This window comes from Phoxinus phoxinus, assembly GCF_949152265.1.
Source record: "Phoxinus phoxinus genome assembly, chromosome: 3".
Classification (NCBI taxonomy): domain Eukaryota; kingdom Metazoa; phylum Chordata; class Actinopteri; order Cypriniformes; family Leuciscidae; genus Phoxinus; species Phoxinus phoxinus.
Genome location: NC_136878.1, coordinates 25,331,506 through 25,454,015, shown reverse-complemented (window position 1 = coordinate 25,454,015; position 122,510 = coordinate 25,331,506). Strand labels below are relative to the sequence as shown.

Genomic DNA, 122,510 nt, shown 5'->3' with positions numbered 1-122,510 from the left:
ATGGCTGAAAGCGAAACGGAGGAGCTGGTGAAAAAGATCGGTGCAACATCCATTATTTGGACTTGGTTCGGATTTAAGCCGTCCGACGAGCAGCAGCAAACTATACAGACTATACAGAGTGTGTGGGGCAACAGTTCGGTAACACACACGACTAATCTGTTCTACCACCTCAAAGCGAAACATGTCAGACATAAGACAGTTTTTCTGCTCTTTGCATCTTTTGTGTCCTTTAAAAAAATAGCCAAACTAAAACTACATTTGATTTCGAGTGCCTTCTGCACTGTTTTGCACTTTTTACTGTCTATGGCATGGCACTACTGTAAATAAACTTTTATACTTGAAGCATTTTCTTTAGTTGACGTATAACAGGTGAAACTCGAAAAATTAGAATATCATGCAAAAGTAAAAGGTGAAACTAATATATTATATAGACTAATTACATGCAAAGTGAGATATTGCAAGCCTTTATTTGTTATAATTTTGATGATTATGGCTTACAGCTTTATGAAAACCTTTTCACAATATTCTAATTTTGAATTTGGGGTTTCATAAGCTGCTAGCCATAATATAAACATTAGGGCTACTTAAAGTCTCTGCAGCTAGTGTACTTGAATTGTATTTATCTGCAACATTATGTTGTATAATTACAGTTTTGCACAATGCACAATAAATGTTCTCAAAACTACATACACCGTTTCTTTCTTTCTTAAAAAAAAAAAAAAACATTTAGCAGTTGTTTGGCTTTCCTTAGGGTCTGTGTAACCTGTTCTGAAATGGTTTTATTATAATTTATATATCGTGATATATATCGTTATCGCAAGAGGCTGCAATGTATATCGCAATATGGATTTTAGGCCATATCGCCCATCCCTAAGAAAGTGTTAATGGAAGTGTTAATGATCATAACAACGATAATAGTGATGATTGTGTACTCTCAGTAAGAGGAAAAACTCAGGATTGTGGGAAGCTGATAATATTATCAAAGCATGCCACTGGTGTGCCTAAGTAGCTAGCTAATATACTTATATTATGGTATCAATTATCAAATGGTCATCATAGTGTAAACAAATTTGAAATCTAACCAAATTTTTATCCACCGTTGTTGATTCAAAATAAGCTAATACATATTCTAAAAAATATAAATTCAAATAATGTATCTAGAACTCCTCATAGAGAAGATAAAATACCTATAAACCATTTATCATTTTGACTCATCCCTTTTCTTAAAAATGGTTTAAAGGCTAAAATGTGAGGTTTATTATTTATTTATTTATTATTTGAACATGAAGTACATGTTAGTACGTTTGTTTTTGTTTTTTATTATGACTTTTATTCAGCAAGGACATATTCAATTGATCAAAAGTGGCCGTAAAGAAATTTACAGTCTTAAAAGACATTTTCATTTCAAATAAATGGTGTTCTTTTGAACTCTCTGTGTATTAAAGAACCCTGAAATGTTATTATCATAGTTAGGCAGCACAACTTTTCAACATTAATACTAAAAAATATTTTTTTAACACCAAATTCAGTATTAGATAGATTTCTGAATGACCATGTGACGCTGAAGACTGGAGTAATAATAATGGAGAAAATTCAGCTTTGCCAAATTGCCATCACAGGAATAAATTACTTTGAAAAAAAACTTCTAATAAATGTCAAATAAATAAATTAGAAACCACTTATTTTAAGCTGTAGTGATAATTAACATTATTTGTGTATTTTTGTTATAAAAACAAACAAAAAAATACAGCCTTGGTGAGCATAAGAGACTTCTTTAATAAACATCTTACCAACCCCAAACTTTTGAACAGCAGTGTAGCTACTATACCAAGCAAGCATTCAAATCCTAAACACCAAATACATTTATGTTATGGACATATTATGGAATATTTTGTTTATTTGAATATATTGTGTTTGGTTATGTTCTTGTTAGAAATGTCCTCTCTATATCATTAATTATCTGAAAAATGTCTTCTCTCTTGTGACTATATCCACATTAAGTAATCAGGTGACTTTCACGTCATGACTAATTAATTGTGGTTTAAAAGGACTCTGAATGTGTGTTACCCACACCCTGATGAAGACTCATTAGCCGTATTTGTGAACTGATTGTAATTGCCTAAGCCATGACTAAATAAAGGCTTTTTATATATTTACTAAAATTCTCAAGTGCCTTGGCTTGATAAGTTTTTATGACCAAAGACATTAGTTTTGTAATCCAGGCCTATTCTACTGCCGTGTCCAGATTCAGAATCTCTCTCTCGCTCTCTCTATCTCTATATGTACTCCTAATAAATATCCACAAGGTGGCAGTATTGGTTCATTATTAACATCTGTCCATAAACTGTCATACCTAAGAAGAAAAACTAAGGTATATGCACCCCAAATTAATGTCAACATCAAGCCATAATTGTTTAGTTTTGTGTTTGCTTCTACTTAGTGAAGCATTTACACTAGAATATATTTGAAAATGTATTTTATTCCTGTGATGGAAAAGCTGAGTTTCAGCCTTATAACTCAGTGACAGTCTCAGTGTCACTGTCACATGATCATTTTGTATTTGAAACAAATGTTTTGTAACAATGGAAGTCTTTATTGTTACTCTATCTATACGGTCACAAAAATGTCCCCAAACTTTTCAACAGAAGTGTATGTAACAACACATTATGTCATGCTTGTTGAGTACAAGGCAAGCTTCCTACATACTAATGTGAACATATCAGTTCTCTTTGCCTATTCTAAAATGGTCCGCCCCACTCCCATGCCCAGAAACCTAAGCAGAGGACTGTCTTTTTATAGCTTTGGTTGGTTCTAACAGCATCGCGCTACTTCACATTCACTACACAAAAAGCCAAGGTAACCTCTGCACCCAGTGTCATGGCAAGAGAAGGGATCACTATTTCCCACTGGATATCAAGTCCTGTGCGCTACCAGGAGCACTTCAAAACAAGGAATCTCAATGAATGCACTGAAGATCATCGACTATTTGCCCTGCCGGGACCTGAATGTCTGCCGGTTAAAATAGACACTGAGGGGAGTCAAGCAGACAGTGAGGACGAGGACTCAGGAGAGCCAGTGTTTCAAGTCCTGCTGGACGTGACTCAATTTAAACCAGAAGACATCCTCATGCAAGTCTTTGAGGGGTGGCTGTTAATCAGAGGTCGGCATGGGGTGAGGATGGACGAGCATGGGTTTGTGTCGAGGAGTTTCACTAGGCAGTATCAGCTGCCTGACCGTCAGCTCCAGGCGGGGGACCTCAAAGCCATGCTGTGTCATGATGGGATACTAGTGGTGGAGACCAAGGACCGGTGGTGGCCAGCGTGTGATTAGCAAAATGCAATGACTTAACACCATTCATCATGACATGATCAAACATGGGCTGTGTTAGTAGAAGGTTTTTGTTGTTTTATATCAGTTACATCATAAAGTAATCACATCGATTGCTGTTGACAGTAGTGCTTTGTTCTGCATGTCTGCAGACATTTAACAACCTTCAGCTTGATTGCCTGCCTAATGCTTAGTTGCTTACCAGCAAAAATGTATTTTCTAATAAATAAAACAAGCCTCTCATATAGATTTCCTAGAGTAATTAAAAAAACGGCATCATCTACAATAACAGTCTCCTTGCAGGAATGTGATTAAGCTTAACTGACTCATTCTGCCATTTTGCAAACAGGCTTGTCAGCAGTCCACTATCATAATGCGGTCTAACGTTTACTGTTTTGAAAAAATGTGGTCAAAACCTGTTAAGCACACGAATAGTCATAGGCGGGTATCGCATCATAATACTGTAAAAACCATAAACTCTTCAATTACAAGAAAATGTAATGCGTCTTGTCTGTGTCATGTTGTATTTTAATCGTAGCACCGGTATAAATGAAAGTAGATGGAGAAAGCATCTTAAAGGTTGCTTAAAGGAACACTCCGACTTTTTGGGACTTTAGCCTATTCAACTTATCCCCCAGAGTTAGATAAGTCCATACATACCTTTTTCATCTCCGTGCGTGCTATAAGTCTGTTTGACGCACCCACCGCTAGCCTAGCTTAGCACAAAGACTGGATGTAAATGGTTGCAGCTAGCATACTAATCCAAATAAGTGACAAAATAACGCAAACATTTTCCTATTTACATGTTGTGATTTGTATAGTCACAGAGTGTACAAAAAACAAAGTCACATGAGACACAGACATATTTTAACCGTATAAATACTGGGAACTATATTCTCTGAAGGCGAAGCACTGCTACTTGGTCGGAGTGATAACCGCAGCACCTGAGAGGAGGTGCAGCACCGTGGTGAGGAGTAGAGGATGGATACCCGACCCGAGCCCGACGGGACCCGCCGGTACCCGACGGGCCGGGCCGGGTTCGGACAGATATTTAGAAATGATGTTCGGGTTCGGGTCGGGCTCGGTCACATCAGCGCGATAAGGCATTGAACATTTTAAATTTAAAACAGCTTATGTAGGTAGCCGATGTGCCTGATGCTTTCACTTGATGCAAACGTTCGTTTTTGTGATTAAAATACATGTAAAATATTACCATAACATCCGTCTTCCTGTGTGCGGACATTTGTTTATGTAGCCGTGACAACGAAACGCGTGCATAATGTGCGCGCGCCAGATGTTAAGAGCGCTTGTTGCTCCGCGCGCTGATGCGCTTGTCCTGTCGACATTTCCGATTGCCTTCCTACAGTTGCTTAATAAAAGCGGGCCCACACAAACAAACGTACAATTGTCATTAGTATGAGAAAATTGGGATTTTAACTGTCGGGCTCGGGTCGGGCTCGAACATAAATATATTTGTGCCTGTCGGGCTCGGGTCGGGTTCGGTTACTGCTCTGTCGGACGCGGGCCGGGCTCGGACTGAAAAAGTCGCCCCGATCCGCACTCTAGTGAGGAGCAGAGAGTTTGTTCAGAGCGCGTCTCAGGTGATGCGGTTATCACTCCGCCCAAGTAGCAGTGCTTCGCCTTCAGAGAATATAGTTCCCAGTATTTATACGGTTAAAATATGTCTGTGTCTCATGTGACTTTGTTTTTTGTACACTCTGTGACTATACAAATCCCAACATGTAAATAGGAAAATGTTTGCGTTATTTTGTCACTTATTTGGATTAGTATGCTAGCTGCAACCATTTACACCCAGTCTTTGTGCTAAGCTAGGCTAGCGGTGGGTGCGTCAAACAGACTTATAGCACGCACGGAGATGAAAAAGGTATGTATGGACTTATCTAACTCTGGGGGATAAGTATGAATAGGCTAAAGTCCCAAAAAGTCGGAGTGTTCCTTTAAAAGAGATTGTACATCTACATATGTCCGAATTGTGAACTAACAACGTTAATCTTTCTTTTGAATCGGATCTTTCAATGAATCGGTTGAACCTGTTCCCATCACAAACCGGTTCCTGACTACATCGAAGTCGTAACTTAGGGCTCTTTCGGCTAACGTTAGACCTTTTCGTAATAAGCCGAGAACCAATGATAGCACAATTGTAGCAGGGATGTCGGTTCGTTCTCAGCATAAACAGTATTTTACGTTCTGTCTCCAGCGTTCATCTGGCTTTAACCGATTAGAATGAAATAAAACTTCACTTTAAAAGAGAGTGCACTGATTAAAACTAAAGTTCCAATGGGATGAAACGAGTCGCAACTGAATTTATCATAAACAGACGCATTCTTACTTGAAGAAGGATAACTAATGTTTGATAAATAAAATAATTTACCTTAACATCGACTTCTTGAAGACTCTGCAACGGTCGACAGTCTGACTGACGGCTGCATTCACTTCACACGAGGGCGCGGGAAATTAAACAGGAAGTGGCGTAAATATAATGTTCACCGGGAAAAGTATTTTGTTTCATAAAAAAAAAAATTTAAGAAAAGAAAAAAAAAGAAGAAGAAAAAAAAGAGAAGAAGAAGAAAAAAATATATATATATAGGAATTAGATAATTACGATATTAACCCCCCAAAAAATAACTCAGGAACAGATTTAAAACGGGCTGTTTATATTTTAAATTACATTCAAGAACCTGATTTGAAATGGAGAATTTGACTGATGGAGTAGGCATTAATAATGTTGATTTAATATCTGAATAGAATAAATGTTAACAGTAACGTAGGCTACTAGAAGCATGCTAACAAGCTGTTTTAGTAGCATTTTATTAAAGCTTGCAAAACTTTATCATCAGCTTGAGTTTAATATGTTTTAATGCAGGGCTCGACATAGGCTAATGCTAGTCCAAGTAGATTTTTTGAAGGGGCAAGTCAAGTGGAAAAAAAAATGTCTTGCCGACTGGACAAGTAGCCTAGCCTGATTCATGTAAATAACAAAGACAAATAAGGGAATCACCATAACACAAGAATTATTAATTTATTGTAGCCTAAGTGGCGATAGGCCTAATGACTATATAATGTACGCCTATAGCTGACATTGAATCAACGTAGAAACGGCGTTTCTCGTGACATCGAAACAACGTTGATCCGGCATAATTTTGGTCATCGAAGTTGAATCAACATCAGACACCCCATGCAAAAATAACGGAAAATCGAGGCAGTTGGTTTGCTTTCCTAACGTTGAATCGATGTTGATAATACCACGTTGGTTGAAACGAAGTTATAGAATCGACACAGTATTCCACATAAAATCATCGGTTTGCTTACCTAATGACCTGTATATTCAGCTGATTATGTCCCCTTTTGATATATTTGCATGTAGGCTATACATCTACAGTGCATGCATAGCCTATGTTATACCTCGTTTATTAAAAGTCTATCTATAGTCTAATCATTCTTTTTTCCCAAGCCCATTTGATCAATTCCAAACCTAATAATTCTTAATAACTACCATTAATTTTGTAAATAATAATTTATAAGTTATATATAATTGTTAATGAGGACACCTTTATTCAGGTGTGCATAATTATTAAGCAGGTTTTCTTTGACAGATAAAATGGGCCAAAAAAAAAGAGATTCATACTGAAAAGTCATTATTAAATGCACATGAGAAGGATGAAATTAGAAAATTAAACTGACCGACCATTGGACAAGAAATGCTGATTGGGTCAACAGGGTCCAGCCCTTGTTCATTATTAAATATCACTTGATTATACAGTACAAGTCAAAAGTTTATAAATGTTTTTGAAAGAAGTCTCTTCTGCTCATCAAGGCTGTATTTATTTGATAAAAAATACAGGGAAAAAACTGTAAAATTGTGAAATATAATTACAATTAAAACTAGATTAAAAAGTTCGTTGAAACAAACTTTAAGTTGGCTTGTGAAAGTTTGGACCAGATAGTTTGAAAAAGTTTAAAGTTTAAAGTAGTTTGAAATTTAAAGTAGTTTACAGTTTAAATTAGTTTGAAATTTAAATTAGTTTGAAGTTTAAAGTAGTTTGAAGTTTAAATTAGTGTAAAGTTTACAATAGTTTAAAGTTTAAAGTAGATTTAAGTTTAAAGTAGTTTAAAGTTTAAATTAGTTTAAAGTTTAAAGCAGTTTAAAAAAGTTTGAAGTTTAAATTAGTTTGAAGTTTAAAGTAGTTTGAAGTTAAAAATAGTTTAAACTTTAAAGTAGTTTGAAGTTTAAATTAGTTTAAAGTAGTTTAAAGTTTAAAGTAGTTTAAAGTAGATTAAAGTTTAAATTAGTTTGAAGTTTAAATTAGTTTAAAGTGATTTGAAGTTTGAAGTAGTTTAAAGTTTAAAATAGTTTAAAGTATAGTTTGAAGTAGTTTAAAGTTACTAGGGTGTTTCTAGAGGGTTGCTAAGGTGTTCTGAGTGGTTGCTAGGCGGTTGCTAGGGTATTTTGGGTGGTTGCTAGGGTGTTATGGATGGTTGCTATGGTGTTGCTAGGGAGTTCTGATGTATTTTGGGTGGTTGCTAGGGAGTTCTGATGTATTTTGGGTGGTTGCTAGGGAGTTGCTAGGGAGTTCTAAGGTGTTTTGTGTGGTTGCTAGGGTGTTGCTAGGGAGTTCTAAGGTGTTTTGGGTGGTTGCTAGGGAGTTCTGAGGTATTTTGGGTGGTTGCTAGGGTGTTGCTAGGGAGTTCTAAGGTGTTTTGGGTGGTTGCTATGGTGTTGCTAGGGAGTTCTAAGGTAGTTTGGGTGGTTGCTAGGGAGTTCTAAGGTATTTTGGGTGGTTGCTATGGTGTTGCTAGGGTGTTCTAAGGTATTTTGGGTGGTTGCTAGGGTGTTATGGGTGGTTACTATGGTGTTGCTAGGGAGTTCTAAGGTATTTTAGGCAGTTTCTAGGGTGTTATGGGTGGTTGCTATGGTGTTGCTAGGGTGTTCTAACACACACACACACACACACACACACACATTAAAGAGTTTTTGAGTTTAGAGTTTAGTGAATGCATGAGTTTAAAGTAGTTTATAAGTTTACATGAATCTAAGAGTTCAGAGTTTAATGTATATTAGCATCGCTTAGGGCTGAGGATAGGCACGTGAGTTGTAGTTTGAAGTTTAAATTAGTTAAAAGTTTAAAATAGTTTGAAGTGGATAGATAGATGAGTTTATGAGTTTACATGAGTCTAAGAGTTCAGAGTTTAGTGTATATTAGCATCCTGAAGTTAGGGCTAAGGTGAGGCACAAGGCCTGCGGCCTTGTGCCTACGAGCGAGTTTTTATAGTTTTTATTCATAAAAAGTTTAAATTAGTTGAAAGTTTAAATTAGTTGAAAGTTTAAATTAGTTTGAAGTGGATAGATAGATGAGTTTACATGAGTCTAAGAGTTCAGAGTTCAGTGTATATTAGCATCCTGGAGTTAGGGCTAAGGTGAGGCACAAGGCCTGCGGCCTTGTGCCTACGAGCGAGTTTTTATAGTTTTTATTCATAAAAAGTTTAAATTAGTTTAAAGTTTAAATTAGTTCAAAGTTTAAATTAGTTTGAAGTGGATAGTTAGATGAGTTTACATGAGTCTAAGAGTTCAGAGTTCAGTGTATATTAGCATCCTGGAGTTAGGGCTAAGGTGAGGCACAAGGCCTGCGGCCTTGTGCCTACGAGCGAGTTTTTATAGTTTTTATTCATAAAAAGTTTAAATTAGTTTAAAGTTTAAATTAGTTCAAAGTTTAAATTAGTTTGAAGTGGATAGTTAGATGAGTTTACATGAGTCTAAGAGTTCAGAGTTCAGTGTATATTAGCATCCTGGAGTTAGGGCTAAGGTGAGGCACAAGGCCTGCGGCCTTGTGCCTACGAGCGAGTTTTTATAGTTTTTATTCATAAAAAGTTTAAATAAGTTTGAAGTTTAAATTAGTTTGAAGTTTAAAATAGTTTGAGGTGGATAGATAGATGAGTTTAATGAGTTTACATGAGTCTCAATGGCTCATATAGTGTATAGAATGGCAGTTTGATTTAGTCTAGGCTTTCAAGGGATTTTGATTTGAATTTTTGGCAGTTGGGGAGTTTGAAAATCTGAACATTCCGCAATGTTAAGTCAATGGGATTTTTTCCGAGTTTGATCGTCATTTATAGGAAAACCGTAAGTCCGATCAGTCTAAAAAGATATAGCAACGCGAGTCAGAACAGTTTGAGTGTCTGGGCCGAGTTTGGAGTATGTAGAGTTAAAGCTCTAGGAGGAGTTTGATATAGAAATTTTAGTCTCATAAAAAGAATAATAATAACTAGAACGTACATTTCCAGAAGAAAATGTGAATGGTGCTTGCAGTGGCAAAACTCACCACTCGGTTGCTAGAGTGTGGTACATGATTGCATACGAGCCAACAACCATGTCTGTACGATGTTCTGCTGCTGAGATATGGCTTATTCATGTTTTGGGTTGGTTGCTAGGGTGTTCTGGGTGGTTACTAGGGTGTTTTGGGTGGTTGCTAGGCAGTTGCTAGGGTGTTCTAGGTGGTTACTAGGCAGTTGCTAGGGTGTTCTGGGTGGTTGCTAGGCGGTTGCTAGGGTGTTCTGGGTGGTTGCTAGGCAGTTGCTAGGGTGTTCTGGGTGGTTGCTAGGGAGTTCTGAGGTATTTTGGGTGGTTGCTAGGGTGTTGCTAGGGAGTTCTAAGGTATTTTGGGTGGTTGCTACGGTGTTACTAGGGAGTTCTGAGGTATTTTGGGTGGTTGCTAGGGAGTTATGAGGTATTTTGGGTGGTTGCTATGGTGTTGCTAGGGAGTTCTAAGGTATTTTGGGTGGTTGCTAGGGTGTTATGGGTGGTTCCTAGGGTGTTTTAAGGTGTTTTGGGTGGTTGCTATGGTGTTGCTAGGGAGTTCTAAGGTATTTTGGGTAGTTGCTAGGGTGTTGCTAGGGAGTTCTAAGGTATTTTGAGTGGTTGTGTTATTAAACGAGTGCATTATAATGAGTGCACGAGGCCTGCGGCCTCGTGCCTATAGCCTATGGTTGCTTGGGTGCTGTAACTGGTTGCTATGGTGTTACTAGGTGGTTGGTAGTTTTCACAGATGGTTACTATGGGGTTAGGGCTAAGGTTAGGCACGAGGCCTGCGGCCTCGTGCCTACGAGTGAGTTTTTATAGAGTATTTAAAATCTCTATTAAACGAGTGCATTATAATGAGTGCACGAGGCCTGCGGCCTCGTGCCTATAGCTTATGGTTGCTAGGGTGCTGTAACTGGTTGCTATGGTGTGGCTATGAAGATTTTAGGCCATTACTTATTGGCTGCTGGATAATATAAATCCTCTGAGGGAGAGAGAGGGGGAGACATGCAGGGGTGTCAGGCCCTTTGTGTCTGTGTGTGTGAAAAATGACAGTTGGGATTTGAATTTCTGAAAATTCCGCAATGTTAAGTCAATGGGACTTTTTTGGCCGCTTTTTCGTCCGCTGTGCGAACATCGTACACCCGATCGCTTAGAAAAGATATAGCACACCTCTCCTCAATGAGCCGGTCGTTTTGACACCTCACTCAGGGGTCTGTGACAAACGGTGCGGGGCGAGTTTCGCGCCAAACTTTTGTGTGGAATAATAATAAGAAGAACTAGAACGTACATTTCCAGAAGAAAATGTGAATGGTGCTTGCAGTGGCAAAAAACACGACCCGGTTGCTAGAGTGTGGTACATGATTGCATACGAGCCAACAACCATATCTGTAAGATGTTCTGCTGCTGAGATATGGCTTATTCATGTTGTTCGGTTGGTTGCTAGGGTGTTCTGGGTGGTTGCTAGGTGGTTTCTAGGGTATTCTGGGTGGTTGCTAGGTGGTTGCTAGGGTGTTCTGGATGGTTGCTAGGCGGTTGCTAGGGTGTTCTGGGTGGTTGCTAGGCGGTTGCTAGGGTGTATTGGGTGGTTGCTAGGCGGTTGCTAGGGTGTTCTGGGTGGTTGTTAGGTGGTTGCTAGGGTGTTCAGGGTGGTTGCTAAGGTATTTTTGGTGGTTGCTATGGTGTTACTAGGTGGTTGGTAGTTTTCACAGATGGTTACTATGGGGTTAGGGCTAAGGTTAGGCACTCGGCCGCAGAGTATTTAAAATCTCTATTAAACGAGTGCATTATAATGAGTGCACGAGGCCTGCGGCCTCGTGCCTATGAGTGAGTTTTTATAGAGTATTTAAAATCTCTATTAAACGAGTGCATTATAATGAGTGCACGAGGCCTGCGGCCTCGTGCCTATAGCCTATGGTTGCTAGGGTGCTGTAACTGGTTGCTATGGTGTGGCTATGAATATTTTAGGCCATTCTAGGTGGTTGCTAGGTGGTTACTAGGCAGTTGCTAGGGTGTTCTGGGTGGTTGCTAGGCGGTTGCTAGGCAGTTGCTAGGGACTTCAGGGTGGTTGCTAGGGCTCCACAGATGGTTACTATGGGGTTAGGGCTAAGGTTAGAGTTTTTATAGAGTATTTAAAATCTCTATTAAACGAGTGCATTATAATGAGTGCACGAGGCCTGCGGCCTCGTGCCTATAGCCTATGGTTGCTAGGGTGCTGTAACTGGTTGCTATGGTGTGGCTATGAAGATTTTAGGCCATTACTTATTGGCTGCTGGATAATATAAATCCTCTGAGGGAGAGAGAGGGGGAGACATGCAGGGGTGTCAGCCCCTTTGTGTCTGTGTGTGTGAAAAATGACAGTTGGGATTTGAATTTCTGAAAATTCCGCAATGTTAAGTCAATGGGACTTTTTTGGCCGCTTTTTCGTCCGCTGTGCGAACATCGTACACCCGATCGCTTAGAAAAGATATAGCACACCTCTCCTCAATGAGCCGGTCGATTTGACACCTCACTCAGGGGTCTGTGACAAACGGTGCGGGGCGAGTTTCGCGCCGAACTTTTGTGTGGAAGAATAATAATTATTATAAGTATGGAGGAGAACACTAATGTTGCTTTGCCTATAGGCAAGCACCATTAAAAATAAGTATGCAAGAGAACACTAATGTTGCTTTGCCTATAGGCAAGCACCATTAATAAGTTTAAATAGGATTTCAGTAAATTGGCTTTCACAAGCCAACTTAATAATAGTTTTCTATTTTAATATACTTTAAAATATAATTTAATCCTGTGATGCAAAGCTGAATTTTCAGCATCATTACTCCAGTCTTCAGTTTCACATGATATAATATTATACACAGTAATAAATTAGTATATTTAATTAAAAGTGTCACACACACACACACACACGTGTGTGTGTGTGTGTGTGTTTGATCTTCACTGACATAGTCCAATTAATACGTCTTGAATTACAGCGTTAAAGTTAAACCTGCCTCCTGGTAGATTTAATTTAATCCTCAATTTTGTCCTAGAGTTGCTTGATCTAGTTTTTCTGGTAATTTAATGTAATATCCCACGTGATGGCGTAATTCTTGGAGAGAATCACTAAAACTGTTCATTGTATAGAACTGTTCAAAAGAGACGATTCCGGAAAATCAGAAGTCCTCACTATGTATTTGATTCGTGCTGCCTGGTGCTAAGCTCCGCCCTCGACTACCCGGACTGGTTATGCTCTCCTCGGCGCTGTTTAGGGTGAGTGAGTGTACACTGCGGTCGGTGTGGGACGGGCGCACAGCACAGCGACTGGGCTCTGGATGGTGAACTCCACGGATGAAGAAATTATTCTGTCCACCACTCTGGGAATTTTAAACACGACAACTGACAGTCACGCTATCATTTAAGCGGTGTGAGGAGGACTCTGGAGATAGATACAGTGTTTACGGTTCCCGCAGCTGACGCGCAAGTTGTTGTCAGTCTCGCAGCCGCAGGTCAGTGAGTGAGTGAGTTCGTTGTTGGACTTAGCTAGCTGATACGCTAGCCTTAAACGATTTTAAATTCATCGAAGCTTGGATATATTTTGTGTCATGGCTCTGCGAGCGAGAGCTCTGTATGACTTCAATTCAGAAAACCCAGGGGAGATATCAATGAAGGAGCACGAGATTGTAACTCTGTACAGCGAGCGGGACATTGAAGGCTGGCTGGAGGGGGCGAACAGTAGAGGGGATAGGGGGCTTCTCCCTGCGTCCTACGTCGAGGTATTGAGGAATGACACCGTCTCATCTTTTAACAACAACTCTCGATATACCAACATTCCCACTGGTGGTTTTGACTTCAAAAACCAGACTCAAGAGAGCTACAACAGTGCACCAGCAGCACCCAGCTTCACAGCCTACCCTGCTCTACCTCAACAACAACAACATCCAGGGACCCCAGCCAGTGATGATGATTGGGATGATGACTGGGATGATCACTCGTCCGTAGCTGATGAACCAGGGATTGTTGGTGGAGGATACAGGAATTATGAAGGCAATGGACCCTCTAGCTACAGCATCTCCACATCCTCCATGCCTAGAGGAGCACAGCAAGCCAAAGGTTCAGCCACGGTCAGCAGAAATCTGAACAGGTTCTCCACTTTTGTGAAGTCAGGCGGTGAAGCATTCGTCCTAGGGGAAGCATCCGGCTTTGTGAAGGATGGGGATAAAATTTGTGTGGTAATGGGTCAGTACGGTCCAGAGTGGCAGGAAAACCCTTACCCATTCACTTGCACTATTGATGATCCCACCAAGCAAACGAAATTCAAAGGCATGAAAAGTTACATTTCCTACAAGCTGACGGCGACCCACACGCAGAGTCAGGTCAACAGAAGATATAAGCATTTTGATTGGCTCTATGCACGGTTGGTGGAGAAATTTCCTGTCATTTCAGTGCCACACATACCTGAAAAACAAGCCACCGGTCGCTTTGAAGAAGACTTCATTTCTAAAAGGAGAAGAGGGCTGTTATGGTGGATGAATCATATGACCAGCCACCCTGTACTGGCCCGGTGTGATGTTTTCCAGCACTTCCTCACCTGCTCCAGCACGGACGAAAAGTCTTGGAAGCAAGGGAAGAGAAAAGCAGAGAAGGATGAGATGGTCGGTGCTAATTTCTTCCTCACCATCAGCACTCCAGCAGCCCCTCTTGACCTGCAAGACGTCGAAAACAGGACTGATGGATTCAAGGCCTTCTCCAAGAAAATGGATGACAGTGTGATCCAAGTCAACGCCACGCTTAACGAGTTTGCGAGGAAGCAGATAGCCGGGTTCAAGAAAGAGTATCAGAAAGTGGGACAGTCTTTTAAGTATCTAAGTCAAGCATTTGAGATGGACCAGCAGTCATACTCGGTCTGTTTGAACCAAGCAATCGCGTACACGGGAGAAGCCTACGAAGCTATTGGAGACTACTTTGTGGAGCAGCCTAAACAAGACGTGGACCCTGTGATGGATTTGTTAGCCCTGTACCAAGGACACCTTACCAACTACCCTGATATCATCCATGTTCAGAAAGGTAATCATTTACTCATTTATTTGTATCATCTTTGAAATATGCATGGAACTGTGTTCAGCTAGATCAGTGGGCATTGAAGATAACAGGGTCATTTGCTCTCAGAAGTTTTCTTGACTGATTCGTTTGCATTGAAGTGCCACAGATGAGTTCACTGGCTGTCCTGGTTTCATCTGACTGCTAAGTCACATGGGGTGAGCTGTTGCTGACGTGCGGTGTGTGTTTTTCCTGTGGTCTGTAAATCAGTTGACTATTGATAGAAACTATTGACGTACTGAATTGTTTGAAATGTTGACAGGCGAGTTTCAGTACACATGAATCATTCAGTCAATTGTTGTGCATTGATTTAATATTGTTACAGTGACACTTAACAGTTGATAATGTCCTTGATTGTGTATTATAAAACAAGTGTAATTTTATTTCAGATCAAAAGCATGTATGCATATACTTCACTTTTCATCTGGAATCATGATGAGACTCGTTTATCATTTTCATCATGATGCTCCAGAATGCAAATAAGACCCTCAGAGGATGTGGGAAGTGCAGCAATCACACCTTCAGCTGTTTGATTAACTGCTTGAATGTTTATGACGCTCATTAACATTTGCAGATACATGTGAGACTTTAGGCTCTCAAATTCTAGGTTGAGATAATTTTTTAGATAGACTCCCTTTTTTTTATGGAGCCTCTAGCCTTATAATGTAGGTCTCGCATAGCTTGCAATGATCACTTAACATGAATTTTTCAATGAAGACTTTTAGTTTAAGTCAGAATTGCTTGTAATATTTATTTTTTGTACTGTGTTCTCTAAATTTCATTGCAGTTACATCATGTTATGCAAAGTGTAGTCATCATGATTTAAATGAAACGGCCGAACCCAGAGGCAAGACTTCATTTCGAAATTACTAAAAAGGATCATATATGCAACACAGTTCAAAAGTTTAGGACCAGTAAGAAATGAATACATTTATTCAGCAAGTAAGTGTGCTTTAAATTGGTCAAAAGTGACAGTAAAGACATTTATAATCAATGTTCTTTTTTTTTACTTTCTATTCATCAAAGAAGCCTGAAAAAAATGTATCACAGTTTTCAAACGAATAATAAACAGCACGGCTGTTTTCAACACTGATAAGAAATGTTACTTGAGCAACAAATTAGCATATTATAATGATTTCTCTGAAGGATCATGTGACACTGAAGACTGGAGTAATGTCTGGGGCATTTATACACATTGTCTTGTATGTTTTCAGAGAATGACTTGACGGATAGGCAACAGTGAATTTTACAAGCTGTTTCAACAGTCCACATTTATGTGGCTTCTCGTAACCACAACATGAACAAATAGACTTTGTTAAAGCCCATAGAGATTGTCTATGAGCTGAGCTTCTGGGTAGCAGTGTACATTCATATGTCTGTCATGTCCTTATGGTAAAGTATAGCTAATGTTTTGATCTTGTTGTTCACAACAAAATTTAAAAAGTAGCCTAAATTTAGATTTTTATAACTGTTGAATGTGTAAACCAGATGTTTAATGAGGTACAGACTGGTGCTGCAGACACACCACTGTCACTCTATTGTGCTTTGGAAAAATTGAAATGCTGTGTCGTACTTCCAGCAGAGAGGCCTCAGTCTGTGACCCATCCAGCCGACTGTCTGGTCACCTGCATCTGGCTGAAGCACATATGCCATTCCTGAGCACTTGCCAAAGGTGTAATATATATTTAGTAATAATAAATTTATAATAAATTCTTATTGTCATTGTCACCATATAATTTTAGCATGGTAGAAACAGCATTATTATAGGTGTAAGAGTGCTGTGAGAAATGTCTTCTTTTCTGCTTTCTGTGGTTTTGCCCACAATATCACAGTTAACTTTTGCAACTGTGAGCAACTAGCATAAGATGGAACATCTACGGGTTCTTTTGAAGAAACGATCATCTCGACTTTGAATGAGTCAGTAGAAAACTATCAGCAAAGCTTTCCACTTTCCATCACCACTGTGACAGAGTAAATACTGACATGTTCTCTTCTCCGATTGCAATATCTGATGGCAAACAAAAAGAGACATTCATAAGAGTAGGGGGGCCATATTATAACCACTTCCTGTCTCACAATCTCCTCATAGACATTTAGACATCTATCTTTCATCAGAAATAATGAGGTCAAAGATGCATTTTGTCAGTTTAGTTGTTAAATTTTCATCATATTGTCATTTGCCATCTGTTTACCTACTCAGATTTTATCACCCTTTTAATAGTTTTCAAGGTGATCTGAAAATCAATCGATACCATAAAAAACCTCAGAAAAGATGCCTAAAATATTCGACAACCAACTAAACCACAACATCTCAGTAGACAGCAGATGCAAGCTTATGATTTGCATTCACCTGTGTAATTCAACATAATGCATTTGCTGTTTTCTTTTTATTTCTTTTTTGTTTTTTTGTAAGATGATCAAATTTCAAGGCTATCATAATGTCCACAGGGATAAATGAAAGGTCTGCTGTGTTTTTGATAAAATACACATGAGCACAGCATGTATTGATTTGTGTCACTATAGCCCCCATTAGCGATGGAAGTGAAGAGCCATTAGTGAACATACTGACGTTGGTATAAATGGGACCTTTTTTTTTCATCGCTTCTCTGTGATGTGCATTGAAACATGTTGAAGTATATGTGGTTCTTTTGACAATGAGAGGAAATAATGACTCAAATGTGATGTGGTTAGCTGGGGAAGTGTGCGCTGTGCTTAAACCCTAAAAGTCTTTCATCTACTTGACACATTTCCAGTATTTATTGTGTTAGAGACATGTCTTGCGTTATCTAGTCATTCGAGCAGAAGTCTGAAAAACCTCTTGTATAGTTCAACTTACGTTTTCTCTCTCCTGTGAATGAGATGTCTTGTAGTGTGCTATATTCCAAGTCTTCTGAAGCCAAAATATAGATTAGAGAAGGGCTGTGCGCATTCAATCTGCACAACATTTCCCTCCCATCACAGACAAGTGTGTTTTGAATGTATCTTCCAAAACTCAATTATTTTAGGTTGAAGTTGTTTAAGTGTTTGTTTGATACACCTTGTGACCTGTGTACAAGCATAATTTGGGCAGTCTAATCGAGTTTTCCTCAGATAATTTTCTTAAAACTGAAAATGATGTCATTATCTACCCACCCTTTTTTTCTGTGGAGCACAAAAAGAGTAATTGTCTACCTCTTTTTCATACTACAAAAATTCATGGTGAGCACGCACGAGTCAAAATTATCTCTAAATACGGTACTTATTCGGTACTTGGCTCACCAAGGCTGCATTTATTTGATCAGGAACCTAGTAAAACAGTAATATTATTACAATTTACTATAACTATTTTCTATTTGAATATATTTTAAAATGTAGGCTAATTTATTCCTGTGATGGCAAAGCTGATGGCAAAGCTGTCACATGATCCTTCAGCAATCATTCTAATATGCTGGTTTGATGCTCAATAATAATTTCCTGTTCTCATTGTTGAAAACAGCTGTGCTGCTTTTTATTTTTGTTAAAATCAAGATAGTTATTTTTTTATTTTGATGAAAGTTCAAAAGAACCGTTTTTATTTGAAATTGTAACAATTTAAAAGTATTTTCTGTCACTTTTGATACATTTAAAGGGGTCATGAGCTGAGAAATCAAATTTTCCTTGAGGTTTTGACATATAAGAGGTCATCATCATCATCATATTATAAGAATATCCTGAAAGTTTCAGAACTGAAAACTTCCTTTTTAGTCCAAAATCAGCTTTTATTGTTAGCAGGCCCAGCGAATGACTCGTCCTGGACTGTGCCTCTTTATGACGTAATAAGGTAGTGAATGACCGCCTCTGCAGAAGAAAATTAACTTTGGCCCCGCCCACTGGCGTTAGTGAGATGAGGATGAGAGAAGCGCACAGGGTCACTCACTGGCCTAAAAATAGTTTATACCTTCCAAAGGATCCTAATGCTAGGAATGTGGATGTTTATTTTCAACAATGTGAATGTCTCAGTTGAACATTATTTATTCGTATTTGGTATTTTACTGGATTCTTTGGTAAATCAGTCCACAAACTCACTGCAGGCTTTTACGATAAGATTGGCACAACATGTAAGTAACCGTGTTAATTCGAATGCCTGATCTGTGACCGATGATCTGATGATTCATGTAGCTACAGTCAGATGTTCTTTGTCCTGTCCGTAAATCAAACCAGTGACTAAACGGTCAACTTCACATTATTTCTTAGTAGCGTGTAAATAATCTGTAATTTAAACTGATTGACGTTTATAGAAAGCGATCAAAGAACTCTCCGTTTGCAATGGCTGTAGTAGCTGTCAATCAAACAGCACGTGTTTATCACTGTTCTGGACTCGCGCCAAAACTCCCGTAATCAACGAATCTCTTTACATTGTGTTTGCACTGTTAGTTATGATGAAAGCATTCGTTAGTGTGCAGAAATCGAGTTGCAATGACGAGATCGCTGCATACATGTCTGTGATCGGCTACACTGCTCATCACTTCAACCTTTCATGCCACGATATAAATATTATAATGCCATAGATCTAATTGTAATGCTATAATTATCACTTTTCATGAGACGTTAACATTAAGAGCTGTAATAGTAAAACGTGCTAAAAGTTTACAGAGTTAAACATGTTTCATATGCAAAGCTTTTAGCCAATCACAGCAGTGGGCGTTTACATTGAAGTCTCACACAGACACGCCTCTTCAAACAGATGCCTTTTATTTCTAAATTATGAAAATGTTTGAAGTAAAAATCATTTTAATTTAACAATTAACCGTTAATCATTTCACAAACATTATAAGTGCATCCCATGAAACATTATGAAACAATAAAACAATGCAGTTCATGACTCATCCTTGCTAAATAAAAGTATTAATTTTAGATTAAAATGTTTGATTGTATTATTATTTGTTAAAAAATTTGACATTCTGCTTAATATCTTCTTTTGTTTCACTGAAGGAAGAAAAAATGCAGGGTTGGGATTGGGAATTGCATGAGGTTGAGTAACTGATGGCAAAATATGAATGTTTGAGTGAATGATCTCTTTAATCCGTCAGTCATGACCGAAAGTGCCTAATTGCTACTTTAAGTCTTCACTGTCACTGCTGTTTATCAGGGAAGATGATTATTAGAGTCATAAAATTCAGCCACCATTAGAAGACACAGCAGCTTCTGAAATGGGCTGAAAGCTGAAATTCATTGGTCTCCATTTAGGTGCTGAAGTACTAGCAAATGTCTTGTAATTCACAGCGGGTGACTTTAGTATATTCCTTAATGCCCATGAATCTAATGGTGCCGTTCCAAAGCAAATTGGACTTTCTCTCACATTGTCACTTTTGCCTGTGATCTGCATTTGCCTTTTCATTTGTTTAAAAAGCCAAATCATTTGATCTGCCAACCTATGTTATCATCAGATCATCAGTCCCATGCAAAAAGTCATGATCCAGATCTGTGTAATATGTTCGAGGGTGTCAGAAGGGGACTTGTGTTCTCTAGTTGCAGTTCACTGGCAGGACTGCATGTGTTGTGTAATAGGATATTACGTAATGCCTGAAGAGGTTCTGCAGCAGCAAGCTTTATAGGGGCTCAGTTGAGCGCAGATTCCCACGTGTGTCTCCGCCTTTCTCAGACCATTTTCGTACAAATGGTTTGCCCTATGTTGTTTTCTAATGTTTAATACTCTCTTTGTTTGATGTTCGATAGCTTCGAAAATGCGCAGTGATGTCTGGAATCAGATAAAGTAGATGAAAATACATTTAAGTGGAAGTTGTGTAGCACCAATCTGCCATATACATAAAATTATAATGAGAACACTATAGAATGTAGTGAATTCTTTATGCTTTAGTTGCCTGTGTTTCAGCACGTTGTTACGGAGAGAGCGCATCCACAACGGGAGTAACACTTTCTGGCTAGCACTCAACTAGTTCAAGTTCGCTTGCATTTGTGTCCTTTTGTGCCGATACAAGTTGTAATGTTACGTTTATGTTATGTATCTAGAACATCTGATTAATCTCATATAGATGCAATCATATAACGGGCTTCAGTTTACTGGTGTTCATTCAATCTTCAGCTTCACCTCATGCAGCTGCTATTCCTTTTCCATTTTCATTCAGTTTCATCCATTTTCATTTCAGTTTCATTCACTTTATTGTTGGAATCTCTTCTAAAAAAATGTCTTGCATCCCACAGTGTCTACTGTCTCACATCACTTTAAATTATTAACACAATACAATTAACACCACTTGATACAAAAACCACATATAAGTATGTAAATACACTAGCTAGCTGCAGTGCATCAATTTAGTCCTAATCCTGAGGCCCCTAGAACCTCAATCCTGATTTGTTAATTTACATTTAATCATTTAGCAGATGCTTTTATCCAAAGCGACTTACAAATGAGAGCAATAGAAGCAATTAAACTAACAAAAGGAGTTTTTCCCAGTTTATTCTAAGGCAGTATACATAATCTTTTTTTAAATAGACATAGAGGAGAAGAGAAAAGAAAAGAAAGTGTTAGTATTAATGAATTACATTTACATTTTACATTTATTCATTTAGCTGACGCTTTTATCCAAAGCGACTTACAATTCACCTTTGGCTAAGCCCCGCCCCCCTTAGTTACTGTTGCTACCTCCGACAACTTCATCTGGGCTCTGGTTTGGTATCAACATGGCTTATGCTGTGACGGCTCTTCCTGCTGAAATTTTATCAAACTTTTATAAAGCAGCAAATAAAGTGTCCGATAGAAGTAGGCAAAAGTGTCTGCAGTATGCGTTTGAAGGCTTTATTCAAGACATACGGTGAAACGCAAGCAGCAACAAGGCATCCAAATAGAGGCAAACGCATAACGGTCACAGTCAAAAAATGAACCACCGAATATCCTAATCGAGACGGAGGCTGTGACTAACAATATCAGGAGAAACACTGTTCATACAAAGCTAGGTAGGTCTCTATTCACTTCTATAATCGTTATTATTTACAAAGCAAGCGGATTACGCGAGTATAAAGTTGTATTTATTAGCAGCGTGTGCTAGCGTATCAACAATTAGGGCAGAGAACCGAAATCATAACCTAAACAGCATAAAACTGTCTAACTAGTATAACTTAACTTCACACACAGTAAGGTTAAAAGGTAAATGTATCTTAGAGCAAAGGTGAGCTTGTTGATCCTTGAGGGGTTTCGCTGACTGAGGACGTCCACACAGTTTAATCCAAAGACGACACTTGTCAGTATTTAACTTCGGTTTTGGGAAGGGGAAAAAACGGACACCCCCTCCAACCTCTCTGGGAAACGCGTATCTGTGTTACAAATGCCCCAGGCACAACGTTTAACCATATTTTTTATAAAATGACGACGTAATAGCCTGCCGAGACCCAAAATATGAGCCGCCTGCGTTGAAGTCAATGGAGCGCCGTGAAAAAGTGTCGGACCTCGTTCTTGGCTGCGCTGTGATTGGTCAATCTACATTCTAGGGCGTGGCTTAGCCAAAGGCGAATTGCTATATATCAGAGGTCGCACGCCTCTGGAGCAACTAGGGGTTAAGTGTCTTGCTCAGGGACACATTGGTGTCTCACAGTGGATTCGAACCCGGGTCTCTCACACCAAAGGCAAGTGTCTTATCCATTGCGCCATCACCACCCAAATTAAGTGTTGCCGAAAAAGAATGATCATTCTAGCATATTCTACTCTAATGGATGTTTCTTTTTCAAAAACATGCATTATTGATAATCTAGCAGTGGTATTTTTCATATTTTCATATTTTGATAGACATGTTTGCGTGTCCTTTTTTTTTTTTACATTATCAGCATGTTGGACGCGTACGCTCCCTGTATGTTTACAGCATTAGTTAAGAGATTAACTGCTGTACCTGATATTTATCCAAATTAATCGATATTGAATCAAGATCAGAATAAAATCACTAGCTTTTGTCATTATACCATGTAAACATTGTTTTTTGTCACTAAACTTTATGGATCAAATCACAATGACAACCCACAGCTGAACTCAAAAGTTAGCAGCCCTGTTTATTAGGCTGCTGTCAGTTTTATGACCTCATGCACAGATCATCACCACTCGCAGTGTTTTTCAGCTTCTGCTGTCTCACTATATGAGAACATGAATGCATTTCATGTTCATCAGCATTTTGCAGTTTCATTTAAGAAAAACTATCGTCATATCATTAGCACACGGAAACTCAAAGGTTTTGTAGGCTATTACTGTTGTACAGTAGAATTTAGATATCTCAATTTAATAATAATACTAACACTAATAATAATGAATTATCAAAAACATATTTTTTAAGGAATAATCACTCTTTTTCTTATTTTTAACAGTATAAAAACTCAGTTGTTCTGCATATTGTTTGACAAAAAAAGTATAATTTCATATAAAAGATCAATTAAATAAATGGTTTATGTCTTCATTTGATTACTAAAAAGAATTCACTACAAAACATTTCATAGAATTCTTTTATTATTTTTATTACTAAAATGGTTGTTTTTATTAATATTCAAGCATCACAGACAATGGCATACAGCGACCAAGGCATCTCTGGCATAATGGCAATAACACTTCTCTAAATGACTTATTCTTTACAGTTATTGAGGTAAATATGCCTAAAGTACCGAAAAAAGGTGTTCGTAACCCTGTTCGTAATGCGATCTTCCAGCGAAACTTCTCTTTGTTAAAGCATGCTGAATTTTTCCAATTATTTAGTCACTTAAATTTCGCCCCCCACAATGGACTGCGAGCTCGTAATACTGTAATGTTTGGATGTAACCCTGACATCTCAAAACCCAATCAACCTCTGATGAATAGATCCAAGTTCTGTCTTACACTTTTTTTTTTTTTTTTTTCAATAATCCGCTACACTTGGATGTACATCACAATACGACCAAAAAGATCTGTCTCTACTTCTGTTTCATTGCAATTTTTAAGCAGTGTTAATTTTCGAAAATGTAATGTTTAGTTGTGTCCTGTTTCTCACAGTTCCGGTTCTGTGTAAATACTCATTGCTGTGTAAATACGGATTTAAAACACTTTCTGTTGTATAGCCTGTATGTCAGGAAATGTCAAAGGGAACAAACTTTGTCCGTAGTAAAAACAACACAGTCCAATGTAAATAATGTCTGCAAGTGAGTGTAATACTGAGACTCAGTCAGCTGATGGAAAAATTTTTAAACAAAAATAAGCGAATGCATTACGTTCTATTCAAAGTAACGGTAACATAATTAGTGATGAGGTTGTAACGGTTCACATTTAAAAGCAACGTCGTTCCCCAACACGGGCTGTCTGAAATCTGTCTCACTTGCCTGCTGTTTTTCATCAGTGACCTGCATCTTGTCTTCCTTGAATGCACTTAGTCTTTTTCTTGTGTGCTCTTTTGAACTGCATTTGTGAGAGTCGGTGTGTTCGTGGGAGCGTGTGTGTGTGTTTGAGGAATTTCGGGGATCTGGGTTACTCTCAAGCAAAAGCTTCTTTGGCCAGAAGGCAGATAGTGTGGAGTTTGGGGGGATGGGACGTTTGGGAATGTCTTGCATGTTTCTCCTCACGAAGAGGGAAGTCAGCCATCTGTGCTCAATACTTCACTGATACACTCAAGGCTTTCAGAGAGAGGATATTAATGTCATGAGATCTGAACTAAAACACCTTGTCACAGACTCTATACCTTTATTTGTGCTGCATTTGAGACAAGCTTGAACTGGAAAAATGTTTGCGGAATCTGTTAATTGTCTTAAAGATGTCACTCGGTTTTATATTTTGTCTTTTTTTGTGTGCAATTTCACAGTTTTCTTTTGTATTTTTGATTATTATTTTATTTAGCCCCACACAGATTGTTATATGCACCTTATATACAAAACACTACAGTATATCCTCCTGGGACCCAGGATTAGACTTTTGTCCACTGTAGTGGACATTATATTTTTTTGTGAATTTCTCTGACATCATACAGGTCACATGTCACAACCTGGGTGTCCTGTAAAGAGCACATTCAGGGCTTTTCAGAGATACCAAATGTTTGGAGATATCACCATGAAAACAACTAATCTTTGGTCTTTAAAAATGCCTGACATTGATTTAGTGATCAAATGTAGCACTCTTATGGAAATATGATAATATATTGTAATTATAATTTAAATCAGACTACTTTTCAAATTGTATTTCATAAACCAACATCTCAGGAAAACGTTATGGGGTTTCAAAAATAAAAAAAGACTTTCTGTTACAGAACAGGGCATTGATTTCATACATGTCCACTGTATAGAGGACATCAGGACGTAAATCATGTTTATCAGGCATTTTGGGAGACACAACAAGTGAATATGGAAATAAATTATACATCAATATTCCTATGAAATATTATTATAAAATGTTGCTAATTATTACACATCTTTTTTCATTAAATGTTGCTCCAAGAACACATTAATGTGCACATTAGATATATGTGTAGATACATTCCATTGAATGGGAATATTAATTCATGGCCATTTTACCCACATTGCATTAAGTAAAATGGTGTATCAATTCATTCCGTTATATATTTCATAACATAGTTAAGAATCATCTTTATACAAATGTTAGTTGAAATAAATCCTGAAACCCCAAAATGTATTGGTGATTGAAAAAAGAATCTCATTGTTTTTGCCTATACATATTGATCATGTCATTTTATTTTTTAAACAACTGAGTCCTGGTGTCCACTACAGAGGACATACCATAACATATGAATAAAATATCATTTCTCAAAAATATTTTTTTGTCATTTGTTTCTTATGCTCTATACAATGTGATGACATGAAGAAAAAAAAACTAAATTCGAAAAATATTTTTTTTCTGGGTCTCAGAATATCACAAAACTGAACCTCTATAAGATAAACCTTTATAATTACCTTGAAAGTTCTTATTCAAAGTTTTTATTTTTCAAATGCACAACGATTCCTGGTGCACTTAGCAATAAATTGTACCTGCTATCAGCGTTTATGGTTCAGCTGCACTGACTGGATGCAGTTCCTGAGCAGTTACCTTGTTTGACTCTTAGTGTTTATTCCTATTGTATAATGCACATTTATAGTTTCGATTCAGTCTTAATCTTTTTTGGTAAACTCTCATTTTTATTATCTCTAGTTATTGTCTATTTTTACATTTTTACCACACACTACCGTTTAAAAGTTCAGAGGAGTCAGTACGATTTTTTAAAAAGGTTTTTGAAAGAAGCATCCTATGCTCACCAAGGCTGCATTTATATCATCAAAAATACAGTAAAAATACTTCCTTGCAGTTAGAAGTTAATTTACTTCGTCCTAAGGTGGAAGATGCTGTGTTATGACTATGACTGTTATTATGTCAAGTTACTCGATGTGACACTTAATAGAGTTCATTCTTGTTTCCTGTCATTGTAATATGAATCAGGTTGCTGGGGAAAGCAACGTCTTTGACGTTCACTGACATTGTTGAAAGTTTTATTATAGTAGTCAGTTGATTGGTCAATCGTGGCATTCTGCTGTCAAATATTTTTGGAATGAAATCGGCAATCTGCATAGCTGAGCTTGTTTTTACATCTCTTGTATCATATCTCTCTTTCAATATTTCATGATTTTTTTTTTTATGGTAATGTGACCTTATCACCCTGTCTAGGTTTGATATGATGAAATGATTAACTGTGTGACTGTCACTGTACATTCTTATATATGCTAGTGATGATCCCTTCCTTTTTTTTCCTGAACATTTTTCCCCCCGTCATTTCCACAAAGATAAAAGCAGCCCTGTCTATCGCTGACAAAGATAAAATTTTACCAATTTGGCACAACCATACAGACTACAGAGGAAAACATGTGATTTTACTGCATTTTAACTTCCATATTCTAAGAGCTTGCAAGACTTTTGCAACAATGGCCGAGCTGCACGCAGCTGCCACATATCTCATTACTCATTCACTTTACTTCCTCTTAGACAAAAGCTCCAGAACAAAAGATAATCAACATTCATTTCATTACAAATAAATAAGATTTTAAATAAGATAAAAAGACATGTTACCAAATTACATTTATTTTATATTAAACATTGCAACATACATTTATCATTCAGTTTAGGGCTTTTGAGTTTGAGTAAGTGAAATGTATAGCCTAATTAATATGTATATGGATACTATATAAATAAAATAAATATTTATTATACGCATGTATATTAAATGAAAATATGGTAACATTAGACTATATTTATTTGTAATAGTAGATTATGGCATCAAACCTTAAGCTCATTGCAGGGTGTTATTAATTAATGCATTTTGTGAAGTGAACTTTAACAGATATCCCATCCTCAGGGAGTAGGGAGCATTGAACACTGTGTAGGGACCCTGTCAGTCGGGACGCGCCCCAGGTCATGGCGCTCTCTGCTAAAGAGCAGATGATCTGAATCGTTAACTCCAACTCTCCCGCCATATCTAGCTTTCAAATGAATCACGAGTATTCGTCACTCTGGGTTACATGACCATAAAATATTAAATAACTTCCTTGAAGTCTCTAACAGACTTTTGGAAGGGCCCTTCGTGAAGGGATTCAGTTGTTCACTTTCATTTGGACTGGAATTGGGAACCACTGGTCTAAAGAAGTGCTTCTCAAACCTGTCCTGGGGACCCCCACCACTGCACTGTCTCCCTCATCTAACACACCTGATTCATCTCACCAGCTCATTAGTCACAGACTACAAGACTTGAATTGGGTGAGGGAGACATCGAAAATGTGCTTTGGTGGGGGTCCCCAGGACAGGTTCGAGAAGCACTGGTCTAAAGCAAAGACATAGCCTAGCCCAAATTCACAAGCAATTGTGAAGTAAACAAACTATGAATAATCAGCAAATTTCAAGCAATAGGGCAAATAAACACACAATAGATCAAAGTTAAATATTGTGTTTAAGTTTTTCAGGTAGGTCTGTTCAAGAAAGAAATGCAACAAAAAATAAATAAAGTCATCAAATATATATATATATATATATATAAACTGCATAGTCTTCAATGTGCTGCTGTCACTTTAATAAGACCGTATGCAGAGATCCAGTATACTGACACATGTATTTTATACTGATAAGTTTGATTTAGTCTCAACAGACTGTTTACGTGAACAAGGCAGCATTTTGGCACATAAGTGTGTGTTTTTGACATTTCAAATGCAATAAGCCACACAAGAGAACTTCATTTGAGTTCTCACACACACTGAGGCTGGCGTTGGCATACCAGTACCGGATTCAGTTTTCTGAATTTTATATAATAAAAGTGACATCCTGGTCATGCCATATTGCTCTTTTCAAAACATGTTTTACAACAGCCCGTTCATGCAGAAGAACAGACGAGTAAAGCTGCTTTGAAACAATCTCCATTGTTAAAAGCACTATATAAATGAAGATGACTTGGCTTGACTGACGAGTCTAACCTGTTGAGCTATTCGTCATAGCGTCTCTCTTGACTGAATCCGAGTCAATATTTAGTCTCATCCTGGTTCTGCTTTCTCCACAGGTGCTCTGACGAAGGTGAAGGAAAGCCAGAAGCACGTGGAGGAAGGGAAGATGGAAAGCCTGCAGGCAGACGGCATCAGGGAACGCTGCAACATCATCTCTTTCGCCACGCTGGCTGAGATCCAGTACTTCCACCAGACTCGAGTGCGGGACTTCAAGTCCCAGATGCAGCATTACCTCCAGCAGCAGATCAGCTTCTTCCAGAAGATCACAGGCAAGCTAGAGGAGGCGCTTCAGAAGTATGACAATGCCTAAATGAACCACGTTTCAATTGGACTGACAGAGCTTTACCTTGCCCGGTAGAGAGCCTGGTGAGGGGTAGCCAGCCCCTAGCAATATATGGCAAACTCTTGGAAATTAATCAAACTAAAATGTATGAAATCTATCCCCATACAATGAGTGTCCATCAGAAGGAACTGAAACTTTTTGGGGAAAGTATTTAGTGAGATGGCGATAATAAACGTCTAGTCTGGACTGTGTTTTCCTATGTGAAACTGATGAGGAGGACAGAGACACGCAAGACATAGTCACTGAGAACATGGAATATCTTTGATCCTGCTACTAATGTCATATTTTAAACAGTGTTCTTCACACAGACGAATGAAATATTAATATGACTTGAGGGGCTCGTGTGGCTCCTCTCTGCAACATTTGAAACACTCGAGACCCTCTTAGCCATTCTTAGATGTTTACAGACCTTACAGAGCCGCTGTCATCACTGTTGTGCCTTTCGATCTCGTCTTGTTGGTATTTTTATAATTTCTTAAAAATAACTATATATTATTCTTATTCTGAAATTTGTTTTTACAAGGTTTGATGTTATTATCTTAATTATGTTATCTTAAAAGTCACCCCTGCTTAAAATGGCAGGACAGAGGAGTAGATGGCTCATGTTTTGAGATAAGTGTGGGAGTAGCTTGTCACAATGCTCTAATTTGATATCCCGTCTGATTTATTTCTCCCACTCCCCGAGATATTTTGGGTCCAATGCAGAACAGAATGTGCATTTGGGGGAAAACCGTAGTCATAGACAATTGAGCAGGCAAGGCACCTAAAAAATTTTTTCCCAAATGTGATGTAAACCGGAACCACAGCACACTCAGGATAGCATGAGTTCATTTTGGACACTTCTGCCTACCATTTTTTTTTTTTTTTGTCTTATGGCATTTCTCAAAACTTATAGTCAGAGAATCCACATTATTTTCTACAGATTTCTACCACACCTAGATGTTCTGAAATATTAAAGAAGATTCCAAATAAATTGTTCACCTAACTGCTTGTTGCATTGTATATATTTTGTAGCGCATGTATTTTGAGTAGGCACATTCAAACACCCCATTGAACATATTTTGATCTGCTGAAAGTAGTTATAAATAATCAATGGCAACAAGATGTCTGTTTGCTGTTACTTGTCTTGATCATATCCTGTGCAGGCATAGTGAAAAAGAGAACAGATGGAAATAGAAACACCAAACGGTTTTCTTAAAAGGACTGCACGATATTGAAGTAAAATGCAATAAATTGTTAAATTATTCGATATGCGATACAAAACTGCTTTAAGTGTGTAAAATCAACTTGAATTATATTTATATATATTTAAAAAATGATATAACCAATAAATGTTTCATGTTCTTTCCATGAAAAGCATCACTACAACTTCAACTACAACTGAACATCAGCAATTTAGCATTACATAAAAACAAATCACAAATTCAAAATGTAATTTTAACATCAATGTAAACAAACAAAAAAAATCTATTTAAATACCAGCAACTCTTTGCTCAAAATTGGTAATATACAGTTATATCAACCTGAATCCTTTACATCAAGAACATCCAGGTAAACGAAAACGCATAACTAAACTAGGGGTAGACGATTTGTTATTTGTGTGTTTTTTTTTTTTTTTATCTTAGTTATTAAAAATAAGAACAATAGGACAAATACAATAAAACAAAGATATAAATGAAATAAACGGTGCTTTAATTATTTCAGGTAGGCCGACATTAGATTATTACATTAGTAAGAAACAATACAGCAAATGTAAAAATAATTCACTGCAGTCTTCAAATGAATTAAATATACACTGATTCATACTAAAGCTATAAAATGCATTCATTTCTTTTTTTCTTTTGTTGTTCGACAGACAGCAGTAGGTATACTGTATTAGGCTTCTGTCACTTTTAGAACTAATGCACAGATCCTATTGACACACATCTGATTTCTTTCCCATTTGTTTTTCACTTAATACATAGAGAGAGACTGTGTTTGCATGATTACTCGCTTAGACAGGCATTATGACATAACTGTGACCATTCAACTGCAATAAGCCGCAAAAGAGAACTGAATTTGCAACCACGCGCTGTCTGAGAGGCGGATTTCTGGAGATGGTCCTCACTGCAGAACACGAAATCCAGGGGGAGGATTTGGATCCAGATCCAACTCCTCCCACCTTACATATACCTAAACCTACCCATCTCCACCCCCTGATCCCTAAACCCATCCATAAACCTACCAATCTCCAACCCCTGATCCCTAAACCTACCCATCTCAACCCCCTGATCCCTAAACCCATCCCTAAACCATACCAATCTCCCCCCCTTAGATCTGGATCCAACTCGGATCTCGTGTACTGCAGTGAGGTGCTACTGGATTTCTGTGCGAGCGCTTCGGGTGCGCTTTAGTTTTGACCTAAAATTACTTTAAGCAACTTTTTTAAGTGGCCTATTAAAATATTTTAATAATTCAGATATCCCATATGCATATTGCGATATTTCGATATATCGTGCAGCCCTAGTTCATTTTCATTCTTTACATTTGTTGTTTTCTTTATCCCTGGTTTGTTCAGCAACCAATATTGATGCAGTTTTAGTACAACTAAAAGTGTTATGCTGAAGGGAAGAGCAAATCTTTTAAGCGTCTTGTTACTAGTGTTAAAGCATGAGAAATGTAAAAGTGGATGCAGATGTTTAGTTGTCAACACTTGTGAAATATATCAACCCTATATTTTCACATTGTACATGATAATAACAGACACAAATTGTGATTGTTCGTTTGCATCAGCAATAAAAGAACTTCAAATCTTGTTTACCACAACAAACACCTGTTATGTCCTAAGGAATGAGATTTGCACCATATCTACATTGTTTACAATCTCTATAGACCTTATGTAGCCCGCCCCTTTTCAGCGCTGCGCTCGTTGTCTTTTGTCTTCCGGTCTGTATTTTCACAGCGATCTTGCGTAAATATGAATGAACGGCTCGTTTTAAAATCTTCCCGGTCTACTGACATTTGTTAAGACATCTGCTTTAAACATTATAATCCTCATGATAACTTTCGTTAACTTTACATTAAGTAAATCCACTTCAAAAGCTAATTACTCCAGGACAGCAATGCCATTACAGAGCAACCGCAAAAAACGGAAGTTCAAAGACAATATTCTAAAGATGGCGGCGCCCTCATTTCTCTGGCGCATAAGGTCTATAGGATTTGAGCATTTCATGGACTTTCAATGAGTGACTACTTTTAAAACTAGTTAAAAAATGTAAACAAAATCTTTTTAAATTATTATATTATGCAGGCTATATTTATGACCTAATAGTCACTGAGCAAATATACTGTATGTTGAGTTCGTTTAAAAATGATATAAAAAATATGATTTAATATTTATAATTTAATATAAAATATACTTATTATTACATGTATAAAGAAATTTTAACCCAAAATCTGACATTATTTTACCGTCTTCTACCCATTTTATACTGTTTCGAATATCAGTCAGTAACAATACGTATGGGGATTGCTGTCAGTCAACAGTGATTTTTCAGTTTGTGTTGTGGGTAATGAGAGGAGTGTTCACTGTGAATGGTGACAAATGCCTTTTTCAAGGCCAAGCCGTGGGAACGCAGCCTGTTTGCCAGACCAGCCTGCTCTTCTAGTTGGCCCGGGCACAGTCGCTTTCCTCAGCGCTGGCTGTAAACACTGAAGCGCACTCTGCATTCAGCGGGACGGGTCTCCGGGAGGTGTGCCAAACAAGTCTCCTACTGCCAGCCATGGGCTATCCTGTCTCAAAGTCCTCACTTTACTGGAGGTTTTTGAGATTTCCAAGATAAAAACAGCATATTGATTCAAAACATCACTATCAGGCTAGTGCAGACACATGAAACATCCTGCTTTGCTTTGTTTTACAATATTATTTTCAGATTTTTAAAATACAAGGATGTGATGCTTATAGGGTAATAACTGTTGATGAAGTGACTAATGTTGTGGTAATTTAATGCGATTTTATCTTCTTCTGCCATGGGTTTTAATTCTTTTCTTACCGGTCCAAGCTCAGACACCGTTTGTATCAAATAATGTTTCTGTCTTTTCCTGTTTAGGCTGCATCATCCATAAGTGTAAGCACATCTGTTGTGTAATTGTGTTAACATGTGACTATGCTGTGCTCTGCACACCAAGTCTAGTCTCACAATATACAGTGCTATGCATAAGTTTAGACACCCATGCTAAAGTTGACTAAAAAGAGGAATAAAAAATCATCTTTTGGAAATTGAACTTAATGCCTTAATTTAAAAAAATAGGAAAAATCCAACCTTTAAGGACACCAATTTTCTTTGTGAATGAATAATGTATCGTAAATAAATAAATGTTCTTCCTTAAAATACAGGGTGCATAAGTTTGGACACCCCTATGTTAAATTCCCATAGAGGCAGGCAGATTTTTATTTTTAAAGGCCAGTTACTATATGGATCCAGGATACTCTGCATCCTGATAAAGTTCCCTTGGCCTCTGGAATTAAAATAGCCCCACATCATCACATACCCTTCACCATACCTGGAGATTGGCATGGTTTTATTTCAGTTAGCCTAACAGCTGGTTTGATTTGCATTGAGAGATGATCTTATGGAAAGTACTCCATGCCAATCTCCAGGTATGGTGAAGGGTATGTGATGATGTGGGGATATTTTAATTCCAGAGGCCAAGGGAACTTTATCAGGATGCAGAGTATCCTGGATCCATGAAGTAACTGGCCTTTAAAAATAAAAATCTGCCTGCCTCTATGGGAATTTAACATAGGGTTGTCCAAACTTATGCACCCTGTATTTTAAGGAAGAACATTTATTTATTTACGATACATTATTCATTCACAAAGAAAATTGGTGTCCTTAAAGGTTGGATTTTTCCTATTTTTTTAAATTAAGGCATTAAGTTCAATTTCCAAAAGATGATTTTTTATTCCTCTTTTTAGTCAACTTTAGCATGGGTGTCTAAACTTATGCATAGCACTGTATACTGTATATATTAGTGCTGTCAAATAGATTAATCGTATCTAACATAAAAGTTTTTGTTTATTTATATCATTTTTATATATATGTTTATATATTTGTTTATGTATTATATGCATGTCATTGTGTGTATATATATATTCTTACACAATTACACGCACACAGTCAGACCAAAATTTATTCAGACACTCAACATTTTTCACATTATCAGTTTATTAACTATAGAAATGATAATAAAATATGACAAGAACTCAGAGTTATCAAATCAGTTGATATTTCACTGGTTTTGGCCATCCTTCTGTTAGACTGTCTCTGAATGAATTCGGTTGAATAGCTGTCAGCCGTTAAATTCAAGAACACAATTAGATAATACCAATTTAGGTCAACCAGTTATCAAGCAATGCTTAATTTTGTTCAATCTGTGGTGTAAAAAGGTCACATTAGCAATTAAAGAAAAAACACTGAAGCAAAACATGGTCAGGTCAAAGTGTCTGAAAACATTTTGGTCCCAAATTTTTTATCAATTTTACTGGTAGTCCACTGTATGAAGAACTTTTGGGTATAATATATCAGTTTACTTTATTTTGCTATCCTCACTTTACTTACATAAGTGAACTAGTGTCCTGCACCCACTAGTAAAAATATATATATATATATATAAATGTATCTGGTGTCTGAATAATTTTTTGTTTGACTGTGTGTGTGTGTGTGTTTGTATATATATATATATATATATATATATACACACATATACATACAGTATATGGATGTGTATACACACATACAATATATATATACTGTATATAAATATAAGAATATGTATACACGTATATAAACAAAAACTTTTATGTTAGATATGATTAATCGTGATTAATCGATTTGACAGCACTAATATACACATATTAAACACTTGCCACAGAACACATTTGAGAGGCATGCAGTGCTGTAGGTGCCAGAACACTAAACGCTGGCTTTAAACGGCTTCACAGGAAATGCATTCCAGATGTTTGCAACTGCAGGAACACAAGCTCCTCCCAAAGGAACTTATTGAGGGTTGATATCACAATATATGGTATCAGTAGATTTAAAGAATACTTACCACCTTCACTTTAAATTCTATCTTATGTAATATAAAAAATTGGGAATATATTGAGGAATCATAATATTAGCTGTTCACAAAGAAGAAGAAAAAAAATATATATTTTATTTTCTGTTTTAAGATTTTTATTCTGGAACCTCTGATCTGGGCAGTCATAAAACTCATGTGATGAGAGTGAGTTTTCGCCAGTTCATAACTAAATTGGAGTCCTGAGATCCTTTTACGTATTAAACTCAATTTCAGTTCCACCCTCTTAAAGAATGCCGCTGCTACGAGCCAGAAGGAAAACACATCTGAAAACAAAATTAAAATTCCTCCCTAATTGAAGAATGTTAAACTCAGTGCAGCTTCACATTATATCTCATAGCAGCTTGTTGAGTAAGTCTAACTTGCAAATTGCTTTCTATAATGCAAATGCCAGACCTTATGAAATCCTTATTTGAGAAACACAAATGCAGTGAATATTTGTCCTTGTTACATGGTTGATATGTTTATCATTTCACCTCAAGGACATGAATGTCTTGACAATGCCTAACTGCACTTATCAGTGTTATGGTCTTGTATAAATAATTCAGAGTCCTGAGATTCTCTCACGTATTAAACTCAATTTCAGATCCAACTTCTTGATGAGGAATACATTTATTGTAAAAGAATGGGGAGATTAAAAAGGGCATCAATATATAAGCTGAATTTTCAGCATCATTACTCCAGTCTTCAATGTCTCATGATCCTTCAGAAATCATTATAATATTCTGATTTGGTGCTCAAGAAATATTTATTATTATCAATGCTGATAAAACATAATATTTTTATGGAATCTGTAATGCTTTTTTCAGGTTTCTTGGTAACACTTTACAATAAGCCCTCATTTGTTTACATTAGTTTATGTATTAACTAACAATGAGCAATAGATTTATTACTGTATTTATTCATATTTGTTAATATTAGTTAATACAATTACAGTCGTTCATTGTTTGTTCATGGTAGCTCACAAAATGTTAACAAATATAACTTTTGATTATAATAATGTATTAGTAAATGTTAAAATAAACATGAGATTGCTGAGATGCTGTAGAAGTATTCTTCCTTCTCAGTTCTTGTTAACTAAAGTAGTTAATTAATGTTAACTAATGACACTTTATTGTAAAGTGTTACTGGTTTCTGTGATGAATAGAAAGTACAAAAGCATTCATTAAAAGCACAGCATTTATTTGAAATATAAATTATTGCTGAATAAAAAAAAATTCTTTCAAATTAACATTATTTTAGTTGAGCATAATATACAGTAATATAAAGTTTGGATTGGATTTGGTGAAAAAAGGGTGAAAAATAAGAAAAAGCTCAAATCCAAATGTATAACATGCTCATTTCACTAGATTTCACTGACAAGATGTGCAGATGATCTTAAATTATGCAGGAGTTGACTGACATGCTGCTGTATTTATTGGTCAATTGCATGCTGTGCTACAGTTTCCCAGCATACCTGAGCAGTGCCAGGAACGTCTGTTTCCAATCACAGGACTTTGATGTGCACTTGACCTGCTAAGGGGATGTGGACTGCACCATTCTTATAGCCTACAGGTTGGACATTACTGGAAAACCCTAGAAAACTCCCCACCTAAGAGCTGCATGACTGCACATTCCAGTGTTTGCAGTTCATATCCTTGGTTTTGACCATAGACATTCCCAGAAAGCCACAGTCTGATGAGGCTATGCTGTAAAATGAGCTGTTATACATCCTGAGACAAACTAGAGCTGCAACCCGATCTCACCAAATGCGTGTCACAGGAAGTGTGGTGACATCCTCCTTTTCATTTAACCCGCACTGTACAGATCATTTACTTTCATTATGTGGGTAAAACACATTCCTCATTATATCTTCTTTTCTATGCCACAGAAGATAATACAGGTTTGAAGTATCATGAGGGGCGAGTAAATGATGATGACATAATTTTCATTTTTGGGTGAACTAATCCTTTAAGTGCAGGAGTTCACTTATAGTTTGAAGTCACCATGAAATCAAAATGGACAATTCTTGTTTAGTTTTTTTCAATGGAATATTGCAGTATTCATTATAAATTGTTTATTTGTGTTTTACATTATGTTTTACCTTAATCAAAATAGCTTCCTCTCTCTCTTGAAAAGGCATCTGTTCTCTGATGACATGTTTACTGGCGTGAGGGTGGTGGCAACTGTCACTCACATGACATCACAGCAATAGCCAACCACAACCCTCCAATTGTCATGTCTTTCCTCTTTTACTTATAAAGACAGACTAAAGAAGAGTCAGGAATACCAACACAGGAACGACAAGAACTCACGTCTTCTTTAATGCTCACATTCACTTCAACATATGTGACGCACATCACTTTGTCATCATTACATGACTCCACCCATTACTTATGTATTAAAGTAACAATGATTATTTTAATCATACATAACACCAATGAATTCCCCATGGACAAAACAAATCCCGCCCTACAATTTGTCTTATTCGAGAAGCCATTTCACTCGGAGACATGTCACAATAAGGAAGAAAAGACTATCGCAGCTTCTATTTCTATCCCATCAATAAGGAATTTGCTACTTCTGCTATTACAAACTTCACTGTTGCCTGTGATTCATCCAAAAAAATATCACTCAAAAAATGAGTAAAGGTTAAAACAAGTCACAAGACCCTGACAGGGCTCCACCATGTCTCTGTGTTGTGAATCACACATACATCAAACACCCACTTTCCTTGTGTTTTAAATACTTTTGGCAGCTTAATTCAGTTAATGTAGACCCCTGATGAGTATCAATGTTCAGTTTCAAAACCAGACCTATAAAAAACATAGACTATAAAATATAAAATACAGACGATTCAAGCAAGCCCTTTGTTAATGTATCTTTGCAGCAAAAATAGTTTTTTCAATTTTTTTTGTGTGAAAAACTTTTCAGTGACCAGCCCTTAAGCATAACAAGCACTGATATCCCATGAGGTAATGCTGGCAGCGCACCGCGGACCATTAACTCGACCTGCCCACTCTCTCAAGTGAATTGGGAAAAACACTATTATACTTAAACCAGGGTGTTTGTTTGTGTGTGTGTGTGTGTGTGTGTGTGTGTGTGTGTGTGTGTGTGTGTGTGTGTGTGTGTGTGTGTGTGTGTGTGTGTGTGTGTGTGTGTGTGTGTGTGTGTGTGTGTGTGTGTGTGTGTTTTTGGTTGGTGGTTCACTGAAAAATAGTCTAAAAACATTCTGGAAAAAATAATATTTTATATTTTTAGAATTTCTTTTCTGAACTAATAATAATTATTTATTTATATTGTTATAAATGGTGGGTAGAATGTTTTTTTTTTTTAAAGAGTAAAATACTTCCAGATAATAGTTATATTTTATATATCACAGTAAGTCTTCATGCATTATATGTAGCTGTCTATATTTACGTAGGTTTTTTTTTTTTCTTTGAAAACTCCTAGACCACAATTCTTCATACAATTCTTTAAAAAAATCCCCCAAAAAACACAATAAAAACAATCATAAACAATCTCAGCTTGTTATCTGTATATCAACAACAGTATTTTATTGCACTGGTCACTTTGATCAAAACTTTCAAACATTTTGCCCCTTCACTAATGAGATGTATCTGTATTTCAACATGAAATATACCCTGCTGCTAGTCTGTGGTCCATTTAAGGTGAGGGGAGTTGTGCCGAGGCTGTGCATGTGTACCTGGAAAGGTCTGGAATGTAGGAGCAGTGGGCATTTTTCACTGGCGTGTTGTTTTTATAGCCCCACACAGGAAGCTCTCTCCAGCAGGGCCTCATTCATGTCTGAAAAACGCTGACTGCTTCCTCCTCTCTCTGGCTGCTGGCCATGAGGCCTGATTACAGAGACACACACACACACACACACACACACACACACACACACACACACACACACACACACACACACACGTTAAAGAAGTGTGTGAACCTGAGAAAAGAATGACTTAGCTCTGATTCAATAAGCATCTTTTCACAAATTCACAAGACAAAGATGGCAGAGGTTGTCTTTCATTTTTTATTTTCATTGGACAAATCAGATATAATTTGAGATCTAGGTTTAACTGCAGTTGACTGCCTCATCTTAGTTATCTCCTTCACTTGGGCGTTTTAAAAAAAATTATGAAATGAGTTTAAATCAGCTGATACACCAACCATGAGCTGCTGTTTAAATTTATGACATATTGGTGATCCAGCATTTTAAAAATAGCAGCAGACTGTGAGGAACTGTATTCAGACAAAAGAAATGTGCAGAAAAACACTCATCATATTGAATAACATGTTCATTGAAGATCTTCACTAAATATGAAGAAATTATTTTAAAAAAATTATTACTTTTCTCAGTTTTTGGACCTAGTGTAACTATAAATACATATAGGGTTAGTTTAAGTGGGGAATTTGGTAAAGTAAACATTTGGTAATCTGATGCTCCAATGTGTATATTCAAAAGAAGAACAACTGCTTATTGAAAAACTGCCCAACCGTTAAAAATTGTGCAAACTCATTTACTGTAAGTGTATGTTAAGGGTGTTTTCAACAGTAATGATATCCTCACCCAGAACTGTGAAATTCTGACTTCAAATGTAACATTTCACGTCTATACTACATTTAGACTCAGTTTACTAAGGCCCTATTTGGGTGTATTTGAGAATTAGTTTAGAATGCCGAGTCAACGGTTGCGACCTTTGACTCAACATGCTCGAGTCAATCCGAAATTATTCAGGAGAACTGGTTTCCCCTTTGTACTTTTATAAATTAATGTTAATTTCACGTGCATGTGTTAACTGATTGGCCAAACCCTGGAAAATAAACAGCAAGTACTGCTTACTTAACTGGATTGGTAACACATTGAAAATTGAAGTCCTTAACTCATCTTTGATCACCAAAATAAAGTATTTCAATGTTTTTTTCTTGGAATTTTTTTTTATTCATGCCTTAAAATAGCTTGAATGTAACTCTAAACCCTTACCTCATTTAGTATATGCGGTTCTATGAATATGCAAATTAGCCCCCGCCTCCACTCCCTCACACCAACTCAGAGATCCACTCGTTGACGATCACATGTTGACGTGATTGGTTACATCAGACGTTGGTTAGTTTGTGATGTCAGAAACACTTTTGAGACTGTCTTTGGTTCACTGCAGTTTTAAGGAGAAAATAATCAGCAATGGTGTTGACTTATGATTTTGCACATGGTTTGTCTTAAACCATATTAAAAACACCACATAGACATATAAACAACATCAAAAGCTTGATTTCCACCACAAGGGGACTTTAAAATGCAATGCATATAACTAATTTAAACTACAATGATCAACATATTTCTACAGCATTTATTAACCTTTGTTATAGTTAATAAAAATGTTTATGTTCATGTTAGGTTACAGTGCACAGACTAATGTTTACAAATACAACTTTGGATTTTAATAATGTATTAGTAAATGTAGAAATTAACAATAACTAAGATTGAGAACTGCTAATTGTTCATTGTTAGTTCATGTTAACTAATCTAGTTAACCAATGTTAACAAATGAAACCGGCTTAAATTTACCCCTGGATTCAGTTACCCTTTGAACTGCCAAGAGTCTTGTTTTTTTTCTTCTTCTCTCATTTCTTAATATCAAGTTATAATAAGATAAAATATAAATATTAGAGGAAAACCTTAAAATTAAAAAAACAAAATTACTAAAACTTAAACTAAAGTTAAAAGGAAAACTGAAAATATAAAAATAAAAGCTATAATTCAAAATATCACTAAATACTATTATAAATAATATTAAAATAACACTAGTCATGTGAAGAGAAAAAAAACCCCACAATAAACAAAAAAACAGATGCAAACAGGTAATGCCTATTTAAATTGTTTTACTTGTCCTTTTTGCAACACAAGGAAATTGGGAACAATATAAAAACTGGAACAAATTTTTTTTTTTTTATAACTAAGGTTTAACATGGTATAATCTGTATAGGGTAGATAGAGCATTTTAAATATTTTTCTATTAAATAATATTTTGGGCCTGTCAGGCTGTCCAGGTTAGTATTTTAGCTGCTAATGTAAGTTGTAATGTTGGCATGACATAAAAATCCACAGTCTTCCACCAACGTTGAAATGAAGTTTGGACAGGGCGTATAGAATGGTCCTTCCGTTTTTTAAATAGCCGTTACATCACAGACATGATCATGATTTGCTGCTTGTCAGTTGGTTACAGGTGAGTGGGAAGGATATTCTCATTCGATAGCATTTGATTGGACAAAAATCTGTGTAGTGCAGGATGAGTCATGAATATTTTCCACAAATTTTCCTGGACTGTAAATTTCCAATCTGAATACTTGCTAGAATTGACAAATAAACATTTGAAAGTACATCGACAAAGATCAAATCAGATGCTGGGGCTCAGAAATATCTTACCTTAAACACTCTTATTGGTATGATTCATCACGGATGACATGAAATCTAATTAAGACTTCAGAGAGTGGTTCCTCTGTTGCTGGGCAGCTCTTGATGATCTGGAGGGCTTAAACTCATTATATTTCCATCTCTTGGGACCCTCTTTAACAAATCATACCTCAGGATGAGTCATGAGTCACTAGAGCCAAATGCGAACATACTCAGCTCATTTTCTTATAATCTAGTCTCATTTACAGCAATAGCCCTTCCACTAAGAAAAAGTAGGACAAAGCAATACAGATAATAGTTTACACAATGGGGTTCATTAAGAGGGCTAGCCTTTTGTTCTTTGATGTGAGCATATTCACTGAAATGCAATATACAAAGAGATAATTTTACATAATTATAACGCTATTGTACTGTCAAACCTTTTCAATTCCTCAATGAAAAGTATTTTAAAGGTGATTTGTCATGCATTGGCATCTTGTTTGGACTTAAATAAACACAGAATGAGCTGATAAACCACTGTCAATGTGACTTATCAACCATTTTCTGATGCAAAACGGTGTGATTCATCCTGACACTGATATTCTTAACTGAACCGGTTTCACAGGGTCACGTTTGTAAAAGGTCAGCACATTGCAGGGTTCACGTTTGGCAGACTCAGTGGATTGTCACCAGCTTGCATTGTTTGTAATGCAAACCAGTTGCAACAATAGGAACTAATATTCCATCACACTCATGCTGCTTGTGACAGAGAATATTTTATTCTTATTGCATTTATTATACAACAATAATAGTGTATTTTATTCATATTAATTGTATATATTAATTATATATTCTCTTTTAACCACAAGCACACTGAGATTTTTACCAAATGAGCTCTCAGCATGTATCTGGAAAGTGGTTGAAAAAGCCACTTTTAGCACCTATTAACTGAAATCACAGTAATTAAATACGAGGAATGGCGTATCATAGCAATTACATCCCCAGAGGCACCTCGCTGTTTTTAATCTTTGTGTGCCTTCTATTAACATCCAAAAGAAGAGTAGCTCCATAGTGTACAAGGCAAAAAGTCACAATGTCCATCTGAATAAAGAAACTATATTGATATATTGAATTTAAATGCTTTATGAAGTACTAGATCAAAACACTGATCCCATTTTGCTTACCCAAGAAGAGCTGAACAGGAGTAAAGATGGCTGGATTGCAAAACATGTTCCATTTATTGACAGAACAATTCAGTGTATCAGACAAATGACTAAAAAAAATATACAGTGACAAATTTGCTGAAGGACTGAACCTATTGTAAATATGTGGGTTCAGTTTCAGCTTGCGGGTTGTTTGAAATCCACATTGACATTTTTGTACAATACAGAGGGCATAAAAATGAGGATGATAAAGATGAATTGCAATAATTAAAAACTACAACTCATAAATGTAGTGATATGACCACACCACAGCTGCTAAAATGAATTGAATATATTGAATTGGATGCTATAAGTAACAGAGTTTTATTTTCACAAATAAAGAAATCAGTGGCAAGAATCCAATGGTTTCCTCACATTGCATCATTTAAAGATGTATGGTATTACTTCTAAGAGGAAGTTCCTGAGGGTACAAAAACATTTAGGCTACATAAACATTCAATTACGACACACACACAAATATATAACACGCATAAAGTAAAACATACCTAAAATATACATAGTAGTGTCGATGAATTGTGCACACCACACCTATATTTTCTCAGTGCTGGAATATATGTCATTATAATATTTCAGAAATTCTAAAATCATTAATAAATATCCTTACGGCTTTAAATAGTTTCAGTATACAAAACATAGTAACACATAGTTATCCCATTGAAATGAATTCAGTGTAATACATTTTTTTTTTACTTTGTTATTTGAGGTAGACACAAACATTATTCTTAAAACACCCAGAATCACTTGTGTCTTCACAAATGACTGAACTTTTAGAATTTTTTAAAAACAAAATAACCTTCTAAAAAAAATACAATAGAACTTTTTAAAATACTTTTAAATAGTTTGTCAATGAGGATTAAAAATAATTTCACACAAATTTATACTATTTTCTAAATTCATGTTATCGATCTTATTGTTAATGATTCGTCCATGTTTATATTTCATTTTTTTTTTACCTTGTAATTTTTAAAGAACATATCATAACTCGATCTTCTGGTGAAAGGACACTTCTCTTTGGTGGCATATGTTGGACTTCTCCAATCATTTAAACCCCGCCCCTTTCTAACAACTGACCACAAACTTGTGTTCAGATCTGCTTCCATCTAATCAACAACAGATACATAATCTGACTTCTGTTTCACACAGAAGCATGTCACAATACAGAAGAATATATCTGTCTCCCAAATTTTAATCTGGATGTTTTTAGGTTCTTTGGAAAATGCTTATCATGTACAATATTTGCAAACATCAAGGCTGCAAGTACATGTATATGCAAAACCCAAATAGTTAATTGAGACTTGTTGGGCCACATAACTAGAAGATGTAGTGTTTCAATCACATTTCAGTCAGTGATTATCAGAGAGTACAGTGATGAATCTGAAGGTCATACCCAGTACTGATTGTTTCGCAGGGTGGGGTTGGTGGTCCTGCAAAGCTGTGAAACTTCAGGCTCCAGGTCTTCAACAGAGCACAGAGACACAGACGTGCCATAATGGGAATTTTTACTTCCGGTTTGAAGTCTAGTAATGGCTGAACTTCCAGCGTTTCTCGGAGTAAGAGGAGTGATGGTTACGATGGGGACAGTTGCAGGCCACTGTAGCTGGTCTTGATGGGACGGGTTGTTCGGTTGAGCTTGAGGACCTGATGTACTCTTTAAAGGCTTTGGTTTCTTCCTCCAGTTCCTTCTTAAGAGCAGCACTGTCACGACCACAATGATGACCAGAAGCAGAAGAGCAAGAAGGGGCAAAAGGATGATCATTGAATTTGAGGAGCCGTCCGTCTGGGAAACTGACTCTACTTTCACTGGGTTATTATTTATGGGATAAATCTCTTCCACCCCATGGGTTGGTTTCAGGTTAGTCGTACCCATGTCATTGCTGTTTGAAATACCCCAACGGTTGCGACCTTTGAATCTTGACCCGGATTTGGTCACCTGTTGCGTCGTACGCACCGGTGGAGGTGTTGAGGATGGAAACAAACTCATTTCAGCGGTTTGGTTGCGAAAAACAGGTCTGAGTGTGGACATTGGGATCATTGTTGACATCTCCGGAGTGGGAACATGAGGTACGATGCTGAAAGCGAAAATCCCAGTGGCAGGTTGGACGTTTTTGGCTTTAAGCACAAATCCGAAAGAGTCATTTACTTCATGGATGCCCGTCAGGTTTGCCTTTAACTCGATGGCCAGTTTCTCCTGCTGTAGTTCACTAAAAGTGAAAAAGCTCACAGATTCGGCTTTCCTTCCCTTGCTGCTGGTCACCCTGACAATCCTGCCATTCTGCGGTAGTGATGTAATTTCAAACAATGGGTCATTACCACTCAACAAAGCCAGTTCAGACACATTTAGAAAACGTGGCTTCAGCTTAATTCGAATTCCGTTTGGAAACGTTGCCCCTTCTGTGTACTTAATGAGAGGTTTCACAGTGATATTAACTACTTGGTTAGTTAGGTTCGCTTCTGTTGTGAAGGCCGCAAACTCAAAGTTATCATGGGACGACTCAAGGTTGACCATGTGATATCTTAGCTTTTCCGCCTGGAGATCATCTTGACTGAAAACAGTGACGTCCTCATTGTCCAGTAGGAGTTTACCGTACTGTGGCGGTACTGTGATTTTATAGTGCACTGTATTGTTCTTACCATTGGTCACTGCTGCGAGGTGTGACCGTGTGAGGGTTACAGAAGTGTGTCCCTGGTCCAGTTGCACCTCTGTGTTGTTAACAAGCGAAACAGTGATCTCTATGACCTCCAGATTGAACAGTTTATATAACGGACGATGATGACCGTCGGTGACGCTGAAGTAGAACGCTCCAGATGAAGGACTGCCATCGTGAACAAAGAACACCTCTCCATTATTGATCTGAGCCTGAGAGAAGGAGTCCACGGACTCATTCAAGCGCTCTGCAATGGCTAGGAAACCATTGCTAGGTTTGCTAATCACAGTGTATTGGATTTCAGTGGGTGGGTTATCCAGGTCAACCACACTTAAGTTGTTGGGTCCGATAGCCATGGTGTCCCCCTGTACAACTTTGAGGCTGGGGGCTTTGGTCTTTAGAACAGGTGGCTGATCATTTATGGGGATTATAGTGATGTTGAATGTTTCTGACACGACCTCTGTATCTAGGGGGCGGGATGGTGGTTTGCTCTTTAGGTTGAGATACACATCAAAGTCAAAATGGTCAATGGTGGTCTCGGAGTTGTCGTGATGGTATGTGATTCCATACTTGTTAAGAATGAACTGAGAAAAATTGGGCTTTTCTTTTGTAAGATTTCGTTCCCCAACGACGATGACACCATGCTGTGGAAGAGATGTGACCTGGTACCAAACCTCATAAGAACTGCGCTTGGATTCAGGTTGTTTAGTCATAAGATTGGATGCGTCCAGCATTGATTTGTCAATTAGCACTTTATCTCCTTCAGTTACCTCCACACCTGAAAAAAAAAGAAGATACATTTTCTTTGACAAAAGGCATGACATTTCAGTTAGAATGTCAGATTTAGAGTATACTTGAACATTTCTAGATTATTTCTATTTAATTCATAATTTCTAATTAATAATAATAATAATAAAATGTTTCTTGAGCTCTAAATCAGCATATTAGAATGATTCCTAAAAGATCATGTAACACTGAAGACTGGAGTAATAATGCTGAAAAGTAAGCTTTGCTATCATAGGAATAAATTACATTTTAAAATATATTAAAATAGAAATATAAAAGAAAATAATTATTTTAACTTGTAATAATATTTCACAATACTATGTTCTTTTTTATTGTATTCTTGATCAAATAAATGCAGCCTTGGTGATCTGAAGAGGCTTCTTTCAAAAACACACACATATATATATATATATGGTTTTTTTATTTTTTTTTACTGACACCAGACCTTTGGATGGTGGTGTAAATAATTAAATATTCCTTATGCTTTGGGACTGAACTTTATCGACTGTAAACCATTTAATATGAATTGTTTTTGTCTGATTTTCACACTGTACCTTTATTTTGAAGAAGCACAGAACTTTGTTCAGGTCCAACATTTTCGTAAGATATGTCAATGTTGAACGTCTGGGTTTCAAGTGTAGCAGGAGGAGATGACACAGTAAAAGAGAACTTATCTAGTGCTGCCCATCCCAAAGAGGTCCCATGAATTTGCTGATATGCGACTTCACTCGCATCCACCTGTAATGATTACAGTTCCATGAGTAACTAAAACATAAAGCATGAAAAATTTCCCCAAATCCTCAAAATAATCTTGACTGTAACTGTACATGACATGACTGTAAAATATCATTTCCTGATATTAAGACATTTAATTCTCTTTTAGCATATCAACATTGTGTCTTTTGAAAGTGTCAGCACAAGCTTATATTAGCACCAAATCCTCTTGTGCCGGCTAACTAGGACATGTTACATTCAGCTTTCAAACATGACAGGCTCTCTGATTATGCTCATAGTTAAAGTAAATGTATAATTCATTGCCTTGCACTCTGATATGCATGGCACTGACATAGGAAAAGAGGTTGGAAAACACTCACCATTTGTTGTGTGAACGATGAAATATCTGTTGTGGTCTTGTCTGCCTGCAATTTGACCAGTTTACCAAATTTCGGAGGATTGATCACAGTAAAATAAATCGTCCGATTTGTCATGCCAGAATCATCATTTGTTATGGCCTGAAGAATGTTGTTTGAAATCAAGAAAAAGGAGCCTAGATGAAGGGGGAAAAAAGACAATAAGAATAGCCCCGGAAACTTCCAGAACAACACATTGGTCTGGAACATGCTATAAACAAAACCACATTGTCTGGTGTATAGTAGCTCATGGGCTTTGAAATGTGAATGTTTAGCTTTTTTAGGTTATGTTAAACAGAAGTGCATCTGAACCAGGAAACCAGGAACAACCAAAAACAAATTTGGAAGTTATAGTTGCTTCAGAAGTGTAAAAACCGGCCAAAGATTGAGGGTAGGGAAGTATTTCGAGATCCTGTTTCAGAATACTTATGTTAAAGCACATTAGAGTGACTGTATTCGAACAATTTCGTGCTATATTACAGGAAGGATTTTGCTTAAATAATCTACAAACTCCTTTCATGACCTTAATGGAAGGTCATTCATTCTGTATTTATAGTTTTCTGTTGTGTCTAACCATTTGAAAGAAGCCCTGCACACAAATGAGAATAGCTTGACAGGATGTGGCATTGAGAAGCATTTGTGAAGAGTGGCTCTAATTTTAACAGAATAATGCATCTATTGGTCAAACTTACTGTTGATTCATTCATTTATAATCAATTATTACTAGTTTAACTAATAGTATTCCAAATTCCTGTCCATGTTAAGCTAAAAAAATGGATTAGGAATAAAGTAATGAAATAAACTGGAAAGTAACATTTAAAGGAAAGGGGAACAAAAGATTAATGAACTTCATGAACAAATAAATTCAGTTCATTAGACGTTAGGCACACCTCTGTAAAACATTATGTATGAAGCCATTTCAGATGCTACCATTTAGTTCAGTGTTGCTATAGCCGTTTATAAAACTGAAAGAAAGCAGAAAATGCAGAAGTTGACAGTGCAGAAGCTGTTATTTTTTCTAGCTCTGGTATTAAATGTGGCATATGAGTAAGTGTTTCTAAAATGAAGCAAATGACTGCAGTCTAATAACTTTAGGGACTTTTACACAGTTTCGTTCAGTGTTCAAAGGCTCTCCACTGAGCTATTTATAGCCCGAGAATTAAAGCCATTTTGTTATTACACGGTTTGGTTGCACTAGGATTGAGAAACCATAAAACACTATGAAACCATGAAACACTGTGTTGATGCTCAGACAGAGACTAAGAAGTCTTAACTGTCTAGTGTCTACGAGTGGGTGGAGACAGCGTTGTTGACTTTATACAGAGCGGAAAGGAGGCGTCAATCTGGTGCTCTGACTTGGCATGAGAGGCAGCCAGATGCTGACCTCACTGCTGTGAATAACATGACGTCATTTACTCTTAACTCCATAAAAAGAGATGGAGAGCCCGATTGGTTCAGGTACTTATACGGTCTGAGATTCCATACAAAATTAAGAAGTACTACAGAGATCTAAAATACAGTCTCTACAATGATTTGATGTTGTTTTTTTAGTCCTTAATAAAATCGAATATTTTATATCACAGAAACTATTTCATTATAGATAATCTGTATGTAACAGAATATACCACGGCACATTACTGCTGAAGTTCACCTGATGTTAATCAGCATTACCTGGAAACACCTTAAGAGGTCCAGCCTTCTCTAGAGTAAGAACCAGGGCACGAGCTGTAATACTGAATATATGTCTGGGAGCAAAGTTCACACCATCATTTACTTGGAAGTTAAATCCTCCTGCCATTGGACCTAAGAAGCAAAAAACATAATTTACAGGGATTTAAATATAGTTCACAATGCACTGCAGCATCAGAGACACTTTTAAACCTTTGATGCCACATAATTCAACAACTCTTTTTATGTGATCTCTTTTATCGTTCTGTACAGCTTACTATACTAAGCATGGTGTCTCAAAAATAACACATATATTTACATTATATAAACTCAGACACAATCTTTATTCAAGGTTCCTTCTCAATCTAACTTGATTTATTATCCATAACTGAATCTCTTGGATGTAGTACACCATGTCCAAACTGTATGGCAAAGTAATTATTCTGTAACACTGTTTAACTCAAATCAATTTTCGCCTAAAATGGACAAGAACAGGAGGAACAATGCTGTCCTATGGTTCAAAGCACAACACTGACATCTAGTGGTTGAAACACAATGACACAGACCTTATAAAAACAATCTGACAATGTGAAAAATGCTTTATTTTAAAAATAAATTAAGATTGTTTAATGATATCTCACCACTATGTACAAAAATCAGTTGTCTCTGGTCAATGTGAGCTTGAGTGAAGTTCATAATGGGCCTGTTAGGGGCAGTCTTCAGAGCCAGGTGACCGTTGCTGGGTTGGGTAATGATGTACTTCATCTGCTCAGGGATCGTGTCCTCATCTTCTGCATTCAGATCCTCACTGGTGATTTCTGTGACAGAGTCAACCCACACCTGAATAAACAATCAAACAAATAATGAGGCACAGATTAGTGCTTGAAAGGCTTGTAGATCATTCAAAAGCGTAGACTGAATGGTACTGTAACTGGCATATTGTTAGGGAAATCTAAAGTTATATTTGTTAAATAGAAATTCTGAAACCCCTGAATCACACGTTTCTGCTAAAACACTCTCCTGAGTTTCACACCTTTTTTCATATCAAGTCATGGTACACTGATTTAATCTTACTTCAACTAAACACAGTTTAGGGAAAACAAGCTGAACTCAACTAATCTGAATGCAAATCAGATACCAAAGAACAATACAAAACACAGAAATAAGGAGACATCCTGACTCCAGCAGACGAGTATTTTTTGGATTCCCCATTGTTATGAATCTGCCAGAATATCAAGAGTGTAGTGTATAAAGTAGATTAGGATGAATCAATAGACACTCTTTCAGCAGATAAAATAATAATAATAATTAGATGCAAAAAAAAAAGAAGAATTTATTTTTTAGAGCGGCCAGGACGAATTTCTCAGGAGATTGCATGCATACGGCATTCACCCGCATGTATCACATCATATCTGTACATAGATAAAAGTAGCACTGGCTGTGGGACGCGCAAAGCGGAACGTTTTTAAAATTGATTATGGATCATTCAAAATGGCAAACCTCTGGGAAATCACCAGTTTTAAATACAAGCAAACAAAAATGTTATTTAGTTGTCCATCTGCTCTGATAAGATATTCTGCACTGATATAGAATAAGATATTCTGCACACTGGTACCTCAAACCACATTCATCCGTGCAGAGGAGCAGCGCCAAAGAATAACCAAAACCATGTTCTTCCTGTTTTTGAATCTCTAGAGAGCTAAAAGTTTGTAGCTTTAAAAAAGTTCAAATGAAAGATTAGAGAAAATAATATAAATTATTTACATTTGAATGGAGTCCCTTTTGAAGAAAACACATGAATGTAGACAAAGACCTAATAGTTGACACGTCTAATTTCTCTTAAACCCTGTTGAGTATATATAAACCAGATTGTCATCAGTTGTAATAAAAATGAGCAAACATGCATTATAAAAGTAGCAGTGGTGAGCCACCTTGTGGGTTTTGTAACTATTTAAATAGTAGTGCTTGAAATAAACAAGCAAAATCATTTAAAATCGTGTCATTTCAATAATTAAAGGTAGAGGAAAACCTCCTGTAAGTACTGAGGGTTTTTCAGCTGACAAATCCCTGAAGTTTAAAAGCACGACACTGAAATGTCTTGAGGAATCTGAAGCATGTGGAGCAGCCCATTTGACTGTCCCTGGTCTGTGATCTGTGACTTAGACTTCTCTTGAAGTTAAAGCCAATGATTTTCATGTCTACAACTAGTAGTCTTATGAGTCTTAGAAACAACTGTGTACTTGTCTCTATTCTTCTTTGACTGATGGAAAACAAAGGGAACATCAGAACACAGACAACCCAAAATTAAAACAGTACACAAATTTCAACATCTTTTCTCCAGATCCCCGCAGAGTTCTCATACTCCATAAAACATTCTCTGGACTTGAACCTCAGCTAACCTCAGTCATAAAAAGAGTTTATAAATAGTAATCTCACCCTGAGAACCCTGTTGGCTGTAATGGCTGGAGGCTCGTCATTGACGGCTGTGATCTGGACATGCACAGTCCATGGTGCACTGTGTTTTCGCAGGTCTGTGTCATTTGCTGTGACAGTAAAGTGGTCCTCCGAGGTCTCTGTGTTGTCGTGGACATAATAAATAAACTCCTGCTCCACCTGCCATGTAAAACATTAAAAAAATAAATAAATATATATATATATATATATATATATATATGAAGACTTCAGATGCAAAAGCCTCTAAGTGCCATCTGACATTTTCTTCTAAAATTAGCATTTTTATCAAGCTTGTATATTTAAGTTCAGTAATTTCACTTTAATGACAATTAATATGTAAATATTTATCAATAAAACTAACAAATAAATAAATATATAATCATTTATAATTTATTTTTCCAATATAATGTTAAAAATTGAAAAAATTTACCTGCTTCCTTGTAAAGTAAGTTGTGGGAATCCCTGGGAAACGTGAATTCTCAATGCGGCCATGCAGGGGACCCTCTGAGATGTAGTACACAAAATTGAGGCCAGAGAAATGTGGGTTTTTTACTCTGATGATGTCATCTGTGAGAGCTTTAGATGCCCCTTCCTTCAGAGTGATATTGGACACCTCAATGGGTATAAGGCATGGGATGATATCCACAGACATGATGATGTCACTGACCTCTGCGACCCCGTTGCTGGCCTCCATGGTGAATGAATCACTCTCTTGGCCAGGTGCCACCTGTACATACTGAATGTTGCCATCATTAACATCTCGCTGGGAAAAGGTCACTAATGGATCCTCTAGTGTTCCTTGGTACTGATATTTACTCTCAATAAAATGCCGCAAATAGCCATGAGATGGAGCAACTTTGATGGTGAAGGTTATTTCTGAAGGTGAACTAGCCTCGTGAGTCACCTGAAGAAAAACAGACATAATATTTTATTTCTGCATGCAACATCCAGCGTCGAGGAGCAAATAACTACAAGTAGCGACACTACTAACTTAAATAAAAAAAATTTCAGCAGATTTTTAGCTTTTTTCCAGTAACAAGCTACTTTTTCCAACAAGAAGTAGTAACAAGTTCCTGTCTCTGGCTGAATACGGAATAGCATATTAGCATAGTATTCTAATATGCTACTCCGAATTTAGCCTCTCTCATAGTGTCAGAAATTCAGATTCATTAAAGTCAATCATTCATCCTAAATGGTCCTATAGCTAGCAAATAAAAGTCTTATTCATTCTAGTAAATGGACATAAGAGCCTTCAAACAACTACACAAAAACTTGTTATTGGTAAACTATATCAATCTATAACAGGATTCTCTTGAATCAGCAAGATATTGCTAAAAATTGCCCAATAAAAGCTCTAACTGATGTGGATATTTACCTTGAGTTTACTGCTCTCAATCTTGACTGGTTTCCCCTCCTCCACCAGCAAGGTTTTATTATGAAGGATGATGGGTGGCCTTTGATGGCTTTCCAGGTACACCTTCACATGGATTTTAACATCAAGCCGACGGTCCTTTGCTTCCACCAGGAGTGTAAAAACATCAACAAGATTCTTACTGTTGTCATGATGATAAGACAAGTAGTCATTTCTCAGGTCATTCTGGGTGAATGACTCTGTCTTGCTGTCTTTTAAATAAAGACTTCCATGTTTTGGAGCCTCTTGGACTTTGAATATTATTTCATTGTCATTTCGGATGTCAAGATTTGTATCCACACTAAAGTTTGCATTACTAAGTGTCTTGGCTTGGCCTTTCTGAGCCAAAAGGCCTGTGTTGTTGCCAGTTTTTAAATAAGCATCCTGTGTGCTAATATCCAACAGAGAGGACACATAGTGCTTGCCATCTGACACAAAGAGGACAAAACGGCCAGAGTTCATCCCATGGTGAATAAACAGCACTCGTTTCTGTTCCAAGTCTTCCTGGCGAAACTGGTACAGCTTATGTGACGTGTCATTCACAAGAACCAAATCCCCCATTGGGATACCACGCCGGGTGTAGACAAGCTGCCCATCACTAAAGTCTGAATCTGCATCATGGTAGCGCAGGTCATCAAGTGTAAGTAATCTCTGTCCATTTCTGACAACATTAAATACTTTGTCTACAATGCGGATGGGTTTCTCATCATTAACCAGCTGTATCGATATGTTAAAGATGCCTTCCTTGGAACCAATGTCCTTATCTCTTATAGGAAGCTTTGTTACTGGGCCTGTGGAGGCTATGAAGTTAAAACTATCAAGAGTTGTTTCACTGTCATCATGAACGTACATAATACGCTCCTCTAGAACATCCTGATTGGTAAAGGACATAATATTGTCAAAGTCTTTGGTAGAGTTGGACAAGTTGATTCGCATTAGCTTACCATGTTGCGGCATCTTTGTGATCGTGTAGTAAATATCTTTAGTGCTCAGAGTTTCAGCAAACAATTCATCCTTTGTGATGAGTTTACTTTCACCTTCAAGAAGTGACAGCCCATTGTTTGTCAAGAAAATGCTGTTGACATCTGCTTTAATATTGATTTTAAAAATGTGACTAGCAGAATGTGCATGCTTTGAGAATACATGGAAAACAAAGTCATCACTGGTGTCCTTGTATGATCTTTCCACAAGTTGGTATTCGACTTTCAGATCTGTGATATCCCTTTGACAAAATGTGGAATTCACATCTAACTTGGCATTATTCACTTCAATTATTCCTCTTTTTGGTAAAGTCAACAATCTAAAACAAAGCTTATCCTCAGACAAGCTTACACCGTGTGCTGTTACATACAGATGCTCAGGGTCAATTACAGCTCTTGTAATTTTGTCTAGCTCTACAGGTACATTGTTCTCTATTGTGTAGTCTATCCACTTTACCTTTATGGGAAACACCAGTTCTTCAGTAGCTCTGGAGGCCACAGTTACTTTACACTTGAAGTGGTCAGTGCTATTACTTGTTTGAATGGACTGGTGGGTGCTGAGGTACCTCAAACGCTCCTTTTCAAGAACTCTTTGGGAAAACGAGCTGGTGATTTTCCACTCTCCACTTGAGTGCATCCTCTGGAGCTCACCAAATCTTGGTGGCTCAATTACATCATAACGAATGTCAACCACCTGCTTCAATGCATTGGTCCAGACGGCCAGTTGGTTGGTGCTTAACAAAAACATCTCACCTTGAGTCACTTCCAGACCCGTGGTATTGGAGATTTTATACTCAAGTCCCACAGCCATGATTCTAAGCACCACTGTGTTGCTCACCTTCTCTCCATCACTGACTCTTAACACAATCCTAGAGTTCCTCACACCTGTGTGGATGTAATATATTTTACCGTCTACAAGAGCTGAATGGGAGAAATAAGTTACTGGTGTACCTGCATTGTCTTCATTCTCCAAATATCCTGCATCAGAATTAAGGTTCCCTAACACAGAATAAACAAGGTCTGTGTAATTGCTGTCAATGTCTATGGCCTTCAGAACATCAGTGGTCAGCCTCTTCTTGGAGTTCTCCAGAAGAATAAACAGATTCCCCTCAGGTAGACTCAACTCAGGAGCGTCATTGGTTGGTGTGACGGTGACATTATACCGGTACAACTTGTGTCCTTTCAGATAGCTTGGCACTTCCTTTCTGCTGCTGGAGAATACAGAGAACATGAAGTAGTCCTGTGGGTCTTCAGATCCCCCATGGATGTACATCACCCTGCCGTGCCACAAATCCAGCATGCTGAATGTTTGCTCAGCCTGCTCCTGGTCTACATCAAGCCTAAGTTGACCATGCACCGGCTGCTCTTCAATCCTAAAGATGATCTGAGACTGACGAATGCCAAGCTTCTTGAAATCAAGGTTCACTTTAATATGCTTAGAATCCAAGGCTCCCCGACCCCCTTCCGGGACAACAAGGTTCCTAAGCTGTAGAAAATTGTGTCCATAGTTTCTGACAAGACCTTTGGCTAGGGTGGACACATCTGTGGGTGGCAGCTGAGTGACAGAGTCAACGAGGGTCATGGGAAGGGTTATTGGGCTCACAGCGGTGCTTATTTCCAGCTCCTTTTCAGGATCACATCCAACAGAGATGTCTTTGGTTACCACAGCATTGGGAAGACCCATTTTGGCATAATTTATTTTAATGTCTCTGAAGCATCCTTTGAAGGAGCCACCTTTAATACGCTTCCCTGCTACAGAGGAAAGACCTACCTTTCTGACCTCAGAACGTGTGCCGTCATCGATTCCACCAATGAAAAGGAAACCTTTCAGATGAAAGGCTTTTGATCTGGAGCTAATGATGGACTTTACAGTCTCTCCATCTACTGTGAGTTGGAGGCTTTTTGGAGTGAAAAAGAGCTTAACTTCATACCATTTGTTGTCATTGATGAAGGTGAGGGAACGTAGTTCTGTTTTACTTCCATCTTTACCGACCACGGCAACAAGGAGACCTTTCTGGATCTCTAGGGCGACAAAATCTCCTTGTCGAGCTGAGCTGTACATGACAATCCCTTCTTCAGCTGACGTGTGGATTGAGCATTCAAAAGCCCACTCATGTTGTGCTGTCCAAGGTGGAAGGGATATGTAAGCCTGTGAGCTGAAAAAACTAATCGGGTCATCCTCATTGGCAAAAAACTGAGGGCTGCATCCTAGGGAAACCTCATAGACATTCTTGAACCCAGAATAGGACCTCAGTGATGAAAGGAGATTGTGCTGATTAAATAATACTTCATCGAGGCAACCACGGAAGCCATTGAGATCTCTGGAAAGATAAGCCTGATCCAAACCTCCAGTACCACCCACATATAGGCTGTCGTTGATGTGCAGCTCTCTCTCTGGGCCTGGCATTCGCAGACTGGTCTTGGAGTGGTTGTCCACAGTCAGTGTGACATTATAGAACTCATGGAGAAGCTCAGCAGTGTGCCAGGCCAGATCATTCAGCTGGGTTCCACTGTCTGAGAGAAGGACCTCCTCTCCAGAGCCCAGATCCATCCTTACCTGTGAATGACAGAAACAATGTAAAAAAAAAAAACCTGTCCTTACACAACCATACATAAAAACACATTTATTTATTTGATAAAATACACTATACACTAAACAAAACAAAAAATATTTTAATTTAATAATAAAAAACTTTCATGTTTTCAGCATACTGATTTGATGTTTATTGTGAAAAGTATTTACAAATTAATCAGATTTTTTTTCATGCTAGGTTAATACATAAAACATTAAAGTATTTCACAAAGTATTTAACATCAAAGTACACTTAAAATATTTAAAGTAAAACATTTTACAGACAATATTATGTTAATAATTTCATTTGGTTTCAGTAAAGTGACAATAAAATTTTGTTATTGTCACTGTATTATAACAAAAAAAATTAAATAATGCCAATTATTTAATTTTCAATAACATGTTGGCATTGTCATACATATAATATTTTTACACAGTATAAATGGAGAAACAATATAAAGGAATCAAAATTTTGGAAAACCCCTGAGTTTTAGGTCTAACAAAATGTTTACTATAACAGGAGTTATTATTTGAATTGCAAAGAAAATGTGTAAAACTATTTTAATCATTAGCAATTGTCTACAGCTCATTCATTTACTCTTAACATGAAAAGTTCCTGTCCTTACATGAGACAGCTAAGACAAACTTGTCAAGGCTTGCTGAATATTTCTAGCTTTTCCTCAACTGAAAGCAATTATAATCTGTGATGTAGTCACAGTCAAAGGATAGCAAAAGCACAATTTAATGACCTATGATAAATGTGAGAGTTCAAAGATACTTTCAATTACAGGAAAATCAGAACTCAAAAAGTTCAGCTCAATCTGTTCTGTTGTAGCCCCTAAGATATCCTCTACAAAAGGAAAGGGAATTTTACGTGAGTGCCACTGAGAGAAATGTAAAAACCAAAATCCATTTCAGAAATTCATGCAAGGCTTTTGAACTGGATTGTGAAAGTTGATTTAATAAGATTTAACTCTAGCAGATCCTCCAGTCATGTACCTACAGTACTTCTCTCACAATGTCAACTAAGCTCACATTATTCAGCCCTTAAGTCAGTGCAATCATCAGATTTGTATTGTATACCTTAAAAGAAGGTGGAAGAGTCTGTGGTGAAGCAACACAGTATCATAACTAGGCCAGAATAAAATTCACCACTGCGTTTCATCTGAAGAAGATGGTGTTGAGTTATTGTCTAATGTTGTCAGTCTTGATAAAAAGCTTTCAGAAATACAATTTTATTATATATATTTTTTTAAATGTTGCAGCAACCTAACATAATCCTTACAATAGCTCTAATTAGATTATTTTCAAGCCCAAACAGAATTGACATGTTTCCACATGTAGTTTTATTGTGGTTGATGATCTAAACATTGCTGAGGGTGAAATAGCAACATGTGACTCACCTGCAGTCTGCCAGCATTTATCTCCAGCAACAGGAAATCATTCTGCCCTGCAGCCAGGAAAAGCAGGCCGCTCAGGCTGGAGGTGCGGAAACGAACGTGCAGTGTGTTACGGCTAGACGTCTCTGTCCCTTTTAACTGCACAAATCCATCACCATAGAATGAAGCTGCAGATAAAAGAACATCAACTATGATTTGTGTTTTAGTTTTTTGTTGTTGTTGCCCTGAATGCTCCAAGATTTCATTACATTTTTTTCATTTTTGCCTACTGTTAATGAGTTTCAATGTTGTGATTTAAACTTAATTACATCACTTTTCAATTACACTTTTAAACTGGTGACTTTATAATTAAATTGGTTTGTAGGAAGATTTGTTTACATTTAAATGGATAGTTCACCCAAAATAGTAAATTTTGTTTTAATTTACTCTCTCTCATATCATTACAAACCTGTATGGCTTTTTTTTGTTTTCTAAACTAAAATATTTTGGAAAAAAGGGGAATCACTTTGTATGTTTGCAACTATCTTCAAAATACTGTATATTCAAAACAAAAGTGGAAAAAAGACAAATTACAATCAGTCAAAGCTGCAGATCTCTGCATTTTTCTGATATTAAAGCAAAAAACTCACATAGCCTAAACCTTAAATGCTTTTTACTGTTTTAAAGGAAAACGGCAACTGGGACTTTAGCTTATTCACAGTATCCCCCAGAGTTAGATAAGTCCACACATACCCTTTTCATCTCAGTGCGTGCCGTAACTCACCCACCGCTAGCCTAGCTTAGCACAAATACTGGAGGTAAACGGCTCCAGCTAGCATACTGCTCCCAATAAGTGACAAAATAACGCCAACATTTTCCTATTTACTGTTGTGATTTGTATAGTCACAGCATGTACAAATACCAAGCTCACATGAGACAGCCATCTTCTAACTGTATACATACTGGGAACTTCTCAGAAGGTGAAGCACTGCTACTTCTGCGGAGTGATTTGCTCGCAGCGCCTGAGAAGCCCCGTGGTGAGGAGCAGAGAGTTCGCTCAGAGTGCGCTAATCACTCCACCCAAGTAGCAGTGCTTCGCCTTCTGAGAATATAGTTATCAGCATGCTTGTCTGATATAAAGATATTCCTGGTTTTCCTTAAATCTAAACAAGAGCAAAAATAAGGTTATTGCTTCTGGGCCCTCAGGTGTTTCTGTTACTCCTGAGGGCAACTTGGGAGATTTGGTCCCCTATGTAAAACACTCTGTGAAAAACTTCTGTTATTTTTGATTCTGGTCTTAAATTTATCTTAAACTTTCGCCGCTAGGGGTAGCTAACAAAAGCGTAGGATGATGACGCAAAATTTCCTGCGGATTTATGGAACTTGTCGTCAAGCCGATGGATCTAATAATGTTTATGGATGAGGCGAGCGAATACATTGATGTTTTTATCATGACTGTGGTATGAAGCAGGGTGGATTGCTAATAAGAGACAGATATCAGCGGCAACGCCACATGCGAGTCCCGCGGATATAACGTTAAAGGAATAAGGACATTTAATTCTACCGAACTACCCGCAAGTGCTGAATTACTACTCACACAGGTCAGTTTATTAGACGAATTAAACTTGTGAGGAAACACAGCGGTGTTTCACTTGGTCTAACACTATCACACTAAACAGCATTTGAGTGTGTTGAAAGTTATAATGTTATTCTATGTGTTAGTTTGTTGGCTAATGAGACTAGCAGTAAGCTAGATCAACATTAGAATAACATACAGATCATATTCTAACATTTCATCATGTTGAACTAAATAACATTGATTAGTTTTATGTACTTTTGATCACCTGTCTAATAAAGTACATGTAATAGCTCTGTCAAGTCCAATTTAGACGTGGAGCTCTCGGCGTCTCGAAAACGCCACGCTGATATTGATCCTTGTTTTAGTTTTCCTTTTTCCCCGAGGTCTGCTTGCCATGGTCCATAATGTTTGAACGAAACAACAACAACAGCGTGCAGCTAGACGTTACGCACTACGCAGTTTTCCACGTATGTCGCCATGGTTACTATGGCAGTACTACGAGCGAAAACAGGTGGTAACCAGGGATAACGCAGATTTTACGTCAGTGACAGGCGACAAGTGAACAGGGATTCCGGGACGGCCAATTATTTAAAATGGTAATTTCTCTGAAATTAAAAATCTTTTGGGACATTGTAAGTACACAACTGCAGGAAATATATCACACTGTGCAAGTGATATTTGGATATTTTATTACAAAATTCTTACATATTGTACCTTTAAATCTATGTTTTTCCCATTAAGATTATTATCTAAGGCTAAGAATTTCTTAACATTTGCAGAGTTTGAGAGAGTGATCCATTTGTTCATTTAATCTAGACTTGACTATTGCAATTCTCTTTATATTGGAAGGAGTCAATATAATATTAGTCTTCAGATGGTTCAAAATGCAGCAGCCAGACTTTTGACTGCTACCGGTTTAATTGATTTTAAAATTCTGCTTTTTGTTTTTAAAGCTCTGAATGGATTAGCTCCAAAATATCTCTCTGGATCTTTTGAAATTAAATAACTCTGCTAGATCATTAAGGTCATCTCCACAAAGATTGCTGATGGTTCCAAGATCTAGACTTAAGATGAATATTCTGATTGGTGTTTTTTATGTAAACTTTATCATTTGCTTTGCAGTCTTTCTTGTTTTTCTTTTTAAAATATGTATTCTGTTGTACAGCACAATTGCTACTGTTGCTTTTATTGTGCTATATAAATAAAAGTTAAATTAATATGATTTGATTATTATTTTGTATTCTTTAAAATCATACAGCTTTGGAACGACATGAGGATTAGCAAATTACAGAATTTTCATTTTTGGGTGAACTATCCCTTTAAAGTTACTTTTAGATTTTCACATAGACAATAAATAAAAGTGACTGAATGAATAAAAACAGCAACACTTGTCTTTATAGGACAGGCCGGATGGCGCCAGGGAAGCACTGTGATACCCATGTGCATGTGCTGGCATGCTCTGCCCTGACAGCACCCTGTTCTCAACATAAAAGACTCTGACATGGCCACATTGTCTTAGCCCTGCTGTCCATTGATGGAGGCCTGGACGCAGCTGTTTTCTAACCCAGCCACTCCACATCACCCTTTAATCTACACTAATGTGTTGTGTTCTACACTCTCATCAACCTCTCTTTGCAAGTGTTACTATAGTATTTACACCCCACAATTTGTATGGGTACAGAACACTTCTACTTTGGGACTGAAATGCCATACTGATGTTTAGTGTAATTCTGTGAAACTATGCAAGTTTATTGTGGTGTCATTACTCATTTGTGATACTACAGTTGCATAAATACAATTTTCTGTTCGAATGAATATTTATTAGTTTTTAAGTCCTTTGTTTACAATGCTCAAGGCACCATGCAAAGTTCAATGAAGCAATGTGATTCACTGAACTTTGCATGGCTGGCACAAGTAGCCGAATAAAATTGTGGAAATAAAGATTATATTATGGAATATAAGATTACAATAACTTTTACAATGCAATGATGAGTAAAATATGTCAAGCCATACTGAACCATATTGGTCTAAAAATGCAAAGGAGCAATATTAAGACAACACATTTGATCAAGAGTACATCTACAATAATGATAAACATAAAACAAAATTGAGTTTAAACTTTGTGGTTAGAGATATACTAACAAACCTGAACTGACAGTAAAAGAGGAGAAAACTAGAATGCCACTATCTTTAGTCTCTTTATCGCACAAAGAGGGCTTGAATCTGACATCTTGGAGATTTTATAAGTCTGGACACTGCACTCCAAAATAAGACCACAGAAGACATCAGACATCTTGATAATTCAGTGCAATTGTTATTGTGAAGCACAACACTAAACAAATGCAACTGATGCAACAATTGGCAAATGACATATTCAAATGCACCACAGGAATCAGCATTTAAGTCATTTGCTCTTTGAATAATGTTGGATTACTCAGATTTTTTTTTCTGTTGTGCAAAGCTGGTTTTTTTTAACAGTTAGGAAAAACATGACCACTTGAATAAACATCCAAGCTAATAATATGCATTGCTTTCATAATCCAATGATTCACTAGCATTAAAGCATGCATTTCATTGTTTTTTATAAAAAAAAAGAAGGCTTTTTTCAGTAGCCTACCTATACTGACATTGGGAAACTGTGAAAATGAAATCTCTGAGAGCCACAAATATGTGCAATCATGACTGCTATATTCTGTACACAACAAAGGTAAACAGTCTACTCTCTGAGAAGAAAAGGTTCTATATAGAACCTTTTCTTCTAAGAGTCTAGACATATAGTTTTGGAGCCACATGCAACTATGGAAGAGTCAACTGGATTGATGTATATTTTAATATATTGCTTTGCATTAACGTTAGTTATTTCACAAACAGAATATGACAAGACATTCTCATTACACAGATAGCAGCCATAATAAATAGTAAGTCTGGTTGTTTAAAAGTCATTGCCATACTGTCCTCTGATGCATGATATTTGGGGAAAATGAAGGATCGTCCGCTTGGTCTTGTCTTGCTGAATACAACTCAAACGTTTTACTCAAAGGTAGGCTAAATGGTGAAATATGCCCTTCTTACTGGCCTTACATTAGCCATACTTCAGCAATTTAAACAACTTACCCCCTTGTGCGATTCCGACAAAGATCAAGAGTAGTCCGTTTAAAAGGATCGTTCTCATTTTAAAATCAATGCTGAGTGTTCATTCCGCTTGAAATGGAGAAAGAGTGTTTTAAAGTCATTGTGTTAAATTCATGGCAGCTCGGTAACTCTTCTCTTTAAAATATTTCCCCAAAGTAAACTTGTCTTCTGTTCGAGCAGTAAGCAAGGAGCACTGGAGGAGAAACTCCGCCTCTGAGTCCGAGTCCTCGAGCTTTCTCTACTGAGATATTTGCCCCTCACCCCGCCAACAGCACCGACTGATTCACGTATAAAGAGACAGACCGTACTTGGAAAATTACGTATAGAATATAACCACATATGCCTAGATGCATATACAACGCAGGGTTCTCTTACGAGAGGTTCTCTCGTACTGCGTACTGAAAGTACGCACCGGGTAAAGTCTCTTTGCTCGAGATATTGAAGCCAAAATTTATCCTTAAATTTCCATATCTTGTAAACGCAGTGCAGCAGCAGTCAGACCTAGAGCGGGCAATCTAGCGCGCTCATTGGCTGCTCCGCGGCAACTGCTGCAGCCTACCACTGAGCCCCTGGCGTGACGTCACGCCCAATGAGGACGCTTCGCGCCCTCACGCGGCCAAGCCCGCCAAAATGGGAGTGGCTTAGCGTATATAAGGGGCAGTTCAGGCTGCTAACACTCGATTTTAATCTCTTCAGCGACGCTCTACGCTTCGCTGACCTCCGAGAGAAGCCGCCGCCGTCGAATCCAGCGACCAGCCAGCTTAGGACAGCGCCTGAGGAAGCCGGCCGTCTTCGCCACCTTCAGCCGTCCGTGCCAGCTACGCTATCCGGCGACAAAGTATCCTTTTTCCAATACCTCTCCGTGAGCTCGCCGCCGCGACTCACGTCCTAAAAGAGCAAAGGCGTTTGTACAAAAATGCCTCGTCTTTCCTGCGGTTCGTGCCGAACCGCGCTCAGCGACGGAGACCGCCACGTGATCTGCGCTCTCTGCCTGGGCCGAGACCACGCAGCCATCGCTCTCTCGACGGGTGGCTGCATCGAGTGCGACGAGATGGCGATTTCGACCCTGCGGGCTCGACTCGCCCTCTTCAACGTCGAAGCTGTCGCTCCGCCTCTCTCCAGTGGCCCGCGGAAGAAGAAGCGCCGTGCCCAGAGACTCCCGGAGCCCGTCGCTCGCGAACGCTCGCCGGAACCTTCCCCTCGAGCTTCGCGTTCCCCTTCACCGCCCCCCCTTCCCGACGCGCAGATGACGGCTTCGGCCCTCACTGCCGTCGACACAGGGGACGAGGCGGGGGACGACGCCATCGACAGCTGTTCTCTCCTGGCGTCGGACAGTGAAGAGTGGTCTGGATCTTCACACTCCACCTCCTCTTCGACGCAGGAACCTGGCAAGGCCCGGTCTAATGTGGACGCCGAACTCATCCGCCTCCTCACCATGGCCGTCGACCAACTGGGCCTGGACTGGTCTCCACCGGAGGCGCCCGCGCCCAACAGGCTCGATGGGTGCTTTTTACCTAGCCGCCGCCTAGCGCCTGCCTCTAGGTCAGCACCCTTCCTGCCGGAGCTCCACAGCGAGCTCTCTAAATCGTGGAATGCTCCATTCTCCGCGAGACTCCGCTCCCCTGCTTCCTCGACTCTCTCCCAAGTGGACGGAGCCGTCGAAAAAGGCTACAGCCGGATTCCCCCAGTGGAAGAGGCGGTCGCAGTGCATCTTTGCCCGCCATCACCAAAATGGCGCTCAAAGTCTGCCCTCCCGTCGAAAGCCTGCAGGACCACTTCAGCCCTTGTCGGCCGCGCTTTCGCCGCCGCCGGACAAGCCGCTTCCGCCCTGCATTCTATGGCTGTCCTCCAGATCCTCCAGGCTGAACTCCTCCGCCGTTTTGACGAGAAACGCCCGGTTCAGGACATCGTGACGGATCTGCGCAGCGCGACGGATCTTTCCCTCCGCGCCACGAAATCCGCAGCACAGGCGATGGGACGATGCATGGCTTCACTCACGGTAACGGAGAGGCACCTTTGGCTGACGCTCGCCGAGATGAGTGAGTCTGAGCGCGCCGTGTTCCTCAACGCCCCGCTCTCCCCCGCCGGCCTCTTCGGCCCCGCGGTGACCGGGATCGTGGAAAGGTTTTCTGAGGTACAGAAAACGTCTCAAGCCATGAAGCTGTTCCTCCCACGACGCGTTAGCTCCGCTGCAGGCCGCTCCCAGCAGCCTCCTGCACGAAGCTCATCGCAACAACGCCCATCGCAGCCTCCATCAGCTTCGCAGCAGCGACAGGGCGGCCGCCCTCGATCGCGCTCAAACAGCCGTCACAGACCGCCTCCCCCCCGGGGACCGCGACAGAAGATCGTGCTGAAGCCTGAAGCTGCGAAATCCTCCTAGCCACCGCGAAGAGGAAAAGATGCGCGAGTCCCGCCGCCGCCGCCGGACCGCCATCAAAGTTAGCCGCTCTGTCAGTCCCCTTAAACAAGGCTACTGCAGTTGTGTATTTAGCAGCCAACGAGCCACTCACAGTACACGCTCGCCTGCACACAAACGCCGTTTTCACGGCGACCCAGATAAATCACAAAAAGAGTGTAATGTCTGTATATACGGCTCACGCCGATTGTGTTCTATGTGTAGAAAATGTGCCCACTCCAATGTGTTCACCCCTACACACAAGCACCCCCCCCAGGTTTGTCACAGAGCCCACTCATATAAAGCGGGCACGCGCCGCTCGAGTGTTAAATGTAGGATTTGTGCCCACGTCCCAGTGCCCACACCTACAAAATGTCCGCTCTGCTGTACAGTTATCACGGGGGGCGAAACTAATAAAGCCAATAGGCCGTGTTTCAGATATAAGCGCCGCACGTGCTCACGAGCACGCGCGCTCACTGACGAACACTGTTCCCCCCATATCGCTCACAAGCACCGCTGTTCGCGCCACAGACTATTCTCCGTCCCTAGCGACCGAGTTACTGAATGCGAAACGGCAGGCTGCTGTAACCAGCGAGCAGCATTACTCAGCAAACGAGGGCGCGCGCGCCGCGCTGATACCTCCGTTTCAGTTCCTCGAGCCCGCGCAGTGCGGCGCTCAGGACGCGGAGACCATTCTGCCCCTAGCTATGCGTGCGAAAGCATGGGAAGCTATCCCGGGCGTGTCAGAATGGGTGCTGAAGGTTGTAAGACAAGGCTATACACTGCAGTTCGCTCGCCGTCCCCCGCGCTTCCGAGCCCGTACAGTGACGAGCGTGAACCCAGAAGTAGCACACCTACTTCGCGCAGAAATAGCAAAACTGTTATGCAAGGGGGCGATAGAGCCGGTACGTCCTTCTATGAGCGAGTCAGGCTTTTACAGCCGTTATTTTCTCGTGCCCAAGAAGGACGGAGCGCTCAGACCTATATTAGATCTGAGACATTTGAACAAAGCTCTTATGAAAAGACCGTTCAAAATGATCACGACCAGACAAATCCTCGCGCAAATTCGCCCGAGGGACTGGTTCATTTCTCTCGATCTGAAAGACGCGTACTTTCAGATTCAGATCATACCCCGTCACAGGCCATTCTTGAGATTCGCCTTCGACGGTCAGGTATATCAGTACACCGTCCTGCCGTTCGGCCTGTCTTTAGCACCCCGTACATTTACGAAGTGCATGGACGCGGCGCTCGCTCCCCTGAGGCGTCAGGGGATGCGAATATTGAACTATCTGGACGATTGGCTGATTTTAGCACAATCAGAGGCGGAACTTGTGTCTCACAGAGCTGTGCTACTCAGTCATCTGGAAAACCTGGGTCTCACGGTCAATTGGACCAAGAGCTCACTGCTGCCCCGTCAGTCAGCTTCCTTTCTGGGAATACAGCTCGACTCAGTGGCAATGACGGCTCGCTTGTCAACACAGCGCGCGCGCCGTGTTCAGCGTTTGGCCGCATCTTTCCAGAAAGACAAAGTGTTTCCCCTGAAAACGTTTCAGAGATTGCTGGGCTTTATGGCCTCAGCCGCAGCAGTGCTCCGGCTAGGTCTATTGCGTATGCGCCCCCTGCAACGATGGCTCAACGCTCGTGTACACCACCGAGCGTGGGCTTCCGGCGGTTACCGAATCAGAGTGACTCAGAGCTGTGTTTCAGCTCTGCAGCCCTGGCTTGTGACCGACTGGTATCAGCAGGGAGTTATGATGGGAACTGTCTCGTACCGAAAAGTTATCTCGACGGACGCTTCCAACCTCGGTTGGGGCGGGATATTCGAGGGCAGACCGGTCTTTGGCCTATGGTCAGACACGGAGAAGCTCCTCCATATAAACTGTCTGGAGATGATAGCGGTCGAGTACACTGTGAAACACTTCCTCCCTTTTCTGCGGGGCCACCACGTACTGGTTCGAACGGACAACATGTCTGTGGTATCGTACGTGAACCGCCAGGGCGGTGTCAGATCCAGGGCACTCTGCGATCTGGCAGAACGCCTCCTCGTCTGGGCTCAGCACCACGTGCGCTCGCTCAGAGCCACGCATGTGCCAGGACGCCTGAACGATGGACCGGACAGACTGTCCAGGAACAACGTTCCCCTCGGGGAATGGTCCCTGCACCCTCAGTCAGTCCAGTTATTGTGGCACCGCTTCGGCAAGGCGGAAGTCGACCTATTCGCGTCGACAGACAACGCCCATTGCCTAAGGTTCTTTTCGAAGAACGAGGACGCTCTGGCCCAGACATGGCCCAGATGCCCGTTATACGCGTTCCCTCCGGTCTCATTGTTACCACAAGTAATCAAGAGAATCAGGGAAATGCGTCACTCGGTGCTCCTCATAGCCCCCCGATGGGAGAACCAGATATGGTTCTCGGAGTTGGTGCGGCTGTCAGACTCAGCCCCATGGCCGATCCCGGTGAGGAAAGACCTCCTTTCCCAAGCCGGCGGATCGATTTGGCATCCTCATCCAGAGCTATGGTCTCTGCATGCATGGATAATCAATGGGTACCCGTTGTTTTGCCAGAAGGGGTCGTGAACACGATCACGCAATCTAGAGCTCCCTCTACCAGGCGGCTTTATGCGTCTAAATGGTCGGTGTTTACTAAATGGTGCACGGACAGGGGCTTACAGCCTCAAACGTGCGGAGTCTCGTGGGTGCTTTGCTTCCTTCAAGAGATGTTGGAAAGGGGCAGGTCCCCTTCCACGCTCAAAGTATATGTCGCGGCCATCGCAGCGTTCGCCGAGTCGACGCTCGGCCAGGCGATAGGAAGGAATGAGCTCATCATCCGCTTCCTTAGAGGAGCCAGGAGGATGAATCCCCCACGGCCCCCCTCGGTTCCTTTCTGGGATCTTTCCCTGGTCCTAGAGGCCCTGAAAGCACATCCCTTCGAACCGCTTCACTCTGTGGATTTGAAGTACCTCGCGCTCAAAACCGTGTTTCTGATCGCTCTTGCATCAGTTAAACGTGTGGGTGACTTGCACGCGCTCTCTGTGAGTGCTACGTGCCTCGAGTTTGGACCTAATGACTCTAAAGTCATCCTTAAACCGAGACATGGTTATGTCCCCAAAGCGATCGGTACCCCGTTCAGAGCACAGATCATTTCGCTCTCAGCTTTGCCGGCATCAGACAACGAGGTCGATACGAACCTCCTTTGTCCTGTCAGAGCACTGAGAATTTACGTCACGCGCTCCGCCGCCTTCAGGCGCTCGGAGCAGCTTTTTGTTTCGTTCGGTGGGCGCACCAAAGGTCTCGCCGCCTCGAAACACAGCCTATCTAGATGGATAGTGGACGCTATTGCTGCGGCTTACGCGTCAAAAGACCTGCAATGCCCCTTGGGCGTTAGGGCTCATTCCACCAGAGGCATGGCCTCGTCGTGGGCTTGGTCCAGCGGGATTTCTATTCATGACATTTGTACGGCGGCAGGCTGGGCCTCCCCGTCTACATTTGTTAGGTTCTACAACCTAGAAGTCCCCGCCTTGCAGGCTAGACTCCTTTCAGTCTGAAAAAAAAAAAAAAAAAAAAAAAAAAGTCCTAGCGACTCACTTGTGAACTGCGCTACAAGGGTAGATGTGTTCAAATATAAGACCGGCAGTGCCGCTCTGTATGTATATCCCCTCATATAGTGCTTATGTACAGGTGCGAGCCCACTCTGTTGGCCACCTAATTTCACTTATCCATGTCCCCCGGGGCGTTCCCCCCTGGGATTCATATAGTGACTGCTTAAGCGCACACGGCGTTTACAAGGGGTTCCCGGTGCGTACTTTCAGTACGCAGTACGAGAGAACCTCTCGTAAGAGAACGTACTCGGTTACTAACGTAACCTCGGTTCTCTCTAGAAGAGGGAACGAGTACTGCGTTCCCTGCCGTGTCGCGCTTCGAGCTCATTTCGCTTCAGCGATCAAAATCGAGTGTTAGCAGCCTGAACTGCCCCTTATATACGCTAAGCCACTCCCATTTTGGCGGGCTTGGCCGCGTGAGGGCGCGAAGCGTCCTCATTGGGCGTGACGTCACGCCAGGGGCTCAGTGGTAGGCTGCAGCAGTTGCCGCGGAGCAGCCAATGAGCGCGCTAGATTGCCCGCTCTAGGTCTGACTGCTGCTGCACTGCGTTTACAAGATATGGAAATTTAAGGATAAATTTTGGCTTCAATATCTCGAGCAAAGAGACTTTACCCGGTGCGTACTTTCAGTACGCAGTACTCGTTCCCTCTTCTAGAGAGAACCGAGGTTACGTTAGTAACCGAGTACGATTTCGGGGAAACATGAGTGTTTCTTGAATTGTGAAAATAATATTACAACACTGCTAACAAATTTATGCCCAACATTAGAATGTGTGAGTGCAGAATGTGTTCAATACCCCAACACACACACACACACACACGCACGAACGCAAGCTATTTTTTATACAAACTGCAATTAATAGTAATATCATTTTAATTTTATTAATTTTAAATTCATATGTATTATTATAGTTTTAGAGTAAAGTCTGGGTCTGGGACAAGGGTTAAACTAAATCTATAATGCACAAAAAAAGGCAAGGCAGGGTGAAAAGTTTTTAAACCTGTTTTAAATGTGACCTTCATAACCAAAAGAAAACAATATATGATATATATGATATATGAAGACTTCAGATGCAAAAGCCTCTAAGTGGCATCTGAAATTTCTTCTAAAATTATCATTTTTATCAAGCTCGTATATTTAAGTTCAGTAATTTCCCTTTAATGACAATTAATAGGTAATTTTCATATAACTGAATATAATTGAAATAACTGAATATAAACACAAGCTTGATAAAAATGATAATTTTAGAAGAAAATTTCAGATGGCACTTAAAGTTCTTTTGCATCTGAAGTCTTATATTGTAATACATTTTCAGTCAACCATTCACGTTGGTTTATTATGACAGAATGATATTTTGAGATAATATAATAATATTAAATGTATTTAAACAATAAAATTATAATATAAAAACATATGTTGTGATAAAACTGTTTGATATATGAATAATTATAATGTACGTGTGTTGATTGGACATCAGTAGGAACATCCTCTTAAATGACAAGCGCTTAAACCAATGAGAGAAACAAATGTTTATGTTTGTGTTATTTTGATATAGACTATGATATGGGCGTGTAAGCTTTCATACTAATAAACGTTAAAATGTATCAACAAATTGTTTTCTATGCTAATTTATAGATAAATGTGGACGGCTTTTTAAAATCTAAACGGCAGTTGTGCGTTTGAGTTGACACGCATATTTGTCCCGCCCACGTGAGCCAACGAGCCAATAAGAAACATAGTATGCTATCTGCGCATGCTAAAGAAAGAAGTAGTCAGGAAGTTCATGCAGTGAATGCATCCATCTGGGCTTACGGGACACTGTCATCTGCAGGTGATCTGCCTTGACACAACGCACTCTTTGCACCACTAATGCTCTGGTTTCAATACATGTTGAACTATCTTTTAGGATGTAGCTAAATCAAAGATACAGTCATTATGTAACAAATGCAATGTCAACCTTGTTTATTTTGCTCTGCTTGCGACTTTTCTAATGCATAATCAAGCCTTGCGAATCCTTCTTACGTTTTGAAGAACATTGTAATGGGAAAGTCTTGCTGTAGACAGCTAACACAAGAGATACGTTGTTAGATACTATACATTATACACATTGTTATTGTTCTATTCAATATCAGTAACTCCTTACAACCCTTTACTTTTTTTTGTCTAATTTAAAAGTAATTGTATTCTGGTGCATTCGTTTGGATAAAGAGAGAAGAGAGCCCACCGACTGTATCTTCATGTAGGAGGCGCTGTTGACATAAAGAATACATACTATCGGGAAAAAAAGTCGTTCTCCTGGGTAGGTTTCTAATAGATTCTGAAATAGTATTTCTATGCATTTATGTACTGTATATTTACTATAACCAGAGTCCTTTTGCTACTCCAGGTATTAGAACTAACAACCAGCAGCTGGCATAAAAATAATGTAAGTATCATTTTAAAATAATGTCATTCAACATACAAGAATCATACAGTTGTTTGAGGTGATTTAATACTTTTATTCAGCAAGGATATATTAAACGGACCAAAAGTGCCAGTAAAGACTATTACATTTTTAAAACGTTTTAAATGCTAATATATATATATATATATATATATATATATATATATATATATATATATATATATATATATATATATATATATTTCAAATAAATGTGTGTGTGTGTGTGGTGGGGGGCTGTTCTTTTGAACTTTCTGTTCATCAAAAAATCCTGAAAAAATTGATCATATTTTTATTGATAAGAAATGTTTCTTGAGCAGCAAATGAGCATGAATGATTTCTGAAGTATCATGCGACACTAAAGGCTGAAAATGCACTACCATTACAGGATTAAATTACATTTAAAAATATATTAAAATAGAAAGTTATTCAAAGTGTATAACATTTCACAATATTACACAATAAAAATTATTATTTTTGATCAAATAAATGCAGCCTTGTCTTGAGCATAAACATAAAAAAATGTAACCAGCAGCTGGCATAAAAAAATTATATAAATAATTATCATGTTAAAATAATGTCATACAACATAGAAGAGTCATAAATAGTTCAGGTGAGTAGTACATACTATTAATGTTCATCATTATACCCTAATGTGATATAAATGATGTTGTTATTTCTGTTTCAGGATTGTATTGAAGTGCTATCTCTCTCTTCCATTGGTGGCAGGGGCATTATTAGTGGGCCTTCCTTACAGTATCTCTCTGGTTGCCCAGTGGCTCTATGGCTGGCCCAGTAAACCAGGGTACCAAAAATATTTAGAGGCTGTCAAACCAAGGTGACACAGCATTAATATTTTGATGCTACTCTATTTTAATTGTAGGCTTTTTAAATAATGCCGATGTTTCTTACACTCCCTGCAGACGCATATACTGCCTGACAAGAGCCGTGCTTGAAATGCTGAAGTATCTGCAGTACGGCAAACTGTATTTTCAGTGGAAACTGTGGTACAGTAATGACAAAAATAACAAGCACTATGTGAAAGTTAGTTCTATTTTTATATATTCCTGTTAGTTAATGTTAAGAAAGGGTGTGGTTTATTTAGCCACAGGGCACACATTGAGCTATACAGTACAAGTCAAGTCAAGTCACATTTATTTATATAGCGCTTTTTACAATACAGATTGTTTCAAAGCAGCTTTACAGAGATAACAGGAAAATAATGCAAAAAAGTTTGTTTCAGAGTACAGAGGCACAGAGAGAGAAAGTTTTAAGAAACAAAGCTACTATACGTCTTTGTGATGCAACATGAATCGCAATATTAAAAAGTTTTGAAAATGTACTTTGTCATGAACTGCTCTGGAGACACAAAGGCTGTGGATCCAAATGCAGTAGTTTCTTAAAAGGAGTTGTTCACTTTAAAATGAAAATTAGCCCATGATTTACTCACCCTCAAGCCATCCTATAGGTGCATATGACTTTCTTCTTTCGGACGAGTACTACAATCGGAGTTATATTAATAAACACCCTGACGCTTCCGAGCTTTATAAATGGCAGTGCATTGCAACCATCAGATTGAAGCTCAAAAAAAGTGCGCCCATCTATTATAAAAAAAACTCCACACGGCTCCGGGGGTTAATAAAAGCCTTCTGAAGCAAAGACATGAGTTTGTGAAAAATAATCATATTTAATACTAAAAAGTAAAATTCTAGCTTCCGGCCAAACAGCCAAACGCAGTCTACTTGCGTATAAAGTGCAAATTCCGCAACTCATGACGTCAGAAGTAGCGTAGTGCGTCATGGCGTAGCGTAAATGTCAGCAGTACGTTGCATTACTTACATAAGTTGCACTTTACACTTAAGTCGAATCCATATATTCGTTTGGCTGGAAGCTAGTTATTTTACTTTATAAAATTTTAAATATTAATATTTTTCTTAAACTTCAGAAGGCCTTTATTAACCCCCCAGAGCCGTGTGGAGTTCTTTTATAATGGATGGATGCACTTTCTTGAGCTTTAATCTGATAGTTGCAATTCACTGCCATTATAAAGCTCGGAGGCGTCAGGGTGTTTATTAATAGAACTGCGATTGTACTGAAAAGAAGAAAGTCATATACACCTATATGACGGCTTGAGGGTGAGTAAATCATGGGCTGATTTTCATTTTAAAGTGAACCACTCCTTTAAGGTTAATCCAAAATCATAATCCAAATAACAGGCAAAGGGTTAAAACCACAGGGCACACAATCCAGATAGCAACAGTGTCCAAGACAAACAAACCAGCAGAAGATCAGCACCATAACACAGGAAACCATAAGCGCTCAGATATGCCACGGTGATACAAATAACTTCAGAATGAGTGAGTGAAAACACAGAGCTTATAAAAGACAAATACAAACGAGTTAATCACACACAGGTGGAAGTAATGAGACTTAATGAGTCCAGGCAATGTTTTATGGGAAGTGTAGTTAATGATGGGAAAGCCAAGGAGACGGGAGGATTGCCCTCTAGTGGAAATCAAGGGCACTCCAGCTGGTGGATGTAACACACTTGTTAATTTCTATCTTACTATTTCATTGTTGTTCTGTCCTTTTCTAGGGCATCACCTTTGGTCGCCGAGGGAATAAGTTAGATTTATATTATTCACCAAGCACGAGCCATTCGGATGCTGCTCCTGTACCGGTGGTTGTATTTGTGTATGGAGGAGCCTGGGGTTCAGGAGACCGCTCTATTTACTGCCTGTTAGCCTTACAAATGGCAAAAGAGCTTAATGCCTCTGTAATATGTCCTGATTATTCCATATTTCCAAAGGTAAACCACCTATAAATATTTATTATTGACTGTTTTAGTGTGGATTTTTTTTTAATGTGTGCTTTGTTTTTAGGGAAATGTGTTAAATATGATTCAAGACATTAGTGACAGTTTGCTGTGGGTGAGAGAAAAGGGACATGCGTTCAATCTTGATCAGGTAAGTTTCCTGTTCCATGAACTTAACAAAATGTGAAATGTTGTAAAAATGGTTAAAATTGCAGCACAAATGCCAATTTAACAGTTCAGCATTACTCAATGCACTTTGTAATATGTGACCCCGGATCACAAAACCAGTCATAAGTCGCACGGGTATATTTGTAGCAATAGCCAACGTATTGTATGAGTCAAAATTATCGATTTTTCTTTTATGCCAAAAATCATTAGGATATTAAGTAAAGATCATGTTCCATGAAGATATTTTGTAAATGTTTCTACCGTAAATATATAAAACATTTATTTTTGTGAGTGAATGCAGCACAATCGCGAACATAAATGGACAACTTTAAAGGCGATTTTCTCAATGTTTAGATTTTTTTGCACCCTCAATTTCCAGATTTTCAAATAGTTGTATCTCGGCCAAATATTGTTATATCCTAAAAAACCATACATCAATAGAAAGCTTATTTATTCAGCTTTCAGGTGATATATACATCTCAATTTTAAAAAAATTACCCATGTAACTGGTTTTGTGGTCCAGGGTCACATTTAACTTTTTTAATATTTAATATTAGCACTTTAATATTTCAAAGTGCTTTCATTGTACACTACCATTCAAAAGTTTGAGGTGTGTTTTTAAAAAAGAAGAAGAAATGAATACTTTCAATAAAGTATTCAACCAATATGCATTAAATAAATAGAAAGTGGCAAAGACTTTTACATGGTTTCAAACAATTCTATTTCAAATAAATACTGTTCTTTTGAAATGTATATTTATCAAGGAATCCTAAAAAAATGCATCACGTTTTCCACAAAATTATCAAATGATGTTTCTTGAGCAGCAAATCAGCATATTAGAATGATTTTTGAATGATCATCTGAAGCTGAAAACCGGAGTAAAATTCCACTTTGGCATCACAGGAATAAATTGCACTTTAAAATATATGAAAATAGAAAACAGTTATCTCAATAAATTGTAACAATATTTCAAAATATTACTGTTTTTACTGTATGTTTGTGAGCATAAGAGATTTCTATCTTAGCGACCCCAAACTTTTAAACGGTAGTGTATATTTTCTATGCTATTTTGTAATAAAACAGTTTCACTTAGGCTAAATTGATGTAGAAATCTTCATCTAATTCTGAACCTACACTTTTTTAATGCAGGACAACATAATATTAATAGGTCATTCAGCAGGGGCTCATCTGTGTTCCATTACCACACTGTTTCTGGTGAACAATGTAGAAGAATTGGTCATTGAGACCAACAAACAGAGAGATCTTGTGTCTGCCATTAAAGGAATCATAGGTAAATCAATGCTCCAGATTTATTATGTTTCTTGTATTATGATTGTTTATTATTTAGCATAGCGGTTGCCCTGTTAATTTAATTTGTTTTTAGAAAAAAACATGTTCAAGTAAAGCAGTATTTTTCATTCATGTTGTGTTTTTTGTTTTTGTAATAGGTCTGAGTGGCGTTTACAGTATAATGGATCATTATAAGCATGAGAAAATGCGGGCTGTTGAATATGTGTCAACTATGCACAAAGCTATGGATGGCGTGGAGAACTTTGATTATTATTCACCAACATCATTACTCAAGAAATTGAATAAGGATCAGTTGAAACGGTATGACACAGTTATTGCATATTTATATTTACACATTACCAACTGCTGAAGCAGCGATACATTCATTTGTTTTCTTTGTATCACTGTAGTAAATTGGCCAACTTGTTAGATTACCAATGTAGTTTACCAAGTAAAGGTCACGAGTACAGTGCAGAAAGATGCAGAATACAGTCAGGGTGTTGAATTAAGCTCTGTGTTATGTTAGCTACTGTGCGGGTCAGAGTAATTCATTATATCATTGTAAATTAACAGTAAACACTTTATTATTTGCTATGATTTTCTTGCAGCGTTCCTCCAGTGGGTTTGCTCCATGGAACCAATGACATCATAGTTCCGGTGGAATCATCAGTGATGTTCTCTGAGCTCCTGACTTCTCTTTCTGTCAGTATGTCTCTTTATCTAATACCTAAAATGAACCACACCGAGATGGTCACTGACCTTATGGCTCCAGACAGGCACTTTTACCATTCTGTTTATGGCTGTATTAAACAGGAGTACAGTAAATTTCAGGGTTAGGTTGATTCATATTTTTCATTAGTCATAACATTACTAATATCATTTTCTAATATGCCAAACAGTCATTATCCTTAAGTCATTATATGTTCTTTATAGTTTAATTGTAAGTTTACATTCAAGTTCTGATGATGTTTTCCTCTGAAATGTTTAATTTTCCATCAAAATGTGTTCAATAAGATGAAAACGTTAGCTCTGTGCTTATTCATTTAAATAAAAAAGTAATCTGTTTAAAAATCTACCTTTAAAGTGTAATTAAATGCAACGAAAAGAGATTGTTCCAGTTAAAACCGGATGAATTAATGAATAAAGATGTTTTGCATTCGAAAATGCAATATGCATGGAGAAATACTGCATTCTTATACATATATTTTAGGTTTACTTGTGTAAATTCTTCTATAATGTTTATTTGAATCATACATAAATGTTTCTCTTTGTGTTCTACTTACTTACAGAATTAGTCATTTGGTTATTGATCTTCTTTTGTTTGTTTGCCATTCACAGTTGATACCACATGATCTTAGATTGAATAACATATGCTTCAGCTGTGCATGCTGTAGAAATGTTATTGATTTATATTTGCTTTTGTCATGACTGATGAAATGTTGTTGCCAAGAACACAATTGTGTTCCTAATCGGGTGTTTGGACCAGCATTAAATATTCACCTGATAAGTAAACTGCTCCTTATTGTGGGAGCATATGCTTATGATATTTTAGGAATGTAAAATGGATGTAACATAAAGTTATAGCACAGGTGTTGGATTTATTATTATTGAGAAACGTGTTTGATTAAATATACATGTATTACAAGTGAATATATTTACATATTGATTACACTGAAACTGTAACATCAGCATCATGTAAAATTGACATTCCTTTCTTCTTATACTGCTGTGGCAGTAAAGTGCATTAAACAAACACTATCAATTCTGACAGATTGGCCTTCGATTATTTCCTGACCAGGGTAAAAAAACGTTCATCCAAAATTAAACGGAGAGCTGCATCGTTCTGGCCAGCAGGAGTCGCCGTTTCCCGTGTAATTAAAGTACTACAGCGAGCACTGGGAGGCAGCGTCTCCCACACCGCTGAGATCTGAAGTAGTGCTGGAGCTGGGACGAGCTCAAGCCTGTGTTGTTTGGGATGTCGAGGATTAAATATGGCCACTAGCTAGCTGATCTAACAGAACCAGTAACCGCTTCAGAAAGCACTGGCATCACCCGTGAAATATGGATGGGAAGAGCACAAGAGGATCTCTTTAGAGCGCTTCTCACTGACGCTTGAACACATCGGCTGGTCTGGTGAGTTCTCATGGATATGCGGATACACTGGAGACATGCAAAACACATACACACTGGCGCTAGCTACCTTCCTCCAAAATACAGCTTTCTTTCTTTGCATCTTTCTAGAAATGTAAATATGTTAATTGGTTTATATAAATGACATTCAATGCAATCCAGCTGTGTGAAAATGAAGCGCACAGCTCGGCGTGTATTGGTTGTGTGTAGCCGGGGCTGGCTAGCTGTGGCTAGGAGAGGAGGACTCCGCTAGCCTGTTAGCTGCTGGCGAATAATCACTCATGTGGAGAAAATTCACAAATACGATCGTTTATTATTGTTTACCTAGAGGTAATCATATGCGTGAATATTATGACTTATTTTGAGGTTATTTAGGTTATGTTTTGTGAGCTGTAATTGTTGTACTGTCACTGAAGATATCGCCTCATCCCGACTGTACGTTACTGAATATATTTGTGGTTCATGTCTGTTCATGTAATATAATAATATGTTGTTTTCCAGTCTGGTTGATGTGTGTTGCTACTCGCTCATGTAATTCCAATTTTCCTTTTCCTATTTTTACACGATGGCCGTTATTTCTTTTTCTTCGTTTAATTCTAACTAGGGTCTATTTTATAAATCGTGTATAACGTAAACATTACCTTTCTGTGTTTTTTTTACGGTAACTTATATGTGGTAAAGTCTCTGTAGTATTGACTGTCTGGCTGATAATGTACCCCAATTTCCCACACTGGATCAGTTGTCTGTCCGTTTGTCTGTCTATCTATCTAACGTTACACATGGACACTCATGAAGGCTGAAACTAATCGCAGTAAATCATCATCCGAGTTGTGATATGGAGGCCATGGTGAATTATTGGGACACGGTGTAATGGTGAAGTGGTGGACAGCTGCATCAGGTAGAGGTCATGGACTCGTGAACAGCTGTGTGTGGCCTCCACACCTCCAGGCTGCTCATGTCATTTCATTTGTGTTGTGTGTTTTGGTGAGGGTATACAGAACTGTGAATAAGTTTAGAGACGGACTATTATTGTGGTTTTATTATATCAACACACCACCCTAGTATTGTGCAAGTCATTCAGCCTGTGATTTTATCCCAGGGCCATCATAATATTGGCTTTGGGCCAAATCAGTCAGACATGACCTAAATTGCCCCTATTTAGAGGCTATAAACCTAGTTTTCAGTTTTTCTTTATTATTAAACCTTGTTTGACTTTGTCACTGTCTTAACTCATGAACAGAACAATATAAATGCATCTTAAATGTCATTACATGATGGTATTACAGTAGCTATTACATTTAAAGGGTTAGTTCACCCAAAAATTTAAATTCTGTCATTCATTTCTCACCCTAATGTCGTTTTAAACCCGTAAGACTTTCGTTCATCCTCGGAACATAAATTATGATATTTTTGATTAAATCTGTGACTGATTGAATTTTGGCTTTTAATTCACATATAAACATTGATCAGCGAACATAAACAGAGCAAGTCTCTTGCAGAAGCTCAAACGTGCTGTGTAACACGAGAATGAACCTCATTGGTTCTCGCACGTCAAGCGAACATGCTTGAGCTTCTGTCGGTTTACCACAACTGATGTGTGAGTTGATAAATGTTTATATGTGAATAACAGACTAAATTCAATCTGTTCATCATATAAAGCGATCGTGTCTCTTCAGAAAATGTTGACTAAATCGCTCAATTCATATGGATTAGTTTTGCATTCTCTTTATGAACTTTTTAAGCGTCAAAGTGTCAATTGCGTATTTTATGGATGGACTGAAAGCTCTCAGATTTCATCAAAAATATCTTAATTTTCGAATAAGAACTAAAGAAGTACTGGTTTGAAACGACACAAGGGTGAGTAATTAATGACAGAATTGTCATTTTTTTTGGGTGAACTATCTCTTTAGATCTATAACTAAAATACTTGGGCTAAATCTTAATGTAAAAAACATGTCTGTAAAAAATGTCTGTGAGTTCACACATAATGTAGAAGGCATGTTGCTTGATAATGTCTCGTGCAGTGGACTTCCAGGGTATTTGACTATCTTAAGTGAGATTTGCAGGGAGCATTAATGTTCAGTCTAGCATAAGAAGCCAGTGTACATCAATATCTCTTGACAGGAAATGGAAATGAAGATGGGAAATGTACCCAACACATACGGTACTTAATACAAGTTTGGCTAAAATGAATTTAGTGAAAAGGAGTTAATGCTCTGGATTTTTTTTTAATCAACCTAATTAACTGGTTCAGGTTTGGTTTCTGTGCAGTTGTTTTCAAGTAAAAACACATTTAAAACAATGTTTAAATGCAGTTATTATTATCATGGCTCACATAACAAAAAGAGCCATCTATTTTCATATTAAAACATTTATTACTAATGTTGGGACTTTCATAGGCCATTTGCTAAACATGTCAATTGGAATATTTCTGTAGTAACACACATACACACGTGTGTTATAATAATAAAAAATAAACATACACACGTGTGTAATATAATAAAAATAAATGATCATAGTTTCACATGTGTGTGTATGTGAAACTATGATCATATATTTTTATTATATTTATTTCCATATGTTATGTTGTGATACCTAAAACTATACTACCCAGGTGTCATTCTAAGTGAATATTTTGTCAAGTGAAGTGAGTCAATCATGTGCTTTCTGCTCGGTGTGTATTATCAGCACTCAGCGTCACACATTACACATGTGATATTTTACACAATTCAAACTTCAAGCTATTACTGTTGACCAAATGACATTGTTGGAAACATGACTCGTCTCGCATATATGCAAAGAACTTTAGCCGAAGCGTTTTGTGTCATGAATCGGTGCCAGTTAAAACCCTTCAACAGATTAAGCGTCAGCTCTGTGCTTTTTGAACAAAGCTTCTCTTCATTAATGTCGCTGTGAGCTGCTTTTGATCTTTATGTCCTCCGACTGTTCTTCAGTGCTTTACTGCAATCAGATTTTATTTGTGCCGTTATTGTTTTCATATCTGTTTGAAAAAAGGCCCTTTACGTAATATTTGAATCTTCAGAGTGATATCTCATGTTTGCTCTGAACTGGATTGTAGATGTTGGATATTTTCGAGTGGTTCAGCCTGGTAATTTAGTAGGTGATGTTCCAGTGTTCAGCAGTGTGTAATTCCTCAAAATCAGCTGACTGACTTCCCCTTTTCAAAATATCCAGAGCTAGACTAGAGTCATTACCCTGATCTGTTGATCGATTGTAGTTTTTATTTTACAACGTGATCATTTCATAACAGCCATCTGCTCTTTAAATGTTATCGATGAATCCCCCTGTACTGCCGATTTGGTATCTCCTGGTATGACACTGGTCACCCCCCCATGATGTAGCCACGTGGTAGAGCTGGTGACAGGGAGGATGAGCTGTGCCAGTCCCTGCAGGCTTGGCTCTCTGGTACACACACACACACACTCACACACGCAGGTCTCCTGGCAGTGCCAGTAAAGAGCGTGAATCGGCACTCGCTCCCACAGCGTCCTCTGCCTTCTCTCTTTTTCCTAGTCGACACGGCACAAATTACAAACGGTTGTTTTCTCAGCAATCTCTGGATCAAAATTACGTCTGTAACAACGAGGGATGCTTGCAGAGCACAGGGAGAACAGTAGGTATGGAAAAATACATATTTGATCAGTGTGTCTCCATGGTGACAAGGCGTTTGTTTACAGTTTAGAGCCGTGTGTCATGGATTTATTTGCTGCGATGGTGGTCTTGAAATGGCTTCTTACTTTCTGCTGAGGTTTCTGGCAGCGCTTCGGTTAGAGAATCACACATTTTTGAATGCCACGTGAGATTCTTGTGTAATTAAAGGCTGTTGAAGGTAGAACAGATGAGTAGGCAAATGACAGATGGGATGGCACAGCTAGTGAAGCTATGGTGGCGTTTCTCCCGAAGGAATGATGGTGTGGAGCAACAAGAGGTTGCTGAGAGTTTCAGATGTAAGGGTTAGATTTCATTTTTTGAAGTAATAAGCTGCGTGCATCATGCACTGTGGGCGTAAATGTTTTCATCCCGGCAGTCATTCTTTTCTGAGAATTGTGATTTTTGAAGACTTCAAGCACCTGGTTTCTGGCTGCTCATTGCGAATCAGGTCAAGACACGTTTGAAACCAAGGGCTTCATTAGACTATGACTCATTCAACACTGTTTACACAGGGAGGGCTCTTGACTTCAAGAGATAGATGTTGATTTGGATGTGAGGTACGTGGTAACCTATTATTTTGGACCAAAATATATTTTTATATTATTTTGGACCATGTCACTTCAGCTTGTTACTGTTCACAGTTATTAGATCAACAGTTTATGTTCTCCTCCCCAGATTTACTGACTTTTGAGAAGATTACACCTAAATGGGGATTAAAAGAGGTTTTTGCAGGACAAAGAGTTGTATTATCTTTGTGCATGTATAAAGATGACCTAAAGGTTTCAGTCTAGATAAGTAGTAGGTTGTCAATCATCAGGTTGGAGATGGGATGCTAAATTACTGCTACCTAGCCTGGATGATGTCACCTGTCCTGTGGTGAGATGAATTTCACAGGAGATCCTTACTACACTCCATTTAGAAACAATAACAACATTGTAACTTTATTTTCAGTACTTTTTTGCCTTGGTACTGGTTTTGTTGAGTGTTGCATCTCTTATTGTATTGATATTCTTCTTGTATTGAGCACTGCATGCACTTCTTGTTGACTCTTGAGGGTTAGAAGTGCTTGACTTGCATTGTGTAAGTATAATTAATTAAACTAAATATTGGAGGTTGCTTTGGTTCAAAAGTTATGTTCTTGGCGTCTTCCAAGAACTTAAAAATGATAAATGTGGTAATTTGATGCTATTAGTTATGAAAATGGCAATTCCAACAACCTTGTAATAGGACTCTTATGTTAAAAAGTTTGGTTGGTTAGATTTTTTAAATCGTTTTATTTTTTTGCGGAAAAATAATAATAAATGTATTCAGAAAGGATGCATTAAACTGATTTACAATGTTACAAAATATTTATATTCTATTGAACTTTCTATTCATCAGAATCCTGAAAAAAATTATCACTGTTTCCACAAAAAGATGAACTTTCTGATAATAAGATAGTTGACAATTAATAATAAGAAGAAATGTGCCCACCATCTCATCATCATATTAAAATAATTTCTGAAGGATCATGTGACACTGAAGATTGAAGAAATGTCTGCTGAAAATTTTGCTTTGTCATCCCAGGAATAAATTACGTTTCAAAATATATTCAAATAGAAAACATTTATTTTAAATTGTAGCTACTAATATTTCACAATATTACTGTTTTTGGTGAGCGTAAAGCATTAATATAGTACCAACCTCAAACTTTTGAATCATGGAGTCTATAAATAAGACAGTTGGGCTTGCTTTTTTGTTATTTTGCTTCGTTTATGTTTTTTAATCAGTTACCTCACAGAATGGCTACGCAGAATTAAATAGTTTTAAATAGAATTAAATCATTTGTTGTTGTATAGACTACTAGACATTCATTTGTTGATTTATACATTTTAAGTAATAACTGCTGGCACATTGAAAGAATAAAACAATAATAACAGATTAAGTGGTTGTTGACCGAATATTGTAACTAGGGATGTCATCTTACTATAGGGCTGTCAAGAGATTAAAATGTTTTATCTAATTAATTACACAATGTGGTGAATAATTAATCAAATTAATCGCATGTCAATTTTGGAAGAAATTGGAGAAATTATCCCCAAAAAGATAATTTAAAGTCATTATTGTTTTAAATGATAAAAACATCAAATAGACACAAAAAGTGGATTTAGAAATTTTTTTTTTTATTTGATTGAACAAAATGTATTAAACATGAACTTTTAGGCTTTAATGGCCGTGAGGGTGAGTACGGTAAGTTATTTTTTTTGGGTTAACTATACTTTTAATTTTTTTATTAATATGAATAAATATTTTTTTTATTTTTATGAAATGATACTCTAAATAAGAAACTAAAACTGCCAGTAGGTGGCGATAAATGTCTAAGTTAGTCATTGAGTCATTCATTCTTCCGATTTGTTCAAACGGCTGATTCATTCAGAAATTAAGTAGGCTAAATGGCTCTCTTTATGAATGGATATTTAGCTATGTTTCCTTTCAAATGTGCAAATGTAACTTATGTGCAAAATTGGAATATCGCATAAAACATTTGCGAATAAAGGACCGTTTCCATCCAGTAAGCCAGAGAGAACAAAGTCGGTACTTCCTGATAAACTGGCGGTTAATATCACTAAGAAAAATGGAAGTTGCTACTGTAGGAGAAGCCACTATAGCCCTAGATAATAATTTTGTAATAAAATACTTGAGCCTCAGAGCACGCAGACGAAATGCAATAAAGTTATCTTACTTTTGGAGGTGGATACCTGCTGTTTGGGAAAGCAGTTGTGTAAGACAGTTTACTATGACGCATTGTAGCAAACTTTGCATCAGCATTTCAGATGAGCAAAATGTCAAAATAACACGATGCTGTGCAACAAGAACAGTCCACTGGTTAGTCCAGTTATGCCGTCCCCTTGCAAAGTCTTTTTTGATGCGCATCAGGGAATTGATTCTGTAAATGTGTTTCCATCATAGTTTATGTGCATTTTTTCTCATCGGATAAAAAGTTTGTGACATTTTTAGAATTTGTTCATCTTGGCGTTTCCATCCAGCGTTTTTTCCCGGCAGGTGGAAACATTGAATCATTGGGTCACCTGATTGATTCACTCAAAACACGTATTCATTCAGAAACGTAGCACCGCTGTGTGTCGTTTTAAAACATAGAAGCTTGGCTTTACAGTGAATATAGGGAATATGACCATCACTTAACAAGTGCTTTTAAATTTGCTGACAGATTAGAAGTACTTTCTTAGCGTGAAAAATAACTGCTTTACATGAAAATGTCATCTGTAAAATCATAGTACATAACAGATAGACTTGTCATATATCATTGAAAAGGTCTTAACCAGCAGAATACATAGGGCCCTAAAATCCGTAATTTTTTTTCCCCAAATTCCGTTTTATTTTTTTCCCAAATCCCTTTTGGGAAAAAGAGTGTGCTTTTAATGTTAATTATTAAAATATACACAAATAAAATAGGAATGACCTTAAATTTATTGAGGTAACAAACATCACATTTACTCAGTACTTTTCAGGACAAATACTGCATGATGTAACATAACACTGCACTTTAAGTACTTTAAGTAAAAACAAAATATTAATGGTTATGAGCTTTAAAATATGAATGGTTATATTAACTGGTTAAAACCAAGCCCTGAAAAGTGAAGCCAAAACGTCTCGATCGCCCTGGTGGCTGGTCCTAGTATAGGTCATAAACCCCGCCTCCCGTGTTATTCAACAGGACGTGAGACCAACTAAACAATTCAGTGACAATTACACTTCAAATATCTCTTTTTCAAATGTGGTTTCTGTCATTTGCTGTCGTTTTTATCACGCTGATATAAGTTCAAGTGTCTGTTTTTAAAATAAGTTTGTTTTTAGTTACGTGATGCTATATAAACGGTGGTGTAACGTCATGATTGACAGGTTCTCTGAGCGAAGTATAGTCACTGAAGCACCAACAAACTTTTTTTCTGGGATATTTGGAGGACTGACAAGATAGTAATTACTTTAGCCCTTTTTTAACAAGCCTCTTGTCGTACTGCAATCAGCATACATCAAAATTGGTGCAGAACGGAGGAACGGAGCAAACATGGACCACTTGAAAAGTGCAGGGAGAGTGCATTCTGCGAGAGTGAGGACGGGGCGTTGATTTCGCGGCTTTACTTCCTGCTCACTACTGCACAGGTCTGGTCCTGAGATCGCTACTGCGCAGACTCAAGTCTCAAGATGTCAGCGCCAAATCAGGACAGTGGCGGCTTCAGTTCTCACCAATGGAAGAGAGCGAAGGGGCGTCGTCCATCTCTTTTTACAGTCTATGGTTAAAATGCAGTGCAGCTGCACAGCAGACACATAGCTGACCATCTAGCGCGGTCATTGGCTGTGCTGCGGCAACTGCACGAACCTATTGCGAGGCGGCTCAGAACCGATAAGGCTGCTTCGCGCCCTGGCGCATCAGAGCCCGCTAGAATAAGCGTCTATGGCTCATTCAGCCATAGAAATCAGGTTAAATCGACTGAAGCGATCCCCCGATCAGAACGGGAGGGGTTGTGTCGCCCAGATTTGCTTCCAGATTCTGCATTTTCCCCAGACATACGTTCTTCTCCCACACAAAAACAGAATTTCATTCCAAATGTCTAATTCCGCGTTAACTCTAGATTCCGTGTTAATTTCCCAATTCCGTGATTCCGTGATCGCTGAAATTATAGGGCCCTTAATACAACGAGCATATTTGTTTCAGTTAGAGGCCAAACTACACCAAAGTATTTGTTTTAAAAATACCCACTGACATGCATGCAAACCGTAAACACATGATGCTTTTGCACCACGTTTTGGTTTGTAACCGCGAAACCTTAGTAAACCATAGTAGATCATATCTTTATTTAGAGCAAGTGGTCTCGAACGAGCCCAGACCCAACATAAGACAATGCGTAGATTGTGGATTGGCGTGCCATGCTGCTTGGCTAAAGCTATAGAACTTCCGCGATCATGACGCTGTTGTGGCAAAAATTCATCAAACATACATCACTGCGTAAGGGAGACTCAGAGTCAAATTATAAAAATTAGAAGTATTTATTCTTGCAAGAAGGAGCAGTCTAATACACAGCTGTTACCCTGTGCAGAAGAGTGACACACCCCCAGACAGACTGAACTAGCTTTTTATCCTAATCTTCAAGGCCTTCTCCGCAGAGCCTTCCCCCCACAGTAGTTTTCCATTCAGTAATTTTCCATAGACAAGGAAGCCATAACACTAGTTTCGATTCGTCACTAGAGCCAACTCCTAAGCCCTCCTTCACCAAATGGCCTTCTGACATCTAGGTCAGAGGTCCTTGTTCGTCTGTTCTCTGGAGTGTCTCTCCCTTCTGCCTCCCCAGGTACATAAAGAGAATCTTCTCTCACTACAAGTGAGAGTCACACATGTGACATTCTTTGAATCATCTATATTTTACTAAAGATCAATGAATATCATAAAACCGCCACTACAACTTTTGTTACAAACAAAATCTTCTGACATCTAATGTCATGCATCCATCTAATGGATGAAAAATAAAAATTCTTTTATCAGTTATGTTCAATCTTACTATATGGAAATACATTCTACATCGATTCCGTTCTCTTTTATCTGCTTCAAGCCAACAACTCATTGTCTTTTCACACTTTTACACACGTTGAACGCAGGCACAACTTTTGTTTCTCACTGCCCTGTTCAACTGATTCCAGCACCATCTTTAATCTTGTGGCGCTCAATATCATACATTTCTGCCCTTAATTTTATCTCATTTGACAAAACACCGGTGTACCAAATTTCGCAAGCTTGCTTTTGAAACATCCCCATACTTTGGCTGTTTCACTGTCTTCTGTGGATTTTCCTTTGCGCGCGTTCTCTTTATTTGTCAGACGTCTCTGAAACAAACCCGATCTTTTCTTTTAACCCAAGTCGGTTGGGTTGCACTATCAGTGCCCTAATTATGGTTCACCCAAAAATCTGTTACGATTGTCTTGGTTCCCCCTAATTAGTCTCAGCACCCAAAAATAGTTCGCTCCGTGGTGGAACAATTAATTTTCAGGTACCTATCTGTGTGAAATGTCTTGGTCTGCCACAGTTCTCAATTAATTCCAGATTATTTATCTGCTTGAAATATCTTGTTCTGTCACAGACCTCAATTAATTTCAGATTACGTACCACAGAAAACAGCCCTCAGCCAATATGGTTCAATTTCACTCTTCCCCCAATTAAACTTAATTTAATTATACCTTACCCAGAGATATGTTGTTCGGAGCCACCTGAGTTCTTTGATTCCAGTGGTCGATCCTCCCGGGGCTCTGACATCGGCCGGCCTCTCTCTCTCAAGTTTACGAGGTAGAGCTGGAACTTACTCAGTCCAGGTGGCCAAACACCGTCCGATCTCAGGTCCAGGAGGCATCGTCCAAGGAATCCCACTTCTGACACCAAATTGTTGTGGCAAAAATTCATCAAACAAACATCACTGCGTAAGGGAGACTCAGAGTCAAAGAATAAAAATTAGAAGTATTTATTCTTGCAAGAAGGAGCAGTCTAATACACAGCTGTTACCCTGTGCAGAAGAGTGACACACCCCCAGACAGACTGAACTAGCTTTTTATCCTAATCTTCAAGGCCTTCTCCGCAGAGCCTTCCCCCCACAGTAGTTTTCCATTCAGTAATTTTCCATAGACAAGGAAGCCATAACACTAGTTTCGATTCGTCACTAGAGCCAACTCCTAAGCCCTCCTTCACCAAATGGCCTTCTGACATCTAGGTCAGAGGTCCTTGTTCGTCTGTTCTCTGGAGTGTCTCTCCCTTCTGCCTCCCCAGGTACATAAAGAGAATCTTCTCTCACTACAAGTGAGAGTCACACATGTGACATTCTTTGAATCATCTATATTTTACTAAAGATCAATGAATATCATAAAACCGCCACTACAACGCCGTCATTTGAAAATTCAACCAATAAAAAAAGTCTGAATCCAAAATCAACCCTACCCTCATTCACTATTCCCTACGTTAGTCCACTAATACGGTTCACTTGAAGGAGTGAATGAAAAGTATTGAGCGAATACCCCCGAGTGGTCTTTCTATCCAGAACAGGAACATGCTGGACAGGGTGACAAAAATGGGTAGGAAAATTACTGGATCAGATGTGAAAAGCATCACAAATCTTACTGACCAGTATACCCTCAATTTGGCACTGAGGATACTGGACGATCCATTGCACCCACTTCGCACAGAATTTTCCCTCCTCCCCTCTGGATGTCGATTTAGAATGCCCCGAACAAAAACTAAACGACATATTACATCATTTGTGCCGAGGAGCATTCAATTATTAAATGGAACATCTATGGGCACACAGATATATATTTATTTTAAATGTGTATTATTGAATATTGAATATATATCTATTTATTGATTCCTTTAAGCTGTTGAACATTTTAGATGCGTATGATTGAATATATGTCTATCTATTGATTCCTTAAGTTGTTGAATTGATAATTCTATGTCACTATTTGCTGTGTTATTGTTGTTTTTTTCTTCTATGTTTGTTGTGTTTGTTTATTGTGGCTCCCATGAGTGTAAAACAAATTCCCCTCGGGGCAATAAAGGTTTCATTCATTCATTCATTCACACACTGGAATATCATCCCTCATCAACCAGGATCTTATTACTTGTTTATTCTATGTATTTCTATTGTGGCGTTTAGTATTTCTTATGTTCAGTAAAGTCACTTGTTTGGAGGATTTATTGGGCCCTTGGTTAATTATGTTTAGAAATAAACGGCTAGCCTACCAATCCATTGCAAGGCTTGAAGACATTAATACACTTCAAGTACCGTGAGTACTGCGCGCTCAGGTCATTTTTCCTTGTGTGTCTGCTGCACGTGTCGCATGAGCTGCACGTGCCTCAAAACTACGCACTTGATGATGACCTTGCTTAATCGACCAACGACAAGTTTATTGACATTTTTTACATGATTATTGACAATTAATCAATCGTCGATTAATCGTAGACATCCAAAGTAGGAACTCCGAGGTTTATATGTGTTCAGGAATCCAGTGGGTTGTTTCGTATCGAGACAGCTGACACTGTCGCCTGTTGTTGACTTGTAGCCTCTAGTCAGTGGGAAATGTTCCCCTCACTTCTGCTTTTCCATCACCCATAACAGTGGCAGAGATGTGGGGTTTGTGTTTACGTCACTCAATATTCCCAAGAGTCTTTGAAAGTCTTTGAGGAGGCTGAAGCGGTGCCTTTTTTCTCTCTCCGAACAGTCCTTTGGAGCTTACTTTGCTTTCTCAGACAGTCATTGGAGCTGGCAGCCCTCTAAGAAATGCCGTGAAAGACTTAAAGCGTAAAAGGCTTAGCCACATTTTACTGAAGATTTCATGTCCCAGCAACCTTACTCCCCACCGATTTACATCAAATCTGCCTCTGTATGTCCCAAGGAAGGATTATTCATTGAGGAAGGACACATAAACTAAGGTGAATTAAAAATAGTTTTTTAAATTTTCGAAACACCTGTTAACAATTATAATTCAAGTTACACCTTGTTGCAACCACTGACTAAGCACAAAAGCATGTTTAATGTTCAAACACAAAAACAGAGTCTACATTTGTAGTGCCGGACGTTTATTTCATGATAAATAAAATTTACAAAAGACATGTCAATAAAATGAAGGGCAAAAGGATTTCTTTCTTCTTTTTTGTGCCTCCCTGAGTCTACTTCTGACGTAGGCCTATTTATTTTTATTTTTGTTGTAACATATAAAATATGTTGAAATATAAACTCAAGAAAAAATTACCTTCACAAACGTTTGCTTAGCCTTTCAGGGCTTCTGTACTGATATCAGCCATTCAAGCACAAAATTACTGTTTCTCTCATCTCTTGATTTCAAAGTTCAAAAACAGTTTTCATAGTTTTCAACAGTTTTCCCTCGCAATTGGCGATTTCATAAATGAGAATGATTACTTAACTTCTGCAAGCATTCAAGGCTCATCTATCTTAGTACAATTATTGTTGTTATAATTTGTTTCCCTATGGATTTATGTCTCTGTTTCGGATATAATGATTTGTACTTTGGGGACGATGTGCTCCCCCAATGTCCATAGACCTGGATAGGATGATGGGGGTGTTTGACAACTGCCATAGATAAGAAAGTTCTGAAATGGTAAAGAACGACTGGTCCTCATTAACACTTACATGACCTGATGTTTATGTTGTCTTTACCAGTAGGATGCCAAAACATTTGTATGTCAATTTTAAGAGCGTTTACTGTTATGTCTAGCTGATTTGTGTTATGTCTAGCTGATTTGTGTTTATTATGTTGGATTAAGAAATAATGAATGGTGTCTTGAGAGCTCAGCATTCTTGCTATTATAATAATCATAATGGTGACTGACATCTGAGAAACTAGTAAATACGGTAAGCTCTGATTGTTTAATGACTAGGAAAAGGAACTGCTCTTGATGTATAAACCGTTGTACTTTCTTACTCAGCAGAAATCATAGTTCTTGAGGTGTTTATTTTGCCTGAAATTAAGAATGATTGGGTTGCAAAACCACAATTGAATGTTGGCCACATGAGAGAAATGCTAAGCATTTTTTGTTTTACACTGGGCACAGGGCTTTTTTAATTACATTTATCTCACCTAAATGTAAGCTCACTCTATGTAGGCTATTTGTGTTTTTACAATGGGGTAATTTTGTTGCGCATGAGTTTACACACAGCACAGGGAAGCTTGATTTCAACCTTGAATTGAATTTACAAAATAAACAAGAACAAATAAACAAATTACAAGCTGAAGCACGAATAAATAAAATACAAAATACAAATGAAATAAAGAGTGCTTTAGTTTGAAGGGGTGGTTGATTATTATTTCACTTTTCTAACTTTAGTGTGTAATGTTGCTGTTTGAGCATAAACAACATCTGGAAAGTTACAATGTTCAAAGCAAAGGGAGATTAAAGATTATTTTAAGGAAATTGCTTTTTAAGGACTACAACAAACGCCTGGTAGGGACTACACAACATTCCTCCAGGGTTAGTGACATCACCAACCCTAGAATGTACATAAACCCCGCCCCCTGAACACGATTTATAGATTATCAAAACAATGTGCTAATTAATGACTAGAAGATAACTACACATCAGCTATGCTCACATAAATTCATCAACTAGGCTAACCATTCAGAAATGTCAAGTTGCATTCTACATGTTGTCACTTCTTGAGTCTCTCCATCATTGTCTGACTCTGGTTTGAACATAAAAGGCTAAGCGTTTTTGAAATTTTCAGTGCATGTCTGTGTGAGGTAAAAGGACACAAACTGTTGAAGCTCCGCCCTCTGTGCCGGGAGCACCAGCTCATTTGCATTTAAAGGAACAGACACAAAACGGTGCGTTTTTGCTCACCCTCAAAAAGGGACAATTTTAACATGCTATATACAAATATCTGTGGGGTATTTTGAGCTAAAACTTCACATACTCACTCTCGGGACATCATAGACCTATTTTACATGTTGTGAAAAGGGCATTATACCACCCCTTTAAGGTTTTTCAGGTAGGTCTAACAGTATTCAGGTACATGAACACTACATAAATTGAATGTTTCATTGTATAAATTGAATATAGATTAATTATTCTTGCTATCTTTTGTTCTTTTATTAACATCAATGACAGACAGCAGCAGGATTATTACGTGCTAATGCAGGGATTCAATGTACTGATACACATGTGTTTTCTTTCTATTTCTTTCTACTATTTACGTTCACTTAAGACATCACCCACTGTGTTTGTGAATACTCGCCAAGATGGGCATTTTGACATAATTTTGTGCGTTTCTGACCATTTAACCGCAATAAGCAGCGAAAAGGCACTCAGTTTGGCCCTCGCGAGCTGTTTGAGAGGTGATTTTATGTAGAGCGCACAGAAAACCATGTGTGAGCACTACTTTAAAATAAAAAAAGGCTCGCTTGTACAGACGATGGTGATGTGAAGCCATGTGCGCATTTTGAAAGCGAAAGACAAGATGCAGTAGCGTTGAATCACTCTTGCTGTTTGTGAAATTATGTCTCTCAGAAAGTTTTCAAATGACTTTGATCTGATAATCTGTGTGGATTAATTTGCTCATTCAACCAGCTAATTGAATAGGCCTAAATGTTTGTGGGATTTTCCTGCCTTAAAGGCGAGAACCCTGCAGCGATGCATTGATGCACATACCTGCAATCCTGGGCCATGTGTGGCATTTTAGCAACTTTATAATTGTTCAAGTTTGGTCTGCTTGGATGAATGGACAGTTTTGTATTATTAAACAATTTTACTGAATCACAATGCCATAAAATCTTTCTGGTGGTCTGAGCAGACACCTCAGAATAATAATAATAACCATTTGTTACATGGAATAATATCCAAAAATTCAGGAGCCTGGATACAGTGCAGGTATTTTTAGTTAGATGGATGCAGTTTCCCGCCTTCAAGTGTTGCTGACATTCTCAGTGGCTGTAGATGTCTGCGGTTGTTCCCGTCTAAGAATCTGCTTCAACTCACAGATGTTAAGCTTTTTGCTGAGGGCATTGCTGAAACACAAATGTTTTATAACAGCACCTAACTGGCTCAAGCAAATGTCTGTCAGATACTTGTCCTATTTTCCATGTGCTCGCCAGCTTCAGCAGATGATGTAAAGTTCTTGTGTGGCTTCTTTGTTTTCCCTAAATTCTGCAACCATTACCCAGTTGGATCTGATTCATGACTCACTGTGTGGAGTTTGTCAACACTGTTTGCCCAGGCAGCAATGCTTGATCACAGGAAATAAAATAAGTAAATGATAATATTAATAACTGAAAGAAAACAATTGATACCATTTTTATGAAGTATACCAATAGCCCAGGGGCCTCCTGTCAAGACCTATTTGTGGCACACAAAAAATAGATTGTCTGTATGTACAGTTATATACAAATCTTGTTGCTTTATACTTAGATATTTAAGTTTGCCTTTATCACCGTGTCCTTGAAATGAACCCGAATACTATCTTGGATCCAATTTTGTTTGCATGTCCTGCAGTATTTCTGTACCTGCAGCAGAATCTTCACTAGAGGAACTCAGACAGAAGCAGTTCACTGCATAAAATAAACAGGCTGAATTTGATCTGCAATTTGAAGCTAGCATATCACGTCACATTAGAAGTGGACTTTCACAGTCGACGATCAATTTCCCTGACATCTTGTTATTTTTCCCCCTCCCCTTTTCATTTCCTCCATTTCACAAAACCTCTCTTTTATCTGTGTGTCTGCTCTCTCAGGGCTGGCTTCGGCCTCAAGAAGCCTCTAAAGATGAATATGGTGAAGAGGATCATGGGGAGGCCGCGGCAGGAGGAGTGCAGCCCGCAGGACAACGCGCTGGGACTCATGCACCTGCGCCGCCTCTTCTCCGAGCTCTGCCACCCGCCGCGACACATGACACAAAAGGAGCAGGAGGAGAAGCTCTACATGATGCTGCCTGTTTTCAACCGGGTGAGAGAGAGAGAGAGAGAGAGAGAGAGAGACAGCATCATCACCTAATATGCATCAGGATAATGCGATTTATTTATAAGAGGCGGACTGAATGTAGAAGGATTCACAAAGATGCAGCCTCTCAAGTCAAAATGCATTTAAAGAAGTGACAAGTGTAATAGACACGATTGTATTGCACTGCTAATGCTAAATGTAACCCGCGGTGACTTTTTATTTATTGTTTTGTTGCCATTAACCGTCAATTTAGAGGAGTGACGAGACAACAACAGCAGGACTTGCCTTGCTAACATTTTCACAGGCCCCACCATTAAATAATTATAAATGTTTTTTTTGTTTTTTTGCTGTGTATCTTTATCAGAAAACAATTAAATTCTTATTTATATTCTAAGATTATTATATTATGTTTTTCATTAAATATTCTTTCTGAAAAAGAGAAAAAATTACAACAAATCATTCGTTATAATTGCACTAATAGCTGGAACTTGTAAAGCTATAATATCACTGTGACAGCTTCATAATAATTTTTGCAGTAAGCTTCATAATAATTTTAGCTGAAAATCGAAATTTTTACACTGCTGTTCGCAAGTTTGTGGTCAGTAAGAATCTTCTGGGGGAGAATTGAATGCTTTTATTCAACAAGGGTGCATCAAATTGATCAAAAGTGATAGTAAAGACTTTTATATTGTTGCAGAAAAATTATATCACAAATAAATTCTGCTCTTTTGAACGTTGTATTCATCAAAGAATCCTGAAAAAAATATATCACAATTTAAAAAAAATAATAATATTTAAGTACTCTTTTTAACATTAATAATAAAGAAATATTTCTTGAGCACCAGATCATCATATTAGAATGATTTCTGAAGGATCATGTGACACTAAAGACTGGAGTAATGATGTGAAAATTCAGCTTTGATCACAGAAATAAAATACATTTTAAAATATATTCAAATAGAAAACAGTTATTTTAAATTGTAATATTTCACAATATTACTATTTTTACTATATTTATGATGTATTTCTGATTGAAATGAATGCAGCCTCCTTGAGCATAAGAGACTTCTTTCAAAAACATAAAACAAATCGTACCAACCTTAAACTTGAAAGGTAGTGTACGCCATACTCAGTCAACTGTATGTTGTTTGAAAGCAATAACATTAAAACATTTTCTTCTTTTATTTTTAAATCACTATAGTCTTTTTTTTCTTCAAAACCTGTCATTAAACCAAATTATCCACACTTTGCTTTTGATGTTAACTTGAACAATGAGAAGAAGTGAACCAGCAGTGACTACTTCATTTACAAAGGCTAAGTAGTCGTTATGACATCAAGTGACTCTCACAGGCTGGAGAAGAGCATGATGGTGCTAATCGTCCAGCATTGATTATGCAGAAACACTGCTGATGACCTCATCATTGTGCATGCATTTTGAGAGCACTTGTAGAAGTGGGATGAAACATGCTCTCTATTTACAAAGCTGTCATACTTCATGAACTCTGATAGACCCTTGATATAGCATATCAGAATTATTACTGCAGTGTCTCTCTAGATTTTGATTTCTTCAAACATCAAGAGGACTGACATGATAGATTTAAGCATGGCAGTCTTGCGCCTCTTATGAATGTTTGTGGTTTATACTAATTTGATTGGATACTCGGCCTGTGAGCCAAATGCTGAAGGGCTGTTTTCAGAGCTCCTGTGAATGTCTTATCTTTGCTGCAATGAAAGATGAATAACGCTACAAACCGAGCATACGGCTCTTTAGACATCAAGGGAGCGATTGCTGATTAAATCTCAGCTTTAACTCAACAGGTCCCCATCTTTGTAGAGGGGAAAAAAAGGACTGCATGAAAAGAAGGTTGTTTGAGCTCTGTAAACGGTGTTTGTGTGTGTGACAGGTGTTTGGGAGCGCTCCACCGAGCTCCATGAATGAGAAGTTTTCAGACCTGCTGCAGTTCACTACGCAAGTGTCCAGGTTGATGGTGACTGAGATCAGACGGAGAGCATCTAATAAATCAACAGGTACTTCAACTATCTATGTATTTCCTGATATGTTATACCAACTTTTCCCGATCCAATCAATTCCCGATGGGTAAAAACCATAGACTGTAAAAAAATATGGACATAGTGTCTGTGACGTCACCCGTAGGTTTCTGAAGAGCATTTTTGAAGCCTAAACTGGGCGGAGCCGGCCGTCGCCATCTAAGAAGTTCAAGTTAATGCGCAAGAAATCCGCGCTCATGTGCATTTATTGCATGGACGGAGAAAGCACCGACACCTGCAGGATTTCATCTGACTGTACATAAACATATTATAATCTATCTGTTCCGTAAGAGCAGAACGAGCCTTTATATCTATTGACGTTTTTAAATCTGAAAACTCCAAAAAGCAACGAAATTGTCAGACATCCATTAGTGCATGTTCACAGAGGAAAACAACTGGAATACAGCGCTGGTTGTTCTCTCGAATGATAGCCTACTCGACGACAACGACGAAATCCAAAGACGTGGGCGAAGTAATGTGTATTAAATTGTATGAAATAATCCTGAAAAAAGCACAAACACGGCAGAGATGGCAAGTTCAGCAGCTGGAATTTGCTGAGGTGAAGTGACGGCTAACAGCAGACAAACGGCTAGCATTGACATAAGCGGCAATCCACCTTACTTTCTCACCCTTTTTTTCTCTCATTTAATGCATTAGTTAATTCATAAATCAGCATGTTAAATTGGTTGCAAATTGTAATTCATTTTGATGTTATATAATGAAATATTTCATTTTTTATTTTTAAAAGGGATTTTTAATCACTTTTAAAGTTTTGTGATTTTTAACTTCTTAATTTTTAAGAAGTTTTATCTCTATTAAATATTTGTTTAGAAATTACATAGGCATAAAGTTCGTCAGGATCAACACTCTTATGTCTGTTTATACTAGTGACGTTTTTATAGCCGAAAACCGTAAATAAAATGTATTAAATAAATAGTAAACACTCAAACTGAGTTATACAAACATTTAAATTGCACATAAGGCAGTTTTTATATTCACTTTTTAATAACAGAATGATGGGTTACTGTCTCATTTGTTAACATTAGTTAAAGAGGCTATATGCGTTTTTCTGAAATTTAAACTCGCGACTGACACCTGTGGCCAAAAAACAGAACTGCTCTTCCTTTCTGCTCGCTCGTACGTGCACACTTCACAAGTCATCTGCTGCAAGGAGGTCAGGTCAACATTATGTTTACAGAGGTAAGAACAGTCAAATACATATATTGTTTGAGATAAGTGTTCTGAGTGATCTGAAACGTTTAACATGAACGCGCTTGACGTCACATCCGCAGACAGCGCGGGAAAAATCCGACCCGACAGAAAATAGGAAAAATAGGATACAGGCTTATACGTGCACCCACTGTGAGCAGACAAGGTGTCAGTATGCTCATCAGGAGATGTTTGAGTCATAAATGGTAAAATAAAAAGGCTATTGTTTCGTTTATTTTGGGGAAAAAGTTCCATATAGCCCCTTTAATGCATTAACTAACACAAACTAACAATGAACAATATATTTTTTACAGCATTTATTATCCTTTGTTAACATTAGCTAATTTTTGTTCACTGTGCTTTAACTAATGTTAACAGACACATCTTTTAATCTTAAAAATTTATTAGTAAATGCTGAGATTAATTAAGATTAGTAAATGCTGTAGAACTATTGTTCATTGTTAGTTCATGTTGGTTAATGTTAACTAATGAAATCTTATGTTTCTACTACAATTTTTTGTTGAAATGTAATAACTTAATTTTGGTGCATCATTTGTTTATACGTGCTTTATATTGTACCTGTGCGTTTTTGCTTTAAAGGACAAGTTCGGTATTTTACACTTAAAGCCCTGATTACAGATCGTATCTGATGAAATATAACGGTTAAGATTAAAATTTGGACACATGCTCCTGTCCCGAGAATTTTAGTTTTATTTAGCTTTCCCCCCCCACCCCCCACAATGGTTGTCTATGTGCACTGGCAGATTCCTTCCTAAAACACATTAAACTTTCGTTTACAAAGACGTGAAACTCACCGAGTGGTCAGGGGTGTTCACTGATACGGTCCCAAAAAAAAAAACGCTGAAAAAGATGCTTTCCAACAGGTTTTATCGTAGTGTTTGTCCACCTCCATTGACTTGTATTGAATGTGCTGTGTGAGGTACGTTATTCCTCCGCCGCTTCTTCTTCTGCTTCTTCTGTGTATTAAATGAAATGCCAGCGGTTTGCTTGCAATCGGCAAAGGTGCATTATCGCCACCAACTGGTGTCTATTATTCAAGCTCTCAACGGAAGAATCTGGGTGTGACGCGTTTGGCAAAATAGGTCCACAAACGCTAAATAAAACTAAAATTCTCGGGACAGGAGCATGTGTCCAAATTTTAATCTTAACCGTTCTATTTCATCAGATACGATCTGTAAACAGGGCTTTAAGTGTAAAATACCGAACTTGTCCTTTAATAGCTGTGTTTATGACTGAAGACTGGGCTTGGTCTCCGAGTTACTCTGCTGTCCACACACTGTGTTGGCAGATTGTCTTGGCACATGATGTACAGTAATGTTTATTTTTGGTGATGTAATCTGCATATGCTGCATAGATTCACAAAACCCAGACCGAGCATATCATGAAACGAGTATTTTGCTTAAGCGTTTTAGTTGGTTTTATACCATCTATTAAACATCTTGTGTTTAACGCTGGCTTTTTTTTCAAACTGTAGTCATAGTACTGATGCTACAAAAAGCATAACGTTGTATTTATTCTGTATGTCAAATTTATTGTATTTTTAATGACTATGGATTTTACAAAATGATATGATTACATATTGTTGGAGCAGAAAATAATATTCTTCTGAGTAAATCTTGTCCTTTGTGAATTCACTGGGGTGTCACAGTATTGCATCTCAAAATGAGGCAGCAATGGATGAATGAGAAACGAAACCGCCTGCATGTCATCACCTCTAATTGACTCCGCGTCCTTCCCCAGATGAGGCCAGTCACACACAAGCTGACGTGTGAAAATGGATTTGATCCACATGCACAGACTGTTAAACGCGTCAGTGATTCTGTTTGTGTGTGTGTGTGCTCCTCCCACAGAGGCGGCCAGCAGAGCCATTGTCCAGTTTCTGGAGGTAAATCAGAGCGAGGAGGCGAGTCGTGGCTGGATGCTTCTGAACACCATCAACCTGCTGGCCTCCTCAGGACAGGTCTGTATGTTTAATGTGCATCAGATGAAACAATCACAAGATGCATGAAACGTGAAAACATATTTGATTAGCACTATAGAAAAATATATACAGATACTGTTTTTTTTTTTTTTAGAGAAGTCTGTATTGTTCACCATGGCTAAATATATTTAATCAAAATACAGTAAAAACTGTAATATTGTGAAATATTATTACAATTTAAAATAACTTTTATTTATAGTTGAAAATATTTTAAAATGTGAATTGTTCCTGTAATGGCAAGGCTGAATTTTCAGCACCATTACTTCAGTCTTCAGTGTCACATGATCAGTCTAATATGCTGATTTAGTGCTCAAGAAACAATTCTTATTTTCAATGTTGAAAATAGTCGTGCTGCTGAATCTTTTTTTGGTAGAAACTGTGATCATTTTTTTCAGGATTTTTTGATGAATAGAGTTAAAAAGAACAGTTTTTATTCAGCCATTATTTTCCTTTTATTCTGGCATTACATGGCTTACCCACCCACATCGCTTGGATTCCAGTGTACATTTACCCACATTTTGTCTTTCTAGAAAACAAAACAAAACGTTTTCTTAGAACTTTATGTGAATTCTTTTGATAAAATATAATCTCACCTGGGCACAGGTGCATTGAAGCTACAATTATCATCAAGCCAATCTCTGCAGGTTAAGAGGTGAATAGGTAAAAAGTGAATAGTTCACCCAGAAATATATATTTTTTTCATTATTTACTCGCCCTCATGTTGTTCCAAACCTGTTCCAAACCTGTATGAGTTTCTTTCCTCTGTTGAACACACACAAAATTGTATATTTTAAAGAATGTTTGTAACCAGACAGTTGACGGTAGCTATTGACTTCCGTAGTATTTTTTATCCTACTATGGAAGCCAATAGCTAACGTCAAATGTTTGATTACCAACATTCTTTAAAATATTTGTTTTGTGTTCAACAGAAGAAAGAAACTCATACAGGTTTGGAACAACAAAACAATGTTTAGTGTATGATACCCTAGTATTGATGCCTAGTGTTTTCAAATCTGTTCAGAGTTGAAAAGTCATGTAGTGTATTCCAGTCTTAAGCAGAACAGTTCATCAGAGTGATCTCTGCCACCTCCTCCAATTCAGCTTGATCAATGGGGGTCCAACTAGTGACAATGGAAAACTAGGCATCGGCTTGGTGTGCCACATCCTTCAAAGTTTTCATCTACCAAATTTTTCTTTTGAGGACCCGTCCTTGTCCCGTGGTGTATGAAAAAGATAAACAGCATTGTGTTTGGGAATCAGCCATTCTAGGTTGGGCTTTCAGCACCCATCAATTGTCCATACTAGAAAAAGGTGTAATTTGTTGAACGTGTGCATGGTAGTTTCACAGCTGAACAAGTCCTCTTATCTAAAGTTACACAAGTCTCTGTTTTCAGGGATGGACACTGTCTTTTCTTAGACTGAGAGACTGGAGAACCGTGTGGAGGCCGGAAGGACTAGTTGAAATTTCCTTAATTATGTTTTTAGTCAATTTTGGACATGACCAAGAGCAGGAGAGAGGAGGAATACTCACTCTATAGTGAAAGATGGCTTCTCCAACAATGCTTGCACAAGTCTTGGCTTCCCCACTGCTGGTGGGGCGATGTAAGGATGGTGTCATGGAGGACCCGTTTCTCAAGCTGTTGATTTCTCAAGCCTGCAGAGCTTGAGGCCATGACTGCCAAGTCATGGGTCACTTTATGAAGGCCTGCCCTGTTTGAAGGGGACTTTGTGAAAAGGTGTGGACAGTTGCACTCTACATAAATGATCTCCAATTGCTAGTTGTTTTTCTCTCCCTGAAGCACTTCCTCTCTGTACTGAGTGGCCAACGTGTTGCGATCAAACACACAATATTCCTGTCATGTCATTCATTAGATGAGGAAGGACTGATCCTCCTCTCATCAAAAGCTCTTCAGAAGTATTTCTAGCTTTTGATGTCAGTCACCTTAGAGGTGCAGATTTCCTGTCCAGGGGAGGTCATTGTGTCAGGGAGAGTTGACTAAGTGCGCAAAGGGTGTCTCAGATTTTGGAGCACTTTGGAAATGCCAATGTAGATTTTATGCATAACAAAGAGAATATATAATATCTGGTGAAGTCTATTCATTAGCAGCTAGTGTTTTTCTATATCTTTTGCAGTGCATTGTGGGGGCTACAGTATATCCATGTCACGTAGTAGGAAATGGTTTCCGACTATGTGTGCTTACTCTGTAACAAGGGCATGGTTACATCATTGGCAGAGTATCATTACATCTGTGGATGTCCCATAGTCATGTGTTGTATTGACTGAATGGGAATGTTGTTACTACTGTTCCCACAAGAATGGAAGCCCTTCTAGTTAGATCCTTTATGAAAAGCGCTGTGGCAGTACCATGGTACAGCGACAGTCATGATATTCACATGGTACATTTCTTATTATTATCAGTGTTAAATAGTCAGTGTTATCATTTGCGCTGTTTAACATTTTTGTGAAGACCATGAAATTTATTTTTCAGGATTCTTTGAATAGAAAGTTCAAAACAAGAGTGTTTATTTGAAAGCGAAATATTTTTGTATTTTATGGATCCTTGCTGAATAAAAGTATTAACTTCAAGGAAAAAAGTCTTACTGACATAAACCTTTGAACGGTGGTGTAACATGCTATTATAATTAGACATTTATGTTCATGTCTCCTTGTGATTTTAAGGTTATTTTTCTGCAGTGTTAGTTGTTTGTTTTTCTATTTTAATAAAGTAGGATCTCATTAATTGGCTTAAGTTTAGCCAACACTCCAATCTTCCTCAAGTCTGTGGTTAGCCACAGTTCTAATATTTATTTTGGTTAATATAATCCTTAAGGGTAATTTACCTCGATAACATTTCAAAAAGAACTTGTGCACAACAATATGGAATGCAGAAATGTAGATTTCCTGTGGCCTTTCTCTTACTCACACTGTCTATTTGAACCCTCTTTTTGCTTTACGTGGAAAACATAATGAAAACACTTTCTTGTGTTAATGTTGATATCTCATTGCTGCTCTTTGAAGTACATAATACACTTTTCCACCATCTAAATGCAGACCGCTCGAAATGCTTATCCAAGTGATTTGGCACAATTTAGGGCTTGTGATAAAACAGAGGATGAGCTTGAATTAATTGCATGATTTTCTTTCCAGGCAGTAGTCTGGTTTTGAGAGGTGAAACATGTTGAAACATGAGGGGTGAAATATGTTTGTATTCCAAGCTGTGAGTTGGAGACAAAAACTGGTGCTCTTGGCAACACCCCCCGCCCCTCGGAAACAACAAAGGTCTTTTCTTTTCTCTCTGTAAGGACGCCCTTCATGCTCTACATTCCCAATGCACCCTCATTTCACCCTCACGGATGCCGTCTCTTGTCTCGTCTTTCCCCCCCTCTTGCATTGATGCCTGTGAGAAATCCTCCTGCTCTTTCCCTCTTCTATTGGTGTTTTTCTGTCTGACATCATCGTTAATGTACACTGACTTGACTTCACACCGTCTGCTAGCGTAAACTACCACAGAGCAAGCTATACCAAGCCTTGACCATCTACCATAACAGGGGCTTTATGGAGTCCAACTGTGGATCTTACATATGGATAGTTTGGCTAGGAGGCATTATTAGTGTAACCTGCCTTCATTTTTCTTCAAAAACTCTTATTTGAATGTAAAAGGCCATTAATTTTACTAAAAAGTTTAGAAATTAAAAATGTTACTAAAATTTTACTTGTTTTGACGGAGAGAGTGGTTTGGTTGGGTTTATTTTTTGTTCACGTAGTGTTTCCTGGAATGAAAATGCAGAAGTAATGAGTCTCTTCTGTTTTCCTGTCTCATTCTTATGAAAGCAGTGGATGTAATGGAACCTCCATTAAAGTTTGGCACTGCTGGGGATCTTTGGCCTTGTCTTAAGACCCATTCACACCAATAAAGTTAACTATAATAACTACCCTATTGTTCCAAACATTAAAAAAAATAAAAAAAATAATACTTTTATTCAACATTAAATTGATAATCAATAAAAAAAATATCTGTTTCAAATAAATGCTGTTCTTTTTATTTTTTTATTCATCCTGAAAAATATGTACGATTATTTATTTCCACCAAAATATTGACCACAACTGCTTTCAACATTGACAAAAATGAGAAGTGTTTCTTTTAATAATATCCATTTCTGATCTATTGTGAGGAGACATGTTTTTGTGTGGTAGCCTGTGCACACACTGGATCTGCAATGAAAAATGTGTTTGGGCTATACATGTGTGAGAGAGAGAATCATTGGCTAGATTGAGCTAAATCCTATATAACTTCCTGACTTGCCTTAAAAGCGTCTGATGGGATTTGATCCTCTCGCTTCAGTGTTTCATTGGCACTGGTAACAGGATCCTGCTGTGATTAGTGTCAGGTGACATGGCAGGGGAAAGTGAAGCTCTGACCCACCTGCAGCATTTGCTTTCAGTCACGTCCACCTGAGCCGCTTTAGAGCAGAGTGAGGATGATGATGTCACTGGCCTACCATATATGGTTATCAGGGTTTCACCTGAGACCCAAAACTGTGTAGTGAGATGCTAAACAACAAAAAACAAACAAGACTTATGTCCTCTAGCTCTTCATCAATTCACCTAGTTTATTGTGGATTTAGACAAAGTTTTGTAATTGAGCATTTACAAATCCGTTCACAAGTTTGGGGTCAGTTAGATCTGTTACCAGAATTGTGAAATATTAAACAGTTTGCCAGTTATTTGCATTAGTCCGTGCTTGAATGGAGAAAAAAACATGATTGCTCATCATCTGAATTTGAATCCCTCCCATCCCCTTCTCTGCAGAAAACTGTGGACTGTATGACCACCATGTCGGTGCCCTCGACGCTGGTCAAATGCCTATATTTGTTTTTTGACCTGCCCCACATGCCCGAGGTTCCTGCCGCCACCCAGACCGAGGTTCCTCTGGGCGACCGCAGAGCTCTTCTACAGAAAGTCTTTGTCCAGGTCTGTCTGTCTTTAGGAACAGCATTTTCTCCACAAAAATACCCATAAAAGATGCACTTTGACACCAACCGTGACTTTCTCTTCTGGTTGCTCTGCTCAGATCTTAGTGAAGCTGTGCAGTTTCGTGTCTCCGGCAGAGGAGCTGGCCCAGAAGGATGATCTACAGCTGCTCTTCAGTGCCATCACCTCCTGGTGTCCCCCCCACAACCTACCTTGGAGGAAGAGCGCGGGAGAGGTGCTCACCACCATCTCCAGACACGGCCTCAGCGTCAATGTCGTCAAGTACATCCACGGTGATGATTTAACTACCAACTTCTTCCACTGTGGTTCTCTGCCTTTGCTGTGCATGGATGCATAACACTGAGAATGTTTTACTGCTGGCATCTTATGAACCCTAGTAACATTTTAACCTTACATAACCATTTAACTGTCACTATTGTGCGTTTAGTGTTTTTAGAGGTCAGTGTCTGGTGGTTGCATGCGCTCTTGTATGAAATTGCTTTGCAATTAATTGAGAAGCATTCAAATTTCAGCCCTTAAGAGTCTAATATAAAAAACTTTCTTTCTAATGCCACCTTTAAAGTATGTGAATGTTTTTAGACAAAATGTATTGGTTTATGGCAAAAAAGTGCTTAGAAATTCACAATCAACTTGACACTATTTGTTCTTGCAGAGAAAGAGTGCTTGTCGACGTGCATCCAGAACATGCAGCAGTCAGATGACCTCTCTCCTCTGGAGATTGTGGAGATGTTTGCTGGGCTCTCCTGTTTCTTGAAGGACTCCAGTGATGTCTCTCAGATACTGCTGGATGACTTCCGCATGTGTCAGGGCTACACCTTCCTCATAGATCTTATGATCAGGTAATTATTTATTGCTCATTTAAATCTTCAGGGTTTAAATGTGAAGGGTAATGTGCGGTCATTGTCTAAAAATAAACCCAGACAGGAAGATGGTTATTTTGCAGTAATGATCAGATGACTGTACATTATCCCTCTTATTACATGGCTCCTTACCAAATATATCTATATTCCATGTACACTACAGTTCAAACTTTTTAGGGTTGGTAAGATTTTTAATAAGTCTCTTATAATGAGAGATTCACTGAAGAAGGCTGATTGCTGAATCGTTTTATTGATCTATATGTGCTTTTTTTGTTGCATAATAAAAAATATATTAAAAAAAAAACAATAATTCATAAAGAAGACACAAGTGAGTGCAGATCTTATATTTTTCATTTGGAAATAAGTCTCTTATGCAATAAATACAATAAAAACTGTAATCTTGTAAAACATTTTTACAATTTAAAATGACTACGGTAATAGTTTTTTTTCAGGACTCTTTAAAGTTCCTAAGACCAGTATTTGTTTGAAATGGAAATATATTGTTAATTGATAATTGTCTTCAATGTCTCTTTTGATCAATTTAATGGTTCCTTGATAAAGAAAAGGATTGATAAAAAAATTATAATAATACTGATCCTAAACTTTTAAACTAGTGTTTTTGAGTTGTTATCTTTCTTGTAGGTTTACTTAAAGGGTTTGCTTAACAGTATAGTTTACCGCAGCATCGCGTGGCGGTCGGGGACAGTGCCTCTGGGATGGCAGACCGGGGTGGTGGTCCCTCTTTTTAAGAAGGGGGACCGGAGGGTGTGCTCCAACTACAGGGGGATCACACTTCTCAGCCTCCCTGGGAAAGTCTATGCCAGGGTACTGGAGAGGAGAATACGGCCGATAGTAGAACCTCGGATACAGGAGGAACAGTGCGGTTTTCGTCCGGGCCGTGGAACACTGGACCAGCTCTATACCCTCTCCAGGGTGCTGGAGGGTTCATGGGAGTTTGCCCAACCAATCCACATGTGCTTTGTGGATTTGGAGAAGGCATTCGACTGTGTCCCTCGTGGCGGCCTGTGGAGGGTGCTCCGGGAGTATGGGGTCCGGGGTCCTTTGCTAAGGGCTGTCCGGTCCCTGTACGACCGAAGCAGGAGCTTGGTTCGCATTGCCGGCAGTAAGTCAGACTTCTTCCTGGTGCATGTTGGACTCCGGCAGGGCTGCCCTTTGTCGCCGGTTCTGTTCATAATTTTTATGGACAGAATTTCTAGGCGCAGCCAGGGGCCGGAGGGTGTCGGGTTTGGGAACAACACGATTTCGTCTCTGCTCTTTGCGGATGATGTTGTCGTGTTGGCCCCTTCAGACCAGGAACTTCAGCATGCACTGGGACGGTTTGCAGCCGAGTGTGAAGCGGCTGGGATGAGAATCAGCACCTCCAAATCCGAGGCCATGGTCCTCAGTCGGAAAAAGGTGGCTTGCCTTCTTCAGGTTGGTGGAGAGTTCCTGCCTCAAGTGGAGGAGTTTAAGTATCTTGGGGTTTTGTTCACGAGTGAGGGAAGGATGGAACGGGAGATTGACAGACGGATCGGTGCAGCTTCTGCAGTAATGCGGTCGATGTACCGGTCTGTCGTGGTGAAGAAAGAGCTGAGCCGCAAGGCGAAGCTCTCGATTTACCGGTCAATCTACGTTCCTACTCTCACCTATGGTCATGAGCTTTGGGTCATGACCGAAAGGACAAGATCCCGGATACAGGCGGCCGAAATGAGCTTTCTCCGCAGAGTGGCTGGGCGATCCCTTAGAGATAGGGTGAGGAGCTCGGTCACTCGGGAGGAGCTCAGAGTAGAGCCGCTGCTCCTCCACATCGAGAGGGGTCAGCTGAGGTGGCTCGGGCATCTGTTCCGGATGCCTCCTGAACGCCTTCCTGGGAAGGTGTTCCGGGCACGTCCCACCGGGAGGAGACCCCGGGGAAGACCTAGGACACGCTGGAGAGACTATGTCTCCCGGCTGGCCTGGGAACGCCTCGGTGTCCCCCCGGAAGAGCTGGAGGAAGTGTCTGGGGAGAGGGAAGTCTGGGCATCTCTGCTTAGACTGCTGCCCCCGCGACCCGGCACCGGATAAGCGGAAGAAGATGGATGGATATAGTTTACCCAAAAAGATTAGTTATTCAAAGGCAATAAGAGGCAGTATAGTCATTTTAATTTCTGATATGTTTGAATAGTGATATTCTCTGATATGCTTGCTTGTACATCTTAGGTTGGAGCAGGCCAAAGAGGATGAAGCCAAAGATGCTCTAAAGGACCTGGTGAACCTGGTGACCGCTCTGACCACGTACGGTGTCACTGAGCTGAAGCCAGCTGGTCTCACTACCGGAGCACCCTTCCTGCTTCCAGGTTTTGTGGTTCCACAGCCTTCTGGGAAAGGTTAGTCCTCTGTAAAATAACATGCACTTGACTGTTAATTTATGTCTCGGCACAGCTGGGTGTGAAAGTTGGTGATGTGAAATTCCGGGGTATGTTGAACTTCGGCCAGGAAACATTGAGAAATTGAGGTCTTTACAGGATTCAGATGGCAAGTGTGCGATGTTGAGGCTTAAGTGGCCTACATTAGTAAAATACTTTAGAGATTTAGTGAGCTTCTATATTTGCAATCATTCACATTTTTGCATCAGATGGGATTTTTTTTCTTGCTTCCAATTCAGGATTTTTATTCTAACCAACAAAGAAATTTCAAATGACAATTTCATCTATAATGCACAGTTTATTACGTACATTTTTTATTTATTTAATTTAATTTAGATTATATCATATTTTTAAATGTATGGGCATGACGGTCAAACCTTTTTTAAGAACTGGCCGGATGAATTAACCAAGCTGTAATCAATGACTGTCAGAACCAACAGATTTAAGTGAGAAGATTAGCGGTATTCAATTGAGAGATTAGCAGTATTCTTCCTCTCTGCATTTTCATATTAACGTCCTCATCTATGTCTGCTTCTGCCTCCCTTCGTTAGCTAGATTACTCTTTTAGTCACGCAGGGAGAGGAAGGGCCTGTGGTTTCTGAGGGAGAATTAAAACATTAGTGTTCACTGGCTGTAAATGGCATTAATTGGTCAGAAGGAGGCAAACGGCTGACACCTACTGTGTAATCTGGTTAGGTTATTTGTTTGGCTTGTCTTATGCCTCGCCAAGAGGCATTAAATGCTGTAATTAAAATAATAGCGCCAGATAATGTTGTTTATGCACCCAGTCACATCAAGACTTCCTCTTTTCCAACAAGCCAATCACAGAGATGGTTTCTTCCCTACTTTGTAGTTTGGCATTTTCATGCAGCCAGCATTATTATTGATTGCAGTGAGAGTTCATAAAGGTTGAATGCACAAGAATTAGTTTTTTAAGGGTTGCAGGGTTGAAGGACTGACTTGTGTTGCTCTGTAATCATATGATGGTTGGGTGTTCTTAGTTAATATTGCATACAGTATGTTTTTCTTGAAGCTTAGTTAAAGAGCATGACTTCAGAAAGAGCCAGTGAAGCAATAAATATCCGTAATTAATTTAGTGCAAAGAGATATCCCAGTAACATGCAGCAAGGACATCTGTTGCAGACCTCCTATTCACTTTTGGAGGCTATTCAGCAATGTTGGTCTTGACTCCGACACGAATGAGCTGGTCTCAACTACGAGACCAGAAGAGGGTTGAGTCCAAGTCAAGGCCATGAATATATGGGCTTTGAATCTGAGTCCAAGACTCTATTTTCATGGTCTTGGTCTTGTTGTGGATTTGGTCTAGCCTTGAACTCGACCCCCTTCTGGTCTCAGTCTCGGACTTGAATGAGCTGGTCTTGACATGAGTGTTATGTGCTACAATATGTTACTGACATCTTGTTTACAACATAATTATTTGAAAGTTGTCATGAATATAGACTTCTGCGGATTCTGCGCACAGAGGAAGAGGAAATGAAAATATGTGAGGTTGTGTGTTACTAGCTATGCAAGAGTCCACCAAAGGTCACGGGAGTTTCTACAGCTTCATACTGTCATTAGGATTACTGTATGTGGTGTTAAACTAATAATACAAACTTTTGTTATTTACTCACAATCATGTTGTTCGAAACAGGAGTAATTTTGAATAATGTATTGTTTTTTGTGTGTTTTTTTTCCCATTGTCCATGAATCGTTTACTTAATCGTTGGTTTTTCTTTTCAGGCCACACGGTCAGGAACATCCATGCTTTTTCTGTGCTTCAGAATGCCTTCTTGAAGGCAAAGAGTGGTCGATTAGCTCGTATGATCCTTGAAGCCATCGCCAATATCTATGCTGCCGACTACGCCAACTATTTCATCTTGGAGGCGCAGCATGCGCTGTCACAGTTTGCAGAGCGGGTAACAAAGCTACCGGAGGTGCAGTCCAAGTACTTTGAGCTGCTGGAGTTTGTTGTCTTCGGGCTTAATTACGTACCATGCAAAGAGCTTTTTAGCGTTAGCGTGCTGTTAAAGTCGAGCACTTCTTATGGATGCAGCATCACAGCCACTCGCACTCTTCTCAAGCTTGGGCGCCACCATCCCGTCTTCAGTGATGTCTTCCGTGAAGTTGGACTGCTGGAAGTGCTAGTTAACCTGCTCCACAAATATGCAGCGCTGTTGAAAGACCCGACGCAAGCCCATGTCGAGCAGGGTAACACTTTTGTAAACTACATTTAAATCATTACGAATAATACACACATACAGTGTATATACAGTATGTATGTACAGTATATGTATATAGTATAGTATATTATACTATACTACAATAGTGTTTGTTATTATATTGAATTAGTTTTCATTTTTATATTTTCATTTTATCTTTCAGATTTTTAGTTTCTTTCAAGTTTTAGTAATTTTGTCATTTATTTTATTTTATTTTTTTTAAATATTTTTATTTAATTTAAGCTTTAGTCATTTTAGTACTTTTATTTCAGCTTGTTGCCAGAACAACATTTCTGTTGTCAACATTGAAGTTTTAAGTTTTTCCATCTAATATTTATATTTTATTTTATTTCAGTTAACACTTTGTAAAAGTTTCAGTTTTCGTATTTAGTTAACAATAACAGTGCTGATAATGGTTTTAATTCCATTCTTTGTTTACTGCTCCCGCTCACTGTGGTCAGGTGATGCCAAGAACAATGTGGCTGAAGAGCAAAAGCAGCTTGCCTGGCTTGTCATGGAGACACTTACAGTACTCTTGCAAGGCTCAAACACCAATGCAGGTAAATGTGTTGCACAGCTGTTTCCTTGAACTCTGTGAAGGATTTACTTTGACTCCTCCTTTTTTCTTTTTTTTTAAAGTTACATTTTTGGCCTTTCTGAGATAGGAAGGTATAGACAGAGGGGAATGGAATTGGGCTCCAACTGGGTTTTGAAAGAGGAAATGGTGAGCAGTAGGCATTGATTTAGACCGACTCAGTAGTTTTGGTGTCATGTCTCTTCCTCTTTAGCTACTTTTGTTCATAGTCAGGGCCACACTGCATCTGTCTAGAAAACTGCAGATTTATGCAGAATTGCAAAGCCCATGATTTAAGGCCCCAATATACTCTCAGAGACATTATTTTTCATTCTTTGTTTAGGGGTAAAACGAAGTTCGAAATACGTGAGCACCGATATACTGTTATTGAACATCTGACGCTGCCCACACTGCTGAGAGTGATGGTTAGATGAATATGTAAATATGTGCTTAGAGAAAATTGAGAAAACGGCAAGCATTTTTTTAAATAAAGCATAAGATATCAATCTGGATATGTTTGTACGAGCTCTGCAATTCAGCACTCTAGTAAAGTCACATCACGTTTATATATATATATATTATATATATATATATATATATAACACTTATACCATAAATTGCATAAAATCAAGCAGCTTTACCGTATTTAACATAAAAAACAGTCAGTGTCTCGTTTTGTCTGAAGTACAACTTAATTTTCTACTATAAAGCAGCTCTCCAGTGTGTTCATGTTTTCACTCGCATCACGTCTGATCTCAACTGACTCGTGAGGAGAAATGAACTGTAAAAGATTTCCTCGTGAAAGAAGGCGGAGCCTCAGCGCACACACCTACCTGTTACATTATCGGAGCGGACCAATGGTAGAACAAAGGTGTTTACCAGCCGAAGCGATCTTTCTGAAAAAGTTTGGCAAGCTTTTTCGAACTCCAAATGAAGTTTGTTTTGGCCTGATTTTGTTCGAAATGATGTCACATCAGTTCGTTCTTCTATTTCGCTTGAAGTATATCGGGGCCTTTACAGCGTTCTACACAACCCCACTACTTGTGTTTTTGTTAATGTGAGGTTTTTGGTATTATTGTAGTAATGTGTAACTGAAAGTTGATCTCTCTAGAAAGGAAGTCCTCATAAATATATTTTTGTACTGTTTTATCTTTGTATATCTTTGAAGACAATCACAGTTTTAAGAAAATAAGCTTCCATAAGTTTCGGCTGAAAATTGAGGATATCGTCCCTTTTTCCTTTAAAATAGTCATTAGGCTTTAGCTGCATCTCAGCTGTAAACCATCTTTTGCTACTTCCTACTTATTTGTTGGTGGTATTAGGACCGGAGTCATTTTCATTTTCCAGAGCTTTTGATTGGACAAAAAACTGTGGTGCAGGATGAGTCAATAGTATTTTTTTAAAAACATTTTGTTAGAAGAAAATGGCTACTTTTTTAAATGTGGAAGATCTGCTAGGTAAATTTCATAAACGTTTAGCAGTACACTAGCATATAGATGTGTCAAAGCTAATATACATAGACACAAAGCCAAAAAATTATATTTTTGCTTTCATGGGGCCTAAAACAGACATACGAGATTGACATTGCCATTTTTTTTACTTTCCAGTGAACCTCTTAGGCTTTTATTATAATTGCATTATTAAGCTCCAGTTTTTCCTTTTTATGCACTCAGGGACGAGTCAAAATTCATTTTCTTGCTCTCAGACCCTGCAGTAGTCTCACTCTCTGTGCTGAGTCAGGTCTCTGGTTAAGGAACACTCTTAACTTCAGCTCTGTAATCATTTCTCTTCTGTATCACGACTGCTGATAGTCTCAGAATGCTCTCTTTCACAGATGTTCTCATGCTTTATTCAATGGTAACCAATCAGAATGGTTTTGTTGCAGAAAATGACTAAATTGACTAATTCCAAACGTGGTACTGCCAGTGAGGTGATCAGTCATTCCTAAATCTCACTACAGCCCAGTCTTGATTTGTCTAATCTTTACACAAACAATACATTAAAGATCTTACCAAGCTATAAAGTTGAATCTGGAACACAAAATTGCTTGTCTCCAAGCTTATATGATACTCCGATGAATGTTTAACAATAAAATCTCAATCTCTCAGGTTTGTTCCGTGAGTTTGGCGGAGCACGGTGCGTGCACAACATTGTGAAGTATCGTCAGTGTCGTGAGCACGCTCTGATGATCATTCAACAGCTGGTGCTGTCGTCTTCTGGGGATGATGACATGGGCACTCTGCTCGGCCTTATGCACTCCGCACCGTCAACAGAACTACAGCTCAAAACTGACATTCTGCGGGTGAGGCACATTCATAACTCTGAGAAGAAATAAGTGTGCACATGCAGCCCAAGTTGGTTACAGGTGCAGGTGACAATGGAGCAAATGTGGGAAAAAATGTCCGCGCATTGAAATTACTGCTGCAAAATTTAATTGAACAACTGCCGTGTTTTGCCAAATGGGAGACCTATGATCAAATTTTTCAGTTTGGTAAATAAAATCTGCATTGATATTCTATTTGCTATAATATTTATTGGGCATGTGATATATTAGTTTGCATATATTTACTTTTTCCCTACATTCATAAATCTAACACATGGTATTCACTTAAATCACTTTCTTAAAAAAAAAGAAAAAAAAGTTTGGGGTGTGTAATTATTGTATTTTTTTATATTCACTTATGCTCACCAAGGCTGCAAAAATACAGTAAAAATAGTAAGAATGTGAAATATTTTTTAAATCAGTTTTCTGTATTAATATATTTTAGTATATTCATATATTATTTATGACTTCCTGTCTTCTGTCACACGATCCTTCAAAAATCATTCTATTATAATGATTTGATGCTCAATTTAGTGTTGAAAACAGTTGTTGCCTAATATCTTTGTGAAAACCATGAGTATTTTCCGTTTTTAGGGGGTCAAAAAAGAACAGCATTTGCTCAAAATAGTAACACCATTACAAAAGATTTCCTTGCTGAATAAAATATAATTTCTTTGAAAAAAAAAAAAAAGGAAAAGAAAAAAATCTTACTGAACCCAAACTTTTAAATAGTTGTATAGTGAGGAGCATCCCTGTTGCATAATTAACTTCCATTCGTGTGATTTAAATTTGAATTCACTTGACAAACTTTGTTTCTCATTAGGCTTTGCTGGCTGTGCTGCGCGAGAACCACCGCACACGCACCGTCTTCCGCAAGGTGGGTGGCTTTGTGTACGTGACCTCACTGCTGGTTGCCATGGAGCGTTCTCTCTGTTCTCCACCTGTCAGTGGCTGGGAGAAGGTCAACCAGAACAAAGTCTTCGAACTTCTACACACCGTAATCTGCACTCTAACAGCAGCCATGCGTTATGACCCTGCCAACTCACACTTCTTTCGCACTGAGATCCAGTACGAGAAGCTGGCCGATGCAGTGCGGCTTTTGGGATGTTTTTCTGATGCTAAGAAAGTTGGTCCAGCAACTGTCTTCCCTTCAAATGCCCAGCCATTCCAGCGGTTACTGGAGGATGAGATCATACCTGCAGAAAACGTGTGTCCCACACTCAAGCACTGCAGCAAGCTGTTCATCTACCTGTACAAGATGGCCACCGACTCATTTGACAGGTGTGTATAAATGGAAGTTGTCTTTTCTTAATGGATAGAAATAATCAATGTTTTTTGGTGATATATCAGTAACATGGCTGAAAAAAGAAAAGAAAATCTATCTTTTCAAGGGAGCAGTTCACTATTGAGACATTTTAATAGGACTTTAGTGAGCATAGGACTAGGACGTTGCATGCTCGTAGTCTTTATTGCGCTTTATTTTAAGTGATATACACAGCGTGTGCCGCCGCATTTACGGTCGAAAAGTTTGCACAACGAGCACAGTATAACGGCTGACAGGACAGGAAAGTTCGCTTTTCTGAGGCGAGAGACTTTTTATTTCGTATCAAGTTACGAAAATAACGTTAGAATAATGACACTGACAATATAGCCTGACAGCATCTCATCTGACCGCAGACACTGAATCGGGAGAACATTCTTCTCAGGCACTCTTGACAGAACTGTGAATAGCTTTCACGAACGTCTTTCAAAATTAAGTCTTGCATCAGAAAAATGTAGAATTACATTTGTTGTTGTTTCTTTGACTGTACATTGCGGCCCACCAGTTGAGAAATACTGCATTAATGTGTCTTTGTCGTTACTCATGACCTTCCCATGCTGAGTGTAGCTGTGCTTTGGGCTTGTTTTTTTGTTAGATTTGCATGATCTGTAGTTCTTCTGAGTTCTGTGTGCTGTGCCCTGAGCTGTAATTCAACAGGAACTAACTGCCTCCCTCTCTTGCTCTTTTCTCAATTCTTTGTCTCTCTTAACCTCTGGCATTGCCTGGCTGCACACGCGGGGTGTGTGTGGTATGGACCTGCTGTTTGTGTTTGTATGGCTGTGTGAACGTCTGGTCTGTCTTCATCTTGATTGTTTGGTCGTGACTCGGCGTGTCCGTGTGTTTGAATCGTTGTAGTCGTGCCGAGCAGGTGCCCCCCTGCTTGACTCACGAGACCTCGCTGCCCTCTCCTTGGGGCACGCCAGCAATCGCCAGGAAGAGGTACTGCTTTCTGCCACCTCTTCCTTTCTCCCTCTCTTTTTCTGTTCTGTGCTTGTCGAGTGACCGGACCCATTTTTCCCAGTCTGTTTCCCTCTCTCTTCCTTCCTTTGTTCACTTTCCTCTTACACCTTCCTTGGTTATTTTGTTTCTGTCCTTTAATTGTATTGCCCCAAAATGAAAGTCAGCGTTTACTGTCATTGTTTACTGTAGGGATGTACTCCATATTGGGACCTTATCGGTGATCTGCCGATATTAGAGATTTTAAATTTATCATATTGCATATAAATACACTACCATTCAAAAGTCTTGGATAAGATTAAAAATAGTTTTCTTAGTCTCTTCAGATCACCACGGCTGCATTTATTTGATCAAAAATACAGTTAAACAGTCATATTGTGAAAGATTACAGTTCAAATTAACTATTTTTCTATTTGAATATATAATTTAAAATGTAATTTATTTCTGTGATGACAGCTGTATTTTCAGCATCATTACTCCAGGCTTCAGTGTCACATGATCCTTCAGAAATCATTCTAATAGGCTGATTTGGTGCTCAAGTAACATTAATTATTATCAGTGTTGAAGCTGGTAACACTTTACTACACTTACTATTGTAATAATGGTACATTATGCATAATTACAAGTACCTAACCCTATTGTAAGCACATGTAGTTAATCAATATTACTTAGTTACTTAACATTTGAATGGCAGTGTAAATCTGTTGATATAGTTTTCAATTACCTTTAACAGCATTTAATGCTCAGTTAAAGTTAATCTTTAAAAACAAATAATTTAATAACGCTGTTCAATGTAATCTTTAGCAGAGCTTAAAATGAATATAATTTTTTTATATTGTACATTATAATTTTGTGATGCCTAAATATAAGTGGTGTTATTTTCAATTTATTTAGACAAAAGATAGTGTAGAATTTTAGCATGCATTCATCTGAACAGATATCACATGGAATTGTCAATAAAAAAGAATGACTTGGAAAAGTGACTTGGAAAAATTTCCTATCTAACAAGCCCCAACAAGCAACAGGAAATTTAGCTGATCACATGTAGCCCTGGCCTCACAGAAATATCATTGTTTTGAAATCTTGCTCCTTATAGTTTTCCATTAAACATAAAATATGTTATAATTGGCTGTCATTGTGCTGTGCCAGGCTTCATTTTTGTTTTCAGTGTGAACAGACAAATTGCTTGTCGTAGAAAACGTAGAGAATCACATTGGTTTAGGATACTGTTATTAATCTTCTCCCTCTGATCAGAGTGATTGCCATCTGCAATTTTCCTCTCCTTGATCATCTCCTTGACCATGCTTTCATCTTCCTCTGCACCATCTAATCTGCTGTGTTGAGCTACTTTGCTTACCCATAAAGCTTTGCAGTTGCAACAATTTCCACTCCTCTGGTCGTGCTGACAGCTTTTTTTCAGTAATTTCAAACTCTCTGTGGGGAGTTTTGATTCTTAAGTAACATTATATCAAAGCTGATATTCTTTAAATGGAATTTCAGTGTTGTATTTAAGTTTAACTATGACCAAAACATCCTCCTTTCAAAAAGCTGCCTAAGCTTTTTCAGTGTTTAGCTTTTATCTGGAAAATGATTTGGCCAAGCCAAAATGTGTAAGTGAATTACTCTTTTCAGACACTGACACTAAGTAATGAGACTAAGAAGAGACATTAAGTGATCTTTTTCTTTCCCAATAGACATGGCTACCACAGCTCATCCAACTCTGCTTCTAGTAAAGCCATAACAGACCTGAAGGTGCACTTGGGGAATCAGTTCCAGCATTCTTCAGACCCTGTAGTCATCCACCCTGGAGCAGTGCTGGCAATGATCGACCTCCTACCCTCTGTTTCTTCTGACACACAGCCTGAGGTACGAGTTTCTTGTAGACATAGGCTCTGTCTCAAAACCTAGTGAGCTGACAAATTGTTTGGTGTCTACATGGGAATGCCTAACGCAAACTCTTAATGTTGGCATGTAGCTAGGAGAGATAAGAATGTGTTGCTGAGCTTGTCAGCATCAAATATGGTCATATACTTTGCTGTATCTATGATGCTACCTTACATTTTTTTGTATACACTTCAGTTCAGAAGTTTACGGTCAGTAAGATAAAATAATAATACTTTTATTCAGTAAGGATGCATTATATTGATCATAAGTGACAAAAATGTATCTTGGTTTCCACACAAAATATTTAGGAGTTGATGCTCAACTGTCTTGAGCATCAAATCTAAATATTAGAATGATTTCTGAAGGATCATGATGCTTTTACTGTGATTTCGGTCAAATAAATGCAGCCTTGGTGAGCACAAGATGTATAAATATAAAAAAACTGACCAATTAGCTTTTTAGTGATAATGTGGGATGAAGGCTGTCTGAATATGCAGCCATATAAATAGCCAAAATAAATAAACTTTAAATGACCAAGTAGTGCTTCCTTGGTTTTGAGACGGAGCCAAGGCTTTGTTCACACTTATTCAGTGTAATTATTTGTTAACTTAGCATAATTTTGTTTTTCACCTACATTAAGTTGTCAAAGTTGAGGGATTTTATCAGAATGAAAGCGTGTTTTGGGGATTTTGTGTAAATGCGTGCTCCCAGTTGAGCTCTATCGACAGCATTTTTGTTATGTTTGCCACGATTACCACAGAAACGGATCTAAGCTGCTCCCTGGAGAGAGTATCTAGAGAGTTACATGCTTACAATGGAAGAATGTGAGGCAACACATCAGCTCAAATTTTAATGATATTCTGTGGTAATCGATAAAAAAATGTGGCGTGCTGATGACATGAATGAATTTGTATTTAACCTGGAGCATTCCTTTTAAAGGGGTTTGTCTTCTGAAATCAGGACTATAAGAAATTTGGTTTACGTAAAATTCTTATAGGATATCAAATAAATGAAATATTAAGACCATATTGGATACTACGGCAGGGTTCACAATGAGAATCTGATACACTGATGTTTTAGTTGTCCCTGTGATGAGGATTGTCCACAGAACCTACTTGACTAGTGATTCTATGTTTGGCTTGTGCCACTGTAATGTCAGATTTTCAGTGTTTATCTGAATTAAGTGTACTACTAAGTGTCCTATAGCTCACTTCAGCCTTGCTTCTGCTCCTTAGCATGCTCTGGACCTGCAGCTAGCTGTTGCTAACATCCTGCAGCTGTTGGTGCATTCGGAGAGGAACCAGCAGATCCTGTGTGAGGCAGGTCTGCACTCACGCTTGCTTCAGCGCTGTAGCTGCGCTTTGGGAGACGAAGATCACCCGCTCCACCCACCGCTGCAAAGGATGTTTGAGCGACTGGCCTCCCAGGCCCTACAGCCGATGGTGCTCAGGTGAGTCTAAGTTTCCGCAATATTTTATTATTTTTAAGAAAAATCCATTAAAAAAAATCTTCTATGACAAGTATATTAACATAACATACCGTAACGTAATATAACAGGACATTGAGGCCCTCCCTGCTGCTAGTACAATACAATACAGCTTATACAGTGCATTGCACAACTGATAAAGTACAGATTAGAGGGCCAGCTCTTTGTCCAGTACATCTCAAGGCCTCAGCAATATTTATTTAAGTGATGAATATTTATGAATCCGTTCTTAATGGAGCTTGTTTCTGCCCCCAGCCTTTTATTGATTAATCTCCCAAATGTGAGCTCTTTTGAACTGATTTTTGTTTATACAAGTACCAATCAGTTAAAGTCTGGCTTCACGATTCAGTCTGTTCTGATTCAATTCAATCTTATCACAGCTGCACGTTTGCATAAAAGGAAAATGATCAAATTTGACACATCTTAATATTATTCAAAGCTCTCCATGGGTCTCCTCCAAGTCAAACGGATTAGCGATTTCAATTTTCCGCATGGCTGGTCAAACGTAATGAAGGATGCAGACTCGCTTCACTACAAAATAAAAAACAAAACAGGAGTTCACTCCAGCTCATTTGAGGAATCAAACCATGCCTTGTATCTTGGTTTAAATGTCATGCAACAGTCAGCTCTGGAAAAAAATCCTTCTGCAAATAGATATAATAATAATAATAATAAAGATATTAATAACAACATTTACTTAAGTGATTAATATGTATTGTTGTTATTTAATATATTTTTAATTGCATTTATTTTTTATTATTTACGGTCTTTGGCTTGATCTATTTCTTAATGTGTTGTGATTATGCTGGAAGATCAGGCAACTGTTCATTGTGTGGGTTATTGCTGTCGCTCTAAAATGTTTGTATATATTTTCCAGGGAATTTTTACGACTAGGGAATCCTCTGAATTGCGGTGCCTGGGACAAAAAGCTCCTGAAGCAGTACCGTGTCCACAAGCCGAGCTCCCTCAGCTATGAAGCTGAAATGCGAAGTAAGGAGAAAAAAAAAAGAATGCATAAAGACTGCTAGAACTGTCAGTGTGCTTTTGTACCATCCCGTAAACAGTTTGTGTCAGTGTTACGTGGTCTTGTCTCTGTGGTTTCTCTGTGGGCCAGTGAAAGGAGGGACATTACTTCAGGCTTCACTGATTGTGGTCTTTGGTGAAATGCCATCAATCACCATCAGAATCAAACAAAACATTCTCCTCTCACTCTCCTCGACTGCCAGCCGAGAGCCGTTCAATTGAACAGGGTTTTGCCGGAGATGAGTTCCCAGCTACCCTAATTACCAGTGAAATTACTTTTCTCCAAGCTCTCCATGTCCAGCGAGTCCTTTTTGAACTTGCTAATTTAAAGGTTTCCTGCTTGCTTAGTAAAACGTCTCTGAGGAATACTGCTGTGTGTCCAGGGTCCAGTGAAAGCAGATGTTTTTGTTGGTTATATCCACAACAGATCATGTCAGAATGAGGTTATTTAAGAGAACTCTAATTTAAACAGAATGAAAGATTTTCTTAACTGGATGTTTCTCTGCTTCTAGAGTGACAAATATTATATTTTATTATATTTATGTAATAAAAAAATATAAAAATGAAATAGACAATTTGTTACATTTATTAATAAAAAAGAAAATTAAATTTTCACTACAGACATTTAATGTGATGCTTTGCCTTATATAGTATAGTTTATCAAATATATCTAACAAGAAACATAGGATTTGTGCCTCCTAATGTTTCTTTAAAAAATATATAAAGGCATATTCCTGTACCTAATAATGTGGTTGAGGTGAAGTATAAAGTCAGAAATAACTGTCATCTATGTTACATCACAATTGACACATTAACTCGTTCTAATTAGGTAATAGTGTAATACTAAGCGAGCAGGAGAGTTTTCGGGACCAGCCTGACTGTGTACAATTTGACCTTTTGCACCTCCAGACAGCATGACCCTGTCCATGGAGGGTTTTGGGCCGGATAGCGTGTTCACAATTAATGAGGACAATAGCCAGTACCGGATCAGTCGAAGTCTGGTGCGATCAGCTGAGGGCAGCACTGTGCCCCTCACCCGAGTCAAGTGCCTGGTCTCCATGACGACGCCCCATGACATCCGTCTCCATGGATCCTCCGTCACGCCCGCCTTCGTGGAGTTCGACACGTCATTGGAGGGATTCGGGTAAGGCCGTCAGCGCTAGTCTTGCCTAGCCTATCTTTTGAAGATAAAGATTGTTTGCACAGTCACTGTTTGCAGCCAGACACCCATTTAGGCGTCAGAGATTTATTAGTTCAGAATGTGTTTATCAGATAAATGCGTCAGTCAAACATTTATCTGGTGTTGTGCTTTTAAAAGCTTGACCTAGTTTAAAGCTCACAGAAAAACAGAGGCTTGAAATACGCTTACATCTCTGAACGCATCACAGTTCAAAGCGCAACAAAGAATCCACACTGAGCCTCCATCTGTTTCTGTTTAACATAATCCCATCAGGGTACGTGCTAAAACTGAAAATAACAGATCTTTAATATTTCATTTTTTTCATTAATTATGAAAGCGCAGTGATCATCATTTGTCTTCTTTCCAAATTATTAGCTGCTTAAATGGGAGATTTATGTGTATGAAATGGGTCAACGGTTCTGTTTTTGCACCCAGCAGACATAATAGAGAGACCCACATGCTTCAAGTAATATTAGTTGTGCACAGATTGAATTTTGTTAGTCTCGCAATGGCTTTTCTATTGCTTGAACAATTGTGCAGCAGTTCTACCGACTAAAAATACCACACATTCCCATTAAACCTGCATTAAATGCACAGACAAATCAAACGATGTGTCTTTTATGTGTCTTAGTCTGGATCCTCCTGTGTCTTTAAATACTTCCTCCTACATCTGAATAGGACATGCAGTTTAGAATAATTGAAGATGTAAAAATCACTTGTACTGGCCCACATTTCATCTTGCGGATGCTGAGATAACTCTCGCGCGCACACACGGTCCCCATCTGCCTTCATGAAAAATTCATGTAAACACGTTCTGTATTGGGCCGTGCAGACCAGCCTAATGGTGCTGCCACAGCTGGGATAAGAGCTTCTTTGGTTATGAGGAGGAGGAGGACATTAACCCCCCCCCCCCCCTGTTTACACACATACATGGACTTCTATTGTTTTTATTTGTATCTTTAAATACATTATTATTTAATCTTGTATAATCAGTTTCAATAATTATAATAATATTTTGAATAAAATGTGTGTGTGTGTATATATATATATATATATATATATATTTATATAGCACACACACATATTTTCTTTATTTTTACTTTTTTATTACTAAATCATTTTTCTCAATGTTCCCAAAGGCAAGTTTTGTCATATGAACTAAATTAAACCCTTCCTCACTTCCATGTCTGGTGGGAGGTGTTCATGTTTCACTGTTTTTGGGTGGATGTTTGTATTGTTAGTGTGAAATGGGATGTTTCTTCTTTTTTTTTATGCCACCATTTTTTCAATATTAAAATGACTTGCGAGGCTTCCTTTGTCAGGGTTAATTAGCCTCCAAAGAGACACATTCAGCTGTTTTGAGTGACACTTGGTGGTTTTCTGTTTAATTTAATAAATGGCAGAATGTTTAATGAAGAAGGAGTCTTCCGTGGTGTTTGAATCAGTTTTATTAGTGGATGTTTGTAACCGATGTAATTTAGTGCTGTTATGATGAGCACACTCTGTTATTGTTACATAAGGCATGACACCCACAAATAAACATCCACATCTCCTCTTTATGCAGAATGTGTAATATTCCCACATGTTATGACTTACTGAGAGACGAGAGTGAAATGTGTGAAATGTCTGAGCTGCTGGGATTCCTGATAAATTGAAATGTTTTTTTTCTCATCTTCTCTCTCCAGCTGTTTGTTTTTGCCTAGTTTGGCCCCTCACAATGCACCATCCAGCAATGCCAACACATCTGGAGTCAGTGACGGGGCGGTGGTCAGTGGCATGGGAAACGGTACGTGCTCATAAACACACTGTCCCATGATTTTCCCCAACCCCCATGATTTGCATAACAGCAGCCAGCAGCTTCCCACTCTTGATATCTTTATTAAAGGGATAGTTCACCCAAAAATGAAAATGTTGACGTAATTTACCCACTCTCATGTTGTTCCAACCCTATATGAGTTGAACACAAAAGATGATATTTTGAAGAATGTTGGTCACCAGACAGTTGACGATAGCCATTGACTTCCTTATTACCATAGTATCTATCTATCGGTCTATCTGTCTGTCTAAATACTACAAAATATTTCTTGAGCACCAACTCAGCATATTACGGGAGAATTATTTCTGAAGGGTCATGTGACACTGAAGACTGGAGTAGTAACTGCTGAAATTTTAGCTTTGCCATCAAAGGATTGAATTAGAATAGATTTTATTATATATTAGAATATATATTTTAAATTGTAATAATATTCCAGAACATATATAATAATAAAAAAAAACAATATTACTTTTTATTATTATTAAATAAATGGAGCCTTAGCTACAGTATTACATGTCTTCCTCCATTTTCCAAATCCAACTATGTTTTTGTTACTTGCTTTAACTGCTCAGCTTTTTATGTATACTGAAATCAGTGTTTACTGTTTTGAATCACAAGATATTGCCAATTAGCTATTCTAACTTGTGTTGATATAAGAAGGCCATGGGATGATATGAGAGAGATAAAAATAGCACCGGTATGTTGGCATGGACAATGGTAATATATATCAGTTGTTATGTGATTGACAAATCAGAATCAAGTATTCCAAACAGCTGCAAATCTAACATTTTTGAGTAGGTTTTTGAGCTTACAGATGTGGGATGGCAAATGATGGCACTGCAGCTTGACAGAATTTTCGAAGCGTCTTGGCTCATAACAGGCGGGAGGTAGAGGGAACAGGAGCACAGCACTGTGACGGAATTTTAGCAAAGATGGTGGAGTCTAGAGAAAAGAGGCAAACTTGACAGAGCTTGGCAGAAATTGTTTGTGTGCCTTTGCTCCTGTTTGAGCACCACCGGCTCACAGCAGCCCTGAGTGGGTGTACAAGTGCCTATGTGAGTATTAATGAGGTGATTCAGGCTCGCTGCCTCTCCATCTCTCCCACTTTCTCTCTCTCTCTCTCTCTCTCTCTCTCTCTCTCTCTTCTCTTTCTTCTCTTTCCTCTTTCTCTTTCTCTTTCTCTTTCTCTTTCTCTCTCTCTCTCTCTTCTCTCTCTCTCTCTCTCTCTCTCTCTCTCTCTCTCTCTCTCTCTCT

General features: G+C 38.5%; 5 protein-coding genes across 12 annotated transcripts in view; 4 read left to right on the top strand and 1 right to left on the bottom strand.

Moving 5' to 3' along the window:
• The first annotated feature begins 2,795 nt into the window (after window positions 1–2,795).
• On the top strand, window positions 2,796–5,857 carry hspb3 (heat shock protein, alpha-crystallin-related, b3). Its single transcript, XM_079607575.1, has 2 exons — window positions 2,796–3,906; window positions 5,279–5,857. The coding sequence occupies exon 1, from the start codon at window positions 2,878–2,880 to the stop codon at window positions 3,328–3,330; it is 453 nt and encodes a 150-aa protein (XP_079463701.1). The 5' UTR covers window positions 2,796–2,877; the 3' UTR covers window positions 3,331–3,906; window positions 5,279–5,857.
• A 6,715-nt stretch (window positions 5,858–12,572) lies between these two features.
• snx18a (sorting nexin 18a) lies at window positions 12,573–30,806 on the top strand. Of its 3 annotated transcripts, XR_013797059.1 has the most exons (4): window positions 12,573–14,683; window positions 14,818–14,874; window positions 15,504–15,658; window positions 15,931–16,362. XR_013797059.1 is itself a non-coding variant. In XM_079608789.1 (3 exons), exons 1-2 carry the CDS (start codon window positions 13,222–13,224, stop codon window positions 14,862–14,864), a joined length of 1,509 nt encoding a protein of 502 aa, XP_079464915.1. In that variant the 5' UTR covers window positions 12,573–13,221; the 3' UTR covers window positions 14,865–14,874; window positions 15,106–15,807. The 3 variants fall into 3 exon arrangements, 2 of the variants coding, with proteins under 2 accessions (XP_079464915.1, XP_079464914.1); XM_079608789.1 differs by lacking the exon at window positions 15,931–16,362 and having other exon boundaries at window positions 15,106–15,807; XM_079608788.1 differs by lacking the exons at window positions 14,818–14,874; window positions 15,504–15,658; window positions 15,931–16,362 and adding an exon at window positions 28,216–30,806 and having other exon boundaries at window positions 12,577–14,683.
• An 11,411-nt stretch (window positions 30,807–42,217) lies between these two features.
• cspg4ba (chondroitin sulfate proteoglycan 4ba) lies at window positions 42,218–62,140 on the bottom strand. The gene is made up of 10 exons (XM_079606572.1): window positions 61,940–62,140; window positions 57,271–57,434; window positions 52,280–55,852; window positions 51,335–51,808; window positions 50,887–51,063; window positions 49,092–49,290; window positions 48,454–48,585; window positions 46,747–46,919; window positions 46,207–46,390; window positions 42,218–45,644 (listed from the first exon to the last, which is right to left on the bottom strand). Exons 1-10 carry the CDS (start codon window positions 61,995–61,997, stop codon window positions 43,603–43,605), a joined length of 7,176 nt encoding a protein of 2,391 aa, XP_079462698.1. The 5' UTR covers window positions 61,998–62,140; the 3' UTR covers window positions 42,218–43,602.
• A 7,542-nt stretch (window positions 62,141–69,682) lies between these two features.
• On the top strand, window positions 69,683–76,436 carry LOC306995204 (uncharacterized protein). Of its 2 annotated transcripts, none has more exons than XM_079606569.1 (10): window positions 69,683–69,782; window positions 70,127–70,250; window positions 70,338–70,376; window positions 71,083–71,232; window positions 71,318–71,438; window positions 72,991–73,203; window positions 73,277–73,360; window positions 74,527–74,668; window positions 74,826–74,988; window positions 75,276–76,436. In XM_079606569.1, coding segments are annotated over exons 3-10 (1,104 nt in total). In that variant the 5' UTR covers window positions 69,683–69,782; window positions 70,127–70,250; window positions 70,338–70,374; the 3' UTR covers window positions 75,505–76,436. The 2 variants fall into 2 exon arrangements, with proteins under 2 accessions (XP_079462695.1, XP_079462696.1); XM_079606570.1 differs by having other exon boundaries at window positions 69,701–69,782; window positions 70,160–70,250.
• A 169-nt stretch (window positions 76,437–76,605) lies between these two features.
• wdfy3 (WD repeat and FYVE domain containing 3) overlaps window positions 76,606–122,510 on the top strand; it is an 82,797-nt gene continuing 36,892 nt past the window's right edge. For 3 of the 5 annotated variants that reach the window (XM_079608611.1, XM_079608608.1, XM_079608610.1), the window contains exons 1-16: window positions 92,748–92,958; window positions 94,857–94,980; window positions 98,082–98,191; window positions 103,023–103,184; window positions 103,285–103,477; window positions 103,858–104,044; window positions 106,265–106,431; window positions 108,214–108,681; window positions 109,154–109,252; window positions 111,375–111,568; window positions 112,413–112,870; window positions 115,562–115,733; window positions 116,987–117,201; window positions 118,115–118,227; window positions 119,170–119,404; window positions 121,126–121,226. In XM_079608611.1, the coding sequence (XP_079464737.1) occupies window positions 92,779–92,958; window positions 94,857–94,980; window positions 98,082–98,191; window positions 103,023–103,184; window positions 103,285–103,477; window positions 103,858–104,044; window positions 106,265–106,431; window positions 108,214–108,681; window positions 109,154–109,252; window positions 111,375–111,568; window positions 112,413–112,870; window positions 115,562–115,733; window positions 116,987–117,201; window positions 118,115–118,227; window positions 119,170–119,404; window positions 121,126–121,226 (3,178 nt within the window). In that variant the 5' untranslated portion in view covers window positions 92,748–92,778. Of the gene's footprint in view, window positions 76,801–80,247; window positions 80,436–92,747; window positions 92,959–94,856; window positions 94,981–98,081; window positions 98,192–103,022; window positions 103,185–103,284; window positions 103,478–103,857; window positions 104,045–106,264; window positions 106,432–108,213; window positions 108,682–109,153; window positions 109,253–111,374; window positions 111,569–112,412; window positions 112,871–115,561; window positions 115,734–116,986; window positions 117,202–118,114; window positions 118,228–119,169; window positions 119,405–121,125; window positions 121,227–122,510 lie in introns of those variants that run through there. The other 2 variants (XM_079608612.1, XM_079608609.1) reach the window with 2 other exon arrangements.

Bases quoted from the DNA above. Each gene is read 5' to 3' on its own strand.
- hspb3 (XM_079607575.1), top strand. From the start codon at position 2,878: ATGGCAAGAGAAGGGATCACTATTTCCCACTGGATATCAAGTCCTGTG.
- snx18a (XM_079608788.1), top strand. From the start codon at position 13,222: ATGGCTCTGCGAGCGAGAGCTCTGTATGACTTCAATTCAGAAAACCCA. The intron at 14,684-28,215 runs GTAATCATTTAC...CTTTCTCCACAG, and splicing joins TATCATCCATGTTCAGAAAG to GTGCTCTGACGAAGGTGAAG.
- cspg4ba (XM_079606572.1), bottom strand. From the start codon at position 61,997: ATGAGAACGATCCTTTTAAACGGACTACTCTTGATCTTTGTCGGAATC. The intron at 57,435-61,939 runs GTAAGTTGTTTA...TTTTATCTGCAG, and splicing joins TGTCGGAATCGCACAAGGGG to CTTCATTCTATGGTGATGGA. The intron at 51,809-52,279 runs GTAAATATCCAC...GTTTTTCTTCAG, and splicing joins TTGAGAGCAGTAAACTCAAG to GTGACTCACGAGGCTAGTTC.
- LOC306995204 (XM_079606569.1), top strand. The intron at 73,361-74,526 runs GTAAGTTTCCTG...TTTTTAATGCAG, and splicing joins ATGCGTTCAATCTTGATCAG to GACAACATAATATTAATAGG. The intron at 74,989-75,275 runs GTATGACACAGT...ATTTTCTTGCAG, and splicing joins AATAAGGATCAGTTGAAACG to CGTTCCTCCAGTGGGTTTGC.